Below are 101,333 nucleotides of genomic sequence, written 5' to 3'. Positions count from 1 at the left end.
CATTTTCCTATGAAAGCATTTTCATATCTTAACTTTCTGGTAGGGTATGACTGGCTACCATGCCATTCCAAATTCTGTATCTTAGTCAGAAAAGAGAGACTTGAAGCTCCTGTTGTGTCTCATCTCATTCTTACCAACAAGGCAGTTTTCTTCCTGTTTTCTTATGTACATTAGAAAATTGCATTATATAATATGTAATATATCCAGCTTCTTGGGACGCTCATGCCACACAAAACACATAAAATACTCCTCCCTCTGTCACATCACCAAAGGAGCTTTGCAAATCTTCCCACCTCCTGAAAACTTTCAAGTAACCTCAGCCCCAGCTGATCACTCCCTCACTCTGAAGTCTGAGGCTAGCTTTATAATATATGATTTTGTCTATGTTGATATTTTGCTTTGTCATATAAATTCTTTATGACACAAGCAATATGTTCTCTTTCTTTGTTTTTAACCAACATTTACTTCTTACAGTGAGCTTCTGTGTCTAGGAAAGTACTGAGTATAAATTGCTAACAAACTGTTATGTTCCCTAAGTCTTAAAAATCTTAACGAAATTATCTTTTACAAAGTTCTTTTTACTTTTTCTTAAGAAATAGAGGAATAACTAACTTGAAAATTTCCATGTTTTTTTCTAACCCAACTCCAAGTTAAAGGACCATCCCTCTTATCTAGGTTAAATTTCTCTTTTTAGTGTTATTTGGTACATTCTTGGGAGCATATGGCTCCCTGTGTTGAAAGACTCAAAATAAATCACCCATGGATTTGTCATACTGCCTGAAATGTGACTAATCCTTTAGTTTAAGAAGAATATCTTTAAAAATGTGATTCTATTAGAAAGTTATCTTTGTGGGAGAAATGAGAAAATGTGGGAGAAGGCACAAAGGAGATCTGTGAAGTTCTATAAGAACACTAAAGTGCATCATATGAGGGTATGATAGGATAATAGGAAAAGTGATAGATAATGGAAACAGAAGACCCAAGTTCAAGTTTCTATTTGCTGCTGTGTATTCTTCTGCAAGTTATTTAGCTTTTCTCTAAGTTGCAACTTCCTCATCTAAATGAGTAACCATCATTAAAGTGGGCGCCTTAGTTTGCCCATCTCTTAAGATTGTTTGAAGGACCAGGGTATTTACAAAAAATTTTTGGCCACACCCAGGGACCTTAGTTCCCCAACTGGGGATCGAACCTGCACCCCCTGCATTGGAAGGTGGAGTTCTAACCATTGTACTGCTGGGGAAGTCCTGAAGGACCAGGATATTTTGCTGACACAAATATTTTGCAAGATACGAATTTATGAAGAGAATTTGTAAAGTCTGTACAAATTTTATACAATGCTATAAAATATGAGTTATTGTTATAGTCAGCTAGTTGTAGCCATTTAATCCATGTTATTAGCTAGTCCAATCAGTTGGTTTCCATGTTAATCTCACTGCTTACTGAATTATATTTTTATCACTGGAAATATTCCTTTTTAATTATTATTTTTACTTTATTTTTTTTGTGCTGGGTCTTCATTGCTGCACTCGGGCTTTTCTCTAGGTGTGGCGAGCAAGGGTTACTCTCTAGGTGTGGTGCACAGGCTTCTCTCGCTGCTGTTCTCAGGCTCTAGGGCGCATGGGCTCAGTAGTTGTAGCTGGCAGGCTTACTTGCCCTGCAGCATGAGGGATCGTCCTGGACCAGGAGTTGAACTCATGTCTCCTGCATTGGCAGACGGATTCCCAACCACTGAACAACCTAGGGATGTCCCTAGGATTATTCTTAGGGAGGAAATATAGCTTTAGATTTGTAAGAACAATTTTAAGTATTGGGAAGAAGTTGAAAGGTTTTTCAAATACCAATATTCTATGTCATTCCTAGAGAAAAATCATAGTTCTCAGCAATTCTGGACAGAAGAGTGAGTCAACTCTGAGAAAGCTAGAAGACTTTAGAAAGACAAAAACAGAGTTTTAAGGGCAGAGGAGGCCACGTGTCCAGTCAGCATTTGGTCAGGATTGAATCCTGGTCACAAGTGAACTAACAATGAAAGCAAATTGTTCTTATTACCTATGTCATCAACTAGGTTAGTTTTTTTTCAAGACCTATTTTTTTTAAAGAATAGTTTTAGGTATACAACAAATGTGAGGAAAAGGTACAGATATTTCTCTTACACCCGTGCCTCCACACAATTCATGGCTTCAGTTTTGGGTTCTGGATTTTGGCCATTTTAGAGAGATGTGGTGGCATCATATTGTTCCTTTAATTTGCATTTCCTTAATGACATGCTGTAGAGCATCTTATGCTCTACAAATATGCTTATTTGCCTTGAGGTGATTGTCAAGGTCTTTGGTCCATTTTTTAATTGAGTTATTTGTTTTTTATTGTTGAGTTTTTAGAGTTCTTCATATATTTTGGATAATACTCCTTCATCAAATATGTCTTTTGAAATATTTTTTTCCTTCTTCTAATTTTTTTTAAAGTCTTTATTTGTTACAATATTGTTTCTGTTTTATGTTTTGGTTTTTTGGCCATGAGGCATGTGAGATCTCAGCTCCCCAACCAGGAATCAAACTCTTTTTGATGGCTGAGTAATATTCCACTGTATATATGTACCATATCTTCTTTATCTATTCATCTGTCTATGGACAATTAGATCATTTTCATGTCTTGGCTATTGTAAATAGTTCTGCTATGAAAATAGGCATACAGGTATCTTTTTGAAGGATAGTTTTGTCTGGATATATGCCTAGGAGTGGGATTGCTGGATTATATGGCCATTTAATCTAGTTTTATTAGGATATGCATATTGTTTTATATACTGGCTATACCAGTTTACATTCCCAGGAACAGTGTAAGAGGATTCTCTTTTCTCTACATGCTCTCCATCATTTGTTATTTATAGACTTCTTAATGTTGGCCATTCTGATCTTGCTTATATGTGGAATCTAATGGTGAAGTCGCTCAGTCGTGTCCGACTCTTTGTGACCCCGTGGACTGTAGCCCACCAGGCTCCTCCGTCCATGGGGTTTTCCAGGCAAGGATACTGGAGTAGGCTGCCATTTCCTTCTCCAGGGGATCTTCCTGACCCAGGGATCGAACCCAGGTCTCCCACATTGTAGACAGACACTTTACCGTCTGAGCCACCAGGGAAGTCCGAATCTAAAATATGACACAAATCAACACATCTACGAAGCAAAAACAGACTCACAGATAAAGAAAACAGACTTGTTGTCAAGGGGAAGGGGTGTGGGTGAGGGAAGGACTGGGAATTTGGGATTAGCAGATGCAAACTATTATATGTAGAATAGATAAACAGCAAGGTCCTATAGAGCACAGGGAACTATATTCAATATCCTGGGATAAACCATAATGGACAAGAATATGAAAAAGAATATATATGTGTATAAAGAGGAAGTGGGATGGTGACAAACAATTGCTCAAATTCTAAATTTTCTTTGGGCTTTATCTTGACTGAGGTAGGCTCTGCATGAATTAATTATTTTCTTTAATCCTCAGGGAAATTTTAAGATTTGCTGTTGCTTCCTTTTCATTAGTTTCCTTTAAGCTACCAATTAATTACAGAGTATTTTATAATAGGCTTTGCATATTAACTTGCATATTAACAATTACAATTTGAGTATGATAGTGTACATGAAAAGATTCTGTAAATACCAAAGTTACCATCATCTGTATAATTCTGTATAGCTGGTAAAATTTTCTTTGACGTTGTCATTATTTCATCTAATTCACAAACATTGTAAAGCGAGTAGTTATTACTAATAATAAATTTCCCAGATGAAAAAGCATATGAGCCACTGAAAGTCAGTCTGGGGTCAGCCCTTTCCTTGTGGAACATGTTTTCTCTTTGGGGTAACTTACCAATGAAGTGGAAGTGAAAGTGTTAGTTGCTCAGTTGTGTCTGACTCTTTGTGACCCTGTGGACCGTAGCCCTCCAGGCTCCTCTGTCCATGGAGTTCTCTTGGTAAGAATACTAGAGTGGGTAGCCTTTCCCAACCCAGGGATCGAACTTGGGTCTCCCTCATTGCAGGCAGATTCTTTACCATCTGAGCCACCAGTTCAGTTCAGTTCAGTTGCCTAGTCGTGTCTGAGAGAGCAAGATCATCCCCAAGAAAAAGAAATGTAAAAAAGCAAAATGGCTGTCTGAGGAGGTCTTACAAACAGCTGTGAAAAGAAAGAGAAGCCAAAAGCAAAGGAGAAAAGGAGAGATATACCCATTTGAATGCAGAGTTCCAAAGATTAGCAAGGAGAGATAAGAAAGCCTTCCTCAGTGATCAGTGTAAAGAAATAGAGGAAAACAATAGAGAGGGAAAGACTAGGATCTCTTCAAGAAAATTAGAGATACCAAGGGAACATTTCATGCAAAGATGGGCTCAATAAAGGACAGAAATGGTATGGACCTAACAGAAGCAGAAGATATTAAGATGTGGCAAGAATATACAGAACTGTACAAGAAAGATCTTCACGACCCAGATAATCATGATGGTGTGATCACTCACCTACAGCCACCAGAGAAGCCCATAAAGTATTAATTGCTCAGTTGTGTCTGACTCTTTGCAAACCCTTGGTCTGTAGCCTGTCAGGTTCCTCTATCCATGGGATTCTCCAGGCAAGAATACTAGAGTGAGTAGCCATTCCCTTCTCCAAGGATCTTCCCTACTCAGGGATCAAACCCAGGTCTCCCACATTGCAGGCAGACTCTTTACCTCATGGGAAACCCATAACTGTGTTTAAATGGCCAGGTTTTTTCCTGCTGCTGTCTGCCTATTTCCAGAGTTACAGGCAGAAAGCCTTCAGGACTGACTTCAGAGGCCTAATTTCTTACAACTTTCCATATCTAACAGTCACATATTCAGAAGAAACATTGCCAACTGTTTGGCAGGGGCCTTTGACATCTGGGTTTTTTTTTTTTTTTCACTTGAAAACTTTGATTTTTATTATGGACAACAAATACTGTCAGTTGCTTTTCTATTTTTTTTTTTTTAATATTTTATTATTGGAGAACACTTGCTTTACAATGTTGTGTTAGTTTCTGCTTCACAAGAGTGTGAATGAGCTATCAGTTCAGTTCAGTCACTCAGTCGTGTCCGACTCTTTGTGACCCCATGGACTGCAGCACACCAGGCCTCCCTGTCCATCACCAATTCCCGGAGTTTACTCAAACTCATGTCCATTGAATCGGTGATGCCATCCAACCATCTCATCCACTCTTGTCCCCTTCTCCTCCCACCTTCAATCTTTCCCAGCATCAGGGTCTTTTCCAATAAGTCAGCTGTTCGCATCATGTGGCCAAAGTATTGGAGTTTCAGCTTCAACATCAGTCCTTCCAATGAATATTCAGGACTGATCTCCTTTAGGATGGACGGGTTGGATCTCCTTGCAGTCCAAGGGACTCTCAAGAGTCTTCTCCAACACCACAGTTCAAAAGCATCAATTCTTCAGTGCCCAGCTTTCTTTATGGTCCACCGCTCACATCCATACATGACTACTGGAAAAACCATAGCCTTGACTAGATGGACCTTTGTTGGCAAAGTAATGTCTCTGCTTTTTAATATGTCGCCACTGTTTCCACTGTTTCCCCGTCTATTTGCCATGAAGTGATGGGACTAGATGCCATGATCTTAGTTTTCTGAATGTTGGGCTTTAAGCCAACATTTTCACTCTCCTCTTTCACTTTCATCAAGAAGCTCTTTAGTTCTTCACTTTCTGCCATAAGGGTGGCATCATCTGCTTATCTGAGGTTATTGCTATTTCTCCCGGCAATCTTGATTCCAGCTTGTGCTTCCTCCAGCCCAGCATTTCTCATGATGTGCTCTGCATATAAGTTAAATAAGCAGGGTGACAATATACAGCCTTGACATACTCCTTTTCCTATTTGGAACCAGTCTGTTGTTCCATGTCCAGTTCTAACTGTTGCTTCCTGACCTGCATATGGGTTTCTCAAGAGGCAGTTCAGGTGGTCTGGTATTCCCATCTCTTTCATTGGAAGAGCAACATTGATGTATATACACTACCATGTGTAAAACAGATAGCCAATGGGAAGTTGCGGTGTAGTGCAGGTAGCTGAGCTCATTGCTCTGTGATGATCTGGATGGTGTGAATGGGGAGGTGGGTCAGCTATATGTACACATATGTCCCCTCCCACTGGAGCCTCCCTCCCACCCACCTCCTCATTCACACTGTCCAGATCATCACAGAGCAATGAGCTCAGCTACCTGCGCTACACAGCACCTTCCCACTGGCTATCTGTTTTACACATGGTAGTGTATATACGTCAGTGCTGCTCTTCCAATTGTCCTGCTCTCCTCTACCCCCACACCATGTCATAAGTCTGCTCTCTACGTCTCTGTCTCTATTCCTGTCCTACAAAAGTGTTTGTCACTATCACTTTTCTAGATTCCATATATGTTAATATACAATATCTGTTTGTCTCTTTCTGACTTACTTCACTCTGTGTGACAGGCTCTGGGTTCATCCACATCACTGCGAATGACCCATTTTCATTCCTCTTTATGGCCCAGTAGTGTTCTATTGTATATATGTACCACATCTTCTTTATCCATTCATCTGTCAGTGGACATTTTGGTTCCTTCCAAAACATCTGGGTTTGATGAATGGGATTCTACTCTGGATGAAATGGACAGATGCTGTATTCAAAGTGAAGTGAAGTCACTCAGTCATGTCCGACTCTTTGCGACTCCATGGACTGTAGCCAACCAGGCTTCTCCATCCATGGGATTTTCCTAGCAAGAGTACCAGAGTGGGTTGCCTTTTCCTTCTCTAGGGATCTTGCTGGCCAGGGTTCGAACCCAGGTCTCCTGCATTGCAGGCTTTACCCTCTGAGCCACCAGGGAAGCCCTATACACTGCTATGATTTTTAAACCTCTTCTAGTATAGCAGTCACATGTGGAGCCCAAGTTGTGATTTTGGAATCATCAGCAAAGTCCATCCTCCACCTCTCTTCAAAATATCTTTCTCATTAAACAAGTGGATTCTTTGATAAATGATACAGCGTTAACTGGTTAGGTATTTGGGAAAATTGTTAAATCATCATTGTAGAAAAGTCAATACTTCTAAAGTATTAAATGTGAAATTATGAAATAGTGAAAAAATAGAAAAAGATCTGATGAAAAGATATTCTGGTTTTTAGAATGCTGTTTCTTTCTTGACTTAAAAGCTAAGGAAGAAACTATAAAAGACTGATAGATTCAGATCCATAAAAGTTTTTTTTTTTTTTAAACTTCTACACTGATTCAGACATTTCAAATTAATCCAAAAATAAAGTTGAAAAGACATTTTGGTATTTCTAGTAAAAAATATTTAATATTCTAAATAGAGATAGTGCTTTTCTTTCCATAAATAAGAATCATTCAAACTCACCACAATCCTTTGCTCATTCATACACTGGTCACAAGGCTAAAATCATTAATAATAGTAATAGGAAATGAAGCAGTACTAGTTACTGTAACTAACATCTATTGAGCATTTCCCCTGAACCAGGTAATTTCTCACTGTTTATGTTTGTTAACTCACTTAACTTTTCCAACAAACTTTTGAGGGAGGTACTCTTATTTTCTCCATTTTATGTTTGAGGAGATTAAGACAAAGGAAGGCTTTTCTGTAATCTCCCCAGGGTTACTCAGCTAGGAAGTGGCAGAACTGGAAATCAAACCCAGGCTTTCTTGCTTCAGATTGTGTGCCTCTTCATCTCTTCCCTCAAGAAGCAAGAATAGATTTTAAAAAGAAGCGATACTATTGGACAATACATGTATGCATTAGTCAACCTTATTAATACACTAAAAATAAAAACAGTAAGGACAAGTCATCTTTTCTAAATGCACAAGATTCTAAAATGTAATACCAACAAAAGCAAGAGTGTAAGGAAATGCTTCAGCAAAATTATAAACAAGTTCAAGTTCAGTTTATAAATATCTGTAATAAGTCTTAAATTTGAGCATATTTTTTAAAGAAAATTTTTGATTTAAAATTTTATTTTAAGGCAATATTCAATGATTTACACAAAAATACATGTTCAAGGATAGTCATCCCAGTGATAACTCTTTTGTTTCCAGAATATTGTATCATATAATAACAGAAGGTATAGAAAATTAAATAATAAAACCCAGCCAACCCACCATTCTTATTCAGTGTGTTTGTTTTTCATCCTTTAAAAAATGTTATAATCAGTAAAAGGCCAATCTTATTTCAAAATAATTATGAGCAAACAAAATGGTGGGTAGAAGAATTTTGTTGGATTTTTATTCTCCTCTGTGATTTTATGCATTTGCAAAATTTTCTCTTGGAATGGGTATTATAATAAAAATGTGACTAAATTTTTTTTTCCCTTCCATGCAGCTTGTGGCATCCTAGTTCCCCTGCCAGCAAAGCCAGGACCCGTGCAGTGGAAGAGCAGAGTCCTAACCACTGGATCACCAGGGAATTCCCAAGAATTTTTAAATACATTTTTTCCCTTTGGGTTTCCAGAAAACATGAATAGAGAACATACATTTATTTGTATTTCCTGTTTAAAACCCTACTGAAATGAAAGAAAATGCATATCCACATTTTAAAAGAATCAGACAGCATCATACTGGAAAACAAAAAACCCTGAGATTGGTACACTAAAATTTTTGAGAAATTCCTGGAATGTTAAAAATAGATACAATTGTAAACACACACAGACAGACACACAGATATAGACAGGCAAACAGACACACTCACAGACACACACAGCAGCTGCACAACCTCATATCCTAGCTTGTGATTAAAAAGCTTTAAAGAACTTAGAGAAATTATCAAAGCAATTACTTTACATAGATGATTAGCTAACCTCAAATTAATTAATTGATTTTAATGTTTTAGCTGCCTTTCCTCCAAATGCAGAGCAGCTAACAGCAGCAATCTTTGCTCCCAGCATGAAGCCCTCCAAATTTGTTTCTAGAGACAGTAGGTGATGTGCTCAAGAGAAGCTCAACCTGGAGTCTCAGGCAGAAGCAGAGCAGAGCCTCTGATCCTTCAGTTCTCCCCAGTAAAAACCAAGAAAGAAGGACAGCATTAAAACAAGGAAAGATGGCTGCACTTAGAGATGGATGAACAGAACAACAACAACAAAAATAATCCTCCTCAAAATAGGGCTGTCCAATCTGCAATTTGGGGGAATGTTTGGATAATAGCCTGTTTGTCCCCATATCTCCCTCTTACCAAGTAGGCTGACTGTTGACCCCTGGCCCTTCATTGCATATGATAATACACTTTGCAAAGAAGAAAAGGATTACTCTAACAGACCTTTCAACTGCCCATGAAGCCCACACCAGCTGGGTGTATCCATCAGTCTAGACAGCAGTGTCCAAACTTAATCTTGTATGAGACTCACCCAGGGGCCTTTTAAAAATGGAGATTCCTGAACCCGATCCTCGATACTGGGATTCAGCAGGTCTGAGGTAAAGCCCCAGAAGGTGCCTTTTAACAAGCATGCCAGCTAATTTTGCAGATGGTCAGCTTATGATTTAGACAAAAACAAGCTAACAAGTAAATAAACAACAAGACATAAAATGAAACTTTGCCATAAATAGATAATTTCCTCGAGACCAAGACTGACTTGAAATTGAGTTCCTTTATCATCTGGATCCTGTTTTTCATTTGTGAATGTGGATGATCAGAGCCTTTATCTAGTTTTCACTGACTTCAAAGACTGACAAGATGTTATTTGCAAAGATACTTGGTGGTTAAACCACTTCATCAACTTTGCACAAAGCTTTGTTTTTTCCCCCCCAATTATCAGTTTGTAAATAATCCTAACTAATTATTCCATGTTGACCCACAGTATAAGCGATTATAGCATTTTATGAGAAGAGTGACAAATATCCTGATGCTATCACAGTGATTTGCGTAATTATTTTTTTTTTATTTTACCTAACATGCCAAAACATGTACTGTGACACATCAAAGATGCCCAGACATTTTGCCAGATGTATCCTGGGACAAAACTTCCTCTGGCTCAGAAGTACTGCTGTAACACACAGTAAATTATTCTCAAGTTTTGGGACGGGGCACAAACAGAGAGATGAAAATAAAAACTGGCTGGAAAAGTGTTTCTGGTTTTGTGATGCCTAAGGAATATGAAACAAAATTTGCAATAATACTATTGCCAAACACGAGAACAGATGATCAAAAGTGCCACGTGATAGAATATCTAGACCTTGGGCAAGTGACTTGGTGTCTATTTCCTCATCTCTAAGTATGGATAGCAGTAATACTATCTCACAGGGTTAATCATAGAGATTAAGTACATAGAAGAGTCACTGGAATGTAGCAAAGCACTTATTAAATGCTGTCAGTAGGGCAGTTCCGTGTCCTGTGTGAGGGGCGGTGGGAGTGATGAGTTCACTGAGACCCTGATAGCCGTTGTGTGAAGATGGAGTTTCCCGGAGGAAATGACAATTACCTGACGATCACAGGGCCCTCGCACCCCTTCCTGTCCGGGGCCGAGAAAGGCTTGTTCAGAGCAAGACAGGAATGTGTTCGGGAACTGTTAGAGAACCAGTTTGCCCTCTGGCTATATCTCTTATGAAGACGTTCCACACACCAAGCCTGGGTGATGAGGAATTTGAAATCCCACCTATCTCCTTGGATTCTGATCCCTCATTGGCTGTCTCAGATGTCGTTGGCCACTTTGATGACCTGGCAGACCCTTCCTCCTCTCAGGATGGCAGCTTTTCAGCCCAGTATGGGGTCCAGACGTTGGACATGCCTGTGGGCATGACCCATGGCTTGATGGAGCAGGGCGGGGGGCTCCTGAGTGGGGGCTTGACCATGGACTTGGATCATTCTATAGGAACTCAGTATAGCGCCAACCCACCTGTTACAATTGATGTACCAATGACAGACATGACATCTGGCTTGATGGGGCATAGCCAGTTGACCACCATTGATCAGTCAGAACTGAGTTCTCAACTTGGTCTGAGCTTAGGGGGTGGCACCATCCTGCCACCTGCCCAGTCACCTGAGGATCGTCTTTCAACCACCGCTTCACCTACAAGTTCACTTCATGAGGATGGTGTTGAGGAATTCCGGAGGCAACCTCCCAGCCAGAAGACAGTTGTGGTGGAAGCAGGGAAAAAGCAGAAGGCTCCAAAGAAGAGAAAAAAGAAAGATCCTAATGAACCTCAAAAACCAGTTTCAGCATATGCTTTATTCTTTCGTGACACACAGGCTGCCATCAAGGGACAGAATCCCAATGCCACTTTTGGGGAGGTTTCAAAAATTGTGGCTTCTATGTGGGACAGTCTTGGAGAAGAGCAAAAACAGGTATATAAGAGGAAAACTGAAGCTGCCAAGAAAGAGTATCTGAAGGCTCTGGCTGCTTATAAAGACAATCAAGAGTGTCAGGCCACTGTGGAAACTGTTGACATGGACCCAGCGCCACCATCACAGACTCCTTCTCCACCTCCTGTGGCTGCTGCTGACCCAGCGTCCCCAGCACCAGCCTCAACAGAGCCCCCTGCCCTGTCTCCTTCCATTGTTGTCAATTCAACTCTTTCATCCTATGTGGCAAACCAGGCATCTTCTGGGGCTGGGGGTCAGCCCAATATTACCAAGTTGATTATTACCAAACAGATGTTGCCCTCTTCTATTACTATGTCTCAAGGCGGGATGGTTACTGTTATCCCAGCCACAGTGGTGACCTCTCGGGGTCTCCAACTTGGCCAAACCAGTACAGCTACTATCCAGCCCAGTCAACAAGCCCAGATTGTCACTCGATCGGTGTTGCAGGCAGCAGCAGCAGCAGCAGCTTCTATGCAACTACCTCCACCCCGACTACAGCCCCCTCCACTACAGCAGATGCCTCAACCCCCCACTCAGCAGCAAGTAACCATTCTCCAACAGCCTCCCCCACTCCAGGCCATGCAACAGCCTCCACCTCAGAAATTTCGAATCAACCTACAGCAACAGCCACCTCCACTGCAGGTCAAGATTGTGCCTCCACCCACCCTGAAAATGCAGACTACCTTAGTTCCACCACCTGTAGAAAGTAGTCCAGAGCAGCCTGTGAACAACAGCCCTGAGACCCATACAGTGGAGGAAACCACTCCTGAGACAATCTGTGAGATGATCACAGATGTAGTCCCTGAGGTTGAGTCTCCTTCTCAAATGGATGTTGAATTGGTGAGTGGGTCTCCCATGACACTTTCACCCCAGCCTCGATGTGTGAGGTCCGGCTGTGAAAACCCTCCCGTTGTGAGTAAGGACTGGGACAATGAGTACTGCAGCAACGAGTGCGTGGTGAAGCACTGCAGGGATGTCTTCTTGGCCTGGGTAGCCTCTAGAAACTCAAACACAGTGGTGTTTGTGAAATAGTACTTCCTGTCCTCCAAGCCAGTGAAGACTTACTGCTGGGAACATGTCCACCGAGCCTATTTTAAAAAGACAAGCGAGGCTTCTGGTAGTGCCTGATCTCAACCCATGATGATCCTTTATGTCTTTCACGTTTCTCCCCTTCTGTCGCTCTTCTACAGGGGCTATGGAACAGGGCCACTGAGTTTGCTGCAATCTGGAATTGCATTTTGCCTTCAAGTAAAAGCAGAGATATCAGTGATAGTAACAGAGGAAAGGGTGAAGGGAATATAAACAAGTAGAACATAGGGGTGATGGCTGGGTGGGGGACTGTTTGAGGAAACTTGGTATAATTGTCATAGGATTTACCTAAAAGATTATTAAAATGATAGAGTACTCAGCTTTGAGCCTAGGGAAAAAACATCACTATGTGCATCCCTTCTAAAGGGGCTAAAAGGTTGCATTAAAGGTTACCTCTTAGAGAACTATTACTATCACATCTGTACATTATTAGTTTGAGAACAAAGGTTTTCAACACAGGAATAGCAAGCACACTGGACTGTAGAGAAAATAACATCACCTAGGAGCTTCTTATTTCTCTGCAATTATATTTCTGTACTCAACTTTCTGATTGTATCACAGTTTGAGTGTAAAAGGCAGAACTCTACTTCCTTAATATAAGAGGTTTCACCAAAGTTTAAAAAAAAAAAAAAAAAAAAATAAATGCTGTCAGTATTATTACTGTTATTATTTTCTTGCTTGAGTAGGGTAGTGTAACAGTTAATAATTATAAATAATTTAATCAAACCAGGGGCTTCCCTGGTGGCTCAGTGGTAAAGAATCCTGCTAATGCAGAAGATACAGGTTCAATCCCTGGTATAAGAAGATCCCTCATGCTGCAGAGCAACTAAGCCCAAACACCACAACTATTGACTCAGTGCTCTAGAGCCTGGAAGCTGCAGCTACCGAGCTCACATGCTGCAACTGTTGAAGTCTGTGTGCCCTCGAGCCTATGCTCCGAAACGAGAGAAGCCACTGCAATGAGAAGCCCTTGAACTGCAACTAGAGAGTAGCCTTTGCTTGCCACAATTAAAGATTGTGCCGCAATGACTAACCAGCACAGCCAAAAATAAATAATTTAAAAATTTAATCAAACCAAAGATTTTAGATAGTAGTGACTATAGAGTCCTGTTTCGAAAAATGGTGTACCCCCCCTTAAATTTTTGATAGAATAAGTGGAAAATGGAAATTACTTTATTGGTAATTTTGCAGGTGTGTGTGTGTATATGTTATGTAATTTAGATTTTGCTAATTTCAAAAAAGGACTTCCCTCAGGGCTCAGACGGTAGTCTGCTTACAATGCCGGAATCCCACTGAGAAGGAAATGGCAACCCACTCCAGTACTCTTGCCTGGAAAATCCTATGGATGGAGAAAAGCACATGAAATTGTTTATAATACCTATCTGCACTAGAAACAATAAAAAGGATAGGAGTGAACTTTTTTTAGATATGTAGAATTAGAAATAAAAGTTATCTATCTCTAGTATTTTAGAGCTGTCCAGTGCTCGCTTTGGCAGCACATATACTAAAATTGGAACGATTCAGAGAAGATTAGCATGGCCCCTGTGCAAGGATGACACGCAAATTCGTGAAGCGTTCCATATTTTTACATCCATTTATGATTAAAACTCTCCAGAAAGCAGGAATAGAAGGAACATACCTTGACATAATAAAAGCTATATATGACAAACCCACAGCAAGCATTACCCTCAATGGTGAAAAATTGAACGCATTTCCCCTAAAATCAGGAACAAGACAAGGGTGCCCACTCTCACCACTACTATTCAACATAGTTTTGGAAGTTTTGGCCACAGCAATCAGAGCAGAAAAAGAAGTAAAAGGAATCCAGATAGGAAAAGAAGAAGTGAAACTCTCGATGTTTGCAGATGACATGATCCTCTACATAGAAAACCCTAAAGACTCTACCAGAAAATTACTAGAGCTTATCAACGAATATAGTAAAGTTGCAGGATATAAAATTAATACATAGAGCTGTCCAGTCATTAGTAAGGCTCAGTGGTAAAGAATCCATCTGCCAGTGCTGGAAACCCAGGAGACCTGGGTTCTATCCCTGGGTGGGGAAGAGCCCTTGGAGGAGGAAATGGTAACCCGCTCCAGTATTCTTGTTTGGGAAATCCCGTGGCCAGAGGCGCCTAACAGGCTGCAGTCCACGGGGTCCTAAAGACCTGGACATGACTGAGCGACTGGGCACGCAGTCATTAGCAATCTACGTTTTAAAAGCAAACTCCGTTTTCACTTCGGCATTCAAATGAAAGCCAGTGGTGACAAGTCAGACGCTCATTGTCAAGAGGACATGAGCGAATTTGTTTCATCTTTGGGCATCATTCTTTCCAAATTGTATCAGATGCTGGGAGACAATATTCTTCAATTCAATGTCTGTGAAACAGTCTCAGGCATCTTGACGACTATGCCTCTAAGAAAAATAAAAAGACTGTCTCAAACGAAGGTGTTTACACACAGAAAAATATTAAAGAATATTAGTATTTTTTAATGCCTGAACCCCAAAATATAAAGATCCAAAATTTTTTGACCTAGAGATTTCTGTTAGAGTAGAATCTCTCCCCGCCCCCGCGCCCAGAGGCACGGTATTAGTACAGTGGTTAAAGAGAAGGCAATCAGAACTTTAGAGGTGTAGGTACTGGTCAGCTTAGAGTCGTCGATGGGGAATGCACCTGGCCTCCGAAACCTTTAACCACGCTGTTCGGGTCTCAGCGGCTGGTGGTCAGCCGGCGTCTGCACAGGAGGGGAAGTTCGGACACTCCCCAACGACCCAGGGTACCCCTAGAGACAGGGCAACGGAACGTGGGACAGAGTGGAGGCGGGCAGAGACCGTGCGAGTTGCGGGCGGCGGCAGCGGCGCTCCGGAGCCGTCGCCCTCGGGTTCCCCTGGGCTGCCGGACAGGGTGACTCGGAGAGGAGCGCAAGCGCCTTCCCGCCGCTCCAGCAGCCGCGCGGGGCGCGCGCGCGCGTCCACCCGGCGCGGGGCCAGCGAGTCAAGGCCGGGATCGAGCAGCTCAGCCTGGAAGTACCGACCAAGGCGCGAGCCTCCGAGAGGCAAGACCCAACCCCAAACGCACGCGGCGCGGACAGCCTGGTCCAGGGCATCCCGGCCGGTAGCCTCGAACCCGACTCCCGGTTGCGCCGCGTTCCCAGTCACAAGTTTGCCTCGCGCCGGCCAAGTTGCGAGTGTGGAGCTTATCCCGGACTCCGGGAAGAATGTTCCTGTTCCTCGCTCGGGCTGGTCTGGGTATGGCCGGGCCAGGGGCCTCGCTGTATTTCTGGGGGTGGCTGTTATTCGGCTGCTGCATTCTCGCCGGAGCCCAGGTAAGAGCCCGGGCCCCGAGGCACCTGCTTCCCGGAGCCACCCGCCGGAACCCGGCGTTAGGGCCGAACGCCGGGACTTGGCTGAGACCAAGGTGCGCGCATCCTTACACACCCAGGCACTAACGCACACAGAGGCAGACAGACAGACAGACAGACACACACAGAGGTGCACTCGGCAAGGTTTGACAGGCATTTAGTGGAGCTGCAGAGGTATGTTTTAGGCGAATGATGTCTTGGGGTGGTATTCCGACCAGCATCTTGGCATCTGCTAAGTAAGAGGATTCTTCGGAACCACGACTTTCTGGATCAGTAGAGGGAGGTTGAGACGTGAGGAACTTTTCTTACTGTTAGACTTCTTGGTTCCCCGTTTAATTACATTATTTTTTGTCTGCTGGCAATTTACTGTCCGTTTTGAGAACTTAAATTTCTAGGATTGTTTGTGACCACTGCCTGAAAGGATAGCAGGATCTCGCTAATACAGAATCGTGCATCATTAAAGCGAGGAAACTAGATAGAAAAATATACGTAACTTGTTAAAGCTGAGTTGTTCATTTTTAGAATAAGTGGCAATTGTTATTTTCGGACTGCTAGTATCCTTCAGAGATTTTCTGGGTGATCTTTCACAAAGGAGCCTCTCTAATGTACATCTAAAGTCATAATTCATCCTCACATTGTTTTGAATCAAATAAAATGTAGGATTTACACTCAGGTTTTCAGATGAGCTAGAAAGAGATGCTTGTAGTGTTGAGTGGAATGCAGTTTAACAGCTCTGAGACTGAATGACTGAAATCAACGTTATTTCTCTTTTGTTCGGAAGGGGGCGCATTTTGACCGTCAAATAAAGCCCCCAATTAGTTTTTTTGTTTTTGTTTTTTAAATTCTTTCCCCGTGAGAAAATTAAGGCATTAATTTATGCGCTGATACTGTCTAAACTTAATACTATGTTCTTGGCTTTCAAACGGCCAGTTTAAATTTCAGTTATTCTAAACGTGCAGTTTTTTTTTTTTTTTCCCCTGCTGATATGACCAGGGTAGTTCATGTGAAGTAAATCTGTTAAAAAAAAAAAAAATTAAAACGAGGTACACTGTCATTGAGCAATAAGATTGTCAATGAATGCTCAAAAGTAGAGTATGCTCAAACCTGAAAAATTTCACCCAGGTAACAAAAAGAATGTGAAAGAATGAAAAAAACTAAGAATTTGGTGACAGTGATAGAACTCCGGTGATCTCTAATGTTTCTGTCTCATAAGGTATTTGAATACTGTGCTTGAAAATGCAGCTTCTTTAAGGGCCAAATGACCTCTAACCATTTATTTTATTCAACTTTCCAGATTACTTTTTCTAAGGAAATGGAGAGACATTGTTTAACACAACAAAGAAAAAAAATCACTATGCTATCATGGGAAGGATGTTTCCTTTTAGCTTTAGAAAAATCAGGACATTGAACACTTTTCCTATAATTTTAAGTCCAAGTTTCTCAACACACTGGGCCATGTAAGTCTTTGTTATGGGAGCTGACTTGTCCATTGTAGGATATTTAGTAGAGTCTCTGTACTCTTTACACTAGATCCAGTAGCAACCCCCTACCCCTGCCTGGCTGTGACAACCGAAAATGTCTCCAGATACTGCCCACGGTCCTTTGGGAGGCAGAATCGCTTTTGGTTGAGACCCGTTGCTTAACAATGATTTCCATTTATATTTATAGATTGAGTTATGTAAAATGACAGTTTGTGATAATATTTACATTTTTGGCACTTTAAACAAAATCTGAAGGTTACATTAAAGAGATTTGCCTAGACACATTGACACCTTGTTTGGTCTTCAGTTTCTTTATTCCCAGCCAAGACATATATTTAAAAGTTTTAATATATTGATAGAACAACAGAGGGAACTCATCTAAGCAGAATTAGCTTGTGGCTTGTGTATAATAAATGTTTAGTATCTGGCAAACCCTGGATCACATTACAAAAGAGATAACATAGGCCAATTTTTCAATTGTTTTGAATAACTCTGTGGTCTTTAGTTGGTGAGGTTACACCCCACCCCTCCTTTCGCTCAGATCAGTTCAGAGGCCATGACTTCATGCATCCAGCATCATTGCAGGGCCCAGCAATAAATTTCCCAGTCAGATTTTCACGTGGTAATGAGGACAACTGTATTAATATCTGTAGTTTTTCTTTACTGTTAGTGAATCCTCCGGGAAATAGAGGTTTATTGGAGGGTGATGCCTGAGAAGGATAACAGGGTGAGGAAGCAGGGTTGCACAAGAAGAGCCTCAGACTGGGATGCAAGCCTGACAAAGTCTTGGCCAACCCCATGGAGAAGCAGTAAGCAGTTTGGAATCCCCTGTGACAATTAGCACGGTGCCTTTGGGTGGTGGCTTTTCCATAAGGTACCACCTTTGGAGTGGTATCACTCCATTGACTGAGGTAATTTGTATTTCTTTCATTCCAAGAAAACCTGTCTTTTTTGAGCCCATGGGGAACTCAAGTCTCTAATTATTTACTTCAGTTTTAATTTTTAAAATGTCATTCTATTCTAAGGGGCAGAGGTGGCTGCTCTGGGTATGAATTATGCAGTGGAACGCACATCTGGTCACAAAGCTGGAGAGAAGAGAGCTGCTGGCAAAGCATATATCTAAAAGAGTTGGGTGTTTCTAGAACTCTCCTGTCTTAGTAACTGACAAACAGAATTCAATAAACATATTCTTTTAATCCTTTAACTGCAACTTTTTATCACTATATGAATGGAAGAGTATTATATCTTTAAAGGTCAGAGTCTTGAGAATGGGCTATCCTATATATTATTACTTTAGGCTGTAGGCACCAATCTTTCACAAAAGGTGCAGAGCTAGCTTGACTAAGCACAGGCAACAGAGCACAGAGGTTAAAGAAAAAGAAACAGACCCACTATGGAGTTAGATGTGTTCTTCCCTATTACAAATGATCATTTGCACAGGAGACAATGCTAAAATGTATTTTTCTAAATGTACTGCTTTGTTTTGGATGTAGTTGTTGCTTTTGGAGTAACAGACACTGAATATGAAAACTGCTCTTTTGGTTTAAGTACACTGTGATTTTTAATGTCCCTTTATGGTAAAGAACACATGTTTCTGTAACACAGGTGGAAGAAAAAACAATATAAAAGACGAACATTTTCTTACTTTCACTTGGTGAAATAAATAATGATCAACTTAACAGATCATCAGTTAGCACATGCTAATCAAACTTACCTCCTGGTTAAACTGGCCACATTTTTTTTAGAACAAAATTATCTTTAGAAGCTGTAGTTTACATGATGATTATGTTCCTGAAAATGTTATCCCAGTAAAAAGGCTACATCTGTGCAAAAGGAAACAAAAGTAAATGTGTTCAGGTAAAAACACACAGTGTGATTTGAAATGTTCATGTTTAATAACTGAGGTCAGATTTCTCTGAATCAAATTTATAGTTCTAAAACTTGGTCATAGGTTACCCAGTGTTTTCTGGGATTAAAGTAAAAGAAAGTAACTATTGAATTGGAAAAACAGCCAGGAAAAACAAAACAAAAAATCAAAACAATTTGAATGGTGCCTGACTGTTGTTTCTAGAGAATATTGGAAGAAGTCAGATTTTCCTCCCTGCCCACTCAGGTGACTCATCTCTTTCCATTTTGTTCTCCCTTTTTGATAAGTGAGATTTTATGGCAAACTTTTAGTGTAGCTGCCTTTAACTCACAATCTGCATTGTGTTAGTCTATTAGCTGAATTTGGAGAAGGAAATGGCAACTCACTCCAGTACTCTTGTCTGGAAAATCCCATGGATGGGGGAGCCTGGTAGGCTGCAGTCCATGGGGTCGCAAAGAGTCGGACACGACTGAGTGACTTCACTATATTAACTATTAGCTAAATTATGGTGTGTATTCCAACCCCCAAAATTAGTTTTGATTATTTTCTCCTTTCACATTAAAATAAATGTGGGTTGTTTACTCGCTAAGTTGTATCCGACTCTTTGCAACCCCATGGATTTTGCTCATCAGACTCCTCTGTCCATGGGATTTCCCAGGCAAGAATACTGGAGTGGGTTGCCATTTCCTTCTCCAGGGGATCTTCCAGGCCCCAGGGTCAAACTTGTGTCTCTTGTGTTGGCAGGCAGATTCTTTACCACTAAGCCACAGGGAAGCCCATGAATACTATGCAGAAATATTTAAGACTATATACCTATTTACTGATCTACTCTGTATTACCTGATTTCAAGTTTTATTACAAAACTACAGTAATCAAAACTGCAGAATTCTGGCATAAAAACACATAGACCAATGGAGCAGAATCAAGAGCCCAGAAATAACTCTTTGACAAGAGAGCCTTGAATACCTACTGGGGAAAGGACTGTCTCTTCAATAAATGGTGTTAGGAAAACTGGGTAAACAGATGAGTAAAATTAGACCCCCATTTTATACTACTCACAAAAATTAACTCCAAATGGATTAATGACTTAAATTTAAGACTCTAAACTTACTAGAAGAAAACAGGGGTAAAGTTTCTTGACATTGATCTTGGCAGTTATTTTTTGGATATAATATCAAAATGCAAGCAACAAAACAGAAAATAAACAACTGGGATGACCTCAATCTAAAAAGCTTCTCTACAGCAAAAGAAATAATAGGTACATGAAAAGATTCTCAACATCACTAATAATGAGGGCAGTGTACCTCAAAAATCACAATGAGGTATCCACTTGCCTCACACTTGTTAGAATGGCTATCATCAAAAAGACAAGAGATAAGTTTTGGAGAGGATGAGGAGAAAAGGGAACGCTTGTGCACTATTGGTGGGAATGTAAATTCATACAACCACTCTGGAAAAAGTATAAGTTCCTCAAAAAATAAAAAATAGAACTACTGTATGATTTGGCAGTCTCACTTCTGGATAATACCCAAAGGGAATGAAATCACCATCTCATAGTTTAGGTATCTGTACCTTCCTGTTTATTGCAGCATTGTCTACAATTGCCAAGACTTGGGAACAACCTAAGTGTTGTGAAGGGATGAATGAATAAAGAAAATGTGACGCACACACAGAGGAATATGATCCATCCATAAAGACGAGGGAAATCTTGCCTTTTGTGCAACATGGATTGACTTTAAGGCCATTATTCTTAGTGAAATAAGTAAGAGAAAGACAAATACTCTATGTTCTCATTTGTATGGAACCTAAAAAGGATGAACTCAGAGAGTAGAATAGTGGCAGCCAAGCCTTGGAGAGTGGGGGAAATGAGGGGACGTTGGTCAAAGGGTTCGAACTTCTAGCTATAAGGTGACTGAGATCTGCGGATCTAGTGTATAATATGGTGGTTATAATTAACAGTACTTTATTATATACTCAAAAATTGTTGAGAGAGTAGATCTTAAATGTTATCATCACACACACGTTAAAGGTAATTATGTGATGGGGGGAAGGAGGTGTTAGCTAATCTTATTGTGGTAGTCATTTCACAATATGTAAATGTATCAAATCACTACATAGTACACTGTAAACTTAATTTATGTTGTAAGTAATATCTCAATAAAACTGGAGGAAAAAAGGCAAAAATTAACTAGAAACCATTTGAAGTAACTCTCTTATTTCATAGATGAGTAAACCAAAACCCCCAAACATGGAATGATTTGCCCAGTTTCACTGGTAATTTTTCAGTGGAGCTAAACAGAATCTTCTAGTCCATTTCTCCTTTTTATGTGCCATAATTGACATATTGTAAGAGGACTAATGAAATGCTGGGTCTTTGTAACATTCCAGGAAAATTTCAATATGTTTATTATTTTTTCTGATTATGTTACATCTAATAGGGTTACCTAATTAAAATTTCTATAGCTTTTTAATTTATAAAAAACGGTTTTTTTTTCTTTAGGCTAAGCAGGTAAAATATGATTATTCTAAAATCTTATACATTGATGGATTTTGAATTTTGATTCAGATAAAGAACTACTTCTTTAGAACTAGTTCTATAAAGAACTATATCAAGGTAGCTTGATATCAAAGTAATTTTTAATTACATTAGAAGGTGAAATAATGAAAGATTGTATCATGGCTTAAAAAAAATAGTGGTGCATTTTTCTCTGTTTGTATTTTGTTCATATCTACAGCTGGATTCTGATGGCACCATCACTATAGAGGAGCAGATTGTCCTTGTGCTGAAAGCTAAAGTACAGTGTGAACGCAACATCACAGCCCAGCTCCAGGAAGGAGGTAAAGATGCTGAAGAAACTGTTCCCCATGTGTCCCACCCAAATCCTCACAAAGATTGCAAATCTCCTCCTTATTGAGTAGTAGGGAGTTTCTCATCAGTCATTCCATGCTTGTGTGTGGAGAGGTGTGTGGCAGAATAATGCTATTTTCATCTATTTCACCATCATCTCTTCCACCACCAGTGACTTGCCTGGTTTGTGAGTTTGGGAATAGACCAGGCATGTATATGTCTCTTCCTCAGACATGTCTTTGGGATCTGTTTGCAGAGAGCACGCATATCGTTTTGCCCCTGACTGTGCAGTAAGCTTCAAGGAACAGGCTAAGTACTTGTGGTTATCATCTGCAGTTTTAGATAGTATGTAAAATTCAAAGGAGTCAATAGGTAAGCCGACTGATGCATACCTAGACTATGTTCTCCAAAAACTTTCTTCTCAATAAAGTGATTATTTTACCTTCATCTGCCGACTCCTTATGTAATTTTTCAATTAGTTCCAAGTAGTAAGCTATAAAAACAAAGCTACAAAAGTGCTGACAAGTTTGTGGTATTGTTGGTGGTCTCAGACGTCTCTACCATTGCAGCTGGGGACCTGTGGCTTGTGTTCCTTGGGGTCTGGTGGTCACTCACAATTCTCATTAGGGCCATTGGATAAAGTCATTTATTGAATTGAGTAGTATGAAAATTACAATGTTGTAAATAGGGAAATGCCTTGTCTTGATAGTTGAATGTATTCAAAGACATTTTTTAAAAACAGAGAGGTGTTGTTTACCGAGTTGCCTAAATCTGTATGGAGTAGATGATGTCCTTAAAGCTGTGCTTTAAAAAAGTTTGTGTTTGATTTCTCAGTTGGTTATGATCAGAGAATGTGGTCTGCATGATATTAATTTTCAAAAATGTGCTGAGACTTACTTGCTTCTATGGGGGTCAGTTTTGATAAATGTTTCATGTGGTCTTCAAAAGAATGTGTACTGTTCAGTTTCTGAGCACAGTGTTTTATAGTATCCACTGCTGCTGCTGCTGCTAAGTCACTTCAGTCGTGTCCGATTCTGTGCGACCCCATAGACGGCAGCCCACCAGGCTCCCCCTTCCCTGGGATTCTTCAGGCAAGAACACTGGAGTGGGTTGCCATTTCCTTCTCCAATGCATGAAAGTGAAAAGTGAAAATGAAGTTGCTCAGTCGTGTCTGACTCTTAGCGACCCTGTGGACTGCAGCCTACCAGGCTCCCCCATCCATAGGATTCTCCAGGCAAGAGCACTGGAGTGGGTTGCCATTTCACTCTCCAGCGCATGAAAGTGAAAAGTGAGAGTGAAGTCGCTCAGTCGTGTCCGACTCTTAGCTTTTGTCCGACTCTTAGTCCGACCGTGGACTGCAGCCTACCAGGCTCCCCCATCCATGGGATTTTCCAGGCAAGAGTACTGGAGTGGGGTGCCATTGCCTTCTCCATAGTATCCACTAGGTTAAGATTATTGGTTGTGTGGCTCATGTATTCTGCTATGATTTCTCATCTATTTGACTTATTCTTTTTCTGATATATATATGTTAAAATAGCCTACAATGATGATGAATATTTTCTGGCCTCATATTTTTTAATTTGTAGCCATAAACCATATTTTAAAAAAATTTAAGTGGAGGAAAATTGCTTTACAGTGTTGTGTTGGTTTTTGCCATACAACAACACAAATCAGTCATATATATATGTATCCCCCCTCCCTCTTGAGCCTCCCTCCCTAAGCCATGTTTTAAGCAAGAAAGTTTTTATATTAATTCAGCCTTTGTAGATGTCTTGGACTAGGAAAGAGTTTTCTGAATGGCTAGGCTAATAATGTCAGGAAAGGGAATCACTAGTGTTATCTTTAAAGAAAACTGACCCTGATGTCTCAGACATTTAGGTCTACTAATGAAGGGCAACATTGCTGTGAAGGTATTTATAAAGATTGTTATCTATGAGAGTTAAATGAATTATCTTTTATGAAGTCTCATGAAATTTTGAGCTGGAATATGTCTTAGAAATTATCTAGTCTAACATTAGTGTCCCTTTAACAGTTCAACAAATATGTGCATACAGTGTGTTCCTTCTGTAGTGAGCACCGGTAAAAATGAATCCGATTCTATCCTTACTCCTTGGAAATGATTATCTAATAGTATAGGAAGTAGACACCCTTCAGATGGTGTCTAAGTTTAACAAGAGAGGTATCACAGTCTTGATGACTGTGGCTTTGTAGTAGAGTCTGAAGTCAGGCAGGTTGATTCCTCCAGTTCCATTCTTCTTTCTCAAGATTACTTTGGCTATTCAAGGTTTTTTGTATTTCCATACAAATTGTGAAATTATTTGTTCTAGTTCTGTGAAAAATATTGTTGGTAGCTTGATAGGGATTGCATTGAATCTATAGATTGGCATACACACTGAGGAAACCAGATCTGAAAGAGACACGTGCACCCCAATGTTCATCGCAGCACTGTTTATAATAGCCAGGACATGGAAGCAACCTAGATGCCCATCAGCAGATGAATGGATAAGGAAGCTGTGGTACATATACACCATGGAATATTACTCAGCCATTAAAAAGAATTCATTTGAATCAGTTCTAATGAGATGGATGAAACTGGAGCCCATTATACAGAGTGAAGTAAGCCAGAAAGATAAAGAACATTACAGCATACTAACACATATACATGGAATTTAGAAAGATGGTAATGATAACCCTATATGCAAAACAGAAAAAGAGACATAGATGTACAGAACAGACTTTTGGACTCTGTGGGAGAAGGCGAGGGTGGGATGTTTTGAGAGAACAGCATGAACATTATCTATAGTGAAACAGATCTCCAGCCCAGGTTAGATGCATGAGACAAGTGCCCGGGCCTGGTGCACTGGGAAGACCCAGAAGAATCAGGTGGAGAGGGAAGTGGGAGGGGGGATTGGGATGGGGAATACATGTAACTCCATGGCTGATTCATGTCAATGTATGACAAAACCCACTGCAATGTTGTGAAATGGTTGGCCTCCAACTAATAAAAATAAATGAAAAAAAAAAAAAAAAAGAAGTATCACAGTTGTGGAACCACTGAAAAAAAGCATCTTAATTCATCACAGAGGAATCAGAGAAAGCTTTACGGACAAGTAAAGGAGTAGGAATTAGATGTGTAAAGGAGGAAGTAAAAAGACATTCCATGTAGACAGAATAAGGTCGGTAAAGACAAGCAACTGGGAATCAGTAACACATCATGATAGTTAAACATAAAAAGAGTAAATGATCTAGATGTAAACTTTATAACATCTAAAATTTGTGAAGGTGTAACTCATGTGAAACATGTAGAGGAATAAATATTAAGAGAAAAGACATGTTCTTTGAGATCTTTCTCTATAAAATATGCTAGAATTAAATCTGGACAAACTGGCCTACTTTCAATGAAAAATGTCTAATTGTATGTAAATTGATCCAACATTTCTTCTCCTACAACTGTAAAAAGATAAATGACATTTTGAATCCACTATCTTATTTAAGAAGTTTTCATTTTAAAATTCTCTTAAATTGAGATATATATATCAAAATATTTAGGAGTGAGCTGTTATACTGTCTGCAACTTACTTTAAAATGCCACAGTGAAAAATAACTTAGATGAAATAAATTTGATAAAATATTACCAACTGTAAATTTTAAATACTGAGTATATGATATCCTCTGTTTTATTTCTGTAAAAATTTTTATAATAAAAAGGAAGTAAAAATTTTCCTCTTTTCTATGAAAGAAAGAAAAAAAATGTAAAAATATCTAGTTTTAAAACTATTTAAGTATTTAAAAACAAACCCCCAAATATTATGATCCCAGGTTTATTTTACAATTGTATGGTCATATTATGCTATGGAAAGTGTAGAACTGAAAAAAGAGTCAAAGTCAGATTCTCCAAATTTTAGAATGCTTTGTGTAAATATGGTTTGACAAGTTTCACTAATGATCAGTTCCTCCTGGCACACACAAAAGGTTGCACAGAATGTAATTAATGGTGTTAATTTATAAAGGGACTTTGGTGACTCATTAGGCAATTAGTTAGTTTCTTGCTAAATAACGAAAGTATTTACTCATACAGATTGTGAAATGTTGATCAAAGAGAAGATGCTAATTAAGATCTCTGTGTATTATCTGTATGAGGGCATGGCTTTCCCAGTCTTCTCAACCTTTTGTGAATATTGATTATTCTCTTTGTCAAATAGACAGCAGAGAAATTGTTACAATCTACAGAATCATTATTTTGGGGGAGTGTTGGTTTTCTCAGTTTTGGAGTATATCTCTGTGTGTATGTGTGTGGGATGGTATTTTTTTTTTAAAGAGAAATACTATTTTATTTTTAAAAACTTAAAAAAAATGAAGTATAGTTAATCTACAATGTTGTGTTAGTTTCAGGTTTATAGCAGAGTGATTCAGTTATACCTATCTATATGTATATTTACATTGTAAGTTTCCATTACAGGTTATTATAAGATATTAAGTATAAGTTTCCTGTACTATTCAAAAGGACCAAGTTGTTTACCTATTTTATATATAATAGTGTGTATATGTTAATTTCAAACTCCTAATTTATCTCTCCCTCACATCTCCTTCAGTAACCATAAATTTGTTTTCTGTGTCAGGGAGTATGTTTCTGTTTTGTAAATAAGTTCATTTGTATCATTTGTTTAGATTCCACACAGAAGTGATATCATGTAATATTTGTCTTTCTCTGTTTGACTTATTTCACTTAGTATGATCATCTCTGGGTCCATCCATGTTATTGCAAATGGCATTGTTTTATACTTTTTATAGCTGAGTACTATACCAGTGTATATATCTATATAAGTATCACATCTTTATCCATTCATTTGTTGGTGGTCATTTAGGTTGCTTCCATGTCTTGGCTTTTGTAAATACTGCTGCTGTGAATATTGGGTGCATATATCTTTTCCAATTAGAGTTTTTTTCACATTCTTTTCCACTGTAGTTTATCACAGGATATTGAATATAGTTCCTTGTGCTATACAGTTGGACCTTGTTGTATTTCTATTCTGTATATACCAGTTTGCCTCTGCTAATCCCAAATGTCCAATGCACCCCTCCCTCATTCCCCTTTTCCTTTAGCAGCCACAAGTCTATTCTCCATGTCTGAGTCTGTTCCTATAGTATAGGTAATTTCTTTTTTTTTTTTTTTTTTGGTAATTTCTTTTGTGTCATATTTTAGATTGTGTAATATAAGTGGTATTACATGGTATTTGTCTTTCTCTTTCTGACTTACTTCACTTAGTATGATAATCTCTAGGTTGTTGCAATGGCATTATTTCATTCTATTTTATGGTTAAATAGTATTCCATTACACACATGCATACACACATACATATATATATACACATACACACATATACATGTATGTATATGTATGCACACACACACACACACACACACACACACACACATATATATATATGGGCTTCCCTTGTAGCTCAGTTGGTAAAGAATCTGCCTGCAATGCAGGAGACCCTGGGTCAGGAAGATCCCCTGGAGAAAGAAATGGCAACCCACTCCAGTATTTTCACCTGGAGAATCCCATGACAGAAGAGTCTGGCAGGCTATAGTCCGTGGGGTCACAAGAGTCAGACAGGACTTAGCGACTAAACCACCGCCATACATATATATATGCCACATTGTCTTTATCCCTTCATCTGCTGATAGATGTGTAGGTTGCTCTGATGTCCTGGCTATTATAAGTAGTGCTGCTATGAACATATGGATGCATGTAAGTTTCTGAAATATAATTATCTGGATATATGCCCAGGAGTGGGATTGCTAGATCAAAAGGCAACTCTATTTTTAGTATTTTGAGGAAAATCCATACTGTTTTACATAGTGGTTGCACCAGCTTACATTTCTAACAGTGTAGGAAGGTTCCCTCTATTCCATACCCTCTCTAGCATTTATTATTGGTAGATTTTTAAAATGATGGCCATTCTGACTGGTCTGAGGTGGTACTTTGTTGTAGTTTTGATTTGCATTTCTCTAATAATTAGTGATATTGGGCATCTTTTCATGTGCCTGTTGGCCATCTGTGTGTCTTCTGTGGGTAAATGTCTATTTAGAGCTTCTGCTCATTTAAAAAAATATTTATTTATTTACTTGTTGGGTCTTGGTTGCAGCATGTAGGATAGCTCCCTGACCAGGGATTGAACCTGGGTATCCTGCTTTGGGAACATGAAATCTTAGCCTGTGGGCCACCAGGCAAGTCCCTTTCCTCATGTTTTGATTGGATTGCTGTTTTCTGACATTAAGCTGTATGAGCTATTTGTATATTTGGGATGGCATGAAGCTCTAATACTTTGGTCACCTTTTATGAAGAACCAAATCATTGGAAAAGACCCTGATGCTGGGATAGATTGAAAGCAAAAGGAGAAGGGGATTTCAGAGAATGAGATGGTTACATAGCATCGCATTTTCAATGGACATGAATTTAAGCAAAGTCCAGGAGATATTGGAGGACAGATGAGCCTGGCATCCTGCAGTCCATGGAGTGGCAAAGAGTCAGACACAACTTAGTGACTGAACACCAACAACAACCTTTTAGGGAACCAAAAACTATCCCTTTTAGAGTATAAGCAAAATAACAACAGTTTTCTCTATTGCAGCTTAAAAACTGCATAATTATAGAATAAATTGATCATTGATTCAGACTTCTATGAAGACCTTAGTTCATCACATGACCAACTCTTGGAAAATTTCATGTGATATTGAAGCACACATTTTGAAGGACAACTAGTTACAAGAACAAAAGAATATGTGTCTGGGTCCATTTTATGTAGACTACATGACAGATATTCAGGAAAGTATTGGTTTCAGAAAAATAAGAATTCATGACTTATTAAATATAAAGTAAATGGATGGGAAACCGTATTGAATGCTATCAAGACAGAAAAATATTCAGGACAAAATTGAGGCTTTTGAACTGCAGTGTTGGAGAAGACTTTTAAGGGTCCTTTGACTAGCAAGGAGATCCAACCAGTCCATCCTAAAGGAAATCAGTCCTGAATATTCTTTGGAAGGACTGGTGCTGAAGCTGAAACTCCAATACTTTGGCCACCTCATGTGAAGAGTTGACTCATTTGAAAAGACCCTGATGCTGGGAAAGATTGAAGGCAGGAGGAGAAGGGGACAACAGAGGATAAGATGGTTGAATGGCATCACCAACTCAGTGGACATGAGTTTGAGTAAACTCAGGGAGTTGGTGATGGACAGGGAGACCTGGTGTACTGCAGTCCATGGGGTCGCAAACAGTTGGACATGACTGAGCGACTGAACTGAACTGAAGCTGGTGGGAGAGACTGATTCATTATACTTTATTTAAGAAGAAAGATAAAAAGTAGGTCATGGTGGAAAGAAGCAGGTAAAGCCATGTACCAAATATGGGAGCCAGTGTGATGAGTTCCATGGTTACTAGCAGTATGTAAATCCAAGCTTTTGTTATGAGAACAAAGTGAGGCTGTTTCCAAGAAAACATTCTCTTCTGCGAGAACAGTGTGGGTGAGGGAAGATATTCTCATTTTCTTATTGCTTCAGCCATCCACAGAACAAATCAAGTATTTGTTTCCATGTGATATGGTAGACATTAGCAAGTCAATCTCAGGTTCACACTGAATTCTTTGCTGTAGATACTGGTGTTTCTACGAGGTTCTGTTATGCTGAGTGTTCAAAACCAAACAAACAACTTGACACAATGAACACTCTGTGTGTGTGTGTCTGTGTGCTCAATATATCTGACTGTTTGTGACCCCATGGACTGTAGCCATGGACTAGATGGCTGTAGACCCCATGGGCTGTAGCCATGGATTGTAGCACAATTACACTCAACACACACGCTGGCAAAATAATGCTCAAAATTCCCCATGCTAGGCTTCAACAGTATATGAACTGAGAACTTCCAGATATTTAAGCTGTATTTAGAAAAGGCAGAGGAACCAGAGATCAAATAGCCAACATCTGCTGGATCATAGAAAAAGCAAGAGAATTCCAGAGAAACATCTACTTTTCTTCATTGACTATGCTACAGTCTTTGACTGTGTGGATTACAACAAACTGTGGAAAATTCTTAAAGAGATAGGAATACCAGACCACCTTACCTGCCATCCGAGAAATCTGTATGCAGGTCAAGATGCAGCAGTTAGAACTGCATATGGAACAATGGACTGGTTCCAAATCGGGAAAGGAGTACATCAAGGTTGTATATTTTCCTGCTTATTTAACTTATATGCAGGGTACATCATACAAAATGCCAGGCTGGATGAAGCTCAGGCTGGATTCAGGATTGCCAGGAGAAATATCAATAACCTCAGATAATGTAGATGACACCACCCTTATGGCAGAAAGTGAAGAGGAACTAAAGAGCCTCTTGAGGGAAGTGAAAGAGGAGAGTGAAAAAACTAGCTTAAAACAACATTCAAAAGATGAAGATCATGGCATCTGGTCCCCTCACTTCATGGCAAATACTTGGGGAAACAATGGAAGCAGTGAGAGACTTTATTTTCTTGGGCTCCAAAAATCACTGCAGATGGTGACTGCGGCCATGAAAGTAGAAGACACATGCTCCTTGGAACAAAAGCTGTGACAAACCTAGACAGCATATTAAAAAGCAGAGACATAAAAAAAAAAAAAAAAAAAAAAAGCAGAGACATTACTTTGCTGACAAAGGTCTGTCTAGTCAAAGCTATGGTTTTTCTAGTAGTCATGCATGGATGTGAGAGTTGGACCATAAAGAAAGCTGAGCACTGAAGATTTGATGATTTTGAACTGTGGTGTTGGAGAAGACTGTTGAAAGTCTGTTGGACTGCAAGGAGATCAAACCAGTCAATCCTAAAGGACCTCAACCCTGAATATTCATTGAAAGGACTGATGTTGAAGCTGAAGCTCCAATACTTGGGCCATCTGATGTGAAGAACCGACTCACTGAAAAAGACCCTGATGCTGGGAAAGATTGGAGGCAGGAGGAGAAGGGGAAGACAGAGGATGAGAGACCTGGATGGCATCACTGACTCAATGGACATGAGTTTGCACAAGCTTCGGGAGTTGGTGATGGACAGGGAAGCCTGGCGTGCTGCAGTTCTTGGGGTTGCAAAGATTCTGACACGACTGAGTGACTGAACTGAACTGAACTGGACTTTAGCCCACCAGGCTCTTCTGTCCATGGGATTTCCAAGCAAAATTACTGAAGCAAGTTGTTATTTTTTCCTCCAGGGGATCTTCCCAACCCAGGGATCAAACCTGCATCTTGCATCTCCTGCATTGACAGGCAGCTTCTTTACCACGCTGCCACCTTAGCTAGAACAAAATCCTCAGCCACAGTTAGTGTAATTGGTAACTGAAAGATTGAGAGCTATAATGGTACCTATGGTAGCAGAATAATGTCCCCTCAAAGATGTGCAAACCCTAATCTCTGGTGTTCTGCCTGTGTATGTTATGTAACAAGGCAAAGGGGCATTGCAAATGGAATTAAGGTTGTCAACCTTAAAATAGGAAAATTAGCCTGGATTATCTGGATGGGACTAATGTAAATATATGGATTCTTAAAAGTGGAAGACGAAGGCAAAATACTTGGTAAGAGAAAAGAAGAGTGGAGGAGAGATTGGAAACATGAGGAAGACTTGACCTCCCTTGTTGACTTTTAAGACAGAGGAAGGGGGCCATGAACCAAGGAATGCAAGTGGCTTCCAGAAGTTGGGAACAACCCTCAGTAACAGCCAGGAAGGAAATGAGAATCTTAAGTCATCACTGCAAGGAACTAAATTCTACTAGCAACTGGAATGAGTAAGGAAATGCGTTTTTAACCCTGTCTAGTCCTTGATTCAGGTTTGTGAGTCTCTAAGCAGGGGTCTGGCTGAGCTCACCAGACTTCTGAAGCACAGAAATAGTGAGATAATAAGCTTGGGTTATTTCAAGCTGTAAGTTTGTGGTAATTTGTTATAGTAACAAGGGAAAATGAACACAGAAATCATTAAAAGTCTCTTTTGGGGAAGTTTGACTATGACCTGGTTGATGGGCTCTCTTCTTGGAAGTTTTATGCACAACGAATGGAGGAGAGTCCTGAAAAACCCAGAAAAGCAAATGCGTGTAACAGAATTCCCCACCCTCAAGGTCCTTAAATCCTATGGTTTAAGAAAATTATAATAAATTAAAATTTGATAGTGGAAGAAAAAAGAGAGCTCAAGTGAAAAACACGGCATGAAAGTGGGATAAGGAGTGTAGGCTGGGGTGGGAGGATGAGGGATAAGCCAGAGATGAGAGCAGATCCTGCGGGGCTTTTAGACATTGAGGAGACTTGGCTTTTCCTCAGAGTGAGATGGGAAGCCTTTGGGCTATTGCATGAGGAGAACAAGAATGGAATCAGGAAGACCAGTTGGGGGCCATTGCAGTAATTAAGGCTGGAGTTGTGGTGGCGTGGTCTGGGGGTGGGGGAGTGGGTGGCAGTCGAGGTTGTGAGAAGTAATAGGGTTCTGGATTCATCTGGAGGAGAGTAGAGTTCATGAGAATTTTGTCTGAGATGATTGTTAGACTCAAATAAATTACTAATTATTTGTAAAAAGGCAAACCCCGATCTTGGAGCTTATCTGTGAAGTTCAATCTTTTTCATGTGTCATATTTTTCAACAGTAATTTGAAAAACCTAGGGTAAAAAAATATAGCTACAACTATGACAGAATTTTACTAAAGGAAATTGTTCTCAATGAATTTTGATGTTTCTTACATATTCATTGCTATGATTCATATATATTAGAATCACTAAATAGTTTTAATTTATGGAAATCAAATATTTCTAGCAATGGGCCTTTGATGAGGCTAGGTGGATGAATTTTGAGATGTTTACATTGTATGTCCATCACATTCTAGTTTACAAAACTACCAGTTTGCTTTACATTTTGCTATAGGCAGTGACTTGAAATTTTGTATTTTGAACGCATTGACTCTCTGGTTCTAGCTGCATTTTTGTTTATCTGTTTTTTAATTTTTTCCTTATCAGAAGGAAACTGTTTTCCAGAATGGGATGGACTCATCTGTTGGCCTAGAGGAACGGTGGGGAAAATGTTGGCTGTCCCGTGTCCTCCTTATATTTATGACTTCAATCATAAAGGTATTCAATTTTTTGTGAAATGATTCATTTGGAATAGAAACTTCCTTTTTAAAAAATAATAGACTCTACAAGAACTGAGCAATCTCAGTGTTTTTCTTCACATCTTTATAGGAGTTGCTTTCCGACACTGTAACCCCAATGGAACATGGGATTTTATGCACAGTTTAAATAAAACATGGTCTAATTATTCAGACTGCCTTCGCTTTCTGCAACCAGATATCAACATAGGAAAGGTAATTATTTTTGTATTTTTGAGACCCTAAAGGAAAACAAAATGTTTTAATGCAATTCTTGATTACCAACCACTGTACAAAAAACTCTTATATTATCTGACACAAATATTGAAAAAGATAAAAGCAAGGTTGAAAGCTTTTCAGGTACCTGGTTAAGGAAAAGTCTAGGACCTGAAACATTTTGGTATTTTCTTTTGGTTAGAATTACCTGGCTGAAGTATATGTATGTATACTTGTGAATATGTGTCACTTATATTACATTATGTTTATATTACATTATATGATGCTGTATTATGTGTAAAAATCCAAATAGGTAGTCAGCAACATAATTCATGATTTTTTTCTTGGTTACTTATGAATAGCAACATCTTGTCTCACTATATGTTCCTGGAGTAACTTTAAATTGTAGAGATGGGTTTTTCATCTCATAAGATTTGCCAGTAGGTGATTTCATCAGTGTAGGAAAAATTAAGAGTACGTAGAGTTAAAGAGGAGCAAGGGGGAGTCTTACAGATCTTCTCGCATAATACCTTAATTGTACACATGTGTGTCAACTTAGAACCAGAGATGAAGGGTTGATCCAAGTGACACAGCTCAGTTATGACAGGGTCTAGAGCAGGGTCCTGGTCTTCACATTCTTTACAGTGCTATTTCTGATACGGTAATCACATGTAAACTTCAGAAACTTCTAGATAGTTACTTTTAGGTTTTATATAGTAGATAGATTAAAAGTTATGCTTAAATTTCTATCACTGAAACCTCCTCTATAAAATGCATGATGTTATGGGGATGAGCATAAGTTCACCATAGTCATATGATGGTAGGGGTGAACATAAGTTGAAGTATAAATGATTTTATGAGACCCCTGAGAACAGTCATAATACATAACTCTCCTAACAGCAGACATTTTTCTTTATGCTTGGTGATCTTTTTTGGTTGTGGAGGAGGAGGAACAATGGCAGGAGAACTGGTGAGTTGGAGAGTTCCTCGTTTGATTAGACATTAATAGTCAGGATTTCTTTCCTTAATTTTTTTTCTAACACAAAACCCTACCACCTTAAGGACTCTTTAGGAAGTTGCTAAAAGACTTCAGTTTAGTATTTCATTGTTGAGATACTTCTTAGATAAAATTAGTTGTGTATGTTACAATGGAGCCAAAGCCAAGTTAATGTAAAACACTTTAAAATAATTTCAATTTCATTGAAATAGATAAACATTCACAATGTTTAGCATTCTGTGTTATAAATTTGTGGATTAAATGACAAATTCAAAATTTTCATAGCTTTTAAATGGCATTAAATTATATCATGATTTAATTTACATTGAACTCTAATATTACAATCATTCTTTTTGACTGCTCTGTGTTCCAAGAATCAAAATATCTAAGGATGGTAAAATATCCAAAATAAATACTATGTTATATGAATATTATTTAAAATTTAACTGAAAATTTTGATTAATTTTGTTCAGTTCAGTTCATTGCTCAGTCGTGTCCGACTCTTTGCGACCCCATGAACTGCAGCACGCCAGGACTCCCTGTCTATCACCAACTCCCGGAGTTTACTCAAACTCATGTCCGTTGAATCGGTGATGCCATCCAGCCATCTCATCCTCTGTCGTCCCCTTCTCCTCCTGCCCACAATCCCTCCCAGCATCAGGGTCTTTTCCAATGAGTCAACTCTTCCCATGAGGTGGCCAAAGTATTGGAGTTTCAGCTTCAGCATCAGTCCTTCCAGTGAACACCCAGGACTGATCTCCTTTAAGATGGACTGGTTGGATCTCCTTGCAGTCCAAGAGACTCTCAAGAGTCTTCTCCAACACCACAGTTCAAAAGCATCAATTCTTTGGCGCTCAGCTTTCTTCACAGTCCAACTCTCACATCCATACATGACCACTGGAAACACCATAGCCTTGACTAGATGGGCCTTTGTTGGCAAAGTAATGTCTCTGCTTTTTAATATGCTATCTAGGTTGGTCATAACTTTGTTTCCAAGGAGTAAGCGTCTTTTAATTTCATGGCTGCAATCACCATCTGCAGTGATTTTGGAGCCCAAAAAAATAAAGTCTGACACTGCTTCCACTGTTTCCCCATCTATTTGTCATGAAGTGATGGGACTAGATGCCATGATCTTAGTTTTCTGAATGTTGAGCTTTAAGCCAACTTTTTCACTCTCCTCTTTCACTTTCATCAAGAGACTTTTTAGTTCCTCTTCACTTTCTGCCATAAGGGTGGTGTCATTTGCATATCTGAGGTTATTGATGTTTCTCCTGGTAATATCGATTCCAGTCTGTGCTTCTTCCAGCCCAGTGTTTCTCATGATGTACTCTGCATATAAGTTAAATAAGCAGGGTGACAATATACAGCCTTGACGTACTCCTTTTCCTATTTGGAACCAGTCTGTTGTTCCATCTCCAGTTCTGACTGTTGCTTCCTGACCTGCATATAGGTTTCTCAAGAGTTGGGTCAGGTGGTCTGGTATTTCCATCTCTTTCAGAATTTTCCACAGTTTATTGTGATCCACACAGTCAAAGGCTTCGGCATAGTCAATAAAGCAGAAATAGATGTTTTTCTGGAACTCTTGCTTTTTTGATGATCCAGCAGATGTTGGCAATTTGATCTCTATTTCCTCTGCCTTTTCTAAAACCAGCTTGAACATCTGGAAGTTCATGGTTCATGTATCGCTGAAGCCTGGCTTGGAGAATTTTGAGCATTACTTTACTAGCGTGTGAGATTAGTACAATTCTGTGGTAGTTTGAGCATTCTTTGGGCTTGCCTTTCTTTGGGATTGGAATGAAAACTGACCTTTTCCAGTCCTGTGGCCACTGCTGAGTTTTCCAAATTTGCTGGCATATTGAGTACAGCACTTTTATAGCATCATCTTTCAGGATTTGAAATAGCTCAACGGGAATTCCATCACCTCCACTAGCTTTGTTCGTAGTGATGCTTTCTAAGGCCCACCTGACTTCACATTCCAGGATGTCTTGCTCTAGGTAAGTGATCACACCATCGTGATTATCTGGGTCATGAAGATCTTTTTTTGTACAGTTCTTTCGTGTATTCTTGCCACCTCTTCTTAATATCTTCTGCTTCTGTTAGGTCCATACCATTTCTGTCCTTTATCGAACCCATCTTTGCATCAAATGTTCCCTTGGTATCTCTGATTTTCTTTTTATTTTTCTTTTTATTTTTTTCCATTTATTTTTATTAGTTGGAGGCTAATTACTTTACAATATTGTAGTGGTTTTTGCCACACATTGACATGAATCAGCCATGGATTTACATGTGTTCCCCATCCTGGAGAGATCTCTAGTCTTTCCCATTCTGTTGTTTTCCTCTATTTCTTTGCATTGATCGCTGAGGAAGGCTTTCTTATCTCTCCTTGCTCTTCTTTGGAACTCTGCATTCAAATGGGAATATCTTTCTTTTTTTCCTTTGCTTTTTGCTTGTCTTCTTTTCACAGCTATTTGTAAGGCCTCCTCAGACAACCATTTTGCCTTTTTGCATTTCTTTTCCTTGAGGATGGTCTTGATCCCTGTCTCCTGTACAGTGTCACGAACCTCCGTCCATAGTTCATCAGGCGCTCTGTTTATCAGATCTAGTCCCTTAAATCTATTTCTCACTTCCACTGTATAGTCATAAGGGATTTGATTTAGGGCATACCTGAATGGTCTAGTGGTTTCCCCTACTTTCCTCAATTTAAGTCTGAATTTGGCAATAAGAAGTTCATTTTGTTAGTCATAAGTAATTTTATCTCCTTAATTAAAAGTACAGAGTATTTTCTGTTGTTTACAACCCTTAAGTAGTAATTAGAGAAACTTAAGAAATGTAAAAAATCTTTTAATAAGAAAACTGGATAGCTCTTAAAGTTTTGATATGCTGTAGGGCAAAGTTATATTACTTATATATGAGATATTAATTATTGATGGTTGTAATCAGAATTTTTGTATAAGAAACAAAAGGTAAAAGTAAAAACAGTGAATTTAGAATACATGCCACATTTTTATAGGGAAAATAAGACAAGACTTTTAAAATATCTATTGTTTCATTCTTTAAATAATTTTCATATCATTCACTTGACAAATGAGAGAATTACTTTTAATAAAAAGGGAGTATAGCTTCCTCAGTGGATCGCTAGTAAAGAATCTGCCTGTAATGTGGGAGACGTGGAGATGTAGGTTTGATCCCTAGGATGGGAAGATTCCCTTGGAGGAGAAAATGGCAACCCCGCTCCAAAAATTTTGTCCAGAAAACGATTTCAAAAATTAAAAGCCAAAAAATTCAGGGATTGCTTATGAGAGGCCATGAGGTTGTTAAATTCTTTAGAGTATTATATTTAAAATGGCAGCATACTGTAGAAAATTTCATATAGCCTTCTGTCTAAAGGCTATATGAATTTTTGGACAACAATTTAACAATATATACTAAGAGACTTCAAGAGGGTCTTGTCCTTTGACCTTATAATTTTATTTCTGAGATTTAAGCATAAAAATTTGGGGTTGGGGGTACTGAATGGAATAGTGTTCATTGAACCATTAATTATTATAGTGAATATTTTGAAGAATTTAAATTTCCAATGAAGAGCTGGGTAAATCAGCTGAAATATGTATTTTGTGTAAAGAGTTTGTGGTCTTGGGAAAATATTTTGTTATTCAATTACTTGAGAGAAAATCAGATAATAAAGTTGTATATAAATTGGGGATGCAAATATTCAAAACAATAAGAAATCATACACAGAAATAGAAGGAAAAGAAATACACGAAATGCAGTGTTTCTTTTTGCTTGTGTGGGAATTATGGAGTTTTCCCCCTCTCTCTCTCTCATTTTACACATTATCCAAATATTTTCTATAAAAGTTTAACATTTTATTAAGAGAAAATGTGTCATAAATGTTTTAAAAAGGCAGTAAGAGACAGTCTTCTACTTCCAGTCAGGAAGAAGTTCCAGTGAGAAGCTGCAGCATTAAGAATAAGCTGAGCAAGACGCAACATTAATAATCTGTAAAAGCCTGTCAGTGAGCTGAAGATGCCAAGAAATCTAAATGAACCTAATTGCAGAAAGAGGAAATCCTTTTCTTATGACAGAAGAGACCTGTGGCTGTATTTATCCCTGTTTTTGCACTAGAAGAGGAGCAACCAGGCTATAGAAGGGGATAAAAAGAAAAGAACCATTTTTTAAAAGAACTTCCATCAGATGAAGACTAGAATAAAGGCTTAGAATTCCAAGAAATGAAGCCTAGTCAGGGTGAGCTATTACCCATCAGCCAGTTCTTACCCATGAGCCTTCACTGAGTTTCTGGAGGCAGTGGGTTAAAGACTGGGGGCAATGTAGGCGGACGCAGAGAAACTTCCCAAGATGTACGTAGGACCTTCCCTGGGTGAGAGGTAGCTGTTAGCTGAAGGCATGGGACAGAACAGAGGAGCTGAGAGACATCTCTTGGGGTATTTGGGGCCCTCACTTAGAACATGACTATTGGGGGAGGGCAGGAAAGCTGAGAGAAACCCCCGAGATGACAGATCTCAGTGAGTGAAAAGCCTGACAAAATAGAGCTGAGAAAGATCTTTTCTAGGCACAAGAGGTTTTCATCTAAAATGAGGCCGTGGCTAGCAGAGAACTGGAGCAGAGCAGCATAATGGACAGACATGTTCTGAGATGCAGAAAGCCCAGGGCAGGCTAGAGAGCAAAGTGAAATTCACAGCAAAGTGAAATTAAAAGACCAAAAAGGTAGGGAATGCTTATGAGAGGCCATGAGGTTGTTAAATTCTTTAGAGTATTATATTTAAAACAGCAGCATACTGTAGAAATTATCACATATTCTTGTGTCTAAAGGCTATATGAATTTTATATAGCTGATGAACGGTTGAGAAAGCAGAAAGAGTTTCTCTGCAGCTTAGAAAACCTTCAGTTTTTCTAAGGTTTTCAGGTTTTATGGACAAAAACCCATATAATGGCCGCTAGAGCCTGCTGGTGCTAAGATCCCATCATCTTCAGTTCAGTTCAGTCTCTCAGTCGTGTCCGACTCTTTGCGACCCCATGGACTGCAGCACGCCAGGCCTCTCTGTCCATCACCAACTCCCGGAGTCCCCCCAAACCCATGTCCATCGAGTGGTGATGCCATCCAGCCATCTCATCCTCTGTCGTCCCCTTCTCCTCCTGCCCACAATCCCTCCCAGCATCAGGGTCTTTTCCAATGAGTCAACTCTTCCCATGAGGTGGCCAAAGTATTGGAGTTTCAGCTTCAGCATCAGTCCTTCCAATGAACACCCAGGACTGATCTCCTTTAAGATGGACTGGTTGGACCTCCTTGAAGTCCAAGAGACTCTCAAGAGTCTTCTCTAACACCACAGTTCAAAAGCATCAATTCTTTGGCGCTCAGCTTTCTTCACAGTCCAACTCTCACATCTGTACATGACCATTGGAAACACCATAGCCTTGACTAGATGGACCTTTGTTGGCAAAGTAATGTCTCTGCTTTTTAACATGCTATCTAGGTTGGTCATAACTTTGTTTCCAAGGAGTAAGCGTCTTTTAATTTCATGGCTGCAATCACCATCTGCAGTGATTTCGGAGCCCTCAAAAATAAAGTCTGACACTGTTTCCACTGTTTCCCCATCTATTTGTCATGAAGTGATGGGGCCAGATGCCATGATCTTAGTTTTCTGAATGTTGAGCTTTAAGCCAACTTTTTCACTCTCCTCTTTCACCTTCATCAAGAAGCTTTTTAGTTCCTCTTCACTTTCTGCCATAAGGGTGGTGTCATCTGCCTATTTGAGGTTATTGATATTTCTCCCGGCAATCTTGATTCCAGCTTGTGCTTCTTCCAGCCCAGTGTTTCTCATGATGTGCTCTGAATATAAGTTAAATAAGCAGGGTGACTCCCCTTTGGCCTCCAATGGGCCTTTTCTGCACATATGTGGTCCAGGAGGTCTCCCAACTTCCGGAAACGAGAACTTTGTGGTCTGTGGAAGGTCCAGCCCCCTCCCATAATTGCCCCTCTATTCTTGTCTTGGGGCTCCCCTGGTGGCTCAGATGGTAAAGCGTCTGCCTGCAATGTGGGAGACCCGGGTTCAATCCCTGGGTTGGGAAGATACCCTGGAGAAGGAAATGGCAACCCACTCCAGTACTCTTGCCTGGAAAATTCCATGGACAGAGGAGCCGGTTAGGCTACAGTCCATGGGGTCGCAAAGAGTCGGACATGACTGAGCGACTTCACTTTCACTTTCACTTTCATTCTTGTCTTAGAGTTTTGGTCAATAGAGAATGAATCTCCAATTTGCTTTACCCTGGTAGGAGAGGGGTGCCCATCTGCCTCCTGCCTCAATATTACATGCTTCAGTTCCAACTCTTCTTTTACTTACAGTGCCCATAGTGTAATAAAAAATTACAAAGTAGGGACCCCAAATCTAGAGTAAAAACAAAGCAGAAAAAATAGATGATCTAGATGTTGTAATTTCCAGGTAATGACTCATAAATATGTTAGCTGATTTAGTGAAAAAAGTGCATAAACAGATGGGAAAACTGACAAAGAAATGAAAACTTAAAAAAAAAGGAAATTCTAGAATTGAAGTATTCAATTCTAAATGAAGAATTTATTTGATATGCTCAATAGAATACTGGACACAGCATGATAAACATCAGTGAACTTGAAAAGAAGGCTACAGAAATTTTCCAAGTGAAACATTAGGAGAAAAAATAAATTTAATAAACAGAACTGAGACTGTGAGATGATATGTAATTGTCTAAGATATGTGAAATTAGGGGTAAGAAGAGAGGGAAAGAATAGGACAAAATAAATATTTCAGAAGGCAATGGCCGGTAATTTTATAAAGTGGGTGAAATAAATCAATCACAGGTCCCAGGTATTCAGAAAACCCTAAGCAGATTAAATAAAAAGAAAGCCATACTTTGACACATCATAGTTAAAATGCTATAAATCAAGGTAAGAAGAAAATCTTAAAAGCAGTGAGAGGAAAAGGGCACATGATATTCAGGAGAACATAAACTAAAAGGATGCTTGTCTTTTAGTTAAACAGTAGAGGCCTGGATACAATGGAATGGCATTCTAAAAGTGATAATATGCATTAAGATAAAGGGAAATAATGATTTTTTCAGACAGAAAAAAATCTGAGAGAATTCATCTTTATCAGACTTCTGCATAAGAAATGCTCAAAAAAATTCTCTAGATGGGAGAGAAATATATCAGATGGAAGCAAAGATTGACAGGAAAGGATGAGGAGTACCAAAATAGATACATATGTGGATAAAAATGACAGACTAAAATAATAAGTAGAACTATATACCTATCCTTATTTATTGCTATGTTTACATCCATCTTTATATCTATAATTTAAGTCATTTAAAAGTCTGCTGACTGCTTAAAGCAAACACAATAACCTCTCATTAGGGTTTGTAAATTATGTAGAACAAAATCTAGATGTGACAAAGGCCAGGGGAGCAAAATTAGGTACATAATTGTAAATATCTATTTATATGGTGAAATAGTTCAATATTATTAAATGTAGGTCTGATAACTGCAAGATGCATAACCAAGTCTCTATAGTAACTGCTAAAAGAAAACACAAGTGAAATACTAATAAATACCTGATTAAGTTCCCCATCCCCCAACCCCCAATAAAAGGTAAGGAAGTAGGTACAGAGGCTCAGAGAAAAGATAGACATATAGAATGCAAATAACCTATATGTTAGATCTAAACCCAGTCACAGCAATGATTGTATTTGAGGTCAGTGAACTAAACATTTCTCCTAAAAGGCAGAGATTGTTAGAATGGATAATAAAAGTATGGCTTAACTGTATGCTGTCTTTGAGAAATGTAGACATCAAGACAAAGAGCATTACCAAGACAGCAATATTTAAAATTATGAAGAATCAATTTACCAAGAGGAAATAATCCTAAATATACATGTGTTTAGGAGCTTCAAAGGTTTCCCTGATGGCTTGCTGCTGCTGCTAAGTCACGTCAGTCGTGTCCGACTCTGTGCGACCCCATAGATGGCCCACCAGGCTCCCGTCCCTGGGATTCTCCAGGCAAGAACACTGGAGGGGGGTGCCAGATGGCTTAGATGGTGATAAATAATCTACTTATAATGCAGGAGATCCAGAACTTGATCCCTGGGTCTGGAAGATCCCCTTGAGGAGGGAATGTCTACCCACTCTGGTATTCTTGACTGAAGAATCCCATGGATAGAGGAGCCTGGCGGGCTACAGTCTGTGGGTTTGCAAAGAGTCAGACACGACTGAGCGACTTTCACTTCACTTTACTTCAGTCACAAAAACTGAAAAATTCATATTCTTTTAAAGTAGTTACCAAAGTTTACCAAGATAGAACATATGCTGGGGTATAAAACAAGTTTCAGTAAATCTCAAGATTAAAATCACACAGGCTATATATGTTCTCTGACCACAAAAGAATCAATAGAAAATCAACTAAAATATGTAGAGAGGTGGGGCTTTCTCTGTCATCAGCACCAGGGAGCCTTGGGATGGCAAGGATGGCGCGCTTCCCGTGGAAGACGACATTGACCTCAGTGACGTGGAGCTGGGTGACCTGGAGAAGGATGAGTTGTGAGAGGCTCTGCAAAGACTTCAGCTTTCTTTTCTTGGGAGCTCATTTTCCTGCAGTGAAGGAACGTCCTTTCCAGTCCGAGGAACCTACCAGTGGCCTTTTTAACTGAGAAGTAACCCTTGACTGGTCATTTGAAAACACTGCAACAGTGAACTTTTGCGTCTCAAGAAAACAATGAAAAATTCTATGAATTGTCATAGCCAGTGAAATGAGTTGTATCCCGTCAAGTAATATTTTGAAGAAAACTGATGGGCTGTTGAAGCATTTTTCTCTCCCTCTGACTTGCTGCTTGGATGTTCTTGGAGGCTGTTTCTTACATACAAGTTTTTTAATGTGATCCTTTTCATTTGAATATTAATAGCTTTTTTCCATTAAAGAATAAAACAATATTTTGGACAATGCCAATAAACGTATGAAATCAGAAAAAAAAATATGTAGAGAATTCATAAATAGTTGAAAATTATGTGACCAATGGCAAAAGTTTGGATAAATATGAAAGCTCAATATATATCAAAGACTGTGGAAAACAGCAAAAGCAGATGTTGAGATAGATTTATAGCTCTCAATACTTAACTAGAAAAGAAGAAAGTTGAAAATTCAGTGATCAAATCTTCCACATTAAGTTATATAGTATAATACCTAGAGCCACCACCAAAAGCCACCACCAAAAATATACATCAAAATGGAATTCTACAAATTGTTCAAGTAATTCAGGGATGGCCAGAAAACTAAAACACAGTAATGAAAAACATAACAGAAAATAAAAATATAGAATGGACTTAGCCTTAATATTATATCAATGTTATATTAAAAATAAATATCTTAAGATACCAATTAACAGAAATTAGAAGAGTCTATAAGAAACATGACCCAACTTTGTATGTTATCTACAAAGTCTGAAACTTATTTCAAGTATAATGATGGTTAGGTACATACCATGCAGTGTGCTAAGTTACTCAGTCACGTCTGACTCTTAGTGACCCCATGGACTGTAGCTCTCCAGGCTCCTCTGTCCTTGGGATTCTCCAGGCAAGAATACTGGAGTGGGTTGCCATGCCCTCCTCCAGGGGATCTTGCTGACCCAAGGAGTGAACCTATGCCTCTTATGTCTCCTGCATTGGCAGGCAGCTTCTCTACAGCTAGCACCACCTGGAAAGCCCTAGTTTAGCTATATCTCTTAATTATTCTAATCATTTGCCACAAACAGTGCAGCAATAAAAAAGAACAAACTTGGTATGGGTAACAACCTGAATGGATCCTGCCAGGCTCAAAGTTCATGTTCTGTAGGATTTCATTTCTCCATTTATGAAATGACAGAATTGTAGAGGTAGAAAACAGATTAATGTTTGGTGGGTGATAAGGATGGTGGAGAGGAAGAGGGTAGGTATGACTGTAAAAGGAACAGCAGGAGCAAGATCTTTGTTGTAATGGAATATTTCTGTAGCTCGACTGCAGAAATGTTTAAAATTTTTTCATATGTGATAAAATGACACAGAACTGTCAACACATAAATTGCACCAATGCCAAATTCCTAGTTTGGTATTTTAGTGTAATTAGACGCAAGCATTGTAGGATACTGGTGAAGGGGTACATAGGACCTTCCTTACTGTCTTTTCCTACTTCTTTTGAATCTATAGTCATTTTGAAATACGAAAGAAGAAAAAGGAATGAACTGTTGATTCATGTAATATTATCAGTGAATATCATAACAGTGTCTTGACAAAAAAGAGTGTCCACTACATAATTCTAAGAAGTCTAAGAACAGTCAAGAAATATATGAAGTACATGAACAGATAAAGCCAATTTGTGATGACAGAAATTGGAACAGTAGTTAACCTGGGGGGTGGATGGTGGGTGGATTTTTGACTAGCTAGTGGCGCAAAGAAATCAGTTTGTCAAAACCCATCACACTGCTCATTTAAAATCTGCACATTTTGCTTTCATAGAAACTACAGCTTGGTAGAAAAGTGAAAGGAAACTAGAAATAATATTCCAAAAGTGATATATCCTTTTGACTAGTTTTAAAATCATCCTTCAGTGTGTTTTATTTACTCCAAATATCACGTTAGATATTTAATTCCAACTAGTTAAAATGAACACTGCAAAAAATCCATGACGTGAATCTTGAAACATTGAGTTTGGCCTCACTTAAAGCAAGAAGAAATGCCGATTATTTTATTATATGTTAATGTTGACTTGAATTTGGGGAGTAAAAGGAAGGCCATAAAAATAATCTATATATTATATGAATGTGGCGACACATTGCCTGTCTTTTAAATGCATGCTCTTAATTTACCTCCATCAGATATGCGTTTCTGATTAAATCTATTGCCCTGCAGCAAGAGTTCTTTGAACGCCTCTTTGTCATGTACACTATCGGATACTCTGTCTCCTTTGCATCCCTGGCCGTGGCTATTCTCATCATTGGTTACTTCAGGTGAGTAATTCTCAATCACTGCCTCTGTGAAGGGGCAGGTCTGTTTCTTATTCATCAAAGACAGAGACCTCTCACAATCTGTGCCTCCAGATACTTTCCCTAAATGCAAGTTTCTGAATTCAACCTCATGTTATATTATTTGACTTTGATAAGTTATTTTTCATGAAAAATTCAGGGTTATTCTTCATTGTTTGTTTGTTTAAAGACTTAAAGCCTCAAAGCAGTATGAAACCATTAAAACAGTGGGTCTGCATTGCAGTCTATTTTCGCTAAGTGATGCAGAGTATTGTCAAAACGAGTTAGAAAAATTTTCACTCATGATGTGAAGGCTTATTTCACTTTTTCCAAATGATTTTGGTGGCATGGGACAGAAATTCATCTTAAATAATCTCTAGATGATTTGATACCATACAGGAAGAAACAGGGGCTTCTCAGGTGGCTCAGTGGTAAAGAATATGCCTGCCAATGCAGGAGATGCGGGTTTGATCTCTGGGTTGGGAAGATCCCCTAGAGAAGGAAACGGCAACCCACTCTAGTATACTAGCCTGGGAAATCCTATGGACAGAAGAGCCTAGTGGGCTATAGTCCATGGGGTCACATAAAAGTTGAATATGACTGAAGCAACTTAGCATGAACGCACACATAATATAATGCTATATTATAATATTATACTGTAGTATAATATTTAACACTGCATAATCTGGATAAACATGGTAGCTGATCAGGATATATTTGAAATTAATTCTCAAAAAATTATATTTTAGTTTTTGACTCCAATTGTTGCTCTTTTTGTTCAGCTTTACTATATTTCTTCTTTTGGGGGGGTAGTTTGAGCTCATTTATGTATTTTCTTTCTCCATTTCTAATTTTATTCAGATCTAAATACTAAATATTTTCTCTCTGTAGACGACTGCATTGTACTAGGAACTATATCCACATGCATTTATTTGTGTCTTTCATGCTGAGGGCTGCAAGCATCTTTGTCAAGGACAGAGTGGTCCATGCTCACATAGGAGTAAAGGAGCTTCGGTCCCTGATACTGCAGGATGACCTACAAAGCTCCATAGACATGCCTGCTGTGGACAAATCACAATATGTAAGTGTTTTCCTCATGACCCCTTGCATGGCTCACCACTTCTAAAAGTAAGAGAAAAACCTACCTGCAAAACTAGAAGCTTGGGATTTAAAAATCCAGGGGATTTAGTTCCTTTATTAGGGACCCAAAGACTTGTTCCCATGTAAGATTCCATAGTACTTGATTTTGTTCTTAGATATCGTAGTGTTTTTAAGTATGTACAATTACCCAGTCATTTAGTTAATGGAGAGCATTATCATCTTGAAGCAGTATATCTGGAAATTAGGTAGAGTAGATTGATTTTCTTGATGGTGTGAATTAATGCCATAGTTATCTTTGTCCTTTTCCCTGTAATTCACTATCATCTCTGCTGATTCTAATTCTTCATTGGATTTGTGACTTTTTTAAAATAAAGGATGAAGTGGGTATGATGGTATGCCAGTTGAAGGTAGACTTCTATGAGTGAACCTAGTCAAGATTACCTGAGCTTCTCCCAGATCAGTAGAATCACCTAACCAATCCATGGATTCATAAGACACATTAAACATTTAATGTTTTAAGCCGTTTAACTTTTGGAGTATAACAAAGTCCAGAATAAAATAAATTCATGGTAGAATGATAGGTAAATTTCTTCTTTATGCTTTTCTGTACTTTCCTAATTTTCTTTGATTATCAAATATTCTTTTTTGAATAAATTGAGGAAAAGTGATTTCTTGTTACTTCTAAAGGAAAAAAAATTTTATTTTAAAAATAAAATCAAGCCAGCAGTCTTAGAAATGCTATATTTAAATAACATTGTTCTGGCCTCTTTCAAAAGTCTTGGCTTCCCCATGTATAAGAGACATTAGATTCTAAAAAAGAAATGGAGGAACTGCTTTTTAGTGGTCTAATGTTGGAAACAGTATGATTAGGAGTTCTAATATGGTGCCATGTTGGTTTATTTGTAACAGATTGGGTGCAAGATGGCTGTTGTGATGTTTATTTACTTCTTGGCTACAAACTACTATTGGATTTTGGTGGAAGGTCTCTATCTGCATAGTTTAATCTTTGTGGCATTCTTTTCGGACACCAAGTGCCTGTGGGGCTTCACCCTGATAGGCTGGGGTAAGGCATTTCTGTCTCCTTTCCTTTTCAAGGGGATTATGGATTTCAGGGCTTGTGTCATGCCTGTCATCAGCATTCTTTCAGCTCTTTTCCTGAAATAATCTCTCCCCATGCTACCTTTATCTTCCCTTTCTCTTTAATTATTTATTGAGGAAAATCATTAAAATCAAGTCTATGATTCTCCCAGTGGTAACAAACTTTTCACATTTAACTTAGGGTTACTGTTCTTAGACCAGATTCTTGAGAAGATTCTTTGGGGGGAATACCTTGTTTGCCTTACACATTTAGAACTGCCGTGCTCATCATGTCTTATGTCAGTGTCTTGATTTAACAGTAATTTCACTCTAAAAATTTTGATTTTTTTGAATTTCTAATCCATAATGATGCATCTTTGATTTATAATTCTAGGTCATATGATGAGAATGCCAGAGAGGAATTTATAGAACCATCTTGGCTGTATTTAACAATACAAATTACAAGCTAATTATGTAGACTTACCATGTCTTTTGGAAGGAAATAAATAGAATTACTTTTGGCATAAGTAATTAAAAAAAAAAAAAAGATTCAACTCACATTCCAAAATGCCTTTTCAGTCCTAGAGGGATTACTGAACCAGACACTAACTCAATGTGATATGGAGAAAGAATGTTGTTTGTTTGTTATAGTTTAAGAGAAATTAAAGCTCATATGTGGTTACAATTAAGAAGTCTCAAGATTAACAACTGCTACTTTAATTTGTAGATGATCAGGTGGTCAGCAGAGGGAAAAAAATAACTAAGTGGCTCAAGATTAAATTTGAAGGTTTTTTCCCCCCCTCCAAAATAAGAAAGTTTTTTGCCTGTTTTGCCTTGACATTGTCTTAACATTTGAAAATGTAAAGTAAAGGATATTGAATTTCCTGTTAGTTAATAGCCTTTAAGAAGACAAAGGGTCAATTTACTGTCACCCTTTATTTATTATGAAATACTAATTGTTGTGAATAAAATTTTATTTCTGAAAGCAGTTTGGTTTTAAGCTGTTCCTTATCTTTGACTACCAGTTACTAAAATAAAAAAGAGATACATTTAATATTTTGGGGGGTACTTTGGTAATTTTCTCAACAGTTTTTGGTAGTTTGCCTTCAAATCAAAATTATGTCTGGGTGCTCACATCATTAGTAGATGTTGCTAAAGTTATTGATAGAAAATTCAACAGTGACTTTGAGTTTGATTTAATTTTTTTGGGTTGCTATGACATTGGTCACACTAGTAATAAGCTTGTTTTTTCTTTATCTACGAATTGGTTTGATAGTCAGCTGCTCAGTCCCCTATCAACTCTTGTTTGGGCTGATTCACTCAGTTTGTTACTTCATAAAATCAGGGGTTTGTCTCACTGAAACCCAGGAAGGGTTAGTGGCTCTAGTTGTGTCCAGCTCTTTGCAACCCCATGAACTGTAGCCCACCAGGTTCCTCTGTTCACGGGATTTTCAAGGCAAGAATACTGGAGTGGGTTGCCACTCCCTTCTCCAGGGGATCTTTCCGACCCAGGGATTACACCCAAGTCTTTAGCTTGTCCTGCATTGCAGGCAGATTCTTTACCATCTGAGCCACAAGGGAAGCTCTGAAACCTAGGAAACTAGTTTTCAAATCTTTCTATGAAAAAGAAAATTAAAAAAAAAAAAAAAAAAAAACAGTTAGGATTCCAGTGAGCATCTACACAAGTCTTAGTTTCTTACCTTCCTTTACAACTTGTATTAATTTCCCCAGAAACATTTTGGCATAGGAGTGACAACTACAGTAAGATAACCATCACAACTTGAAATCTTCATTTCATTGAATGGTTTAATAACATGCATGAAAGCAAGTAGGATTTACATGAAAGCTCACTTTTATAAATCGTATTACATGCAATATTATGCTCACTTAATTAACCACAATTTAAAACAGTAACAACTAATCTTTTTCTATGTTGTATATTACGTCTCTAGTACTTATTTATCTTATTACTGGAAGTTTGTACCTTTTGTTGTACTTATTATTGAAAGTTTGTACTTTTTGACTGACCCCTCTTAAATATATAATTAAATGTTAATTTAAAAATGTGCAGTTGGAGTCAAGAATAAAGTGCCTTATTTATGAGGAAATTGAGGCGGGGATAAGAAAAATTAAGGCTACGACTGGTTGAAAGAATAGAAACATAGTTATCATTAGAATTTGCTTTTACTTCTCTGTACATCTTGTTTTGTGATAAAGATGTACAAAAACAGTCATTTTAAATATCAGTCTTCAATTTACAAAGGCAGATACAGCATTGTTCCTCTTTAGATGGTAATTTCCTTCCTTGCCAATTTATTATTAAGAACCAGCAAAATCAATGTAAATAAATGCAGCTCCACACATCATTACAGTGTGAGTAATAAAGTGCTGAGTGTTTACCTACCTAGAGAGAGCCTAAAGTTATAATTATGTCTAAACAAGATTTAGACCCAAAGTAATGTACAAGATAGAAAAAAGTTTTCAATCTTGCTTCTTTATCCTTATTGAACATGGTAATTTACCTCTGTATTAGCAGCCATTCTTAATTTTCACCTGTCAGATGAGATGCCAGAATGTATGTATTATCATATAAAAGCACTTAACTTTGGGGATTCCCTAGTAGCTCAGCTGGTAAAGAATCTACCTGCAATGCAGGAGACCCTGGTTCAGTTCCTGGGTTGGGAAGATCCCCTGGAGGAGGGCATGGCAACCCAGTCTAGTGTTCTTGCCTGGAGAATCCCCATGGGCAGAGAAGCCTGGTGGGCTACAGTCCATGGGGTCTCAAAGAGTCAGACACAGCTAAGCACAGCCCAGTACACAGAAGCTTCCCTGGTGGTCAGATGGTAGAGAATCTGCCTGCAATGCCGGAGCCTGGGGGTTCAATCCCTGGGTCACGGACGTTCCCTGGAGAAGGAAATGGCACTATACTCCAGTATTCTTGCCTGGAAGAGTTCCATGGACAGAGGAGCCTGGTAGGCTACAGTCCATGGGGTCCCAAAGAGTGGGATATGACTGAGGGACTAACACTTTCACTTTCATTTTGACAAAAATTTCCTAAAACATAGAATTTGAGCAGATTTTTAAAAGGGGGAGTTATATAAAAACAATAAATAAAACTGGAATGTAGAGTTATAAAATTAAATAGCCACACAGACAGACTGAGGTTAAATTCAACTAGATCACTAAGAAAACCAAAGAAATTCCCTACTGTGGGATATCACCTTATTTTAACTTTTCTGAAATTTTTCATCTACTTCTATTTTAATGTTCCTTTGCTTAGAAAAGATATCTGAAAAATTACAAATGTGTTTTTTAACAGGTAAAAAATGTTGTTAAAAGTGTTCTGAGTTAAATTTTTTTCTCTCTTTGTAAGGTGCTTCCTGTGGCCTTTCTTTCCTTTTTTTTAAAACTTCTTTCTAAAAGGTCATATATCCATTAAATCCTTTGATCTATTGCAGAGTTCTATAAAAGTATGGTTTACGTTTTTTTTTTGTGATGTCAGAGTCTAACTGAGTATAGCATGAACTGAACAGTCCATCTTAACTGGAAGCAAAGACTCATGGAAAGTCAGTATAATTAATAGATTTGACCTTGCAAGCTTATAGGTGATTGTTATTTATGAAAGACAAACATGTCATGCTCAAATCATCAAGCTAACATAGCACCATTCTTTGGTAAGTTTTCAGTACCTGCAAATGCTTCTGTCTGGAACCAATATGAACAAAAAAGAAGAGGCTAAACTGATCAAAACATCCTAATTTTGTAACTTTCAGTGTAGCCTGTCTATGCCTTCCACCTTTAGAAAGAGAAAATTCGAATTTTTAAAAACAGTAGCCTTCCTGTCACTTCTCCTGAGTCCCTCTTGTTGCTTCACGCTTCTTGGAAAGCATGTGGCTGTTGGGGTGGCAAGAGGTGAAGTTATATGCACCGACCACTGCCTGTCTTTGATTCCAGGAACTTCAGTCCCCTCCTTAGATAACTTAACCTTATACCCCTCATATGAAAATAGGGCCAATCATCTTCTTCAGACTTTTGGGAACAAGTAACATCAGTGTACCAGCTCTCTTCTCAAATGGACAAGATGAAAATTAAGTGGAATTTTCTTGTTCACATAGGAACATTTTTCATGTCCAGTTTTTCTCTCTCACCTTTTAATAGTATACTTTTTTGTGATGAATATAAGAAAAAGATACCTTAATCCTGAAACAAATATTGTCTCTGAATCCTTTTCTGATTGCAGGGTTCCCGGCGGCATTTGTGACAGTCTGGGCTGTAGCACGAGCAACTCTGGCTGATGCAAGGTGGGTGAAAGAGGTAAAGCAAGAGCCTCAGACTTTCTCAAGGCTGGCTTCCTGCTTGGAGTTCACACTGGCGGCTGTTCTCGATGACATTGCCCTTTAGGGATTACCCTGTAGCCTCTCATACATTACCAGCCAGCTATCCATTCCAGAGTCATGGGACAGAAGGACTCACAGACCCAGTTGGGATGCTTGAACCCCATGGATTATGAAATCAATTTGAAACATACCATGAGAAGCTGGGGGAAAGAGATGGGTTAGTTAACATACTTAGGATGTCATGCACACAGGTGAAAGGACCGCACTACCCGAGTCCTGGGCTAGGCAATATTCATATCTCCTTTCTCTTACTCTCCGCCACATCAGCATTCCCCACTGACAGTGTGGTCACGAGGGCCAGAAGTAAGGCTGCAGCAAGGAGACCCACAGACAGACGGTGCCCTGGGCCAGGGACACACACTTGCTGTCTCAGAGAGATGTAAGGGCAACTTTATGCGGCCATGGCACTAACTTGCCACGTAGCCTACTCAGCAGCCCTAGGTTTTATTTGCATTCTTTGGGCAAAAGATATGTGGCCATGAGTTCCACCAATTGGTGCTTAATTAAGACATCAAGAATATCAAGGACTTCCTGTGTATCAAGGGATACTTTGTGTCTCATATATTTGGCGAACTGTGGATATTTAGTGCTCAGTTGCCCTAAATATCTAGTACCTATGCTTAACGCACACGTGTTCTACTTACTACTTACATATATGTGATGTCAAGTATAGGTTTAATCCACCTCTTTGTATTCTTGTCTTGCATAGCATAGGTAAATATATTAAAATGATAAAACAAGTGCACATTAGAAGTGGAATCCATCCTAGGGAATCACTAGCCTCCCAGTTGCCTGTTTCTCTTTTGATGCTACATGACGCATGGATGCTGAAACATTCATTGCTTCATATTATTTCTATTTTTAGTGATGATGAGTCAAAGAAAGGAAAGGAGAACATAGAGAAATATTCAGTGCCTGCTCTTTGCTTTCACTGTCAAACTTATCGCTTGGACTGAATGTATCTCCCCCAAATTCACATATGGGAAACCACAACCCCCAATGTGGCTGTGTTTGGAGATAGTGCCCGTAAGGAGGTAATTAAGGTTAAATGAAGTCCTGAGGGTAGGATTCTGATATAACAGGATTAGTGTCTTCATGAGAAGAGAAACCAGAGGGTGCCTTCTCTCTCTGCGTCTACATAAAGTGAACGTCTTATGAGCACACAGCAAGATGATGTCAGGGATACTGGTTAGTGGTTAGGTAACAGGGTGATGTTTTGGGAATCTTAATTACCAGTCTTCTGGTTTTAACCAGCCCGGGGTCTACATGCTTGTAGTCAGCATGTAGTCAACATCCTCCACTGGACTGGTGCTTAATTTCTGCAGAACAGTGCAAAGTTATGCATTAGATCATTATCTGTATTTCTTCAGGAGAAACTAGGTGTCCTGCAACTCTGTTCATGTTGTTACTACTTTTCTTGCTTGACTGCTTTTCCTTGGTTTCTGCATTTTCTCACTTCCTTAGTTAGTAACTGTTCGACTCTGCTCTTTGAAACTTGGGGAAGCCCTTGAAGACTGTCAACTAAAAAATATAGTCACAACCTGAAAGTAGGATTATTTTATTTGGTGTGCATGTTTAGAACTCAGAGCCCGGGAGACAGTATCTCAGTAGCTCTGAGAAAACTGCTCCAAGGAGGCAGGAGGAGGGAGTTAGGCTTTATACAAGTTTGTAACAAAGGGAGTAGGCAGTCTGAACATCAAAGGTTCGATATCAAGTTAAGGAATTTAGCATTCTATGTATGGGAAGATGCAAGCCTCTGGGCTCACTGAGTTCATTCTTTTCATAGGCAGCTCAGCTCTCTGGTGCCAAATCCTATTTCTGTGTTCACCTTTAGGACTGGCAGGTGGCTGTTTCTTGCATTCCCCCAGTTTTTCAGCAAGGAGGGAGGGAGGCGGGTAAAGGGGGAGGTGGCAGTTTTGGGAGCCCTCATTCACATTTGGAGGCCAGAAATTACTGAAGGCTGTGACGTTTCTTGTTTGATATGGCAGGAGATATTTTCATTTCACAAGGCTAAAGCTTTTTCCCAAATAATAAGTGGGAATGTGGAAGGGCTTATACCCAGAAGGATCCTGCAGGGTTTCATTTTTACTTACCTGTATCTCTTTTTGCTATTTGGATTTGCTGACACTTGGGAGTTAATGAGGGCTTCCCAGGTCGTGCTAGTGGAAAGGAACCAGCCTGCCAATGCAGGAGACCTGGGGTTTGATCCCTGGGTTGGAAAGATCCCCTGGAGAAGGAAATGGCAGCCTACTCCAATATTCTTGTCTGGAGAATCCCATGGATCGAAGAGCCTGGCAGGGTACAGTCCATGGGGCCACAAAGAGTTGGACATGATCGAAGTGTCTTAACATGCACATGGGGGTTCATGTTATCTCCGTTGTTATCATTATTGTTATATTTACACAGCAATATTGGAAATCTTAAAGAAAACCTGCAGCCTTGCTGTTTGATTTCTTGACGGAGAGAGGGAGGTTGAGTCAGTAGAGGTACTAAATAATGCTAAATAATTTTACCCTGAGATATGTAACCAAATCACTCAGATTTGGAATTTTAGAGAAGGTAGAACCAAAGGCATTGTTTCATCCAGTCGTCACTTGTGAGAGATGAATAGAATGAGACCTGATGGCCTATACATATCCTGGAGCACTTTGACTCATTCATCCATTCCATAGCTCTTCCAGGCCTTGAGCATGGAAAGAAAGCCAATATATTCATAGTGCCTTATGTATTGAATTAAATAGGTAGTTTCCTTAGTTATCTTGCATTTTTTCTTAAAAATTATAAACTAGGTATTAAGTTATTAATAATCATAAATCTTTTGCTGAAAAAATAGGAAATATGAGTTTATTATTTTGAGAAAAAATCCATTAGGTGCATAATACTTGCAAAACTACAACTGGTACTAAATATTGCTCTAAAACAGATGAATTAATGTAAAAATATTAACTATAAGTTAGATCATATGACTCCTCTGCATAACATATTTATTCCTACTTTACCTTAGAATAAAATCTTGAATTCTATAGTGCTCTGATCTGAGTATGATAATTGGGCTAAGAGATCATTTTACATTTATTTTGCATAGAAAATAAAATTGTGTTACCACATTCATGGCATAATTTCATAATTGCCGGATTTGATTTCTCGTGAAATTCAGCTTGTCTAAGATAAAAAGATCTTTGGATTTTCTTGAGTGTCGTCTAACCTACGTATAGTGTCATGTCGCAAAGTTCAGGTGGAGAGAGCAGACTGGGAGCATCTCCAAAGGCCAGCTAGGGTCCTGGTTCATGTCTTTTACCCTTGAGATTTATCTTTTTCTGATCTGGCCTTTCAAAGCTAGAACTCTTATTTTCTCTGTATCTTGGACATTTAGAAATAAGCAGATAAGACCCAGTTTTAGAAGGTACTCTAAACTGTTGAATATACAAAAAGTTCCTTCCAGTTCTAAAGTTCTAGCGAAGTGTTGACTAAGGTAGGGTAAGATAACTGAGTGCTGTGGTTTGTCGTTGTTTGGTTGCTCAGTCATGTCCGACTCTTTGTGACTGCAGCATGCCAGGCTTCTGTGTCTTTCACCATCTCCCAGAGCTTGCTCAAACTCATGTCCATTGAGTTGGTGATGCCAGCCAACCATCTCGTTCTTTGTTGTCCCCTTCGCCTCCTGCTTTCAGTCTTTCCCAGCATCAGGGTCTTTCTCAATGAGTCAGCTCTTTGCATCAGGTAGGTGGCCAAAGTATTGGAGCTTTAGTTTCAGCATCAATCCTTCCAATGAATATTCAGGGTTGATTTCCTTTAAGAAATTTCCTGCAGTTTAGATTGCACAAATGACTTAAAGAGTGAATTATTTTGTTTCTCTTTCTTTTTAACTTACAAAAGCAAAAACACCTTATGAGATACCTTATTACTGTCTCCCTGCTCACTCAAAGGAGATAAGAGATGCCAGTAGGAGCATTAAGGCTTGCAGTGGAAAGGACCAAGAAATGTTACACTCTGTAATTCTTGGGAAATCTGCATGGCTTTGAGGTTACTTCGCTTCCTCTTCTCTTATCAGAGTGTGAGTGTTGGAGACAATACAGTATTCCAATAGGGGATCCCTATGGCAGAACGATGCATTTCCTGCTCCCAGCTTGGCTGCAGAAGGACCTACTTTCCTGTCTATGCTCTACTATTCAAGATGACCATGTTTCATGCTCTACCATTCAGAATTACATATTTACTGACATTTATTCCTGCATGTCCTAGGGTGTTAAAATTTATTTTGAAAAATCTGAACAGAGGGTAGTTTCTTGGCCATGTTCACAAACATAGAGTGAGCTGGGTCATTGAATAATTAATGAAAAACAAGAATCAATAGCATTTCCTTTAAAAAAAATCTGAAACCTCAGTTGCCTCTTATCAAGGGCAAATTTAAAACTTTGACACTGAAAATGATCAAAGTCAAGTTTTTCTTGTTTTTAGAAGTAGCTGATTTGACCTACTTCCAGATACGAGTATTTTGTAGAGCTGAAATTGTGTAATTGATTTCCAGTGTGTTAGGAGACACCACAATGAAATGTCATTATGGCAAAAAGAAAGAGGATTATGAAGATATTACCAAATGTCAAAGCTGAAAAGAGAACTTATGAAATCCAAGAGTCTCATAGCTAGTGAATCAGTGTTCAATTTATATTCTCACAATATGTGCCTCTTTCCTTATAGTAGGAAGCCTTTTTAGGGTAGTGTGATAGATGTTTTGCATGACTCCATAACATTATCTTTTTCTTGTCTGGCTGAACAATGTGGAAAATAAGTGCATGCAGATAATATTGGGCAGTGTTCAATACTGTGTAAACAAGTAATGTACACAAGTTACTTGTGTAAACAAGTAATGTATGTTTGATGTCCATTCTGATTCAGTCTTCAAGCCCATTGATTTTGCTGATTTCAGTGTGGCTGGATCAGAATTAAACTTTGGTGTAGGAGTTTGGTCGAGTTAGCTGTAGTTCCTCCTTCCAATGGAATGTTGGGCTACTGAGCTCTCTCAGTACTGATATGGAAAGAAACTAAAGATATGCTATAAAAAGGAAAAGGCAAGTTACAGAACAGAATGTACATTGTATTTTTGTAAGATGGGGAAAATAAGATTATAATATCTGTATGTGTTTGTATATGCACAACAAAATACTGAAAGCATGCACAATAAAGTAATAAAAGATGTTAACCTATAAGCAGAAGGTCAAGGTCAGAGATAGACAGGAAGATGGGGAGGACTGAAATGTCTCAATGTCTGTCTTTTTATATAGGTTGATTTTTGAAATGAGAATATATTGCTTACATAAAAAATTAAAATTTTTGTTATTATATGTGTGCTGAAAATGTTTTCCTTTCAAGAAATAGTTGAAATAGCTTTTTATTATCCATAATTTGTTCAGTAATTTAAAAGTAACTTCTTAATATAAGTTTATCATCTGGAATTAAAAAATTGTCATTATATCACTAAAATTTCTTCATAAGATTTTATTTACTAATGCTACAATCAATATTAGGTCTAAGGAGACAGAAACTGAAGGCTTTTATTTATGTATCTTTAATTTTAAAAAACTCTTTAAAGTGCTATGTTAAAGTTTCAAGTGGAACTAGTTTTTCTCAACTCTGTTCCATTTATTCTAGTGTAAGACCTTTACCACAAACCAGATTGGGTGAAGTTCAACTTACTTTGAATTCAGTTAATTCAAAACATGTTTATTGGCTACCTAGATCCTGTGTATGTACCAGGCACTTATAACAGGAAACAAAAACAACAGCAATCTCTGCCTATCTAAACTCAGATTCTAGTTGGAGCGAGCAGGAAGCAGAAAATAAGTATAGCAAATAGGGAAATTATATACTGATGGCTTGGACGGTAAAGAATTTGCTTGCAATGCAGGAGACCTGGGTTCAATTCCTGGGTCAGGAAGATCTAAGATCCTTGGAAAAGGGAATGCCAACCCACTCCAGTATTCTGGCATGGAGAATTCCATGGACAGACGAGCCTGGTGATCTACACAGCCTGCAGGGTTGTAAAGAGTCAGGCACAGCTGAGCAACTAATGCATTTTTATTAATACTGTAAAAAAATAACTCTTAAAAAAAGAAGATAAAAGTCATGATGTTATACAAATATGAAATGACTACCTGTAGAGATTTTTTGACTAACTGACTAGTAAGCTAACCAGTAAGCTTAGCTTAGTAACCAGTAAGCTATTATAACTGGTTCAAAGGAGAAATAAAAGAATCACATGTTTATATTTAGTACTGTGAATGCTGAAATGATTTTACAAATAAATGTAAACACTGGTCAATATTCACAGATCACTAGTCACTTACATTTCACCAAACAGCTAATTTTCCTTTCTAGGGATAAAAATCATTTGTATTCGGTTTTCTTCTACATTCCTATTAACAAGGATCATTTGCTTTATTGTTAGTTGTATGTTGCATGTCTATGGATAAGAATGTATTAATGTCAGTGTCTTGCAGCCAATGGAGTGAATTCTGAAAATGGGAGGACTTTCTCTATCACCTATTAAACTCTGTTTAACTGTTATGGCTCATTCCAGTGATAACAAAAGTAAAGAATCAATGGTACCACATTTAGAAGACTAAGTTTTTGTGGCTTTGGAAACATAGTTTTGACTCTTGTTATATAAATAATACACCACTATTTATAATACTTATCCCCAAAGGGTAGTTAATAGTATAGAAAGCAGGACTCACTACCTTTTTTCCCCACTGGGAGTTTTAGGAGCTTTTTTTTTTATTTGTTATTTTTTTGGTCTACCTGTTTCTTAATCACAATCCTGGGTATGGAGTTTCTGGTAAAACTTAAAATGCTACTTAATTCTTATTGCTTATTTGCTTTGCCAGTCTATTCATGGAAGTTCTTTTTCATGTCTCAGATGCTGGGAACTTAGTGCTGGAGACATCAAGTGGATTTACCAAGCCCCAATATTAGCTGCTATCGGGGTAAGTTTAAAAGCCTGTATAGTTTTAAAAAAAGAAAAACAAGATGCATAATTAAACTTCTGCTAAAATTCAGAGAAAATTTGTTGGTCACTTTGTTTATAAAAGTTTAGGAAACCTCACGTTATATAATAGCTATTGAGAAAGTCTGGGTTGGGAATTAGATCCTTGTTCCTGGCTGACACTGAGATCCGAGAAGAAAGCACGTATACTCCCTTTAATCTGCTAGCACATAGGAAAAATTCTGGGACTTAAAAATATCTGTGAACATTTACAGGTTCAAGCAGTTGGGAAGTCCTTAAACTCTTCTCTTTTTTCAGCCATTATTTTATAATGTTCTGATCACCTGGTAATAGGTCAGGAGGAGAGGTCAAGATAGAATAGCAAGAGAACAAGAATTATAGAGAGGGAAATAAGAGAGTATAATTTGTTATAAAGCATTGTCTAAAGCTTTTATCTGACATAGTTTCCCAAAGGAGTTAAGAGAATTCCACACTGATGTGTATCCTCTAATAGGTAATAAGAAAAAGACTAGACTTGGCAATCATATTGCATGGGACCTTATCTGCCTGTAATATTTCAAGTGTATATTACAGTAGATTTTTGTCTGAAGGCTTGTCATTTGTTTGCAGATTTTGTGTGTGTCAGTTGCTCAGTTGTATCTGACTCTTTGTGACCCTGTGAACTGTAGCCTGCCAGGCTCCTCTGTCCATGGGGATTCTCCAGGCAAGAATACTGGAGTGGGTTGCCATGCCCTCCTTCAGGGGATCTTCCCAACCCAGGGATTAAACCTGCATCTCTTACATCTCTTGCATTGGCAGGCAGGTTCTTTACCCACTAAGCCACCTTACTCACATCACCAATACAGACGAGAAGTTTACATGCTGAGTTTTCTAGATTGCAATGTGAAACAGTTAAGTTAGGTGATTATGACTGAGGGAGTTAACAGTCGTTCAGATGTATTTGACTCTGTGACCCCATGGACTGTAGCCCACCAGACTCCTCTGTCCATGGGATTTTACAGGTGAGAATGTTGCAGAAACCAGCAATCCAGAAACCAAGCACTACACTTGGAGAGTAGGAGAACCCATGTTTATTATGCTGGCGGGCCCAAAGGAGTTAACACTCTAAGCTCTGAGCCCCGAACAAAGGGATTTTATGGACAGACTATAGTGGGCAACACTAGCTGTTAATAGGCTGATTTAAACTAAGGGATTTCGTGCGAGGGAACAGCAGTCAAGATGGGGAGGGGAATGCCTGACCTTTACACAGACAGGTATGATTAAGCAGGTTTGCATGGGCGGGGCAGTTGCAAACAGTAGGACGAGGGTGAGTGAGATAAGCTCCAGTTCTTAGTATTGTAAGTTCCCACTTTCTGAGACTGTGTGACCTATGTGATCCAGACTTCGCAAGGAGCAAGCTGAGTTACAGAGGCAGAAGGAGCAGGAGGTTATGTAAAATTTTAAGTTTTCCTCTTCAAGAATATTGGAGTGGGTTGCCATTCCCTTCTCTAGCTGATCTTCCTGACCAGGGATCGAACCTGTGTCTCCTGCCAGTGTCTCCTGCATTGGCAGGTGGCTTCTTTACCACTAGCGCCACCTGGGAAGCCCCTAGGTGATTACAGAGATTCTGAAAGATTCACCATTGGTGAAAGGGAACCAGAAATGATGGTACAGTCAATAAATTTTGAAGGAAACTTGAGTGGGATGTCATTTTCATCTTCTAGAACTAAAATTACACAGATCAAAAATTCTTAAATCTTTTTTCCATATTAGAACATCCATTTAATTTCAAAAATCAGAGAAGAGATTCACGAGCACCTTTCTATTCACTTGAAGCTACCTTTTTGTTTCTTTATTACAATTCAGGGTTATCTCAATTTCTTTTAAGGTTTCCTCATTTTATGGTGGAAACAGCCTGTGTGGGAAGAGATGCTCCTAGAGCCCAGGTCTCAGCTCCTGGAGTGCAGTGCTCCTTCTTCTGAGCTCTTCTGAAGCCTGAAAGATGATGCTAATAATAACAACATACATAGCCAAGAGCTTACCACCACTGGGCACTGTTTTATACACTTTATTTACATTGATTGCATTGATTTACATTGATCTAATCTTACCAATAACTCTAAATGAGGAAACTGCCCAAGGTCACTCAGCTAGTAAGTGGCGGAGCTCGGATTTGAACATCGGGGCCAGCGTCCCTAACTAGTGAGCTCCGTACACTTGTGATAAAAGCCAGCACTCTTGATAGTTCAGAGAAGACCCTGTCCTTCGTGCTCACACTCCTTTATGTGCCTGCCTTTGCCTCGTTGTTTCCCTTTCGGTTCCTTGAACTTTTCGATGTCTGCCCCTCTCAGGACTGTTCTTCATTTTGCACTATACACCTGGAAGGCTGAGATATGCTGCCTTCTACTCCTCACTGTAAATGTCACTTCTCCATTGTGGCCTCCCTTATGGTCTCCAACTAAGTTAGTTCACCTGTTATAACCCAAGGGTTTGCCTGGTGGCTCAGTGGTAAAGAATCTGCCTCAATGTAGGAGACCTGGGTTCAATCCCTGGGTCAGGTAGATCCCCTGGAGAAGGGCATGGCAACCCACTCCAGTACTCTTGCCTGGAGAATCCCATGGATAGAGGAGGCTGGCAGGCTGCAGCCCATAGGGTTGCACAGAGTCGGACATGACTGAAGCGATTTAGCAGCAGCAGTATTATATCCTGCAGAGCCTGGTGAGGTTTTTCCTTTTCAAGATCATCATCTAGTATAATGCTTTGGATTATTTGTTGAATGCTTTTCTTGCCCACTAAACTGCAAGGTTTATGTGAATAAGAACCATATTTTTCTCCATGTCTATATTCTAATGCCTAGCAATTTGCCTGAAATGGAGTGGCCACTCCATAAACACTTGCTGAAAAAATAAAACTTGTGTACAAAGTAAATAATCTGCAGAAACAGTAAGAAGTGAAATAAGAGCACAAAGCCAGTATAATTGCAGAACTTTTGAGTTCATTTCACACAATCTTTTTATTTTCTTAAAAAGGAAACTAAAGTCCACACACATACAGGTCACACAGCCAGTGTGACAAAACAAAGACTATAACCTGCATTTTTGGACCATGTTTTTTTCACTTACATATCCAAAGCATATAAAAATCTTTCTCAAAATTATGGGGAAATAATCTTTTTATTCTTATGGCTACATTTATAGTTTTTTATATGTTAAATTTAGGATAAAATTTTGTTTTTTAGTCTTGCATTGCACATAGTATGAATGAGAATTCATAGGTTCTGACTTGAAGAAGTCATATCAAGAGAACTGAATTTTAGAGAGAATTACAGACTTGAGTACAAGTTTGGAAGAAACCACTTGATTTGGGACTCATGAAATCTAAAACTGTTGTTGATCAGTCACTCAATTGTGTCCAACTCTTTGTGATGCCATGGACTGCAGTATGCCAGGCTTCCCTGTCCTTCACCATCTCCCAGAGTTTGCTCAAACTCTTGTCCATTGAGTCAGTGATGTAATCCAACCATCTCATCCTTTGTCATCCCCTTCTCCTCCTGCCTCTATCTTTACCAGAATCAGGGTCTTTTCTAATAAGTTGGCTCTTCACGTCAGGTGGCCAAAGTGGAGCTTCAGCTTCAGCACCAGTTCTTCCAAAGAATATTCAGGACTGATCTTTAGGATGGACTGGTTTGATCTCCTTGCCATCCAAGGGACTCTCAAGAGTCTTCTCCAACATCGCAGTTAAAAAGCATCAGTTCTTTGGTGCTCAGCCTTCTTTATGGTCCAACTGTCACATTTGTACAAGCCTACTGGAAAAACCATAGCTTTGACTAGATGGACCTTTGTTGGCAAAGTAATGTCTCTGCTTTTTAATCTGCTGTCTAGGTTTGTCATAGCTTTTCTTCCAAGGATGAAAGTTCTAAAACTGTAGCACTGTGGTTTTTTGTGTTTTGTTCATATGTGGTACAATTATGTTTGAAAGTAGTAATTTTCGTTCTGAAAATAAATGTCTAACCATAACTAATTATTCACCTGCAGCATCTTGATGTTGACTCAAAGACGATTTACAAAAGTTTCCTATATAGCATTAAAGTATGAGAGGAATATTTCCTAATCAACAGCAGGACTTGGAGCATCATCTTGGTGCCCGGCCTCCCAGAGTAGTCTTATAAGGAACAGGTTGCTTGGCCGGCAGGGCAGGAGAAGCCGCGGGTGGGACAGCACCTTCTAGAAGTGGTCAAGGTGAAGTTGGCAGATGTGATAAATCCTGACCCAGCAGGGCACGGCCCCCCAAGACATGGGGACCTACATTGTCACTGGTGTCAACCAGGAGAGAGTCTGTAATGGCTGAAGGGAAATAAAACCACAGACGAAAGTACAGACTGCAAACTGAGCAGAATTGCTCTTGAGCATTTACAGGTTGGTGTTGAAGATGCCCATAATATGGGGTGGAGAGAGGTTTGGTCCTCACAGCAACCACATCTTGAATTTATAGGTTAGGGAAAAGGAAAACAGAAACTCTTTGGTGTTTGTCTTTACTTATTACCTTCATCCTGTGTTAGTCGACTTCATCCCTTCATCCTCATATTCATCATCCTCTGATATGTGATCAAAGTGATCAAATGGTCTTGTGAGTCCTTGCTCAATTTCATTTTAACAAGAAGTCTTTTCTTTTGTCCCTTGACAGAGTTAAATGTCTTACTTTCTGTTTATTTGATGAAGGACTATTTTAGGGTCTTTTTTGCTTTAGGTTTTATCGCAAAACCTTTTCTTCCTTAACCCTCAAACAGCTTTGAGACTGGGATTTTCATTTTCTTAGTTTGAGTCCAAGAGCAGCTATGTAACTATTAATAGCTTAGGTTTATACGTTTATAAAGTGCTGAGGCCAGAGTCAAATTCAGGCAATATATTATAGTTACAGAGCCCATAGATTTCTCTGTTTGTGGTAATTGAATTTAAGCTCAGCCAGTGTTTGCCAGATTGAGAGCACATGCCCTGGTGCATAGAGGACTGATTAAGTAGTACATGCAATATTATTAAGTAATGTCGAGACATATACTGAGAATATTGGTCCTTCTCCAACTCTTCTGAACATATCTCAGAGACAGTCTCATTTTGGTACCGGTCTTTAATACTCTTCTATTATGTGTGCTATCTTCCTTTGGGGAATGGAGGTGGGGGACAGACAACCCAGTCTACATAAAATTTCACATGACTTGTTTCCACTGTATTTATTTTTATAGTTGCCACTTGCTTATAGCAGCTTCTACTGGATTTCCATTTATGGTAATGATATGAAATTTAAATTTTTAAACTTTAATAAAAGTAGACTGAAGAAGGGTATCAAGTAAATAAAAGTGGATGAATAATACTGATACAGCAAAATCATGGTGGTGGCACTCTAAGCCACTTGGAAAATGCTGAACTAGGCACATTCCCTTGACAATTAAATTTGAAGTGTTTGCAAAAGACTTGACAAGTGTAACCAGTAGTTGTGAAGACTAGTTGTTTCATGTGATCAGGGATTTTAAAAATATAGAAGGACGGGTCATGTTTTCTGTGGCTGGCTGGCTGGGTGCGTTTGTGGAAAATGCAGGAGAGTAGACTGGAAGTGGAGAGGGGTTGAATCATGATTGGCCTTGTTTTCTGTGCTAAAAGGACACTGGAATTTTCCTTAAAATTGTGATGAGACTTTGGAAGATTTTGAGCAGGTTAGTGATCAGATTAGATTTGGGTTTTGACCTAACGGGGATGGTATCTAGGCACAGGATGCTTCTAACCCTGGAGATAACTGCAGAGGAAGTCTGCTCACCGCAGGCTTCCTATACAAAGAAGGGTGGGCTGAGTCAAGCAAGCTCAGTATTCTTTCCACGTTCACTCATCATATGCTTTAGTCCATCACCTCCAGGGCTGGAGAGAGTAAGGGGGGTGGGGAGAGAAGTGCACATCAGTTGAGCTGCCTCCCCTGCAAGGAAAGATCAAGAACAGGGGTTAAATGAACTAGTCTGGAGGTATGGACATCTGTTTAAGAGAGCTATTAGCTATTCACTTTTAAGTACATAATTCTATCTGATTAACTCTCACATCAATTATGATATTTTGAAGGTCCTCAGATTTCTCTCTGAGAGGTCATTTTCTTCATGTAGCTTTCCAAAGAAAGATACAAGCATTAAAGAATTATGTTAAAATTGGAACAACCATAAACAGTGTTAAACTAAGGTGGGCAGCAAAGGGACATCAGTACTTTAGTAGCTGGTGAACATGAGCACGGTGACAGCAATCCAAATCTTTTTCTTCTTCTGATAGGAGTCAGACCCATCTCTTCCATTCACATAAATCCATTCCTTTGGAGACATCACAAACTCCCAAAATATTTTTCTGTACAATGTGTTGCTTCATCTTAGCAGAACCAAAATGTAAATGCAATAAGAACTATTTATTTTAAGAAACCAAGAAAAGGTGTCATTGATAAAAATTATTACTGATTTTAATGTATCATGAATTTTAATGTATCACTATTTAATAATACATCTTTTATACTTGGGAGCTTCCCAGGTGACTCAGTGGTAAAGAATCTGCCTGCCAATGCTAGAGACACAGGAAACACAGGTTCAATCTTGGGTCTGAAAGATCCCCTAGAGTAGGAAATGGCAAACCGCAGCAGTATTCTTGCCTGGAAAATCCCATGGACAGAGGAACCTGTGGACTATAGTCCATGGAATTGCAAAGAGTCGGATATGACTGAGCACACATGCAACACAACTTTTATACTTGGAGGGTATACATTTATTCGAGTTACTTTTCTTATGGTACGTACATCTAAGCAATGTCGGAGGGGTGAAATAGAAAATCCAAAATTCAGTCTTAAAGCAACCCAAAACTTTCATTAAAGAGACAGAAATGCGAAATCAGGGCCAGCCACTTGCTGAGATATTAGAATTTATGTACTTGTTTTTCTACAAGCAGTAGTTTATTTCCTGGTAACACCCCAAAAATAAGCCATAAAATAAAAAATGTACATGTTGGAAAGCATTTTTTGGATCTCTTGCCTGATAATAATCTGTCAACACTATTTCAGAGATTTTGATCTTTAAATAATCCTACAGAAAATTGATAACTGTGAGAGCATATAGTTTGGTTTATACATGTTGATGGATTTTAGGAAATTACAGGGCAACAGTCCCTTCCTTCCTTCCTTCCTTCCTTCCCTCTCTCTCTCTCCCCTCCCCTCCCCCCTTTCTTTCTGTTATTGGTATATTTGCTTGTTTTTAGATGTCTGTCATGGATTACAGCAGCATTGTGTACCCAAGCTAAGGACTAATCTCTGGTCAACAAGTAGTTTGTGATGTTTGTCATGGGCTTGCTCATCCTATGCGTAATGATCTAATTTAAGTGACTAAGTAGTAGCCCTTGAAGAGACTGCATGCTATTTAGAGTGCATTAAATGGTGAGGCTCCAGACTTTCATCTTTTTCTTATACATGTTTTGTTCATGTACCTATCAAAGGATATTTCAGGGAATTCCAGCAAATGGAATAAGATGGTACTTTTACTAATTCCTTTAAGAAGAGTTTTACAGTGATGAGTTAAAAAAAATAATACCCAGTGTACTTTATGAAATATAAAAAGAAGGGGACAGACAGAGTACAAGCACCCCAGCTGCTGTTGAGTCAGTGATTCATTTCCGCCCAGTGGTTATTAAAGAAAGCTTAGTGATGAAGCACAAGAGGGGAGGGTGGGAGGAATGACTGATAAGGAAGGAATTTAAAGTAAAATGAATGAAATTTAATTTCTAATCTTTGATGGAGTTGCAAATACAAAAAAATTTTTTTTTCCCCTAGAGGAAAATCTCTGATCCATAATCCCTTTCCTCTTCTAAATAAGTCAAATATAGAACTTCAAGTGAAATTAAAGCTTAAGCATTTACCCATAAGTTGCAAATTGAATTCCAGCTGATAAGAATTGAGTTAAATATTTTATCATCATGCCTGTTATAAAGATAATCAAGTGATAATAGTTGATAAAGATTAAGGAGTTTATTATCTATCATTAAATGTTCACTTAGAACTGATGTACATATAAACAAAGCAGACACATTTCCTATGTTCATGATACTGAAAAAGAAACCAATGTATGGGGTGAGATGTGATGTATTCAGAGGATCTTTGAGGACAGCTAATACATAGCATCCCTCTTTGCTGCTCAGATTCTAAACAAGTCGAGATATAAAACAAAAGAGGAGAGAAGAGAACCAAAGCAAAATCCTCAGAGCTACTGGAGTCTGGGGTGATCTTCCATCTGTCGGTGCAGTGGGCCTGTTGAAGAAGCCCGTAATTAGGCAGCATCTGCCCACTCAGGCACAGGATGTTGAGATGCTGAGATGCTGCAGAGCAAGTCTGCTCACTGCAAGCTGCCAAAGTAAAGAAGGATGAGTTGAATTTAACAGAATTAGTATTCTTCCTGCATTCACTCATCAAATACTTCAGTCCATCTCCTCTAGGGATGGAGACAGTAAGGTGGAGCGGGGAGAACAGAAGGGCACATCATTTGAGCTATCTTCCCTGGAAGGAGAGATCAGGAATGGGGAGAAAGAGAACCCTCCCCTTTATGTATTCAAAGGCACTGATGAAAATTTTAAGTGTAAATAGACAGCTTTACAGATTCTTTAGCTTAGATGGTGAAGAATCTGCCTGCAATGCAGGAGACCCGGGTTTGATTCCTGGGTCAGGGAGATCCCCTGGAGAAGGAAATGACAGCCCACTCTAGTAATCTTGCCTGGAGAACCCAGGCAATGGAAAGAGGAGTCTGACGGGCTGCGTCCATGGGGTTACAAAGAGTTGGACAGGATTGAGTGACTAACAGTTTCAGTTTCAGATATTTTTAAAGATATTTTAAAACAGTGGACTTTCTTGTACATAAATTTTGACTTCTTTCTCTACTAAACTCTTTTGTGATAGACATTTAGAAGTGAAAATTCTACTCTGAAGTGGGTGTGCTAGTTTACCTCAATACAAGTAGGGTTTAGAGAGTGCCCATTTCATTCACTCATTTAACAAATCTTGGTTAAGACCAAGAACACTGCAGAGGCTGTGTGAGCAATGGGGATGAGATGATGGGAAAACAGACACCAGTTTCTCCTTAAACTTATTCATAGTGGGTTAGTGCATGCAAGTGACTCATGTGTGACTCTTTGTGACCCCATGGACTATAGCCCGCCAGGCTCCTCTGTCCATGGAATTTTCTATGCAAGAATACTGGAATGGGTTGCTATTTCCTTCTCCAGGGGATCTTCCTGAGTCAGAGACTAAACCTTCCTCGCCTGTGTCTCCCGCACTGGCAGCCGGATTCTTTACCACTGCACTACGTGAGAAGCCCATGGGGGTGAGACAAGATTTAAATGTGACAAGAGCTAGGGTGGGAATGGGGTGTCAGGAATAGCTTTTGAGAAAAAGTGACATTCAGGCTAAAGCCTGAGAATGAGCTGTCCTAGTAAGGATGGGAGAGCAGGGGGAGTGGGTAGAATGATTCCGGTAAACGTGATTCTAAGAGCAGTCTTTGAGATGGCCTAAAGAACCACAGGTTTCACAGCTGAAATTTTGAATTTGAAATTCATCTGTGGTTCACTTTGAATAAATCTTTAAAAACATAATTGAGAGAGAATCTAATATTTATATTTGCATTTTTTAAAGCCACATTTGCACAAAATGAATTCTGTGTGCTGCTACTGGCTTATTCTGTGTGCTATAGGACTTCCTGGTGGCTCAGTCAATAAAGAATTTGTCTGCAATGCAGGAGACCCAGGTTTGATCCCAGGGTCAGGAAGATCCCCTGGAGAAGGACATAGCAACCCACTTCAGTATTCTTGCCTGGGAAATCCCTCCAGGGAATGCTTTTGTTGAATTCCTTGGAATTCTCTTTTGGGCTTCCTTGAGAGCTCAGTTGGTAAAGGATCCACCAAAATTAAGCAAAATTTTCCCTTCAAGAAGGTTACTTGAGATACGCAAGGATCCTCTTGAGTGATTTTTCTCTCTCTAAATGACATTTCTTTATTTAAAAGAAATTTAAAAATCTCCACAGAATGTGAGTTGTTGTTTTTCATTCCTTTTCCCAATATATAGTGTCATTTTTCCTTCTATAGGCTCAAATCTTTCTCTACAGAGCAGGATCTTTTTCTTTTTATGTCTTTATTGGTTTGTTCTATTTATCATTTTATTCAGAAAGAGAAATAATCTTCATAATGACTTTCAATTCTGTGCCCTCCGTGGAGACATCTATCCCTCATCACAAAAGTCTTTGTTCTTCATTCTTCCATTTGAGAAGATTCTTCAAGTGTCTTCTAAATTGCTAAATCCATTTTCCTGCTCTGTTAGACCTAATGTTTGTGTTTCTAATACTGATTTTTAAAACCTGGTTAGCAAAGGAGAAAAGGAAAGATATACCCATTTGAATGCAGAGTTCCAAAGAATAGTAAGGAGAGATAAGAAAGCCTTGCTCAGTGATCAGTGCAAAGAAATAGAGGGAAAAATAGAATGGGAAAGATTAGAGACCTCTTCAAGAAAATTAGAGATACCAAGGGAACATTTCATGCAAAGATGGGCTCAATAAAGGACAGAAATGGTATGGACCTAACAGAAGCAGAAGATATTAAGAGATGGCAAGAATATATAGAACTGTACAAAAAAGATCTTCATGACCCAGATAATCATGATGGTGTGATCACTCACCTACAGCCAGACATCCTGGAATGTGAAGTCAAGCAGGCTTTAGGATGCGTCACTATGAACAAAGCTAGTAGAGGTGATGGAGGTCCAGTTGAGTTATTTCAAATCCTGAAAGATGATGCTGTGAAAGTGCTGCACTCAATATGTCAGCAAATTTGGAAAACTCAGCAGTGGTCACAGGACTGGAAAAGGTCAGTTTTCGTTCCAGTCCCCAAAAAAGGCAATGCCAAAGAATGCTCAAACTATCGCACAATTGCACTCATCTCACACGCTAGTAAAGTAATGCTCAAAATTCTCCAAGCCAGGCTTCAGCAATACGTGATTCGTGAACTTCCAGATGTTTAAGCTGGTTTTAGAAAAGGCAGAGGAACCAGAGATCAAATTGCCAGCATCTGCTGGATCATCGAAAAAGCAAGAGAGTTCCAGAAAAACATCTATTTCTGCTTTACTGACTATGCCAAAATCTTTGACTGTGTGGATCACAATAAACTGTGGAAAATTCTGAAAGAGATGGGCATACCAGACCACCTGACCTGCCTCTTGAGAAACCTGTATGCAGGTCAGGAAGCAAGAGTTAGAACTGGACATGGAAAAACAGACTGGTTCCAAATAGGAAAAGGAATATATCAGGGTGTATATTGTCACCCTGCTTATTTATTTAGTGGCTACACCAGGCTCTTTATCCACAAACATTATTTCATTAAACCTTGTAACAGTGTAAAAAAAAAAATGCAGCAAACTCCCCAAAACTTGATTAAAGAAGACACCCACCAATCAGTCCATCAGTTTGATAGCTAAAATGACAATCAAGTGGAATATGGAAAGAATTAAGAAAAACTAAGATTAAAAGAACTTGCTGCCTTAAAAGACAGGTAAACAAAATATACACGTGCACATACACTCGCTTAACAGTTGAATGAAATTCAAAAATAATTATTAAAAATAATTTAGGAAAGAATAGTATGTAAATTATATATGCAGAATACATCATAAGAAACGCTGGGCTGCAGAAGCACAAGCTGGAATCAAGATTGCTGGGAGAAATATCAATAACCTCAGACATGCAGATGACACCACCCTTATGGCAGAAAGTGAAGAACTAAAGAGCCTCTTGATGAAAATGAAAGAAGAGAGTGAAAAAGTTGGCTTAAAGCTCAACATTCAGAAAATGAAGATGATGCCATAACTTCATGGCAAATAGATGGGGAAACAGTGGAAACAGTGACTGATTTTATTTTTCTTGGGCTCCAAAATCACTGCAGATGGTGACTGCAACCATGAAATTAAAAGACGCTTACTCCTTGGAAGGAAAGTTACGACCAACCTAGATAGCATATTCAAAAGCAGAGACATTACTTTGACAACAAAGGTCTGTCTAGTCAAGGCTATGGTTTTTCCAGTGGTCATGTATGGATATGAGAGTAGGACTATAAAGAAAGCTGAGCGCCAAAGAATTGATGCTTTTGAACTGTGGTGTTGAAGAAGACTCTTGAGAGTCCCTTGGCCTGCAAGGAGATCCAACCAGTTCATCCTAAAGGAGATCAGTCCTGGGTGTTCATTGGAAGGACTGATGTTGAAGCTGAAACTCTAATACTTTGGCCACCTGATGGGAAGAGCTGACTCATTGGAAAAGACCCTGATGCTGGGAAAGATTGAGGGCAGGAGGAGAAGGGGACAACAGAGGATGAGATGGTTGGATGGCATCACTGACTCAATGGATGTGAGTTTGGGTAGGCTCCAGGAGTTGGTGATGGACAGGGAGGCCTGTCGTGCTACAGTCCATGAAGTTGCAAAGAGTTGGACACTACTTAGTGACTGAACTGAACTGATAAGTTAGATTCTTTCCTTCTTTTCTTAATTCTTTCTACTCTTTAAAAAATTTCTGTACCTCAATCCATTATCAACTCTCTTTTATGGGCAGTTTGGTGCAGTGGTTAACCGTCCATTCTGTACATCTGGGCTGCATGGGTTTCATTAGGGATCTCATCTTGCCAGCTGTGTGACCATACCTAATTTGTGTAAGCTGTGACTCAGATTCCTCACCTGCAAAACGGGGACAATAATATGCCTGCTTCATAGAGCTGTTGTGAAGACTGTCAATTCATCTGAAATACTTAGAATTGTAAGTAGTCAATAACTCAGTTTCTAATCAACCTATAGTCTATACTTTCCTAAATTATTTATAATAATTTTTAAAAAATTTCATTCAACTGTTATGTGAGTATATGTGCATGTGTGTATTTTGTTTACCTGTCTTTTAAGGCAGTAAGTTCTCTTAATCTTAGTTTTTCTTAATTCTTTCCATATTCCACTTGATTATCATTTTAGCTATCAAACTGATGGACTGATTGGTGGGTGTCTTCTTTAATCTAGTTTTTGGGAGTTTTCTGCATTTTTTTTTTCACTGTTACAAGGTTTTTGGATAAAGAGCCTGGTGTATCCACCAAATAAATATTAGTTCCCTTTCAGTTCAGTTCCGTTCAGTTCAGTCGCTCAGTCGTGTCCGGCTCTTTGCGACCTCGTGGACTGCAGCACACCAGGCCTCCCTGTCCATCACCAACTCCCGGAGTTTACCCAAACTCATGTCCACTGAGTCGCTGATGCCATCCAACCATCTCATCCTCTGTCATCCCCTTTTCCTCCTGCCCTCAATCTTTCCCAGCATCAGGGTCTTTTCAAATGAGTCAGCTCTTCACATCAGGTGGCCAAATTTCCCTTTCACTGTCAATGAATACAAGATCACCTACAGTTTAAATCAGTTTTGTCTAGATTATTGTTTTATTGGAGTGAAAGACAGACAAAGACTGAGTTGTTAAGCATATTACTTCATCTATTTTTAGGTCTATCATAGTGCCAGTCACTCAGAAGAGACTTAAAAACGTGCATTGCACTGTGCTTAAGTATATCACATGCTTTATTTATGGAATGTTGTGCTAACATTTATTTTCTTATTTAAGTTTTTTAAAAAAATTAATTTTAAAATTTTAATTGGAGGCTGATTAATTACTTTACTGTATTGTGGTGGTTTTGGCCATACACTGACATGAATCAGCCATGGGTGTACATGTGTTCCCCATCCTGAACCCTCCTCCCACCTTCCCACACCCCATCCCTCAGGGTTGTCCCAGTGCACCAGCTTTGAGTGCCCTGTTTCATGCATCAAACTCGGACTGGTGATCTGTTTCACATATGGTAATATACATGTTTCAATGCTATCCTCTCAAATCATCCCACCCTCGCCTTCTCCCTCAGAGTTCAAAAGTCTTTTCTTTATATCTGTGTCTCTTTTGCTGTCTTGAATATAGAGTCGTTGTTACCATCTTTCTATATTCCATATATGCATGATAACATACTATATTGGTGTTTTTCTTTCTGGCTTACGTCACTTTGTATAATAAGCTCCAGTTTCATCCACTTCATTAGAACTGATTCAAATGTGTTCTTTTTTAACAGCTGAGTAACACTCCATTGTGTATATGTACCACAACTTTCTTATCCATTCGTCTGCTGATGGACATCTAGGTTGCTTCCATGTCCTAGCTATTGTGAACAGTGCTGCAATGAACATTGGGGTACACATCTCTTTCAATTCTGGTTTCCTTGGTGTGTATGCCTAGCAGTGGGGTTGCTGGGTCATATGGCAGTTCTATTTTCAGTTTTTTAAGGAATCTCCACACTGTTCTCCATATGGCTGTATTAGTTTGCATTCACGCCAACAGTGTAGGAGGGTTCCCTTTTCTCCACACCCTCTCCAGCATTTATTGCTTGTAGACTTTTTGATAGCAGCCATTCTCACTGGCATATGATGGTACATCATTGTGGTTTTGATTTGCATTTCTGTGATAGTGAGTGACGTTGAACATTTTTTCATGTGTTTGTTAGCCATTTGTATGTCTTCTTTGGAGAAATGTCTGTTTAGTTCTTTGGCCTATTTTTTGATTGGGTTATTTTTCTGGTATTGAGCTGCATGAGCTGTTTGTATATTTTTGAGATTAATTCTTTGTCAGTTGCTTCATTTGCTATTATTTTCTCCCATTCTGAAGGCTGTCTTTTCACCTTGTTTATAGTTTCCTTTGTTATGCAAAAGTGTTTAAGTTTAATTAGGTCTCATTTGTTTCTTTGCTTTCATTTCCATTACTCTGGGAGGGGGGGTCATAGAGGATCTTGCTGTGATTTATGTCAGAGTGTTTTGCCTATGTTTTCCTCTAGGAGTTTTATAGTTTCTGATGTTACATTTAGATCTTTAATCCATTTTGAGTTTATTTTTGTGTATGGTGTTAGAAAGTGTTCTAGTTTCATTCTTTTACAGGTGGTTGACCAGTTTTCCCTAAAGAGATTGTCTTTTCTCCGCTGTATATTTTTGCCTCCTTTGTCAAAGATGAGGTGTCCATAGGTGCACAGATTTATCTCTGGGCTTTCTATTCTGTTCCATTGATCTATATTTCTGTCTTTGTGCCAGTACCATACTGTCTTGATGACTGTAGCTTTGTAGTATAGTCTGAAGTCAGGCAGGTTTATTCCTCCAGTTCCATTCTTCTTTCTCAAGATTGCTTTGGCTGTTTGGAATTTTTTGTATTTCCATAAAAATTGTGAAATTATTTGTTCTAGTTCTGTGAAAAATACCATTGGTAGCTTGATAGGGATTGCATTGAATCTATAGATTTCTTTGGGTAGTATACTCATTTTCACTATATTGGTTTGTCCAATCCATGAACATGGTATATTTCTCGATCTGTTTGTGTCATCTTTGATTTCTTTCATCAGTGTTTTATAGTTTTCTATATATAGGTCTTTTGTTTCTTTTGGTAGATTTATTCCTAAGTATTTTATTCTTTTTGTCGCAATGGTGAATGAGATTGTTTCCTTAATTTCTCTTTCTATCTTCTCAGTGTATAGGAATGCAAGGGATTTCTGTGTGTTAATTTTATATCCTGCAACTTTACTATATTCATTGATTAGCTCTAGTAATTTTCTGATGGTGTCTTTAGGGTTTTCTATGTAGAGGATCTTGTCATTTGCAAACAGTGAGAGCAGTGAGAGTTTTACTTCTTCTTTTCCAATCTGGATTCCTTTTATTTCTTTTTCCTCTCTGATTGCTGTGGCTAAACCTTCCAAAACTATGTTGAATAGTAGTGGTGAGAATGGGCACCCTTGTCTTGTTCCTGACTTTAGGGGAAATGCTTTCAGTTTTTTGCCATTGATGGTAATCTTTGCTGTGGGTTTATCATATATGGCTTTTATTATGTTGAGGTATGTTCCTTCTATTCCTGCTTTCTAGAGAGATTTTATCATAAATGGGAGTTGAATTTTGTCAAAGACTTTCTCTGCGTCTATTGAGATAATCATATGGTTATTACCTTTCAATTTGTTAATGTGGTGTATCACATTGATTGATTTGCGAATATTGAAGAATCCTTGCAACCCTGGGATAAAACCCACTTGGTCATGATGTATGATCTTTTGACTATGTTGTTGGATTCTGTTTGCTAGAATTTTGTTGAGGATTTTTGCATCTATGTTCATCAATGATGTTTGCCTGTAGTTTTTTGTTTTTGTGGCATCTTTGTCTGGTTATGGTATTAGGGTGATGGTAGCCTCAGAGAATGAGTTTGGGAGTTTGCCTTCCTCTGCAATTTTCTGGAAGAGTTTGAATATAACAGGTGTTAGCTCTTCTCTAAATTTTTGGTAGAATTCAGCTGTGAAGCCATCTAGTCCTTGGCTTTTGTTTGTTGGAAGATTTTTGACTACAGCTTCTATATCTATGTTTGTGATGGATCTGTTAAGATTTTCTATTTCTTCCTGGTTCAGTTTTAGAAGGTTATACTTTTCTAAGAATTTGTCCATTTCTTCCAAGTTGTCCATTTTATTGGCATATAGTTGCTGATAGTAGTCTATTGTGATCCTTTGTATTTCTGTGTTGTCTGTTGTGATTTCTCCATTTTCATTTCTAATTTTGTTGATTTGATTCTTCTGTCCTCCCCCCTCCCTTTTTTGATGAGTCTGGCTAATGGTTTGTCTATTTTATTTATAGAACCAGCTTTTAGTTTTGTTGATTTTTGCTATAGTCTCCTTTGTTTCTTTTTCATTTATTTCTGCCCTAATTTTTTTATGATTTCTTTCCTTCTGCTAACCCTGGAGTTCTTCATTTATTCTTTTTCTAGTTGCTTTAGGTGTAAAATTAGGTTATTTATTTGATTTTTCTCTTGTTTCTTGAGGTAAGCTTGTATTGCTATGAACCTTCCCCTTAGCACTTCTTTTACTGAATCCCATAGATTTGGGGTTGTCGTGTTTTCATTTTCATTTCTTTCTGTGTGTATTTTGATTTCCTTTTTGAGTTCTTCTATGATTTGTTTGTTATTCAGAAGTGTGTTGTTTAGCCTCCATATGTTTGCATTTTTAATAGTTTTTTTTTTTCCTGTAGTTGACATCTAATCTTACTGCTTTATGATCAGAAAAGATGCTTGGAATGATTTCAATTTTTTTGAATTTACCAAGGCTAGATTTATGGCTAGATTTATGTGATCTCTCCTGGAGAATGTTCTGTGTGCACTTGAAAAAAAGTTGAAATTCATTGTTTTGTGGTGAAATGTCCTATAGATATCAATTAGGTCTAACTAGTCCATTGTATCATTTAAAGTTTGTGTTTCCTTGCTAATTTCTGTTTGGTTGATCTATCCATAGGTGTGAGTGGGATATTAAAGTCTCCCCCTATTATTGTGTTATTGTTAATTTCCCCTTTCATACTTGTTAGCATTTGCCTTACATATTGTGTGCTCCTATGTTGGGTGCATTTATATTTATTCTTCTTGGATTTATTCTTCTTCTTGGATTGATCCTTTGATCATTATGTAGTGTCCTTCCTTGTCTCTTTTCATGGCCTTTATTTTAAAGTCTATTTTATCTGATATGAGCATTGCTATTCCTGCTTTCTTTTGGTCTCCATTTGCATGAAATATCTTTTTCCAGCCCTTCACTTTCAGTCTGTATGTGTCCCTTGGTTTGCGGTGAGTCTCTTATAGGCAGCATATATAGGGGCCTCGTTTTTTAGTTCATCCAGCCAGTCTTCTGGTTGGGGCATTCAACCCATTTACAGTTAACATAATTACTGATAAGTATGATCCCATTGCCATTTACTTTGTTGTTTTGGGTTTGATTTTATAAACCTTTTCTGTGTTTCCTGTCTAGATAAGATCCTTTAGCATTTGTTGGAGAGCTGATTTGGTGGTGCTGAATTCTCTCAGCTTTTGCTTGTCTGTAAAGCTTTTGATTTCTCCTTCATATATGAATGAGATCCTTGCTGGATACCGTAATCTGGGCTGTAGGTTTTCCTCCTTCATCACTTTAAGTATGTCCTGCCATTCCCTTCTGGCCTGAAGAGTCTCTTTTGAAAGATCAGCTGTTATCCTTATGGGGATCCCTTTGTGTGTTATTTGTTGCTTTTCCCTTGCTGCTTTTAATATTTGATCATTGTGTTTCATCTTTATTAGTTTGATCAATATATGTCTTGAGGTGTTTTACCTGTTTGGGACCCTCTGGGTTTCTTGGACTTGGTTAGCCATTTTCTTCCCCATTTTAGGGAAGTTTTCAACTATTATCTCCTCAAATATTTTCTCATGCCCTTTCTTTTGGCCTTCTTCTGGGACTCCTATGATTCGAATGTTGGGGTATTTAACATTGTCCCAGAGGTCTCTGAGGTTGTCCTCATTTCTTTTCATTCTTTTTTCCTTTCTGCTTCATTTATTTCCACCATTCTATCTTCCACCTCACTTATTCAATCCTCTGCCTTTTATCCAATCCTCTGCCACTTATCCAATCCTATTCTACTGTTGGTTCCCTCCAGAATGCTTTTGATCTCAGTTATTGCATTATTCACTATTGATTGACTCGTCTTTACTTCTTCTATCCTTGTTAAACATTTCTTGCATCTTCTCAGTCCTTGTCTCCAGACTATTTATCTGTCACTCCATTTTGTTTTCAAGATTTTGGATCATCTTTACTATCATTATTCTGAATTCTTTTCCAGGTAGACTCCCTATCTCCTTCTCTTTGGTTTGGTGGGCATTTATCATGTTTCTTTACCTGCTGAATATTTCCCTGCCTTTTCGTTTTGTTTAAACTGCTGTGTTTGGGGTGCCCTTTCTGTAAGCTGGAAGTTTGTGGTTCTTTTTTGTTGTGGAGCATGCTCCTTGTGGGTGGGGTTGGACTAGTGGCTTGTCAAGGTTTCCTGGTTAGGGGAGCTTGTGTCTGTGTTCAGCTGGATGGAGCTGAATCTCTTCTCTCTGAAGTGCAATGAAGTGTCCAGTAGTGAGTTTTAGGGTCTATGGGTTTGACATGGCTTTGGGCAGCCTGTCTTTTAATGCTCATGGTTGTGTTCCTCCTTTGCTGGAGAATTAGCATGGTATGTCTTGCTCTGAAACTTGTTGGCTCTTGGGTGGAGTCTGGTTTCAGTGTAGGTATGGAGGCTTTTGGATAAGCTCTTGTCTATTAATGTTACCTGGAATCATGCCTCTGGCTTTCAGTCTTATTCTTACAGTAGCCTCAAGACTTCTCCATCTATACAGCACAGATGATAAAACATCTAGGTTAATGCTGAAATAATTCTCCACAGTGAGGGACACCCAGAGAGGTTCACAGAATTACATGGAGAAGAAAAGAGGGAGGAGAGAGAGGTGACCAGGAGGAGAAGAGGGGGAATCAAAAAAGGAGTGAGCAATCTAGTCAGTAATCAATTCACTATGTGTGGTGGTCCCAAGATGGTGGAGGAATAGGATGGGGAGACCACTTTCTCCCCCACAAATTCACCATTAGATCATTTGAATGCTGAATAACTTTGACAAAACAACTTCTGAATGCTAGCAGAGGACATCAGGCACCCAGAAATGCAGGCTGTTCTCTTCAAAAGGAGATAGGACAAAATATAAAAGACAAAAAGAGAGACAAAAGAGTTAGGGATGAAGACCCATCCTGGGGAGGAAATCGTGAACAAGGAGAAGTTTCCAAACAGCAGGAAACCCTCTCACAGGTGGGTCTGTGTGGAGTTTTGGAATCTCAGAGGGCAACATAACCAGGAGGAAAAAAACCCCACAGAATATGTGCCTAACCTCAACTCCCAGCAGAGAAGTAGCCCAGACGCTCGTGTCCGCCACCAGCAAGTGGGGGTTGGACAGGGAGGCCCAGGCTGCATGCTTAGGGTAGGGACCTGGCCTGAGTGACCTGAGGACAATCTGAGGGAGGATAGCAACCCAAACTGTGGGATAACCAGAGAGAAAAAAAAGAACTTTCCCATGAAAGGCTCTAACCTAACACGCAGCCTGGCCTGCTCACAGAGCAAAGGATTGAGTGAATACCAAAGGAGAGCTAGCCGGCTCTATGAAATTTGCTTTAAAAATAGGGTCTTTTTTTTTTTCAAGGTAATAGTATGTTATAAAAATGAAAATTAAAGGAGTAATAAAGAAATTATAGATAAAAAAATTTTAAAAATAATAGTAGTAAAAATATTTCTAGGAATTTCTCTGGAGCTGTTGTGGGCAGTGTGGAGTCAGTTCAGTTTCAGATAGTTCCTTGTTCCAGCTTGTACTTGTTCTCAAGGTCTGTAGGCCCCTTCCAGTGCTTAGTCAATGTTAACTACAGGGTTTTAATCTATTGCACCTGTCACTTCCAGAATGGTTCCCTCTTTTTTATTTTGGCTTCCTCTGTTTGCAATTCTCTTTGGCATCTAATTTCTGCCCTGACATAAGGGGGCAAAGGTGGTCACTTATTTAGGTTCACTTGTTCATGTGTGTTGTGGGGAGGGAGAAACACTACAAACAAATATTGTGGGTGTGTGTGGGGAGTGCTTGCAGGGTATGGACCACACTGGGTTTGCCCCAGCTCACGGTGTGTGTGCTTTCCGGGTCTACACTGCTCAGGCTCCAGGGTGCTCTGCAGGGGTACTGTCCAAAGCAGACTGCATTTCATGCACTTCCCAGGTCTAAGCTGCTCAGGTTCAGGTTCTTGGGTACTCTGCAAGGGCACAGACTCGGTTGGGCATGCATTTTGTGCCCTTCCTAGGTTCGAGCAACTCAGACAACCAGGTGCTTGGCGAGTGCTCTGTCCCAGGTGGGCCGTGTGTCTTAATCACCTCCCCCATCCTGGCTTCTCGGGTTCCTGGTGCACCGCAAGAGCACCATCTCAGGTGTGCCATGTGAATCCTCTGGGGAGCTGATCTCAGGCTGCAACCCTCCTGGCAGGTGTCAATCATCCAGGATCCCAGGAAGACGTGGCTAGCAACTGGGAGCCTGCTCACAGTTTGGTGGAGGATGCCGGTCTCTGGGACCAAGATTGGAGCAGCCCCTTGCTTTCCACCTCTTGCTGTTGTCTGCCTGCCTCTCTGCCTCCAGCTGTGGGGAGGGACCTGTACACAGCAGGCTAGTTCTCCTTTGGTATTTGTTCAATCCTTTGTTCTGTGAGCGGGCCAGGCTGTGCATTATGTTAGAGCCTTTTGAGGGAAAGTTCTTTTTTTTTTCCTCTCTGACAATCCCACAGTTTGGGTTGCTATCTCATGTTAGCTCCCTCAGATTGTCCTCAGGGCATTCAGGCCTGGTTCTTACCCTAAGGACCGATGATGAGCCCGTACCTCCCTGTCCAGCCGAGCGCCTGGGCTACTTCTCTGCGGACAGTTGCGGTTAGGCGCCTATTCTGTTGGGTTTGTTTTTTTTTTTTTCTCCCAGTTATGTTGCCCTCTGGGATTCCAGAACTCCCCACAGACCCACCTATGAGAGAGCTTCCTGCTGTTTGGAAACTCCCTCCCCAGGACAGGTCTCTGTGCCTAACTGTTTTGTCTGTCTTTTTGTCTTTTATATTTTGTCCTACCTACTTTTGAAGAGAACAGCCTGCCTTTCTAGGTGCCTGGTGTCCTCTGCCAGCATTCAGAAGTTGTTTTGTGGATCATTGAATTCTCAGCATTCAAATGATCTTTTGATGAATTTGTGGGGGAGAAAATGGTCTCCCCATCCTATTCCTCCACCATCTTGGGACTGCCCCTAAGTTTGCTGCATTTACTTAGTATGGTCTACTGATTTGAGTACAGAGTCCCTGGTCATGGGCATCTTAATATAGATGGAGCTAAAGATTGGCTCATCTGTAGCCATTTGTAATTATTTATTTTCTAGGAATAGGGAATGGCAAATGACAGTACCCAGCTAGTATTGTTTGCATGGCTCTGCCTGCTTCAGCTCCTAGCACTTGGACCTTCACACCTACACAGTATCACTTCCACCTGCACTGTATTACCAGGGAGTATAGTCTTAAGGAAAGAGGAATTAATGAAGCATGAGTAAGTTTAGCCATTCAGAAAGTAGCACTCATACAATACACATGCAGTACCTTCTCACCTTCTTTTTGAAAACGTTTCTATAGATGTGAACCAAATATTGTAGTGGGAGAGGATAAATGAAAATCCTCAGCTCTCATGTTTTGCATCTTTTTATCCTCCTGAAAAGAAGGTATTAGATTGTGATTAAACATGACATCAGCATCATTGTGGTGTATGGCATGCTCTTTGCCTTTTCTCTTCAATCTACAACCAGTAAAAACATCCATAACTCAACAGTGGTGCCTCTGCTCAACACAGCAGGACACCAGAATTCCAAGGTGGCACTAGTGATAAAAGAACCCACCTGCCAAGAGTGGGTAAGAGACGTGGGTTTGATCCCTGGGTCGGGAAGGTCCCCTGGAGGAGGGCATGGCAACCTACTCCAGTATTCTTGACTGGGAAATCCCATGGACAGAGGAGCCTGGTGGGCTATAGTCCATGGAGTCACAAAGAGTTGGACATGACTGAAGTGATTTAGCACCTTTGCAAAGGTAGGTGGACTAGAACACATGGAGGAGGCAGAACCAGGGGAATAGCAGAGGTGGTACCTGTGATCCTGGAACCCCAGCCATGGTAGCTGAGCCTGCAGCCCCAGAGAACCTGGTAGCATCAAGGGAAGCAGAACATATGACTCCAGCCTCCCAGTCAAAGTGGTGCCCCTGGCCACAGGGATCCAGGCAGCAGTAGCAGTGGGCCTATGACCCCGTCCCTCCAGTTATGGAGATACCGATTACTCTGGCTCCTCCATCTGCCCCTACCCACCGTGGTAGAGCCTGTGAACCTGACAACCCTCGCCATGGCAGAGGGGCTGTGACCCTGGCTCCCTGTCCCCCCATCCCCAGGGATCATAGAGGCTGAGACCCTGGGCCTAGCAGAAGTGACCACCACCCTAACGTCCTAGGTAACACAATGCCAGCAGCAGCAAGGCACTAATAACCCCAAAGCCACAAGCAGTGACATGCATGACACCTCTGACAGAGCTGATGGAAGGTAGAAAAGGCTGATTCTCAAATATAACCAGAAGCAGCTCAGGTAAGAGACCAGAAACTCGTGAGGCCTCTACTAATTACTAATCCGTTGAATCCTTAGAATCAAAAACAACAAAAAACTTTACCTAAAGAGGAGTGTTCACTACTTCAAATGTGCTGGCAGAAGAACAACTCATCAAGAGCCATGAAGAACCATGGTAGCAATGTATCACAAAAACCAAATGACAGGTCCCCAAAACCAAACTTAGAGTCACAGAATATTGTGATTTTACTGGTAGAGAATTCAAAATAGTTGTCATGAAGAAACTCAACAAGCTATAAGAAAATACAGAAAGACAGTTAAATAAGCTCAGAAATAAAATTGATGAACAGAAGGAATATTTTGCCAAGGAGAATGGAACTCTAAAAAAGAACCAAAGTGAAATTCTGGACCTGAAGGACTCAATAAATGAGATGAAGAAAGTCCTGGAAATACAGCAGCCAATATGGAAGAGAGAACTAGTGAGTTTGAAGATAAAAATCTCGAAATGATAGAGACAGAAGGGAAAAGAGAATTAAGATCTTAAAATAAAGAAGACATTGTATAAGAACTATGCGACTCTGTTAGGAAGGAAAGAATTATATTACTGGTATCCCAGCAGGAGAAGAATGAAAGAAGGGAGAAGAAAGTTTATATTAAAAAAATAATAGCTGAGAATTTCCCAAATCTGAGGAAGGAACAGTGTATATTAGTCAATGAAGCTAAGAGAACACTTATGGTGACCAGAAAACATAAATCTAGAGCACAGACATAAAACATAAACAGTTAACCAATCTCTTTGGCCTGAAAAATGAAAGTGTTAGTTGCTCAGTCGTGCCAACTTTTTGTGGCCCCACGGACTATAGCCAACCAGGTTCCTCTGCTCATGGGATTTGCCAAGCAGGAATAATGGAGTGGGTTGCCATTCTTTTCTCCAGGGGCGCTTCCCTATCTAGGGACTGAACCCAGGTCTTCTGCACTGCAGGCAGATTCTTTACCCTCTTGAGCCACAAGGGAAAGTCCTTTGGTATGAAACTAGAGATCAACCCAAGAAGAAAGCTGAAAAAAATAATAAACATTTTGAGACTAAAAAACATGCTATTGAATAACTGTTGAGTCAAAGAAGAAGATATTAAGAAGAGGTGGCAAGAATACAAAGAAGATCTATACAAAAAAGATCTTAATGATGCAGATAACCACGACGGTGTGATCACTCATGTAGAGCCAGACATCGTGGACTGTGAAGTCAAGTAAGGCCTCAGGAAGCATATCTACGAACAAAGCTAGTGGAAGTGATGGAATTCCAGCTGAGTGATTTCAAATCCTAAAAATGATGCTGTGCTGCACTCAATATGCCTGCAAATTTGGAAAACTCAGCAGTGGCCACAGGACTGGAAAAGGTCAGTTTTCATTCCAATCCCAAAGAAGAGCAATGCCAAAGAATGTTCAAACTACTGCACAATTGCATTAATTTCACATGCTAGCAAAGTAACGCTCAAAATTCACCAAGCTAGGCCTCAGTGGTATGAGTACTGAGAACTTCTAGATGTTCAATCTGGATTTAGAAAAGGCAGAGGAACCAGAGATCAAATTACCAACATCTGTTGGACCAGTGAAAAAGCAGGAGAATTCCAGAAAAACATCTGTTTCATTGACTACGCCAAATCCTTTGACTGTGTGGATCACAACAAACTGTGGAAAATTCTTCAAGAATTTCCCTTTCAAGAGATGAGAATACCAGACCACCTGACCTGCCTCCTGAGAAACCTGTTTGCAGGTCAAGAAGCAACAGTTAGAACCAGACATGGAAAAATGGACTGGTTCAAAATTGGGCAAGGGGTACGTCAAGGCTATATGTTGTCACCCTGCTTATGTAAATTCTATGCAGAGTACATCATGCAAAATGCCAGGTTCAATAAAGCACAAGCTGGAATCAAGACTGCTGGGAGAAATATCAATAACCTCAGATATGCAGATGACATCACCCTTATGGCAGAAAGTGAAGAGGAACTAAAGAGCCTCTTGATGAAAGTGAAAGAGGAGAGTGAAAAGGCTGGCTTAAAACTCAACATTCAAAAAATGAAGATCATGGCATCTGGTCCCATTACTTCATGGCAAATAGTTAGGGGAAACAATGGAAACAGTGACTTTATTTTCTTGGGCTCCAAAATTATTGCACATGGTGACTTGGAGCCATGAAATTAAAAGATGCTTGCTCCTTGGAAGAAAAACTATGACAAACTTAGACAGAATAATTGAAAAGCAGACACACTACTTTGCTTACAAAGGTCCATATAGTCAAAGCTATGGTTTTTCCAGTAGTCATGTATGGATATGAGAGTTGGACTATAAAGAAGGTAAAGAAGGCTGAGAGCCAAAAAATTTATGCTTTTGTACTATAGTGTTGGAGAAGACCCTTGAGAGTCCCTTGGACTTCATGGAGATCCAACCTGTCAATCCTAAAGGAAATCAATCCTGAATATTCACTGGAAGGACTGATGTTGAAGCTGAAGCTCCAATACTTTGGCCACCTGATGCAAAGAGCTGACTCATTAGAAAAGACCCTGATGCTGGGGAACTTGAACACAGGAGAAGAAGGGGATGACAGAGGACGAGATGGTTGGATGGCATCACTGACTTGATGGACATGAGTTTGAGCAAGCTCCAGGAGTTGGTGATGGACAGGGAAGCCTGCTGTGCTGCTGTCCATGGGGTCGCAAAGAGTTGGACATGACCAGTCAACTGAACAACAACAACAAAGAAGAAATCAAAGTAGAAATGAAAAAAAATTAAGATAAATGAAAATGAAAATACAACATACCAAAATCCATGTGATGCAGCAAAGGTAGTCCTAAAGAGGGAAGTCTGCAGCAATATAGGCATATCTCAAACAAGAAAAATCTCAAATAAACAGTCTAACAATATAATTTTACACCTAAATGAACTAGAAAAGAAGAACAAATGAAACCCAATAAAATATTGCAAAAACCCTCAAGAAAATATTAGCAAACTTAATACAATAATATATTAAAAGGAGCATACATTATATAAAGTGATATTCATTCCAGGGACTCAAGGATGGTTCAATGACTGCAAATCTATCATGATATACCATATTAAAAAAAATGAAAGATAAAAATCATGTGATCATCTCAATTCAGTTCAGTTCAGTTCAGTCACTCAGTCGTGTCCAACTCTTTGCGACCCCATGGAATGCAGCACACCAGGCCTCCCTGTCCATCTCAGTAGATGCATAAAAAGTAATTGACAAGATTCAATGTCCACCGATGATTAAAAACTCAATAAAATGGATATCAAAAGAATATACTTCAACATAATAAAGACCGTACATGATAATCACAGCTAACATCATACTGAACAATGAAAAACTGAAACCTGTCCCTCTAAGATCAGGAGCAAGACAAGGATGCCCACACTTACCACTGTTATTCATCATAGTATTGGAAGCCCTAGCTAGAGCAGTTAGGCCAGAAATGGAAATAAAAAGCATCCAAATTAAAAAGGAGGAAGTCAAACTAATGCTATTTGTGGATGACATGATTTTATACATAAAAACCCCTGATGACTCCATAAAAGAACTGTTAGAGCTAGTAAGTTCAGTACAGTTTCAGGGTGCAAAATCAATATACTAAATCTGTTGCATTTCTATACACTAACGATGAACTAGTAAGAAGAAAAACCAAGAAAGCATCCCATTTACAATTGTAGCAAAAAGAATAAAATACCTAGGAACACATTTAACCAAGGAGGTGAATAATATCTACACTGAAAACTTTAAGAGAGGGTGAAAGAAATTGAAGACTACACAAAGAAATGGAAAAACAGTCTGTGCTGACGGACTGGAAGAAATAATATTGTGAAAATGTCTACATTACCCAAAGCAATATACATATTCAATGCGATCCCCATCAAAATTCCAAGGACATTATACACAAAACTAGAACATAAAAATTTAAAAAATATTATATAGAGCCACAAAAGTTTCCTGAATAGCCAAAGCCATCCTGAGAGAAAAGAACAAAGCTGGCAATATCACTCTCTTTGATTTCAAAATTATTACATGACTATTGTAGTCACAACAGAATAGTATTGGCTGAAAATCAGACACAGTGGAGTGGAACAGAACCGAGAGACCAGCAATAAACCTACGCATATATTGACAATCATTTACAACAAAGGAACAAAGAACATGCAATGGAGAAAGTATAGTCTTTTCAAAAACGGTGTTGAGAAAACTGGATTGCCATTTGCAAAAGAATGAAGATGGACCACTATCTCACACAATACCCAAAAATCAACTCAGAGTGGATTAGACTTGGATGTAAGACCTGAAACCATAAACTCCCGGAGAAAACATAAGCAGTATGCTCTTTGGCATGGATCTTAGCAATTTCTTTCTGGGTATGTCTCCTCAGGCAAGGGAAACAAAAGCAAAAATAAACAAATGGGACTATATCAAATTAGAAAGCCTCTGCATAGCAAAGAAAGCTATCAGCAGCACAAAGCACAGCCTACCAAATGGGGGAAATATTTACAAATCATATATCATTATTCTAATAATGGGACTAATATCCAACACATATAAAGAACTTACACAGCTAAGCAACAACAAAAAACAAATGGGTAGAGGAGCTGAATAGATATACAGATGACCAATAAGCACCAAAAAGATGTTCAATATCACTAATTATTAGGGAAATGCAAATCAAAACCACAGTGAGATATCATTCCATGTCCATTAGAATGGCTATTATGAGAAATAAAAATGAGAAATAAGAAATGTTGGAGAGAACGTGGAGAATGTGAATTGGTGTAGCTACTATGGAAACAGTATTGAGATTCCTTAGAAAATTAAGAATAGCACTATCATATACAATCCAGTTTTTCCACTTCTGGCTATTTACTCAAAGAATGCAAAGACATTAATTCAAAAAGATATATGCACTGCTATAGTCCTAGCAGCATTTTTTTCACAATAGTCAAGATACGGAAACAGCCCAGGTGCTCATTGATAGATGAATAGACATAGAAGACATGATATCTATATATCTATATTTATCTATACACACACTCAGGCACACAGAGTGGAATATGATTCAGCTATAAAAGGTGAAATCTTGCCATTTGTGACACAGATGGACCTTGAGGATATTACACCAACCAAAATAAGTCAGACAGAGAAAGACAAATATTGTATGATTTCACTTATATGTGGGATATAGAAAGAAAAAAAACACCCCCTCAAACAAAGTAAATGGCAAACCAAACTAAATAAAACCAAACACTTAGATACAGAGTGTTTACCAGAGAGGAAGGGGGTGAGGAGGGCGAAATGGGTAAAGGCGAAGGATGGAAAATGACTTTTGGTGTTAAACATGCTGTAGTATATACCGAAATTGAAATATAACGTGGAATACATGAAACTTATGTATTGTTATAAGCTAATGTTACCTCAGTAAGTTAAAAAATTCAATTTAATTAAAAAACAAAGATAATGGTTAAGAATTCCACATTACAGACTCATATAGATCTGGTTCAAATTCCAGCTGATAGCTGGGTAGTCTAGGTTAAATCAGCTAACCTCCTCGAGTTAGAGTTTCTTTATACATAACAAATATGCCTGTCTCATATTTATGTGAACATTTAAACTAGAGAGAGTGTTCAATACTTAGTGGCTCTTATTACCCTGAAGACATCCTTATTCCACAAGTTCACAGCACAGCTCTGTCCTTTCTCTAGGATATGGGGCTCAAGACCCCCAATTCTTGTGGGAAACTGTGAAATTGGTGAGAGTTGCCTATGGAGCAGTCAGTGGTAGGATGGCAAAAATGGTGGTGGGGATTAAGGGCTGATGCAGATGATAAACTCAATTGGGTAATGGGGCACATGAATCACCCAATAACCAAAATTCTCCAAATTCCAGAAAGGACTAAAGACTCTTCAGGATAAGTTATCCCAGGATGCAGAGTTGATAGGTCCTCCCTTTGAGCTGTTACTCTGGCATTAACATAAATACACTCTTGGTAACCCACATTTCCATTATTCCTAAGTACTGGTACTTCCTGGACTATGGACGTCTCCTTGAATAAAGGGACCCAAGGGGTTTGGGCTTCCACCTCTTTATGAACCCTGACCTGGATATCTTGTCTTCTTCCTCATTTTGGACCTGTTCACTAATCCTTGAGGCCCTTGGACGTAAAATGTCCAATATCTTTTCCTCACTCCCTCCTTTTTATTTAATTTTTAAAAATATTTATTTATTTATTTTACCCGCTCCTTTTTAAAGCCAGGACTTGATTGTCTCTGATGGTGCTCATATCTCAATTTAATTGCCAACACTGGGACCTTTTCTTATCTTATTCAGCATCTTACCTGGCTTTTTTCCCCCCCCTTAACCTTGTATATACTTCACCCAGTGCTTTTCATACATCATAAAAGAGACAGCATCCCCAAAGCAACCCTATTATTCTCCCTAAAATAGATACAGAAATAGGTAATTCATTTCGAAAAGGCAGTCAGTTACATTTATGTAGTAATTATTATCCTTTAACCTGTCTGCCACAGAACTTCATCTGAACTTTGGCCTGAAAATCCCCCATGGACTCTGGCAGGTTATCCTCTGGTATTTCTGATTTCTAGTGTTGTTGAAATTTTCTCTGTGTTTTCATGAGGGCAAATCAAGAATCACTATCTTTCTAATATCTTATCTGAGGTTTCCTCATCCACATTTACAGAAATCAGTCATTTTCAGTCTTTGAATACAAAGAAGTTCAATTTCTGTAAATTTTTGCAAACAACTTGAAGACTAAGTTATAATTCTTTGTAATATTATCTTCTTTTTCAGCTGAATTTTATCCTGTTTCTGAATACCGTTAGAGTTCTGGCTACTAAAATCTGGGAGACCAATGTGGTTGGGCATGACACGAGAAAACAATACAGGTAATTCCAGGACAGACATCCATAAGAGAAAATATTTTGGTTACTATTTAGACTAAAGGACAGGTATCAATTGATCTGAAATGTCTCTAAGAGACTAAATAGTGAACATGTATTTTTGTTTGGTTTAATTGTGCTATTTATCAGAAAAATATATATATTTTAGGAAAATATAAATAACAACAAACCTTCCCATTATGCTTAAATTCTAAGTATATTTTTAAAAATATGTTCTTAGCAATTGGGATTTTACAATAAACTTTGTAACCAGGGCTTACCTGGTGGTAAAGAATCCACCTGCCAAGCAGGAGATGCAGGTTCTCTCCTTGGGTCAAGAAGATCACCTGAAGGGGGAAATGGCAACCCACTCCAATATTCTTGCCTGGGAAATCCCATGGACAGAGGAGCCTGGTGGGCTACAAGTCCAGGAGGTCACAAAAAGTCAGACAGGGCTTAGTGATGGAGCACACACACACAACAAAAATCAAGAAAGTATATTTGCTATATCGGTTCCAGTCTGCCCATCAAATTGTGTCTGTTGTGTGCTCAGTCATGTCTGACTCTCTGTGACCCCACGGCCTGTAGCCCATCAGGCTTCTCTGTCCATGGGAGTTTCCCAGGCAAGAATACTGGAGTGGGTTGCTGTATCCTTCTCTAGGGGATCTTCCCGACCCAGGGACTGAAATTGCATTTCCTGCTTCTTCTACACTGGGAGGCAGATTCTTTACCACTGTGCCACCTGAGAAGCCTTCCCATCAAGTTGGCACCTCCCAAATAATTGATTTTTAAGAAATTTCAAATATGCTGATTGGAGGAGGTCTATTATTCAGTCTTTGTTGGAAAAAAGGACAAATAAGTATTTATGAATATGAAAGTGTTAGTCACTCAGTTGTATCTGACTTTTTGTGACCCCTTGGGCTGTAACCCACCAGGCTACTCTGTCCATGGGATTCTTCAGGCAAGAGTACTGGAGTGCATTGCCATTTCCTTCTCCAGGAGTTCTTCCTGACCCGGGGACCAAACTTGGGTTTCCCACACTGCAGGCAGATTTTTTACTTTCTGAGCCACCAGGAATATCCTAAGTATTTATAATCATTATCAAACTATTTTAAGACTATGTCTGTTTCTCCCAATGATCATTTCAGAGGTTCTAAATCATTTTGGAACTGGCTTTTAGGCAACTGAACATATACACCCACTAGTCAGGAGCATGTGGATTAGTTTTTGCAATCCCCAAACAAGAATCTATTTCTTTCTGCCTCATGTTGTCATGAGATGCTATCTCAGACACAGAAAGGAAGAAATCATAGCCAGTGTTTCCATCTTCTCTCACAAACATTCTATAAGTCCTCTGTGGAATCATCCCCCCATACCATGTAGGAAGCATTTGCTGTCAGGCAGAAAAGACTACAGGTGCAGATGGACCGAGGTCTAGAATAGATGCACAGTATGAACGAATGATCAGCTGCTAGCTCCAGTTATTTTCAGTATGGTGCAAGAGGTAGTACTATAAATTGTGCCCAAGCATTTACAGTAAAGGGTCCATGCTATACTAGTATAGCTTGTCTCATCTCACATCCCATTGGTGAAGATAAAGGTCAAAGGATGATAGAAATGGAAAAATGTAAGTAACCTTTCAATCTTCATAAAATGAAAAAGTGCACTGGTATTTGAAAGCTGCTTATTTCTCTAGTTCTGAATAAAAGCTACTATTTCCTTTATTTCTGAATGATGTGAAATTATACTTTCAGTAGAAAGTTGCCCAAGAGACTCGAAAAACTCTGGTGAGAACAAAGAGTGGATTATCTTTGAAACTAGCTTACTTCCAAAAAGAAAAAATAAGTAGGGAAAGAAAGAAAGGAAAGAAGGAAGGACGAAAGAAAGGAAGAACACTGAAGGAAAGACTAGTGAGGGAAGGAAGAAGGTTACAATCCTTTGAGATTTTTTTAGTTAGTTCAGTCGCTCAGTTGTGTCCGACTCTTTGCGACCCCATGGATTGCAGCATGCCAGGCCTCCCTGTCCATCACCAACTCCCGGAGTTTACTCAAACTCATGTCCACTGAGTCGCTGATGCCATCCAACCATCTCATCCTCTGTCGTCCCCTTCCCCTCCTGCCTTCAATCTTTCCCAGCATCAGGGTCTTTTCCAGTGAGTCAGTTCTTCCCATCAGGTAGCCAATGTATTGGAGTTTCAGCTTCAGCATCAGTCCTTCCAATGAATATTCAGGACTGATTTCCTTTAGGATTGACTTTACTTTGAGATTACTGGGGTTTTAAATGATTCTTAGAGAAAGAGGTATATTTCTTAGAGAAAGAGCCACTTCTTAAATCTAAAATGTTGAAGCTGAAGATTTAGGACATAAAAAAAGAGCGACTTTACAATTTTATGAAAATAGTGTCCTTTAAGCAAAAAGAGTAGAAATGAGATTAGAAAGATTTTGGGGATAATTGTGGTTTTCCCTGATGGCTCAGATGGTAAAGAAATCTGCCTACAAAGCAGGAGACCCGGGTTCAGTCCCTGGGTCAGGAAGACCCTCTGAAGAAGGAAATGGCAACCCACTCCAGTATTCTTGCCTGGAAAATTCCATGGACAGAGGAACCTGGCAGACTACAGTCCATGGGGTTGCAAAGAGTCAGACATGACTGGTCAACTTTCACTTCTTTCAGGGGATAGTAATCACCGGAAGTGAGAATAAACCGCCTGATTTAGAATAGAAGTGACAGGAAGAAGAGGGAGGCAGGGAAAAACTAGCAGAAGTAGTGGGTCAAAGATGGGGAAATCTGTCCCTGTTAGCTCTGCTAAGCTTTATTTTTTCCAGAAAGCTGTGTCTACAGAGGGCTTCCCCAGTGCTCAGTGGTAAAGAATCCTCCTGCAATGCAGGAAATGTGGGTTTGATCCCTGGGTCAGGAATATCCCCTGGAGGAGGAAATGGCAACCCACTCCAGTACTCTTTCCTGGAGAATCCCGTGGACAGAGGAGCCTGGCTGGCTACAGCCCATAAAGTCTCAAAGAGTTGGACATGACTGAAGCAACTTAGCACGCACATGTCTACAGAAAAGTGAAGATGTGAAGTCACTCAGTTGTGTCCAACTCTCTGCGACCACATGAACTATCCAACCCATGGAATTCTCCAGGCTAGAATGCTGGAGTGGGTTGCCATTTCCTTCTCCAATGTCTACAGAAGGGCACTCTATAGTGATTAATTAAAAGACTTGCCGTTCTCTTCCAGGAAACTCGCCAAATCCACACTGGTGCTGGTGATGGTCTTTGGTGTACATTACATCGTGTTCGTGTGTCTGCCCCATTCCTTTGCGGGGCTGGGGTGGGAGATTCGGATGCACTGTGAGCTCTTTTTCAACTCCTTTCAGGTAGAGAGTGCCATCTAGTAATGTGATTCCTATATTTTGCCCTCTTCTCCACCCCCCACTCCTCCAACCCCCTCCGACGCTACCAAATTGCAAGCTCATGTCTTTGACCCTTCTCTGGATGGTGACCCACCCATCTCCCAGGGGCCAGGAAAGGGGCTATTTTCTGGCACCTGTGCTTTTCTACCCTGCGGAGGTCAGGTTAACCCCTTACCACGCAGGAGCATGGGCTGTGAGACAGGAAAGCATACTGCTGTAACATATGTGACACCTTTGGAGCAGGAATCTGTGTGTGTGTATGGAAAGTCAATGAAACAAAAGACAGGATAGGCAGGCGAGAGGGAAAAAGGGAAGGGGAGACAAGAAAGAGGAAGAGGTTGCTTCCATACAATTGATCTCAGTAGAAAACACGATAGCATCATCCCTCGCACGGACGGCTACACACGCCTCCTAACTCTTCTTCCTGCTACTCATTTGCTGCCATCTCCTGCCTTCAACTTAGTCTTCATAGAATAGTCTGAAGACTCTTAAAGATAAATCTGACCATGTCACTTATCAGCTGGACATATGCAGAGGCTTCACATTGCAGTCAGAATGAAATCCAAACAGTTTCCTTGTGTGCACAGCCCTACGTTGCAGGGATCCTGCCCAGCTGTGAACTCACCTCACACCATGTTCCCCGCTGCCCACTAAGTCTGAGCCGCACTAGCTCATCCACGGTTTCTGTCCCTCAGGTTCACTTCTGCCTCAGGGGCTTGTACTTGCTGTTTTCTCTGCCTGGAATGCTCTTCCCTCTAATATTCATATGGCCTGGCTTCTTCTCACTCAAATCAGCTTAAATGTCACCCTCTCAGAGAGGTCTTCATCGAACTCCCCCTCTGATAGATCTTCTCCACTCTTCTCTTCCAACACCACTTGTTTTGCCTGAATAGTCTTTATCTCATCATTTTACGATTTTCTCCTGTGGCTATTTGTTTATATTTTATTCATTTGTATTTTCTTCCAGAATATAAGCTGTAAAGAGAACAGGGACCTTATCTATTTTGATTAAATTGTTTTTCTCTGTAATACTGAGCATTTCACAGTGTGTAAAGTCAACAAATATTTTTGAATGAATGGGAAAAAAAAGTTTGTGTTTTCACTATAATATACCCTACGCCTATAGTTGCCAACATTCACAGTGTATAAATTTCACTTACCAGCTAGGGCATGTTCTGTGATTCTGAGTGGCAAACATGAAATTAACATGATAAAAATCAGTTATTCATGTATCGTGGAGTATTTTATTTATTTATTTGGCTAATTTGATACCAAGGAAAGATCTCAGACAAATTTCATATATATTTAAGGATTTAGAAATATTAAGAGAGAATAACTTGTATAATTTTCTGGAGGAATCATTTTAAAAAACCTGTTTTTCAACATATGCATTTTGACACAAGATGCTTTAGTGCTATGATCTTCATAATTAAAATTAATTAATTAAAACATTCTATTTTCTCCTCCAGGGTTTCTTTGTGTCTATCATCTATTGCTATTGCAATGGAGAGGTAAGTTTGAAGGAACCCCAGACCCCCTGTAGGTCTAACTCTGAGTATAAATGGCTATCACAATATGACCTGAATCTCTTTAGAATCCCCAAGGCTTAAAAAAAAAAAAAAAAAAAGAATCCCCAGGGCTTACAGGAAAGAATGGGCAGGGAGAAAGGATATATTTTCATCATAAATTATTTTGAGAAAGCAAGAATTGATGTAAATAAGCCAAGGTCTTCCTCTTCCAGCACTTTTCAATGTCAATTCAGTTGCAAACCTTGATGTCAGAAACCCAATTTGTTAGAATGCAAATTGATACTTGGAAGGACAGTGAACATCATATTCCAGTCAGTGCTTCAACTTACATTTAATTTCAAGTTCTATAAGAAAATCAAATATTACTCTCTGGGAATAACCCATTAGAACATTGTGACATTTTTTAAACTACCAGATGGTGATGGGACAATTTCAGTTCATTTACAAGTTGCCTGGAGAGAAAGAATGGTACTAATCTTCTAGGTGACATCAGCTTATCAGGTTTCCACTGCTTCCCATGGAACTTTCAAAAAGCTCCCTTCTGGAAAGTTGCAGTAGCAGAACTGAATTTTCAGCAGCAAGAATGGAAATGAGAGCCCTACCCTGCTAAGAATGCCCTTGCAGTGCCCACTTTTCATAGTCCAGTCCTCTTCCCGGTTCCCCTCCTTCAGTATGCTTGTGCAGAGCGATAGGGTTACAGTTCCATTTACAGATGAGCAGCGTCCATGCCCTTCCACAGCCTCAGCAGGCACTGTGTATCCACATTTCTCCTCCAACCCAGACCCCTCTTTTTCCTCTCCCATGAGTCACACATTTATAGTGGCTGCATTTCAACTTCTATTAAAGCACTAACCTTGGACAAATCCTTTTGCCTCTCTCTAAGCCTGTTTGCTCATCTCCAGTAATCACACCTCTCAGGAAGAGATTGAGAGAGAATACACAGTTGACCCTTGAACAACACAGGTTTGAACTGCGTAGGTCTACTTATACATTTTCACTATATATGCACTACCGTACCACACCGTCTTGGGTGGGTTTACTCCACCCATGTGAAACTCCAGATATAGGCTAACTGAGAATTCACAGGGGATTTTTCAGCTGCAGGTGGTGGGCACCCCTAATCCCTGCGTTGTTGAAGTGTCAACTGTATATATATATAAAGTCCCTGGTACACAGTGGAAATTTAGTGATTATTACTATCAATGAAGTCAGGGCACACGTCCATCCAATAAGGCTGCAGGGCCTCTGAAAGTTTTTGATGCATGAAATGGTCCTTGTGCTGTTTAGGTTCAGTCTGAGGTGAAGAAGTTGTGGAGTCGGTGGAGTCTCTCCGTGGACTGGAAAAGGACGCCCCCGTGCGGCGGCCACAGATACGGCTCCGTGCTCACCACGTTGACGCACAGCACCAGCAGCCAGTCGCAGATGGCGGCCAGCACGCGCATGGTGCTCATCTCAGGCAAAGCCTCCAAGAAGGCCAGCCGACAGCCCGACAGCCATGTGACTTTACCTGGCTACGTCTGGAGTAACTCGGAGCAGGACTGCCTACCACAACTTGGTCTCCATGAAGAGTCCAAGGAAAGTGGCGGGAGGCAGGGAGATGAGATTCTAATGGAGTCTTCCAGACCATTAGAATTTAACACAGGCCTGGAAGGAAGCAAAGGAGAAACCGAGGATGATCTGTGAATCCATATCTATGGCTTTGAAGAGCTGGTTCCTCTGGTTGTGTCAGAGGAACTTGGCCTGCATTCTGCTGCTTAGCCCCAGAGCTGAGCGATCAGGGCTCCAGTGTTCACAGCCCATTTTCAGGCTCCATGAATTGGCTCCTGTAAATACTAAAGCCACAAAAGGAGCAAGTCAGTGGAGCATTTTATTACTTTATTTTGGCATCAAATTCTTTTCTGAATTAATGTGCAGTACTTGCTCTGTGATGTTCATTCTTCTGCTCCTTTTGGGTAGAGAAACATTTCAGTTGCTTGGTTCTAGTTTTCTCTTGTAAATATCACTCTAAATATGATAGAGATCATTTGGTATGTGACATTTTCCTTTAAACAAATCAGTATTCTTTTTTCCACTTTAAGGGACTTCTATCATTCCATTCATTTTGTCTGTGCATAGGAACAATTAGGGTCTAAAAATGTACATTGAAAGATTAAAGATCGCAGAACAAGTACACATTAGAAGATGTCTGGATTTTGTTAAAATAATAAATGTGTGAGAAACTTGTTTCATTCTAGGAAAAAGGGAAATTAGTCAAAAAAGAATATTGCACATATTCCTCTTTTCGAATGTCCCCTCTGTGACCAGCCAAATCTCAAGTCTTCACTCTTTTGTAAACCTTAACACAAGGTTTTCTTGGTCAGTGAGCTTATGTATGCAAACAGATTTTATTTGTAATCATTTATAGTGATGGTCACACTGAATTTATTATTTTTTCTTTGTTCTATTACTGTATTCCAAATGGCATGTGGGATAAATTAAAGTTTGTTTTAAAAATACATTTTGAGTCACTTTTTAAAATGTTCTCTTAGCATCTAACTTTGTTTCTAGGAATCAAATGTCCCTTCTTCAGATCTACAGAGATCAGCATGTAGCCCAGAACTTCACTGAGCTTGACAAGTCAGTATATTGTAGCAGTGAAATATTTATTGTGTGCATGTTGGGTACACATATCCTGCTAGGTTTTTACACACATTAACTTGTTTAACCCTCACCACAAAGTTTATGGAGTAAGTCTTATTGCTGTCTCCTTTTTACAAATGACTGTGACTCATGGAGGTGGATTGACTTGCCCAAAGTCACACAACTAGTGATTGAGAGAACATGGTTTCAGACCCAGATCTACTGACTTTTTCTGTCTCTGTTGACCACCTGAATATCTTCTTTGGGGAAATGTCTGTTTAGGTCCTCTGCCCCCTCCCTGCCCCCCCCCCCCCCCCCCCCCCGCTTTTTTGATTGATTATTTATTTTCTGATACTGAGCTGTCTGAGCTATATTTTGGAAATTAATCCCTCGCTGGTCAAATCCTTCACAAATATTTTTCCCCATTCTGTAGGTTGTCTTTTTGCTATGGTTGTCTGTGCTGTGCAAAACTTTCATGTTTGATCAGGTCCAATTTGTTTGTTTTTGTTTCTACTGCTCTAGGAGAAATATCAAGAGAAAAAAAATTGTTGTGATTTTTGTCAGAGTGTCCTGCCTATGCCTTCCTCTAGGAGTTTAATATTATCTGGATTCACATTAAGTCTTTAATCCATTTTGAGTTTATTTTGTGTAATAGTGTTAGAGAATGTTCTGGTTTCATTCTTTTATGTGTAGCTGTCCCGTCTTCCCAGCACCACTTATTAAAGAGACTGTCTTTTCTCCATTGTACATTCTTGTCTTGTCATGGAGTAACTAACCATAAGTATGTGGGTTTATTTCTTGGATTACTATCATATTCCATTGATCTATGTGTCTGTTTTTGTATGAGTTCTATACTGTTTTGATTATTGTAGCTTTATAGTATAGTCTGAAGTCAGGGATTATGATTCCTCCAGTTCTGTTCTTTCTCAAGATTGTTTTGTCTATTTGGGGTCTTTTGTGTCTCTATACAAATTTAAAGTTTTTCTGTTCCTGTTCTGTGAAAAATACCATTGGTAATTTGATACGGATTGCATTGAATCTGTAGATTTTCTTGGGTCATATAGTCATTAGAACTCACTTTCTTACCAGCAGTTATTTTTATAATTATAAATATTTATACAGTTGAGTTTATTAAAAGACATTCTCATCTTTTCTAGTTATTAAGTATTTTGGTCCATGAGTTGGATTTCAGTCTTTTTCTCTCTTTAGGCCTGTTCTGTCTGTGTCCTCCACTCTTGAACCCTTTCCCTGAGACAAATAGAGAAGCAATTTCCCCCAGGAAGTTCAATTCTGAATGGATGGGCAGTTTAGAAATAACATATACAAAGAATTATATATATACACTGGCTTTGTTTTAGGTACTAAGCTCAGTATTTTCAGTATATTTTATCATATAGTCTTCATTACACACTGTGATGCAGTTATCACCATCTCAAAAATGTTGTGATAATCAGGAATAAAACAGTTTGCTCGAAATTACAGTGGCTGAGCCAAGATTTGAACCCAGTTCAGTTTAACTCTAAAATTCCTGATTATTCTCTCACCCATGTGACACTTTTAAATTTTCTTTATCAAGAGCCTAGTGGTATGCCAAGTCAATGAGGAAATAAAAAGTAATTATTAATAGTTCCAACTATTTTAATGGTAGAATTACCAATAATCAAGGACAAGTGAAAAAGAAAGAATAGCATGACAATAGTTTTTGATAAAAGCATTAAAAAATTATTTACTTATTTAATTTAATTTTGGCTGTGCTGGGTCTTCATTGCTGCATGGGCTTTTCTCTAGTTGTGAAGAGCAGGGGCTACTCTCTAGTTGTGGTCCATGGGCTTCTTATTGTGGGGGCTTCTCTTGTTGCAGAGCATGGACTCCAGGGTGCTTGGGCTTCAGTAGTAGTTGCAGCTCTCTAGAGCACAGGCTCAATAGTTGTGGCTCACCGGCTTAGTTGCTCCAAGGCATGTGGGATATTCTTGGACCAGGGATCAAACCAATGTCTTCTGCATTGGCAGGTGGATTCTCTACTACTGAGCCACCAGGGAAGCCCCAAACATTTTTATTAACCAGTGTATCATGACTATCAAAATGAAAAATAACTTTTCAGTTTATGCTCTTTTTAAAATTTCACCCAAGATATCTAACTCAAGTTTATAAAGATCTAAATCCCATTTTTTTTTTTTTTTTTTAAAGAATGTACATATACCTTACTGACACTTGGTAGGTAAAGGAGTATTTTGTTAACATTTTTATTTGATGTATAGTAAATGTGGTCATGTTTTCATTATGAATAGTAAGGGGGGATGAAAAAAGAAAAGATCATAAAATTAAAGGCAGAAATGTGGATGAGTTTCTTTAAAAGCATTGACTCCTAAGGAATCTGGTCATTCTTTACCAGTTAACATGTAGTGCACCAATCTTTTCATATGATCTGGTTCTTAGTTACTTATTTTACAAATGAAATCACAGTTTTCTAACAGAGGAAGTCCGCAAATTGTGTTTTCTTTCAAATTCTTCAATCCTGGAGAAATAATAGGTGCTCTTTTTATAAAGTAGTATTATTATAAAGTATTAAGTGCAACATCAATGACTTACATCTATTAGAGGTAACGTAGTTTCAGTAAATATGTAGAGGAGAATCTGCATCCCATGATGTATTTCATTTCTGAACAAAGTATTTTTAAACATAGGGAACATTACTTTTCTATTTGACACATAGATTTACAAGCCGTTATATAAGTATTGTTATTCTGTGTATACAGGTAAAATGTCTTGATAATCTCTAAATCCTGTTCTTAGGCTACCTTAGGAGACTGTGGAAAATTTGCCTATCTCTTGTTGCAGAAATGGCTTTGAAAAACTTTGTCTTTAGATTACTCATCTTTACGGCACTTAAAGATAACTTTTATGTGGGGTTTTCATTTTTTCACTGATAAAATGGTTGTCTGAGGAGGCCTTAGAATAGCTGAGAAAAGAAAAGACACAAAAGGCAAAGGAGAAAAAGAAAGATATGTCCATTTGAATGCAGAGTTCCAAAGAATAGCCAGGAGAGATAAGAAAGCCTTCCCCAGTGAAGTGCAAAGAAATAGAGGAAAACAATAGAATGGGAAAGACTAGAGATCTCTTCAAGAAAATTAGAGATACCAAGGGAACATTTCATGCAAAGATGGGCTCAATAAAGGACAGAAATGGTATGGACCTAACAGAAGCAGAAGATCTTAAGAAGAGGTGGCAAGAATACACAGAAGAACTGTACAAAAAAGATCTTCATGACCCAGATAATCACAATGGTGTGATCACTCACCTAGAGCCAGACATGCTGTAATGTGAAGTCAAGTGGGCCTTAGGAAGCATCACTACGAACAAAGCTAGTGGAGGTGATGGAATTCCAGTTGAACTATTTCAAATTCTAAAAGATGATGCTGTTAAAGTGCTGTACTCAATATGCCAACAAATTTGGCAAACTCAGCAGTGGCCACAAGACTGGAAAAGGTCAGTTTTCCTTCCAATCCCAAAGAAAGGCAATGCCAAAGAATGTTCAAACTACCACACAATTGCACTCATCTCACACGCTAGCAAAGTAATGCTCAAAATTCTCCAACTAGGCTTCAACAGGACATGAACCATGAACTTCCAGATGTTCAAGCTAGATTTAGAAAAGGCAGAGGAACCAGAGATCAAATTGCCAACATCTGCTGGGTCATCGAAAAAGCAAGAGTGCCAGAAAAACATCTACTTCTGCTTTATTGACTACTTCAAAGCCTCTGTGGATCACAATAAACTGTGGAAAATTCTTAAAGAGATGGGTATACCAGATCACCTTACCTGCCTCTTGAGAAATCTGTATGCAGGTCAAGAAGTAACAGTTAGAACTGGACATGGAACAACAGGCTGGTTCCAAATTGGGAAAGGAGTATGTCAAGGCTGTATATTGTCACCCTGCTTATTTAACTTATATGCAGAGTACATCATGAGAAATTCTGGGCTGGATGAAGCACAAACTGGGATCAAGATTGCCAGGAGAAATGTCAATAATGTCAGATATGGAGATGATACCACCCTTATGGCAGAAAGCAAAGAAACATTGAAGAGCCTCTTAATGAAAGTGAAAGAGGAGAGTGAAAAATTTGGCTTAAAACTCAACATTCAGAAAACTAAGATCATGGCATCTGGTCCCATCATTTCAGGGCAAATAGACAGTGAGACAATGGAAACAGTGAGAGACTTTATTTTTTTGGGCTCCATAATCACTGAAGATGATGACTGCAGCCATGAAATTAAAAGACGCTTACTTCTTGGAAGGAAAGTTATGACCAACCTAGACAGCATATTAAAATATAGTTAAAATATTAAAAAATAGCATATTAAAAAATAGACAGCATATTAAAAAATTACTTTGCTAACAAAGGTCTGTTTAGTCAAAGCCATGGTTTTTACAGTAGTCATGTATGGATGTGAGAGTTGGACTATAAAGAAAGCTGAGCACCGAAGAACTGATGCTTTTGAACTGTGGTGTTGGAGAAGACTCTTGAGAGTCCCTTGGACTGCAAGGAGATCCAAGTTGTCCATCCTAAAGGAGATTGCTTCTGGGTGTTCATTGGAAGGACTGATGTTGAAGCTGAAACTTCAGTACTTTGGACACCTGATGCGAAGAGCTGACTCATTGGAAAAGACCCTGATGCTGGGAAAGATTGAGGGCAGGAGGAGAAGGGGGCGACAGAGGATGAGATGGTTGGATGGCATCACCGACTCAATGGACATGAGTTCGAGTAAGCTGCAGGAGTTGGTAATGGACAGGGAAGCCTGGTGTAATGCAGTCAATGGGGTCACAAAGAGT

At 39.2% G+C, this 101,333-nt stretch overlaps 2 protein-coding genes and 1 non-coding gene across 3 annotated transcripts; all 3 read left to right on the top strand.

The window, feature by feature from the left end:
* Positions 1-10,411: 10,411 nt before the first annotated feature.
* LOC133060918 (TOX high mobility group box family member 4-like) lies at positions 10,412-13,042 on the top strand. Its single transcript, XM_061148874.1, has 2 exons — positions 10,412-10,484; positions 10,568-13,042. The coding sequence occupies exons 1-2, from the start codon at positions 10,412-10,414 to the stop codon at positions 12,352-12,354; spliced, it is 1,860 nt and encodes a 619-aa protein (XP_061004857.1). The 3' UTR covers positions 12,355-13,042.
* Positions 13,043-13,891: 849 nt separating this feature from the next.
* Positions 13,892-13,998, top strand: LOC133061107 (U6 spliceosomal RNA). Its single transcript, XR_009693937.1, has one exon. It is a non-coding gene; the product is annotated as a U6 spliceosomal RNA (small nuclear RNA).
* A 1,662-nt stretch (positions 13,999-15,660) lies between these two features.
* On the top strand, positions 15,661-96,378 carry PTH2R (parathyroid hormone 2 receptor). The gene is made up of 13 exons (XM_061147932.1): positions 15,661-15,735; positions 21,855-21,957; positions 32,984-33,094; positions 33,206-33,327; positions 45,249-45,346; positions 46,253-46,442; positions 47,372-47,525; positions 51,780-51,840; positions 58,850-58,916; positions 88,858-88,952; positions 92,180-92,318; positions 93,824-93,865; positions 95,171-96,378. The coding sequence occupies exons 1-13, from the start codon at positions 15,661-15,663 to the stop codon at positions 95,564-95,566; spliced, it is 1,653 nt and encodes a 550-aa protein (XP_061003915.1). The 3' UTR covers positions 95,567-96,378.
* The last annotated feature ends 4,955 nt before the right edge of the window (positions 96,379-101,333 follow it).

This window comes from Dama dama, chromosome 8 (assembly GCF_033118175.1).
Source record: "Dama dama isolate Ldn47 chromosome 8, ASM3311817v1, whole genome shotgun sequence".
In the NCBI taxonomy this organism is placed as follows: domain Eukaryota; kingdom Metazoa; phylum Chordata; class Mammalia; order Artiodactyla; family Cervidae; genus Dama; species Dama dama.
This window is presented reverse-complemented; position numbering and strand designations above follow the sequence as displayed.

Bases quoted from the DNA above. Each gene is read 5' to 3' on its own strand.
- PTH2R (XM_061147932.1), top strand. From the start codon at position 15,661: ATGGCCGGGCCAGGGGCCTCGCTGTATTTCTGGGGGTGGCTGTTATTC. The intron at 15,736-21,854 runs GTAAGAGCCCGG...TCATATCTACAG, and splicing joins GCATTCTCGCCGGAGCCCAG to CTGGATTCTGATGGCACCAT. The intron at 47,526-51,779 runs GTAAGGCATTTC...TTCTGATTGCAG, and splicing joins CTTCACCCTGATAGGCTGGG to GGTTCCCGGCGGCATTTGTG.
- LOC133060918 (XM_061148874.1), top strand. From the start codon at position 10,412: ATGGAGTTTCCCGGAGGAAATGACAATTACCTGACGATCACAGGGCCC. The intron at 10,485-10,567 runs AGAAAGGCTTGT...TATCTCTTATGA, and splicing joins CCCCTTCCTGTCCGGGGCCG to AGACGTTCCACACACCAAGC.